This window comes from Dipteris shenzhenensis, chromosome 14 (genome assembly GCF_047967505.1).
Source record: "Dipteris shenzhenensis isolate YYH24624 ecotype China chromosome 14, Dip_SZ_1.0, whole genome shotgun sequence".
Classification (NCBI taxonomy): domain Eukaryota; kingdom Viridiplantae; phylum Streptophyta; class Polypodiopsida; order Gleicheniales; family Dipteridaceae; genus Dipteris; species Dipteris shenzhenensis.
Genome location: NC_141609.1, coordinates 55,870,215 through 56,014,393, shown reverse-complemented (window position 1 = coordinate 56,014,393; position 144,179 = coordinate 55,870,215). Strand labels below are relative to the sequence as shown.

Below are 144,179 nucleotides of genomic sequence, written 5' to 3'. Positions count from 1 at the left end.
CCTCATAAAATGGCGAGTGGGCGGGTAGCTTGCGAGCCATTTTATCCCCATTTTATGAGGGGCAAAGGTGGACCCCCTCCCTTTCCCTTCCATCATAGGCATGGGAGCGCGCTACCTGTCCTCTGAAAACGGGCAGTTGTTCCGGGCAAGGTGCAGATTACCATTCTAAAAAAATCGTAATCGAACGGCTGAAATTGCATGACACGTGACCCCAACCTTTGACGGAGCGGAGTGAGATGTTGGACCCTCAATGGGTTAGTGACAAGGAGGGGGACGGGAGCAAGAAAGGTGTTAGGGTTAAAGTTGGGACAAACCGACAGTGAATGTTGAGGTTCGATTCTCTGAGTCTGCACCGGCAAAGGGAGAGAATGATACGTCAATGGCCTTCACAAGTCAAGAAAGGAAGGAAGGGGGGCTCGGAATGGGAGGTTCACTGTCGTATGCGGAAATGGTTGCCAAACAATTTGCCAGTGGCTTCTCCAAAACCTCTGAAGAGGAAGCAGTACAAATAGTACATGTGGATGTGGCTCGAAGGTCTTGAGCATCAGTGGGGAAAAGTTGGCGAGATGCGGGACAAAAGCATGCACATATATGTGAGAGATCGATTGATAGTGTCCGCCCTGAGCTAGAGAAGCTACATCGAGGAGCAGTCTACCTATTTTTCATAGGAAGGATACATTCTTTCAAGGATTAGAAGCCTTTCTTGATTATGAGTGTGAGCTACCGACTTCGAAATACCAAGCTAAGTACATCAGGAAGGGTTCCTTCACGTTGTGTTGTTGCGCTTCGGAGACAATTCAGGATGAATTGGTTCGTCATTCTTTTACGTGCATCTCCTTGGTCGCCTACATTCAATCCAGAGGTTATTCTTTTCCATGAGTTCCCCATGTGGGTGGACTTTCTCCCAATCTACCGCCTTAGCTCGGAGAAGCATTGGAATCTATTGCATGTACACTTCAAAGGGTTTTGCGCATTCCTCAGGCATCTAGACCTAAAAGGCCTTGATCATGTGGTTTGATGATCGAGGGCAGCCAACCCTGGATTATATGGAAATTAAAGTTTCAAGTGATTTGGTGCATTACCAACAAGTCCGTTTTGGACTGTTTCCTGACTCTAATTGGGTCATTTTGATAAAATTTGCCCACACTGGATCAAGAAGGAAATGTAACCGCGGTTCTCCCATCTCAAGGAGAAAGATGAAACGGACAAGCTGAACAATTCCAAAGGTGAAGCTTCTACTCATAATAGAAGCAACTTGGGCCCCAATTCAAGGTGATCAAATTAGCTCACTCCCACACCTGTAGGGGCTCCCAAATAGCGTTCTATTGTACCATGGGAAATCCAATTGATATTCATAGCCTCTTCTCGGCATAATATCGAACTCGAGCTGATCCTTATGCCAAAGGTTTTTGATCTGCTACATAGTACCCCTAACACCACACAAGAGGCATCGAAAATCCTAAACAAGGCATTCTTTTTATCTTCATCCTCCTTAGAAAATGCAACTGAATCATCAGCAAAAAATAATTGTAGGCATAGCTGTTGTCCCAAAGGCAATCTAAGACCTCTTACTATCCCTCTTTTTACCTAAGCAATGAGGGGAACCGCGGTCAACCCAAAAAAAAGTGGAGCCAATAGTTATCCTCACCAGACCGATCTGCATAGCTCATAGCATCCCACCACTCCTCGAAGGCCTTCCCAAGCAATGTTTCTACCATTTTCACAAAGGGTCCATCGAAGCCTAGTTGTAGCATCACTTCTCACAATAAATCCCAACGTGCTCGATCGATCATACACTGTATCAAAATCCAAACCAAACATAAGACACTTTTGTCCTAATGTCATGGCAAAATCTAGACCTGCAGCAACATTGAAAATATTTTCAAAGATTACTCTACCTCTGATAAACCCTGTTTAATAAGATCTACCAACCCCATGCATAACTCTCGAATCCACAACATGTGAGCCTTTGCTTTTATCTTATACGATGTATTTAGCATCGTAATGGGTCTCCAATGGTTTACCTTCATTCGAATTGTCTTTTAGGGAACAATTTTACTAGCCCATCATTCACATCCTTGGAGAGGAAGCCCCTGTCCATAGTCACATTTGCCATCAAAAGAAAATCCGCCTGCATTAACTCCCAAAACTCTACTCCTAAGGAAGTCCATGTGGGCCTCGAGCCTTCTCCTTTTTCAAGCCATCCAAGGCTTCCTTCTCAAAAAATATTGGAGAAATGCCTTTTTGCTAGACAGAATTAATCTGGGGTGTCACAGGCTCTAAGATCCTTTGTACTCTCCTTAGACACTCTTCATGCCTCTCAATCGGAGCCCCAACAATCTCTAAGAGCTCTTTTAAGAAGACTTTGGCTATTTTCCAATATCCTCTTATCAACTGACCATCCCTCGTCTCCACTTTATCTATTGATTCTCTAAAATGCTTTCTCTTCAATGCTTGAAAGAATGTATGTGTGGGAACAATCCCCCTCCTGCAACCACAATAACCAATTGTGTATCTGGGCTCTCTCCACTCTTCTATCCGATTCCCAACTTCTAAAAGCTTTCTCAATTGTAATGAGTAATGAGGTCAGTACTAGATCCTTTGGGTTTTCAAGAACCACTGGCTACAAGGCCCCCCAGGTGCCTCCAAGGATTCCTTGTTATAGCCTATTGTGCTTCAGCCACCACTGTTTTTGCCACCTACGAGCCTTGATTACAACCGCCATAATATTTGCATCCCATTGACTGCAATGCTCCTCAATACCAATAGTAGCCTCTCTCCAAGTCAATTCTATCATCCTCTAAAACCCTTGCTGCTTCATCAACCTCACATTGAGCTTAAAGGGAACATCCAATGATCTTCCCAGCTTCCTTGGTATGCAAACCACCATAGAATATGAAATCATCAGATAGCCACCACGACTCCAAAACTCTTTTATCCCCCTTCGGTGTACCCATCCACCAACCTCCCGCTGAAGCATAAAATTGTTCAATTCTTGTTGTAGGAAACTCATGCCCCAATCTTCAATCAAATCCCATGCCACACTTATTTCCTCCCACGCATCTCTTTAAGCTACAGATAGAACTTATTTCTTGTGGGATTGATCAGCTTCATAAAGGGACATATTAGCAAGAATTCAATTCGAGCCAAATAGATTCCGATTAATGAACTCCCAGCACCTCCATGCTCCCAAGAACCATTTGGAGCATAAACACGGAGGAAATTAAACCTGAAATCATGGAGGAGCACTTCCATAGCTAAGATACATGCCTCCCTATCCCTAAACATCTCCTTACTCTTGTCTTCACACATCACCAACACAGCAACTCCCGCTGGACGAACAGTTCACAAAGACTCTATACACAGTGACCCCAAATGCCACTAGAAAAAATTAACTTCACTACATTCACACTCTTGTAAAAGAATTACAGGAGGACAAAATTATTGAATCAGGCCTATACAACCTAATTGTTTGTCTTTACTACAATAGCCCCTCAAATTCCAAGAGAGAATGAGAACCTTCTCAACCTCCAACACCTGTGAGAGGCCTGCGAGCCCAAGACAAGAGGACTACTCTCGTTTAGGTGTTCAAACATCTCTTAAAAAGAAAAATGATTCTCCTTACCCCCTCGCAGGTGATGAGCCACCTCCTTGAGACCGTTAGGGCCGATCTAGAGGCAAAGAGGCAACTGAATCATTAAGTTGATGTAGGCAACGGGTTTTGGTCCTCCGATGCATGTTTCCTCTGGTTAGTTTCCTGCAACATCCAAGACCACTAGCTGGTCCCCTGTGAAGCTTCTGGGGATGTCTGTTCACTAAGGATATCTTGAGCCTGGTTCATATTCTCTCTTGGAATTTGAGGGGTTGTTGTAGTAAAGACAAATAATTAGGTTGTATAGGTCTCATTCAAAAACTTTGTCCATCTATAATTCTTTTACAAGAGTGTAAATGAAGTGAAGCTAATTTTTCTGGTGGCATCTGGGGTCACTTGCGTATAGAGTCTTTGTGAGGTGTGAAGCCAAAAGTAAGGAGATGTTTAGGAATAGGCACGTATCTTAGCTGTGGAAGTGCTCCTCCATGATTTCAGGTTTAATGTCCTATGTGTTTATGCTCCAAAGGTCCTCGGGAGCATGGAGGTTGCTAGGAGTTCATTAACATGATTCTATCTAGCTCGAATTGGATTCTTGTTGGTGATTGGAATATGCTCCTCTATGAAGCAAATCGATCCTTTGGGAAGCAAGTTCTATCTATAGCTAAAAGAGATGCATGGGAGGAAATAAGTGTGGCATAGGATTTGATCTATTTCATGGATCTGGATTCGGTGGGGTTAAGAGGTCTTACCTGGAGTAACAAAAGATTGGGGCATGAGTTTCATCCAACAAGAATTGATCGGTTTTGTGCTTCAGCAGGAGATTGGTGGATGGGTATACTAATGGGAGATAAAAGAGTTCTGCAGTCTTGTTTATCTGATTATTTTCATATTCTGTGGTAGTTTACATACCAAGGAAGCTAGAAAGATCGTTGAATGTGCCCTTTAAGCTCAATGTGAGGTTGATGAAGCAGCAAGGGTTTTAGAGGATGATAGAATTGAGTTGGAGAGAGGCTACAGTTGTTATCGAGGAGCCTTGCAATCAATGGGATGTTGGTATTATGGCGATTGTAATCAAGGATCATAGGTGGCATAAATAGTAGCTAGTTACAACTAAGAAAGCTTTTAGAAGTTGGGAGTTGGAAGAGTGTAGAGAGCCTGGATACACAGTCAGTTATTGTGATTGCAGGAGGGGGATGTTTCCTCATATATATTCTTTCAAGCATTGAAGAGAAAGCATCCAAGAGAATTAATAGATAAAGTTGAGACTAGGGATGGTCAGTTGGTAAGAGGATACTGGAAAATAGCCATCTCAAAGATTGTTGGGGCTCTGGCTAAGAGGCATGAAGAGTGGCTAAGCAGAGTACAAAGGATCTTGGAACCCTTGACACCCCGGATTAATAATGTCAAGCAAAAAGGCATTTCTCAAAGATTTTATGAGAAGGAATTAAAACAACCTTGGATGCCTTGAAAAAGGAGAAGTCTCTAGGACCACGTGGACTTCCTCAGGCATGGAGTTTTGGAGTTGATGCAGGTGGATTTTCTTTGGATGGCAAATGCAACAATGGATAGGGGGGCTTCCTCTTTGAGGACATGAATGATGGTGCTAGTAAAATTGTTCCCTAAGAGATAGTCTCGAATGAAGGTGAACAATTGGAGACCCATTACGATGTTAAATATATCATATAAGATAATAGCAAAGGCACTCATGTTGTGGATTCAGGGTTATGCATGGGGTAAGCATGCAGGCTGATGTGTGTGTGGTAGAAGGCAGAACGTGAAGGTGCCTACAGTCCATATCTAGGCAGCACACAAGTTGCTAGATGGTGGTACAGAGAGCACACCATTTTGTATTTAGGGTTGCTTATTTTGCCCAATCTTGTCTACCAATTTTCATTCTTCTATTCCATGTACATTATCTAGGTATGTGTTTGTGATTTCCTTATGTGCACAAGAGATAGAGTGAGATTTGTTTTGCATTGTGTGAATCGTGTAAGAAGTCTTGTCCCTGTGGGGATTGGAGTAGCTTCTATTTTCTAAGACTTCTTGCATTTAAGTGATTGCACATCAAGTCTAGAATGTTGAGTTTTCCTTATGGCAGTAATAGAGATATTAAATTCAAGGGATAAGTTTTAAAGTATTGTCCATTAGGAATTTCAAGTTTGGCCTAGTGTCAACTAGATCGTATCCTTAGTTCTAGTTAAAAATCTTGTGCGATGAAATCCATCCTTTCTTTTAAAGGACATTTTTTAAATTTCATTTCCTTGCTTTGTCTTTGAATAGAATTGTTCTTGCACTCTTTTTTTGGGGGGGGTGTCACTCTTGCATCGATGCTATTTTTACATCATGTGGATGCAGCCTCAACCTCAACCTTTTCTCAAGTGTGCCACGTTGTTGGATTAATGAGTACAAATTGGTTCACAATCTTCACATTCTCCTCCAAGTTTGTGACGTGACATTCACCATGCTTCAAGGTCATTGCATGTATTGGCTCCTTTGTATGAAACCACCACTTTGTATCACTTGCATGTGTCTTTGTACAACCTTAAAGTGGCCCATGCCTGGTAACACATCCAGGTAACAAACAACACCTATAGCCTTTGGGATGTTCTAGTCCTTCCAAATAGTTGTAGTATACTTCATAGGTGCGCCCTATGAAAATTTGATGCCAATTCATAGTATAAGTCTTTTCTATTTGTAACTGGTCTTCATTTGGCCACTCACAAAGTTTGTTTGACTTCTTTAGGACTCTTATGTGGTAGTCTTAGTTCTCTATCATGCATATTGTTTTCTTGCATTGTTTCTCTTCATGTATTGCTCACTTAATTTAGTTTGCTCCTTTATAATTCCCATGTACTTATCCCTATAACTTGATCTAAGGATTAATTTTTCAATGGACAAATTCAACACATTTCTTAGGTCTTGAATCAATAAATTATTCCTTTCATATAACTTGACCTAAAGACAAAAGGCAAAAAATTCAATTGATTTCTAAGTCAAAAATGTGGATTAACGATTTAAGCTAAAGTCAAATGTATAGCTTCAAAATTTCATGCAAAGGGGGACTTGAGTTGAAGACATCCCATACTCACCTACAAGGTCTTTCAATTAGGCTACATGATGATAACTTGAGTGAAAGGGTTCTGAATTCTTACCTTGATAAATGAGAGGGGAGCCCATACATAACTAAATAGAGGGATGTATATGGTTTGGAAGGCCTCCTCTCAATCGGATGCAAAAGATGCAGAGAGGACCAGCACCAAGGAGCACCTATGCTTCTCACCCTCTCACCTCTTCTGTATCCATCCGTCTCTACACTTCAAATGCCACCTCGACTTACCTCCCTTGCCCTTATGCTCATCAAGCCTTTCGGTCTATGCCTCCTAGCAAGCCTCTCCCTCCTATGCCCCTACTCATCGTGCTCCCCAAGTGTGTGTTTTTGCAATGTTAGTCCCTCCTCGTTGACCGCTAAACGAAAGGCCCATCATGTGCTTCCGGTGTGGGGAGCATGAGCAATTCCAATGTGGATGCCCTATCCTTGAAGGAACTTGTCCTTGCATGATCATTGGCGGCCAAGGATCATTATACAAAGAATTGCCCAATCCAACCCCTTTGTTGATTTTGTGGGATTGTTTGAAAGGGTCCATCCTAGATCCCCCCTTGGTTCTTCATCCACATGATACTTATGTCCTTTATTATTAGGTGGCTAATAATGAATGTTATTATCTCCTTAACACAAGAAGATGGTGATTACATTACTTTTTTCACTTATTTTTTTAATGCAACTGGATAGCTATTGTCATGCTTTATGGTAACTATCAACCTATAGCCAATTGGTCCTTATGTCTGGCTTTGTCTCTTACACTCAAGCTAGCTGCTTCTCTTCCAAAGTCCAAGCTAGTTGGTTAAAGTTAATTTAATGATTGCAAATATCCTTCATCCATGTAGCAAGCAAGTAGGTACTAGTCTCCCTCCATCTATCAACTAGCAAATCATTAAGGTTATTCTCTTCTACTTCAATGCGTCAAGATGGCTTGTCTGATACACTTGCCACTAGTATTTTTTAATGCAACAAGCTACAGCCATTGTCACGTTTCATGTTGTTCAAAAGCAAGCTAGCCATTATTTTCAACTCAAATCTATGAAGTTCAAGATACATGCCTATTAACATGGTCAGATATGGGATGCCCCTCAAAAACAAGCTCCCTCGTGCTTCCTTCCCCCTTGCATCCCATGCATCCCGTCCCCTTGCATCTGCGCTTTCCTCCTCCTTATCCTCCTCGCCCTTGTATCCCCTCCCTCTTGCATCCACCTTGTATCCCCTCCCTCTTGCATCCACTTCCTTCCCATCTTTCCTTGTGCTTCTTCCCCTCCCCCACTCATTGGGACCTCAGCCCCCCTTGGCCCTCAGCCACTCCCCCTCTGTGTTTGTGTCCCTCCCTTCCCCACTCGTGCCCTTTGTTGCCTCACTCTAGGATTGGCAAGCGAATAGTGTGCAGCTTGTGGAGTAGGAATTTCACCCCAAATTTCAAGGCCCATTCTAGGTCTACCTTTTCACCATCTATTGTGGCAAGGAGGCAAGTGAAAAGCTACAATGCTTTGCCTTTAAAGGACCCATCCCTCACCATATTATCTTTCTGGAGACAATTGGACAGGAAACCAGGCAGCTGGATGGATAGGTAAGGGTACTGCAGACCAATTCATTTCCTACATTTGTTAATAGCCACCTACCAGCATGCCAAGGATAATCTTTTTTCCTTCTTGTGAGGGCAAATTCTTTTTCCACCTGGAGCATCAAGAACTGATGGCGCAATTTTGACAGTCAATCTTTTGCAGAATTAGACATGGGAAAGGTAAACTAGCGTTGAGCTAGTCCCACCCCATCATTCATCAGATGTAGTCACTAAAAGAACAGCCTCAACAGAATGATTTGTAGAAACAGCGTTTCTAAGTAACGTATGCACAATACAAACCATACATCAATGTCTCCCTCCCCGTTTATATCCAGAATCTTGCGAAACAGAGTTCATAAGAAAGCATGCATGTGTATATTGCGAACTATAGGTCAACATCTCCCTCCCTCTTTAGGGATCTTTCCATTCCCAAACTCCCCTCAATTTCAAGGCAGTGCCCCCCTCTCCAAAATCCCCCAGAGTTAATCTTAAAATTCATGTTTGAATCGTTGTGCAACTTCAATTTAAATGCTCACAAAGATAACACACTCATGAACATTACTTCCAGAGATTTCATTAATTCCAACAAAAAGCATTCAGGAACATTACTTGCCAGAGATTTAGTCAGTTTTAACGAAAAAGCATTCCCATGAACATTACTTGCCCGTGCCTTATTCCGTAGTATGTGCCCAGTTTTGTGCATTGTATTTTTAGGTTAGAACAACGCCCTGAACAGATACTTGAGCTGTTTGTCCCTCCCCAATATCACTAACTTTCATTAAGGGGGCAGTTAACCTTAACATTCAAGTTTTGAGTGTTGGGCAACCTTAAATTTGAATGCTCACAAACATAAAAAATACATTCCCATGAATATTACGTGCTGGAGATACCTTCGTTGTGCCAAAGATCTTACAGGAATCTTATAGACATATGATATATACCTCACTTTGGACCTAGCTTTCTGGATGCTGGGAATTGAGATCACAATTTTTTCCCATAATTTTAGACCAACTTCCAGGGAGATCACAATTTTTTCCCATAATTTTAAACCAACTTTCAGGAAACTTGAGACTCAAATGTTTTATTTAGCATCAATGTACAAAATCAATGTTTTGGAATAAACTAGCATAATTTTTCAAGGCCAAAAGACCAAGCAAACAGATGTTGCCTATGCCACACCAAGGTAAAACTCGAAAACAATTTTACAGCCTTAGTGAGTCATACGATGCTTTCTGCATAGTAAATAATGTCAAAATACTTGGCAACCCTACTGAATTGATTTCAAAGGCCAAACTATGACTTCTGTAGTGCCATCATAGATTTCAACATCTATTGTTGCATACAAATGTTCACTTTCATAACATTAGAAAACTCATATGGTACTGATCATCTCGTTTGTCAAAAGACCTTAGAAGAAAGAATTGCCCATGAGCTTGTTGCCGGTGTGCATGATGGGGAGAATCCAGTTTGCAGTCAACCCTGATGTGAGCAGAGCTGGGTGTGAGTAGTCATACGGTCATGCTTTGGGGTGGGCAAAGAGATATGCAGTGCTGTCAGCCATAGTATGGAGTACATCATCCGATCATGCTTTGGTGTGTGCAATGCAGAAAGTTGGACGTGATATGTATTAAGCATATGCAGTCAATGACGTGAGTTTCAGTTTAGCCTCAACTTCCAAAGTTGTGGCTTGGCAGGAGTTCCTCTTGGAGCTGGAACTCAGGACCTGACCATGCAAGGCAGGTGTTCCTTTTGGAGCCGTAACTCCAGGACCTGACCATGCAACAGTGTCTGGGACAAGCCGCACAAATGTCGGCTTGTCTGCAGATTGTAAAGACCACTTGCGCTCATATCATGTTGGGCAACAAGCAAGGAGCACTCAAGTCAGTGCTGCAAAGCAAGAAGGCTTCCTTGCTCTAGGACAACAAGCAGGGAAGGGTCGACCTTCCTATGACCGCTATTTGCAAGGAGTTTCAGCAGGCTGAAACACCCAAAGTCAAAGATAGCAAACACGAACCCTGTGAAAAACCAGTTTAACCTGAGTTAAACAATGGCCTCCTTGACAGACTGAACTGGTTAGTTGTATGCATGCACACGCACACAAAAGCGCATAACCACATCACGACCAATAAAGACTTCTGAATATGTAGAAACCTCGAGACTCCTGGACTGGCCATTGTGTGTGACACCATGGTATTTCAATTTCTGTTTCCAACTCCCTCATGCAAAGATCACAGCTTCTCATGACCAATACATGGAAGCTTCGATGCCCTTGGCCTTGAGTGAGTGTCATCAGCTAGTAAAGTCAAAAGTACCAGCCGGAACAGGGGGTGGATTATTGCTGAAATTGAAAATTTGGCCAGTTTCAGTGCCTTGTGCCATAGTTTGATCTTCATCCTCTTCCACCCAGTGAGTTTCCAATAGCTTCACAGCCTTCTCATAAATCTCATTGTTATCATGAGCTTGCAAATTCTCGATCTTTTCCACACCTTCAGCCTCCTCAATATATCTAGCATACAAATTCATGCCACCAGTGTTCCCCATGTCCTTTTCAGCCTCTCCAACCTTCAGAATATTTTCGAGACCCTCCAGGCAAACTGTCGCAATTCTTGGGTCTGAACAAGCCAGCAAATCACATAAAGGCTTTATACAGCCCTGACTAACAAAATACCTGTGCCAGGAGAGAAGATGAAATTAAAAGAGTCAATTGTGGACTCCAGACATTCTACTTATGTCTCAAATTCCTCGCTCATTGAATCATGCCCTCACTACCCTTTGCCAAAGCTTCTCTGATACTTTACTACCTGTATTTTGGAGAGTTACAAAAGGCAAGAGAGCTTACTTAATTTGTTCATGTGACCCGCCTGATGTAGCATTAGAGATGGCCCAGGCAACTTCCTTCTTAATATCGAATTCAGCATTTGCTAGTAAAGAGACTAGAGGGGGGATGAGGTTGGCATCAATTACTGCCTGAAAATTAATACTGTTAGTCACATATACAAAATATTGTCACTTCCATTAGCATTCACAATAAAACAATGCGAGAAATACTCTGAAGGAAAACACACTGCAGAAGTAACAAAGATGACCTGAATCTGAGACTTGTTCCCAGCAGTTATGTTTGATATTGTCCAGCAGGCTTCCTTTTTAATACTTTTTTTGTGGTTATGTGAAAGCAGCGTCAACAGACAAGGAAGGGCTTGATTGTCGATAATAAACTGAGAATCCCAAGAAAACAAGCCATGACAATTACAACCAGACACGTGGGCTATCCAACAAATTGAAACACCAACTCAGCACATTCCATCAATACAAATCATATAAGCATCATTCATCATTCATTTATTTGAAGGATAAGAAACTAACTTTCACAACAGTGAGCTGAGGCTATAGTCCCATGGGAAAAAATCAGTAAGAGTACTAAGCCCCGCCCCAAAGAGGTAATTAGAAGGAGCAAGGGGGACCCTTTAATGAAGGTGAGATATGCATCAGGCACGGATGGATACCAAGTTGCCCCTTAACTAAATCCTTCTCTTAACATTAAAGAGGAGGAAAAGACTGGGGTGCCCATGAATCAGATCTTCAGAAACTCTCAAAGAAAGCTCCAGCATTTTTATGAGCATTAGGAAAACAAGACCATACACTGAATTGAGCTACTCCAATCACCAATTCCCACCAGAGCTGCACATTAAGTCCATTATTTGGCATAAAAAGAGTCGATGGCACTATTTTTACACTATCTAAAGCTGAGACCTGAACAAACACTTGCTTCTCACATAAGATAGACAACGATGAGAAGCAAGCACTTGTTGATAAAGAATATCTGCCAACAGGAAGACCAATATAAGTCAAAAAACTACCTGAGTCTGCATGTCATCTCCTGTCACAATATTCCCCACTGTCCGCAAAGCAGGAATAAGGACAGATGGAGACGGATGACTGAAGGCCACAGATCAACATAAAGGAGAAAAATTGCTATGTTAATTGAATGATTGAAAAAAAAACCACTGTCAAATCAGACGAAAAAGCACCAGCTCTTCCACAAAAGGGGCACAAAGTGCTTACAGTAAAAGAGTTACAAGTCGTCGGCACACGCCTGCTTCAATAACTGCTTGAATTTTATCGCTTGATCCATCAGAAAGATAGGATAAAGCCCAACACGCATCAGTCAGGACCTCCGCATCATCGGAATTAATCAGACGTGCCAATGCAGGCAAAGCTGCTTTAGCCTTGAATGCACAGCAACAACCACACACACAAGTCAGACCACATTGTTTCATGCATTGTCTGCATGACAAAGAGGATCCCCAGCACCACAAGAAGAATGAAGACTACCTCAGCAAAAGGAGGCTGGGGCTTTCCTCGACAGAAATTGGATAGCGTCCATGTGGCATTCCTCAACATTGAAAGTTTTGCACTATCGGTCAATTGTGATAGGAGAGGCATCATGGCACCATGACTAAGAACTAGATCTCTGCACTTTGCACTGTCACCCGCAACATTTCCCAATGCCCATACTGCCTGAGAGGAGAGAGCAGAGAACGCTGAGAAAAACTTGTGTGCCACAAACAAAGGTCAACACCTGTCCACCACCACTGAAAATGAAAGCCCCATAAATTAATACCTGCTCCCGCACATCGTCACTAGGAGAGCTAAGAAGTTGCACAAATATCGGGACTGCCCCATGCTCAATGACTACCCGGGTATGATCAGAAGTGCCAGAGGCAATGTTCGTCAAAGCCCATGCTGCCTCGAACTACAAAAGGGTAGGTGCCAAATGTCATCACAATAGTAGCAGTTGAGCCGGTACATCTAGAAATGCTAATTATTTTAAACAGGAATCTCTTGGATTATTGACATAAGCACAGCAATACAAAGCTACATAGCACCCTAAAACTCCCGTCATGTAAAGCGTCATCGTTTACAATATTGCAAAGATTTCCCACACATCGTCACTAGGAGAGCTAAGAAGTTGCACAAATATCGGGACTGCCCCATGCTCAATGACTACCCGGGTATGATCAGAAGTGCCAGAGGCAATGTTCGTCAAAGCCCATGCTGCCTCGAACTACAAAAGGGTAGGTGCCAAATGTCATCACAATAGTAGCAGTTGAGCCGGTACATCTAGAAATGCTAATTATTTTAAACAGGAATCTCTTGGATTATTCACATAAGCACAGCAATACAAAGCTACATAGCACCCTAAAACTCCCGTCATGTAAAGCGTCATCGTTTACAATATTGCAAAGATTTCCACCATTGTCCACAAATCGCACAAACATGAAACACCAGTAAGGCTCAAAAGAACACCTGCAGCTGAGGAAAATCATTCCGCACAAGAAACTCAACAAACCGAGGAACAACTCCAGCCGCAATCACCGCTTCGATGGGAGGACTCCTTTCTGTCATGTAAATATCCCAATGATGAACGCCCATGACAAGTGCAACCAAACAGTTAGCGGTGTTCATTCAATAACCGACAACCACGAGCGATAAGTTGACAGAGCCGTACCTATGGACAAAAGCTTTCGAAATTGTGTTGTTGAATCCAGCTGCGTAGAAGGATTATCTGACCATACCCCGGCTACCATTACAGGTAGGCTTTCCAACTGACACATGACAAAACACTTTCAATAGCATGCAAAATAAATACATATAGAACCCCTGACAGGCAGCAGTCACAATAACCTTGCGAGTGACACTATGGTATCAGCAATTATGCAGATCAAAATAAGTCAAAAGCCGCACACGGAAAACATACCGTCTTAACAAGAGGCAAGCATCCAATGATAGCTTCTAAAAGGGACGAGAAAGTAGAGGGAGCGAGCTAGTTCGTCCTACCGATGGGCAAGAGGGAAGCCCTTTGCCTTACGTAGATACGCCAATGTTAATCTGTTGTAGTTTCAATCCCTAAAACAAAAAGACCTTGGAGGCATACCTTTCTGTCGACCGCGCTAAAACCCGGAGTGGTAGGAGGTAAATTCTGCGGTTGCATCCCTTCTCTTCGTTTTTTCAACAGACTCTCCTCCCGCTTACTCTTCCGAATTTCAACCATGTTGTCTTCCCGCTTCCGACGCGCCTCGTCGGTATCGACAGCAAGTTTATAGCTTTTCTTCCGGTCCTCCACGCGGGAACTGGGACGCAGAGACATGGCTGGAGAAAGCGAAAATGCGAGGGAAGGTCAAAAGGCTGCAGATCTGGAGAGGGTGGGCTAGATTGGCAAATTTCAGAGGCGCAAGGAGCAGAAAACTGCCGCCAGGTGTTGATCCAGCGCTGGCAAAACTCTGAAAGCTGGCGGAGGGAGATAGAGAAAGGATCGGAGACGAACGGAGCAGCACAGAGCCGAGCAGAGCAGGGGAAAGGAAAGGACGAACGGAGCAGCACAGAGCCGAGCAGAGCAGGGGGAAGGAAGGGACGATGAGAGCCTAGGGAATGAATGAAAGATTGCACGAGTCATGATACGACGAGTCAATCTCTGGACGGCTCCCATCTCTCCCGTCCACGTCGCTCGTCTCCCCTCATCTCGTCCGTCCGTCTCCTCTGCCCTAATCCGCTTTGTTTACTGCTCTGGTTGCGTTCACTTAACCACGGTTCCACGCCAACATTTATTTTTATTTACTTATTTATTTATGTATTTGCCACCTACCATACACATGTCCTACCGGGGTGGTGGTTGAATCTATTATAGTCCTTTCTTTTAAAATTGAATTGATGAAAACATGGAACTCTAAAAACCATCTCTAATTAAAGAGAATGTACCTTGAACTTTGCCACCTGTTATTTGGCAATCCCAAACATTATAAATCACCTTGCCATCCTGTAAATTTATTAAACAAACCTCTACTTTAAGTGCTTTGACTCATGGCCACCTAACCCTCTTATTGAAAAAGCAAAGGGCAGCTTACAACTGTCGATGAATACTTTGGGTGGGGGCCTAATTACTTTCTTGTCATCTATTCTAATCTATCATCACATCCCACTCCCAACTTTTGTGATCCTAGATAGCAGTTTGTCCAACCTACAATCAGTTAATAATGGTTCTTCGTAGCACCCACGATCTACATATTACGACCTTCTTTGCCAGTCCTCCTAAGACCCTTTCATGACTCTAAGAAACATAAGTTTTCCCCTCTTAGACCTTCAAACTTTCATCCACATTCAAGTGTTTGCTCAATTGCATTTTTACAAATAAACATACTTGATGAGATTTTAATAGTTATCATGGAATCACAAATTGAGTACTTGTCAATTTTCTTCAAAAATTTCGCGCTCAACAAATTCAATTCCATCTAGCAATTATTTGCAATATTGTGAAATTTTATCATCTGTTCCAGTCTGTTTTTTATCAAATATTGATATGTTCTTATTTAAAGTTCTCTTAGTAGATATATGGATGTTTCAAGGATAGGTTGTTAGGGCCTTTTACTCCAATAAAGCTTTTAGTCAAGTCCACAGGTTGAAATTCATTTTAACATGAAGGTGTAGATCTAGCTTTGTAATTTGGTTACCTTCTAATGCATCACTAATGAAAATGAGGAAATTTTAGGAGACTATCTCTTATTTGAATTTTTTTGCATGGAAAGTAACCTCCAATGCATTTTTCCTAATGTGCTTCCTTTCCTATGGTACTCCGTCTAAATTATTACATGGTTTTATTGTATCTTAGAAATTGTCTAATCCATTCATTCATTCATGTTTGAACAATTGTCTATTACACTGATTAATCCATGTTTGGCCATAGACAAGCATGCCTTCTATTGCTTTCAATAATGAAGCTATCCCAAAATAAATATACCATAGGATTAAAGTGTTAGGGGTGGCATTAATATAACTTATTCCTCACCTTTGGTCTATTGGTGATACCCTTTATGTCACACTTTCTTATTTGTTCCAATACATATGGAGTGTATTGTCTTTTAGAGAGAGTTTATGTAACTTTAGTCCAATTCATACATTATTCTTTGTGTTTGAATGTTTAATCTCATGCTATTTGAGATTATTTATTATTTCAATTGTCTTGTAGCCCACGCACATGACTAAAACTACATCCTCCTCCAATCTCTTCTCGCAAAACAACATACCCACAAAGAAATGATGCATAGTCTCCACCACCCCATCATAACATAACAAGCAACCTAATACAATCTCCAAAAAATCATTGGAGTTATTGCGAGCAGATATATAATGGAGAAGACCTTCCACAAAAAGGATTTAAATCTATAATTGGGTGATTGAGCCCATATGAGCTCTATCCTTCTATACATTTGCTTCATGATAGTGAATATGCCAACCTCGTGGAAATCTAGTGGAGAGCAAAAATCTCCCACCCAATCAAGTACAACAAATGGCAAGTTTTCATCTTATGGAGAGGCAATTCCCTAGCAAAAACCCAATAGTCTGCAAGTGTCGCATTTGTAACTAGTACATGCATCACTATCCAACTCTTGATGTAATTGAATCCCTAGGGAAATGTTAGCAATGCATCTTGAAATTGTTCAACACTGTAAGAATTTTAGCTTTAAGCACTTGAAGTAACAAAGTTTTCACCTTGGCAATAGCCCCTCTTCTCTTAAACTTCAACAATGAGTAGATTCAAAACCTCCACTATCAAGGTTGCAACCTCCTCCTCTACTTCTCCACCTCATGCTAACCCTTGCAACCCCTTGCTCCTCTTTTTCTCAAGCTTACCCACTCCATTTCGTGCAACTTCCATCCACCCAGAATTTCTATCTTTACCCCTCCATTCTCCATCTTCAACTTTAATTCCCTTACATGTTACCTCATAGGCTCCATTCCCATAATAGATCCTAATCAAAATTAGGAACTTTTTGCCTTGCTTATTACCGAGGGCTTAGAAAGAGAAATCCCATTGAATATCACAATCAATCTCATTTCTAAGAAGTATACTCAAATGAGACACACAAATCCATATGGATTCACAGACCACAAAGATCAATTACCATCCCATAAGGTCAAGCATGGCATGGACTAACATGCAAAGTGGTTCTTGTGTTGGAAAGTCAGGTTTTGTCTTATTGTCCTGTAGGTGGAGATTGAAGCATATATTTCGCCTCATGGGTCAAGATATTCCTTTTTTGAAAACAAGAGAGGGGGGGGGGAGTCACAAATTTTTATTGATAAGATAATTGCTTGAAAAAATGTTGCTTGGAGAAGGGTCAATTCCTATGTTTATGACATATCTAGTCACATATCCCTTCATATCCATCTTTACCCTTAGAAATAGTTCAAATTAGTGTGATAAAGAGAAAACAAATTGAATTAAACAACATAAAAGACTATTCCTTTGCCCTCACTTCTTAATGAAATGATCCCTCACCATGGTCATTGAGGTGCTGCTTGCTTCTCTCATGGAAGCAAGGTTATACTTCCTCATGACAACTAGCATTATCAAGCAAGTGCATCGTAAGACATGAAATAAGCAAGAACTCACAACTTGCACAAGTGTTGGGGGGAATTCCCTCTAGATACACACTTTCAACAAACAAAATCAAAGAAAAATTAGAAATCAAACAATTGATATAAATTGGGAAAACAAGGATGTAGCTACTTCAAATTGCCAGGTGGCATGCTTTTCTTCCTCCCCTACTTTCATCCATGAAACACTACGCTATCATATTTTAGATAATACATGGCTCTAACAAATAGAACTTGGAAGGGGAACAAGGGTTTTTAATAGAATCCCATTGTCTACTCTTCAAATATTATTATTTGACTAAAACAAAGTAAGAAGGACATGGTGCTTTAGTTGGGGGTGCAAAATTATTGAAACTGTCTAATAAGGTAATTGAAGAGGACGAAGAAGCGGGTGTGGACATGGACGTATCCTACCTCTCCACCCATACGTCCCCAAAAATTACATAATAAGTGAAATCATCTAAGATGGTAATTGAAGACTATGAAGAAGAGGGTGTGGACACTTGGGGACCCATCTTGCTCCTCCACCCATACATCATCAAAATTTGGTACACAGACATCCAAATCATTTGTTGACTTGGGAAAAATATTTTGGCTAGGCATCTCCCTAAAACATTGTGAAAGAGGTAAACTTGCCCTCCTTATCTCAAGGTTGCCCTTTCACGTCCCTTCAATTTTACGCCTCCATCGTTCCTTGTACATCTTGCAGTGGATGGCTCATATATAGCTCCATATTCTAGGTATCTTGTCCTACCCTTTCACATATATCACACCCATTGTATACCTCAAGATTAGATATTTCTCCCTTAGTCCATCACTCCATATACTCTTGCACATGGATAGCTTATATTGTGCCTCACCAACCCTACCTACTTCAATTTGATCTTGCACTCATAAATGTGGCTCATATGAGGAGATGAAATATGTAAATCCTTGTCAACTTTATGGAATCCATGTATAATAGCTACTTTCTAACCACTTTGGTGATATGGGCATGGCATGATAGTTTATTTGTTATGATATCAAGGGATAAGCTATACGATGAAGTGGACAAAACATACGAGTGTACCTACAACTTATCTTTTTAAATGTATGAGTGTGTCGAGGACTCATTTTTTTAATTGAAATGATGCAAGCATAAATTCATTTCATGATCTACTAATAAAGCATTGAATTCTTTGATGCAAGCATCAAATAATTCCATGAGTTGAAAGGTGTTACACTTAATAGTTTTTGAAAGATTTATTGCATACAATGCAAAGAGAGTGTAACTTTACTTAACATGAAGGTTCTATGCCGATAACAATTTTATTTTGAAAGACAATAGTATAATCCTTTGTCCCCTCTCCCATATTGTAGATTTAGCCCCCCCCCTTCTCTCTCTCTCTCTCTCTCTCTCTCTCTCTCTCTCTCTCTCTCTCATCCTCTCATTATCTCATCCTCTCTCTCTCTCTCTCTCTCTCTCTCTCTCTCTCTCTCTCTCTCTCTCTCTCTCTCTCTCATCCTCTCATCCTAGCCTTGAGGCTCTTTCATTTTACCTTAATCCTTGATTCCAACTTGTTCTACCTTCTCCATCCCCCCACGCCAACAAGGTGACCCTCCATTAGGTTGGTAGCCTCCTTCGTCATGTTTGAGAGAAGATAGGACACAAAAGTAAAAGAAGACATACCTAAAGTCGGCAAGCAAATGTGTGAAAGAACTAGCGAAGGATTAGAGAGCTTGTGTAGGAAAGCTTTGAGTGAAGGGAGACAAAGGATGAGGACATGATGTGTTGTATGGAAGTTTTCTAGACAATTCGTACATAAATCAAACGGTGAAATAATCAAGTAGATCGATCAAGAGGTTCCAAGTTTGTAATAGTGATGAGAAGTAAATTACAAGTTACTTACAGGATTTTCTCTCTACAAGTAACTAATTGATAAATAAAGGCCTTAGTTTTCTATTTTCCACTCTTTATAATGACATTTTTTGTGTGGTAGAGTTTGAGTTTGGGAGTTTATGTGGAGTTAGTAAGAACTTATCTTGGAGTAGTAACTTATATGAACTAATTGAGCAAAAGGACAAAATGAGGGTAAGTCATTCAATAAATACAAATGAAGTGATTGTATTTTAATTAAATCTATGCCTCCTAGCCACACACTCCTTTATCACCATGCAAAAAGTTGGCAAGTTACTAGAGGAGCATCTTTCCCCTCCTTTATATTCAAATCACACTAATTTGCACACGGAATATTTTAACCCTAAATCCATGTGTAAACTAAATGTATGAGTGCTCCATATTTTACATATATTCACCAATTTACATGGCCCCATGGGGGTCCCATAGGAGTCTTCCTTTAAGGCCAAAACCTACATGCAATGGTCACCCACACAAGGCTAGATCACTACACACACACACGCATGCACGCACTCATGCACATGCACACACGCATGCGTGCACGCACACAAACTTTCTTTTCCCACTCCCCTTCCCTTTAGTACCATAATTTTGACCTTTCTATACTTCCCACCCTACCTCTACTGTCACCCTCATTATCCCCCTTATTTCCTTACACTATCCTTTCCTCCTCTCTCTAAGTACCTCTCCCCCTTTCTAAATCTTTGTCTCTGACACTCTCCCCTCTCTCTAACTATCCTTTCCCTTCTCTTCCTAACCTTTCCTCCCCCCTCTCTCCCTAACTACGCCTCTCCGTAACAATCCTATCCCTCTCTCCCAAACTCCTCGATTGCTCTTCTTTCCAAACTACTGACTACTCTCCTAACTACTAACCCCTACTTACCTCTCCCTTATCACTAACTATACTCTCCTCCTTACTTGACCTTTCTCTCTTAATTTTTTACCCCTTCTCTCTCTAACTAATCCTCTCTCTTACATCCCTTCTCTCCCCAATCAATACACCCCCTCTCTCCCTAAGTACACCTCTCCCTAACCTTTCCTCTCTCTAACTACACCTCTCCCTAACCTTTGCTATCTCTAACTATACCTCTTCCTAAACTTTCCTCTCTCTAACGAACCCTGCCTATCTCTCTCTCGACTAGCCTTCTGCCTTCTCTCGCAACTAATTGACTCCCCGATTGATCTACCTCTTTCACCCGACCACCCTCCCTCTTCTTATTTACACACCCCCTTCTCACCACTTCTCTCATGCCTCCAGCTTCTCCTTCACTAACTAGCATCATCCACATTTCTCTCTAAGCATGCTTTGACTCTTCCTCACTCTTACTGGACACAGCCCTTGTGTACCTCTTTGAACATGCTTCAACTCTCATTGCCCATAGCCCTCACTTACCTTTTGCTCCCGCTCTCCCTTGTGGCCCTTAGTCACCTCCTTTAATCTGTCTCCAAGTACTTCCATTGCATGTGATAAAGTTGTTATTTTTTGCAAGAGGGAAACTACTCTCGTCCATTAGAACAACTATGCCTAGTAAAGCATACATGTCACTCCATGGATAAATTTGTCTCCAAGTATGTCTTTTGCATGGCTAGAGTGTTATTACCATGATAGACTCGAGATAGTACGTATTGGTATGACCTATCAAAGCGTCATCTGCTTATTTCAAATGTGACCCTATCAATGATCTTTAATCGACCATCCTCTCCAAGATTTCCACGTTTGACTCTTTTATTGAACCACCTCTCATTTTTAACCCAATTGTTTGTTAGATCTTGACTTCCATTTTTCTCACTATCATAAGAAGCACAAACCCTTCAAATAATCAAGCATCTCACCTTGTATTCATCTTTTGTCAATTGCCTCATGCAAGGCTTCTTGCAACAAACTCTCATTAAAGTGGATTGCATATACTCCATATAGCATGATCATGCAATGGTACACAAAATCATGGAGATAAAAAGCATTGCTAGGCTCCTTCCATGTCTCGAGGCATCTCCAAGGGTCTCATGTCTTCTTGTTGAAAAGAATTGTGAGTACTCAATGCTTGACAATCTAAAGGTTTTCCACTGGGGCTTCAATTAACTTGATTTTCTCAAAGTTTTTCCTAGAGAGTTCCCATGACTTTTGATTTTTTGTTTTGTTATTTAGAGGGACATGTCATTTTAGTGCAAATCACATTTCAAACATGATCAACATATACTTGCAAGCCTTTTATTTCATCCATGTCGAGTGGTTTATTTTTTGCAAGAAAAAAATTATTTTCTTACATTAGTACAACTATGCCTAGTAAAGCATACATGTCACTCCATGGATTAATCTGTCTTCAAGTACTTCCATTGAATTGATTAGAGTGTTATTACCCATGATAAACTTGTTATTTTTTGCAAGAGAAAAATTGCTTTCTTCTATTAGAACAACTAGGTCTAGTAAAGTATACATATCACTCCATAGACTAATTCGTCTCCAAGTACTTCCATTGCATGACTAGACAGTGTAATTACCATGATAAACTTGAAATAGTATGACTATTAAAGCATCATCTCCTTGTTTCAAATGTGACTATGAATGATCTTTAATCTACTATCCGCTCCGAGATTTCCACGTTCGACACGTGTGAACCACCCCTCATTTTTTACCCAATTGTTTGTTAGATCTTGACTTTAATTTATCTCGCTATCAAACCCTTCTAAAGAACTTGATTATGCCTCTTGTACTCCAAATGATCAAGCATCCCGCCTTGCATTCATCTTTTTTCATGTGCCTCATGCAAGGCTTCTTGTAAGAAACTCTCATTAAAGTGGATTGCATATACTCCATATAGCATAATCATTTTCTTAGTTTTTGGAATTGGTATGAGGATTATTTGCATTTTTAGTACTTACTTATGTCCTTTTTGTACTTACGTAAATATTTTGGTACTTATTCAATATATTCATCTTTTGTACTTACGTATTTCCTTACGAAGGCATGGGTGCAAAATCTTCATCCATAAAAATAAATGCCAAGATATCCACATGGTGATTTGACGCTTTGTAATATTTTGGAAATAGTAATATTAAATATGGAGTGATTGATGCCAACAAATAACCTCAAGTCCCCGGATATGGTATTAACAACCAAATGTACATGCATATGTGGTCTCTTTATCGAGTCATTTTCAAGGCAAGATCTGTCTTCTATTTCGATAATCATGCTATCATGTATAACACAAGCATAAAAGTGTCACTTCTAGCATTTGAAATGTCTTCAATACCTATTATGACATATCTATTATGCCTTTCATATCTCTTACACTTTGATCTAGAGCCCTTTTGTATAGTTATTTCTTTCATGATAAGCTCTTCTATTTTCCAATATGTCAAATGCTACCTTTGTGCTTCAACTTCACCTTGTATCAAATCTCCCAATACCTCAAAGTCTTTATGTGGATATCTCAATATATTGGTAAAGCAATAGACCTTGCTTCACCCTATTCAAGCAAACCCAGACTCTTCATCTACTACTTGTGGCCCCTATTTGCTTTATGAATGTTTGGGAGTCTAACTCTCCCATATCAAATATTTAGTGAGTTTGACTATCACCACACATCTTTCCTCACCTCAATGATTTAAAACACCAACATGAGGCTATGTACCAGGCCGAGGCCAAAAGGACCTAGTTGGCCACAAGGGATTTCCCCGCTAGGGAGAGGTTACCAAGCTCCAATATAAAGCTTGTCTTGCACAGTCTCTAGCACGAAGGCAATCTACTATTCTGCTAAGATGAAAATACCCACCAAGAAGCCATAGTATCTCATTGTCTAATGTTGTGAGGTCGAACATAAGCAAGATCTCTTAAATGCCCTCTGTCATTGTGAGGAAGCCGATTGATTTAGCCCAGTTAATATGGGCCCTAGATGCTTGATAGTACACCTCGAGGTAACCTCAAACATCCCCTAGACTCTTTGCCTTCCCCCCACAAAAAGGGCCTTATCATCCACAAATTTGAAGTCTAATAACTCATCCTCCTATCAAATCAAGAGGCACATCCCTTTAAGGGTAGCCGACTGAGAGCGATAGCACAAAGCCTTTTCCGTGAAGAGGAAAAGAAACAAATCTAGAGGTCCGTTGCCCTGGTGTACTAAGTGGGAAAGAGAAAAGGCCTCCCCTACCTAGCCCCCAATAAGCATCTGATTGGCACTACTCATATACAAGGTAGAGACCCTCTGAATCGAGCGCTCCGAGAAACCCATCCTCCTCATGGTGCCCTCCCAAAAAGGCTACTTCACCTTGTCACAAGCCTTTTCAAAATATAAGAGAAGGCCATTCATTGAACCCTATCATCATCCTTCTCAAATTCTAAGAGAAGGACTGCAATAGGCTGAGACTCCTCCTATGCCCAATCTACTCCCAAAAGGTGAAGATGTTGTCTAGGATGCCGTTCTCTAGGAGAAAGCCTATCTATGTGTTACAAAAAGAAGGTACTTTTCAAGAAGGCATTCAAATCGAGGTCTTGCACACTATGTTGATTACATTTTTGCATAAGCATAGTGGTCCTTTCATAAATACTCCAAATAAAATGCTTGATCTTTCATTTTAAGAGGAAGAGAAGCCTAATGATCTAATTTAGAATGTATTACAAACTACCAAAAACAAAAAAAATCACAGTTTGATAAAAGAAACAGTGGAAGCTTATTGAATCGGTGGATGGATAGTGGCACTATACCGACTGGGATAAGTTGTAGAGAGCTTATTACAAAGGGTATCAATATTCATATCATTGATACACAACATGAAATTGCTTTTGATGAAACATACTTCAGTTAACATTAATCATCAATTACTTTTCATGAAACATACTTCAGTTAACATAAATCATTTAGTCCCCAAAAGGTTGAGGGTGTCAAGGAGCGGTGAGGCTAGTAAGTCAAAAGAGGAAATCATTGGAGATGGAAGAGGGTGAAAAGGTGAGCAAGATGATTTAGGATCTCAATGTTGGGGTATTTTGCAGCGTGCAGTGTAAACATGGTTTTAGTTCTAGTTTTAGTGTGAAAAGAGCTATCATTTTGTGTTTGGTGTGAGCTTGAAGTGTCGATTGACCTTTGGGATTAGATTTTGATTTTTGTGTGACATCATTAGTGATATGTGTGTGGGTAGATAAAGCATCCTTTGCCTATAGTGGAAGAAACGAAGCTGATAGTTCTATAGAAGGATTCTAGTTCATTGGTGGCAAGAAAGGCACAATAATGTGGATGGATGAAATCTTAGCAAGGCCACTTATTCACTTGAATTTGCAACTTAGTCCTCCATGAGTGGTCCCACTATAGGAGGAATCGAGCTGGGTGAACAAGCTTCAAAGGGGAGTGGTCCCAATGCAAGAGGGATTGAGCTGGACACATAAGTAGCACAACACATTGCAACAAAGGTAAGAGCTAAGCACACAAGAAGAGACTTCTTCAAGCACGAATCATTGTCATAAGAATTTTTGTAATAATGTATTAAAATTCTTATGAGTAATAGAAAATTTTGTATTAATGTCCGCACTGACTTGTGCACGATGAGCCAAGTAGAGTGGAAAATTTTTCTGGTATTTTCCTTTCACAAATGAGAAGAAATCTATGCTTCCACTTAAATTTATTGTCTGCAATTTTCCATTTGAGGTTGAGGGTTCTAACAATTTCTTCTATGTCATTATAAGTAGTTGGAATTGGGAGAGGATGGGAATAACCCACCCATCTGAATTCTTTTGGAAAATTTAGGACATGTCCTCCTTTCCAAGTGAAGTCTTGATTCCATAGCTAAATTCCGTGACCAACTCTTTATATTGGTTTGTAAGTGTAAACTCTCTTCTGATTTTATGCCAAATTTTGAACCTGAATTCATTCTTATGCCACACCTGATCGCACGTTTGTAGGCCTTTTTTAAAACAACAACCATACTTTAAACATATTTGTATCATAAGAGAATTTCATTTAAAGAAGACAAAAACCCAAATTGAGTACAGTCCCATAAATGACCCCTTTCTAGAGAATACAATTTGGCTCTTTGTTTGCTAAAAGGCATTCCACAAAGATCTCCAAAGATGACTCCCCTTATCTAACAAGGTGTGGATTGCATACAATAGAAAGTATTGGATATTTTGGAGCTCTCAAGGGTCTGACATAAAGTTTCTAAGAAATAGATTTTCCCAATCCATCTCATGTTGAAAAATTGCTTTGATCACCCATGTAGCAGCCAATTTGTAAGCTGCTTGTTGAGTGTCAATTACACCCAGTCCTCCCTCAGACTTTGGTCTTGTACAAAAAGACCATCTTACATTGGCAATCCTTCTTCTAGTGTCATTTCCTCCCCACAAAAATGTTTTGCATGACCTAATGAACTTTTCCATACCAGTCGTTGAAGGGCACCAACATGAGAGATTAAAGATAGAGATGGGGTAGACGTAATGATTTAAGACTACCCTTCTTCTAGCTAGATGAGATTGGAATCCCCTCCATATGTCAAGTTCACTTCTAAATCTGTTAAGAAACCAGTCCCACCTCTCCATTGTGACATCAAAACCCATAGGAATACCCAATAGCCTGAAGATTTTTCCTTTTCAAATATCTTTTCATCCTAGGTGATTTAGTAAGATCTGGTCATTCCTTAACAACACCACAGAACCTATTTTGCAATTATTTATGATTGAGCCAAAGGCTAAGCAAAAAGTTTCAGAGCCAATAGTATTTCTTAGAGTAGATTTGTGTCATCATCAAATTATTGATTGATTAGTTACTAACCTGAGGGGAGCTCAATAACTTTGAGGGACCCCTTATCCACGTGATCTTGTAGTAGCTATCCTAGGGCATTTGCTAGTATTGCAAGAAGCAAAGGGGCAAAAGGACAACCTTGCTTGATTGATCATTTTAGAGGAAAAGGTTGAGTCATCTCACTATTAACACAAATTTTTCGTAGAAGCATTGGTGAGGAGTAATTGGACAGAAGAAATGAACATTTTACCAAGACCAAGGTCCTTCAAGGATTGGATTAAGAAATCCTAGTTCAATCTATCATAGGCGTTATCAAAATCTATCTTCATAAAGAATATGTTATGTCTTGTTTCTTTTGCATATTCACATCCTTCATACACATATGTCTCCCTCTTATGAAACCTTTTTGTTCCTGCAAAATCCATTTGTCCATGTTATTCTGAAGCCTCAAGGCTAAAACTTTAGCAAAGATCTTGTAGCTATAGTTTAAAATTATCATATTTTTACGTTTAGATTTGTCACCATCTTTAGGAATGAGTTTAATTACTCCTCCATTTAGATGAAATGGGAGCCACTCTAGATTTAAACTTTCATGCCAAACCTGCAATAAAATGTGGGTCAAATATGTTTATATAATTCAATGGAAAACCCATCTTCTGCTAGAGTCTTGCCATCTACAGTTCAAAAAACTGCATCCTTGAGTTCCTGAAGGTACAAATCATTGTCCAACTGTAATGTGTCTATATTGGTATTGTACATTGCTTGGCTTGTTGGCATCTAGTCCTTGCTTCTAGAACTTTTGCATCATTATCAGAAGTTATATTGAGCAAGCCCTAAATTGCTGAAGAATAATTTTCAATTTTTTTTCATTTGATTCAACAACTGTTGCATCCCCCTTCTGAAGAAGAGGAATTTCTTCTCATAATATTTTCTTTCTTATAAATTTAAAATTTTCTCTAGTTGGTCTTTCAATATTGCCTGCCCACCATTCTTTAAAGCATATCTTAGCTTCCCTAATTGTGATCTGCTCTTGATGTCTAATCTCTTTCTTCTTTTGCAACAATTGTATCTGGGCTTGAGCATCCTATTGCCGAGCTTTTTGTTCTCTACTCTGAGCTTATCCATCCTCCTGGATCGTATTACTCCCCTATTTTTTTGGCCTCCTTTAGGATTTTCTGATTGTTTGAAACTACCTCAAGCTAGGCATCAGAGGCTGATGTCTTAGAAGAAAAGGCAAGTGTCCAAGCTTTGATGATATCTTGCTATACTACTTGAAGTCGAAACAAATGAGTGTCTGCTTTAAACCAAGAAGGGTTTCTTCCTTAACCAAAATAAAAAATAGAGAACATTGGTTTATGATCAGATAGTGTTAAAGATGATAATATACTACACGTGGGAGATAGTCTAGTCTAATAAACCCTGAGAAATGTATATTCTGTCCAGTTTGGCTTCTCTCGTAAGATCCCCCACCTGTCTATTACACCAAGTGAAAATCCTTGTTGTGCCTGAGTCAACCAATTGAAGGTTCATTTTGAGATCTCCCAATATTGCACTTCTATACCCCTTAGGCAAGATCCCTTTTTTAGTCATCTATACAATATATTTTTCTAGTCTAAATTTGAAATCGTATTCGACATATGTCCAAAACTTTTTAATGGTGTGCTATATGGAGCATTTGAAAATAGTCTTCACTAACCTTTAAAGAGAATTGCTCTATGCTAGATATCTAAATGGGAGTTCTTAAAGATATAAATATTGTGTCTCGACCACATCAAGGTACTCATACTAATGGTGAAAATGAGTTGGTACCAATGAGTGGCCAATCATGTGAACTATCATGGAATTGAGATCCTATTTAGAATTCTATTAGTTTCCCCAAGCTTTAATCCTTGAGTAAGCACACATTGCGCTAGCTAATTTGAACCCTTTCAAGGGAGGAGAGAAAGGGATTCCATACAAGCAATTCAAGTATAGACCCATAGTATGTACGGGTATTTTGGATGTATCGCTTCAAGCATGCAATGACCTCTGCACCAATCCTGTACATTGTAGATTTGAGAAAACCATTTGTGGTCGATACCAATGTGACTTATTATGCTATCGGGGCAAGTATGTTTCAAGCTTTATTACAAAAGATATCACAATTCTACTCCACTTGGCACAACTTGCAAAACGTAAAAGGTCATGTGACTGTTGAGTTTTTGCTAATGTAGCAAGATATGTTGCAACTTGCGAAAAGAGAATCATCACATAGCTTAAGGTAGAGCTTTGTTTAATGCAAATCAAGAGGGTTGAACCAGAGTGTTACAAAGGCCACATTTGTCTATCTAGGAATCCCATAATATTTTTGAGTTTTACAAATTGGTGAAGTATATAAGTTATCAAATCATTTTTTTGTCCATTCCTAGATAATCGACATGATTAATAGCATAGTTTATGTACTAGAGTTACCTTCTAACAATTGATATGATTAATAGCATGGCTTATGTACTGTGATGGTACATCCAATTTTCAATGTTAATCACTTAAATGAGAAGTAAGGTTTAGATAACTTAGTTTTCATTAAGGAACTCATCCATTTGTTTATAATATATTACTTGATTATTTGGTTTTAGTGGTGTATCTTATATCTTATAGTTACAATTAGCCAATCAATTTTAGTTATTTAAAAGCAATTATTTTGAGTCGCTTGAGATTTGTATTAAATAAGGAGATTAGCGGATTAAGCTGGTGTATTTCAACAGCAACAAGGTGCACATATGCACCACCTATTATAGAGAATCTTTATCTGGCACTATATCTTATGGTATTAGATGTGCATGTCTCATATAACATCATCTACTCTCCTATGTTGTTTTTTAAATGACTTTTCTTTTTCCAAGGGAGATAAGAAAACAATATATTTTAAGTACTAATAAAATTTGGACTTTTCTCTAGTCCAAATTTGAAATTGTATTTGACATATGTCCAAACTTTTAATTAGTGTGCTATATGGAGCATTTGCAAATAGTCTTGACCATTCTTTGAAGAGGAGTGCTTTATGCTAAGATGTCTAAATGTGAGTTCTTAAAGAGAGAACTCTTATATCTTGGCCATCATCTCTATTGATGTTATTGTGTTAATGTTGCAAAGGAATTGGTACCCAATGAGTGGCCAATCATGTGATGGAAGTGAGATGTTTTTTAGAATTCAGTTAGTGTCACCAACCCCATCCTCTCCGTGAGCTAAGAGATTTTTCAGATTTCTCTCTTTATTTTTTGTTTCTTGTTATGATTATGGTTCTTTTTTGTATTTGTCACGGGTGTTAATGCTTGTTTAGAGGCTACCCCTTCAACTCATCGTATCAAGTTCTTTCCGTCTTGAAGACCATTCTGTCTTTCAAGGACTTTTAATAAACTTTATTTCTTTCTTTCTAATCCATGATCATACTCGCTAGCTATTTCCAACTCTTTAAAGCGGAGGAGAGATTGGGATTCGATACAATAATTCAAGTATAGACCCATGGTATGTATGGGTATTTTGGATGCATCACTTCAAGCATGCAATGACCACGTCACTAATCTTGCACATTGTGGGTTTGAGAGAAACATTTGTGGTTGATGCTAATGTGAGTAATTATGCATTAGGAAAGGTGTAAGATTATTACAACAAAGATAAATTCTACTGCTAGCACAAACGTTTATGGAGAGTATCAAGTAGTGATTTAGAGCGACCATAATCCTAAGTTCAGGAGTCATTATGTGCGAGAAGTGTTCAAGAAGTTGGACACTAAGCTGAGTACGAGTTCATATGGACATTCTAAGTCAAAAAGATAAACGAATAATACCAAATTCTCAAAGATATGCATTATGCATGTCTCATGGGAGTGATCTGATTGGAAGAATTTATCTTGGCTAAGTTCACATATTGCATTGCAAAGTAGCCGCTCAATGAAGTCTATTTGGTTTAATGTATAGATTTTAGCCATGGACTATCAACCTATACAGACGTAAAGGTTGAGTGGTTGTTGAGTTTTTGCAATTGTAAGAAGAGAGTCTTCACACAACTTCAGATATAGCTTTGTTTTATGCCAATCAAGAGCATTGACCCAATGTATTACAAAGGTCTGGTTTATCTGCCTTAGAATCTTGCGTTTTACAAATCCGTGAAGTTTATAAGCTATCGATTCATTGTTGTTGTCCATTCCCATAGCTTATGTATTGGAGCTACTTTCTAATAATCGAGATGATTAATACTAGAGCTTATGTATGAGAGTTACCTTTCGACCATTTTCATGATCTATCAATGTCTATCCCTCATGAGTTAGAAGCAATCTTTTTACAAGCAAAGGCCCCTCATGAATTGGGCGGTTCCTAAACTTCTTGAAAAATGGAAGAACATATCAAGTGATGACAACTCTGACGAGAGTGTTAGCGCAACAAAACAAAAAAAAAGAACCCTGGGGAGAGTGTTGCAATTGTGCACAATGACACTTTCTAAATTCCCTAGGGAAATGTTAAGACGCCAATGTCATAGCATGAGTTCATAATTGGGATGGGATTGGTCCAATCAGAGACCCTTCAAAAGGGGTCCAATGTGCCTTTAACTTAGGGGAAGCTTGGGTATGTCTATACATATGAGTTATGAGCTCATTTGCAAGAATCCCTTGAGGGCTCCTTCGATATTGAGACCTACACAAGCATATGCCATGTATGGCCCAACATGTGTCCTATTGGACTCTTTGGTATGGGATACAAGGGTGGCCAAGATAATGAAAAAAAATGACATCATGTGAAAGCCATGATTTAAAGGCCTTCTTGAATTGGAATTTTTGGTAATATTTTTTTAGATTTAAACTTATGCAGAACAAAAATAATAAATCAATGGGATCCTTTACATGTTTGATCCAAATATTGCAATTCAAAGCTAACGCTGTTGACTTTATAACACTTTCTTTACTTGGAAGACAAATGTTTTTGTGGCAAACATTCTTATTGTTTATTAGCACTGGGCAATGCTCTAGTTACATTTTTGATAAGAAGTGCCCCACACACTTTATTACCAAGTGGCCCCCTTCTATTTTGGTTCTCTCTCTCACACACACACACTCGAATACTCACACACACTTTCTTTTTTTAAGAACTCTCTCTCTCTCTCTCTCTCTCTCTCTCTCTCACACACACACACACACACACACACACACACAAAGTTTGTAAATCATTCGAACTTTCCTATACACAAGCCATCATAAGTGTTGCAAATTAATCATTCATTCATCTTGACAATTGTTTCCCTTTGACAAAACCAATTTTGAAGGCAGTGCTCACAAGTATTGATACTCACTTGTTTTCTAAGAAACAAAAAAAATCATGTCTTGTCCTCTTAAGATGTCTTTCTATAAGGTCCTTCCAACATACAACTAAACAAACACTTTTCATGGCATCCAAACCTTACATCAAATGGAATAATACCTATGTACTTGATTTAATAATCTAGTCTTTCTGTGCAATCCATGAAATAAAGGCCATCTTGTATTGAAATTAACTTTGCGTATTAAAACTTATTGAGAACAAAAAATAGTAAATGAAAAGGATACTTTGCATAGTGCAAATACTACAATTTGAAGATAGAACTATTGACTTTAAAGTGTAAAACAGTGTCCCTAACAGTTTCAAGTGGCCCCCTTCCATTTTGGTTTAATCTCTCTCTCTCTCTCTCTCTCTCTCTCTCACACACACACACACACACACACACACACACACACACACACACATGCAAATCATTCAGACTTTCCTATGCACGGGCTTCCATCACAAATGTTGCAACGTAATCATCCAATCATCTTGACAATTGTTTTCCTTTGACAGAACCAATTTGAAGGCAGTGCTCACGAGTGCTTGTACTGACTTGTTCTTTAAGAACAAAGAACATCATGTCTTGACTAATATAAGAATTGGAGCACTAGGCCTTCCTACATTGGAGATGCTGCTTTGCATAGATGAACTTGCTTGCTCTATTTGTAAAACTCACATAATCTGTAATAGAAGGACCTTGGGCAGAGCCAGCAATTATGAGACAACTTGCCTGAACTTCAAAAAACTTATCCAAACAGCAGCAGCATGCACAAAAGGGGCGCACCATCAGGTTCACCTAGTGACATTCAAATTTCCAGATGAAAAAACAGAATTGCATAGTATTCAGAGGCCATGTCCACAGGCCAGAGAAAGGTTTCCTCCGATACCAATGAAAAGCCGAACTTCCTACTGAGATTGTTTGGCATCTAAGGCGTATTCTTTGTACATTTGTTTGGCATCCAAGGCAAATGCTTCCTCAAATGTATGAACTGGACATCCATCATAGATTAAGAGTTTGGAAATACATCAGTGTATGCTAAGATTATACAGTTTTGAAACCTGGCCTGGCCATACAAATGCACATCATAAAAAACCTCATTTTGAGCTTCCTTGAGCTTGAACTCCACCAGAACCTGATGGTGGGACCTCAATTCCCATCTCCTTAGTAAGCTCGCCTATGCTTTTCTCCAGATCATCAATTCGAGATCCCATTTCATCAAGTGCACATGTCAAGGTGACAATGTTCCTTAAAAAATGCTAACATGACAATGTAATGCAGATTAACAACAGCCAGCATGTCCAAAAACAAAATCCCAATCTGATTCTAACACCCCAGAAGAAGTCAGGATGCTCGTGGCCTTTGTGTGTGACTGGGTACTACAATAAGTATTTGACATGCTGACTTTTCCATGCAGAGGGCATCACATTATGCTCTTACATAACTGTCATGGAATCTAGAGCACTAACTGGAAATTGTACTAAACACTAGTCAGTGAGTAAGAGCCAGAATGGTGAAAGGAATACCACAGGAGTCTTTAACTGAATGATGGCTTACGACATCCTTGAAATCTTAAGGCAGCAAGCATTCTGCACTCGAGACACTCTCTTCATTTCATTCCAAAATGAGACTTCATTTTACCAGACGTTTGATGGTGCAGGGAAGACTTTGTAAGAATTGAGACCATTAGTAGCAAAACAAAGACCCATATCCTATCTTTAAAATGGGTCACCTTGAAACCAAAGATTGATTTGCTAAGGTTGCATGTACCCAGCTTACAAAGTCGATGCTTGCATGTCATTTTCAATGGAATGCTAAGGAAACACCTTGACATTACGTGTTCTCACTGAGGTGACTAACAGGTTCAAAATGTGGAATGGTGTTGACATGCAGTAGAAGGATGTCAAAGTCCATATATCAAAACTTACATACAAATTATAATGCAAATACCAGATTCAAGCACAGATGCATACCCTCAATGGGAAGTAAGACATGGTTTCCAAGCTCCCTCACCTTCCCTCCAAATCTTGGCATCAGCATGGAGCTTTATGGGCAATGCATGTCAAAAAGCACGAGTAACAAGGATATTTTTTGTGATGATAGATTCGGACATTGTCTGGAACCTTGCTTGCTGCACCATAATGAGTGAGCTTATATCAGAGAGCCAAGTCTATATATATACCTTCATAAGACTTAGCATATATCCAATCTTAAAAATAAACTTTTTTTATTGAACAAAGGAAAGAAGAGAGTTTGTAAGCAACTTCAGAAAAAATTAAAAGTAAATGAGGGGGCAGAAAAAAACTTAGTAAGCAAAGCTATGCTTAGGGGTTCTCATCAGAGAGCTATTAGCAAGCCAAGTCTACCAGTAATTTTTCTGATTCAATTCTTGAACCTGCCCTCATGCCATGAAAGTTTGAAACAAACAAACAAAATTACTCACCATTTGTTGCAGAAGATTTTGAACCTGCAAAAAGAGTAGCAAAACTGATCAAAATGAAGGTCTAAATACATACAATATTCTGTAAGAAATAAATGAGCATATTATAATAAATATCTGCTGCACAGTATAATCGGTGGAAAAAGAAACATGTCTGTAATGAAATAAATGGCACATTATAATAAATAGCTGCAGCAAAGTATAATCTGCAGAAAAGGAAACATGCAGATTAAACTTGACTTGACCAAAATGGGAACATTACAAAATGAGTTGATTTTGGAGAAGCATGAACTGCAAACAAAATCAGGGGGGCTGCAGAAAGATGTCAAAGGATATGAGACTTATGAGCAATGGCACAAGTGGTAGCACACAATGCACCCATCAGCTTGGCCAATGTGGAAGAACCATGTGTCAACCTTGGCAGGTACTGTATCGCAGTCCATTAACCAGGCATACCCACTCATGGTCTTAGAATTACCTCGCTACTTATTTGTATTCATGTTAAACTTTAATCCAGATCTATGGTTCTCTTGACATCATATGAATGTATCCACCCACCCTTTTTCTTTTCTTTTTTCTGGTGGCGGGGATGGCTTGGGGGAAGAGATTTACTGCCTCTTGAGCGCACCTAGAAGTTCCACAAATAAAAGCATTCTGAAGCTCTCACCTCTAATGCACCAAGAATACTATACACCTAAAGACTCGTGCAGCCTTGATGTTGATACAAAAATCCAGTGAAGGGTGATCTTGCTATGGTCTTTGTACGACCAGTGTGAAGTCTCTGTACAGGTCCCAAGTTTTAACCGTTCAGTCTCTGTACAGCTCCAAAGCCTCTATACAGCTCTAATCCCCCGGTGAGGGGTCTACCCATGCAAGTCTATGTACAACGCCCAAGCCTCTATACAGCTTATCTTGCGGCGGCGAGGGGTGTTGGAAAGGTCACCTCCCCATCTGTAAGCCCCCAAACGAGGAGAGCGTGGGGGAGGGAGACCTAGGGCAGAAGATGCCCAGAGAAGAAAGAGAGAGGGGGCTGCCACATGGGCAGCACCTCACAAGAGAAGAAGGCTGCAAAGGACGGAACCTGTGGAAGGAGCAAAAGGCGGGGACAGCAAGCCCTAGATCTGACCTGGCAGGGCGCGATGACATCAGCAGCGTACGGCTCTGCACGGAACTGGGAGAGGGCCTGGCAGAGGTGCAGTTATGGCAGCATGTGCAGAAGGAAATGTGGCTGTCAGTGGGCAGGAGGCAGGCCTTTTATAGGCTGGATACCTGCCTTGAATGGAGGGCCAAAGGACCCTGAAAGTGTGGGCCAAAAGCCCTGGGGGGTGTGCCCTTTTAGGGCTGGACCAGCCACAGACTGGTCGGCCAGTCTGGTCGGCCAGTCTGTAACAGGCTGGTCGGTTTTTTGCCAGCCCCTTGGGGCCTATAAAAGGAGAGGCCCTGGACCTCATTTCACATCACTTGGAGCAGCAGAAAAGCCCCATCAGAAAGGAGCAGCAGGAAGCTTGTCTTGGGCCTCATCACTAGAGGAGAAGAGGGCATACAGTAGCTGCAGACTTAGCTGAGGGTGCTGCCCACCTAGGCTGGTGCAAAGACATCAAGGTGGAAGGGATCTAGACGGAAAGTCTACTTACGCTTGAGGTGGAGCACGCGGACTCGAGTCTAGAGATAGCTAGCAGATAGGAGAAGGACCTTGTGGTAAGATCAGAGGACCACATCATTGGTGGGACTCTGGATCTGTCTCTTTTGTATTGTGTCCATAGTTGTGGACGGAAATATATATATTTTGGTGGTTTCTCTATTTGGTTGGTTCATTGTCTATTGATGAGTCTGCACACCTATTGTATACACATAAGTAAAGAAGTCTGTGATTCCACACCCACACCGCACACTGTGTGAGCTCCTGGGCATTACTATAAGTCTTCCGCTGCGTGTACCCTCTGTTGGGTATTTTCTAACATGGTATCAGAGCCCAAGTAGGAGGCTCACAGGTGTGGGAGCTTGAAGGCAGGGACCTTGCTTAAGGACGACCCTGATTCAGAAGCTCTAGGGAATCGACTTCCACGACTGGAGGATTGTGCCCTTGCGAGAAGGAGGGTGACTCAGGTTTAGTCACGTGCGTTCAGAGTTCTGGTTTACTGAAATTGAGTTTGGTTGACTTTGCTGTGTGGTATAAATAACACAGATGTTGACCTCTACAGCCTCTTCAGCCCCTGCTTTCCCTTCCTCCTCCCCCCGTTTCCTCTCTTTCACTATCCCTAATTTTGGAGAGTCTGGGAACCTGGACGGGACTAATTACCCGATCTGGAAAGTGAAGATCCGGAGTCATTTAGTGGCTCGGAAGTTGTGGAAGCTGACCACGGGAGAGGAGTCGAAGCCAGAGGACATGGTGGACAGTAAAGGGGAGGTACTCATGGCAGTAGACAGAGAGGAGCTTGAAGCTTGGAAAGAAAGAGATGCCCATGCCCTGGCAATAATCATAGGGACTACGGCGGACTCTGTTCTTCCGCATATCCAACTGGCCGAGACGTCAGTAGAGGCGTGGGCCACACTGAAAGATCCATACGAGACAGACAATACCTCCCGGATCGTGCTTCTTCAGCATCAACTCTACAATCTTGATATGGAAGAAGGAGATACTGTACATAGCCATTTGACGAAGGTCAAGGTGGTTAGAGATCAGCTGGCAGCAATTGGTCAGAAGACAGACTCATGCCATCTGGCCTTGATGGTACTGAGGAGACTGCCTCGAGAGCTTTGTTACGGCTGTGACAGCAGGACAGAAGACCAAACCTCTGACGTTTGAGGAGTTGTGTCCATTACTGCTACAGGAGGAAGCTCGGGAGAAGCTCTACAACGAGGATAAAGATGACAAGGCAATGCTGGTGAAGGATTCCACTGGCAAAGGAAAGGGCAAGCCTAACGGTGGCAAGTCCAATAAAGACGACTCTGACGACGAGGGGACTTCGAAGAGAAAGCACAAGAAGAAGTGTTTCTATTGTGATACGCCCAGACATTTTGCAAAGGACTGCAGAAAGAAAAAGGCGGATCTGAAAAACAACAAGGAGTCTAACTCAGATTCAGAGGGAAAGGCCAAAGCAAATGTGGTAATCGAAGAGTTGTTCCTGGTGACATCACCGAGTGTTACCGAGGTCAGATATGTTGATCCAGAAATCACAGTAAGGATGTCTGACATAGAGATGTGGGTCGACGAGGAGTCAGATGCCTTTGTGAAGGTGAAGAACAGCATGGAGCGCTTAGTACCTTCCAGGTGTGTGGCTGTTGACACTGACACGAGGGTGGATTCCATGCAAGGTCCTGGGGTCTCATGGTCAGATGGATGCTGGAGTTCAGAAGGGGACAGTACAAGATTACGCAAGCGCTTGGTGGGTGCCTTAATGAAAGTTTGCTTTCAGAGCGAACATTCAGGCAGTACAACAGTCTGGTATGTACTTGATATTCTGCATTTGAGCCTTTATAACATGCTGTGGAGAGACTCTGCTCTTCATTTGTCTCAGGTGATAAGAGATTGGAAGGAATTGGCCTTCTTCGAAGGCAGAAGGGGAAGTATTGGTGCTTCTTCAAATCTTGGATGCAGATTGCTAGAAGGTGATGGACAAAGAGTACTAAAGCCAGAAGAGTACCTGCTTGAGAACTCAGCGAGAGTTCATGGTCCAGGTTATCTGAAAATATTCATTGGTTGCAGACCTTGCCAAAGGAAGGACGGGTTGAAACAGACCCTCAGAGCATGGTGCCTGAAGGACTCCAGGTTGTTCACTCATTATGAGGGGGACGACTGGAAGATCGTGACGGCAGGATTGCTCGAGTTCAGAGATGGGAACGTGACTGAAGGAGGTGCTACTAGGAGGTGCTACCAGAGATGGACCTGTGTACCAGGATGGTGTGCGGAAGCGGAACCGGACCTGGTGGAGCAGGAGCCACTGGATGAAAAGCCAGGAACGACACCGAAAGGTTCCAAAGGACTACGACCAGGGAGTTACTGGAGCATCTTCATCGACGTGTTGGCATTGGGCTGAGATGTGTCGGTGAGAGGGGGTGTTGGAAAGGTCACCTCCCCATTTGTAAGCCCCCAAATGAGGAGAGCGTGGAGGAGGGAGACCTAGGGCAGAAGATGCCCAGAGAAGAAAGAAAGAGGGGGCTGCCACATGGGCAGCACCTCACAAGAGAAGAAGGCTGCAGAGGATGGAACCTGTGGAAGGAGCAGAAGGCGGGGACAGCAAGCCCTAGATCTGACCTGGCAGGGCGCGATAACATCAGCAGCGTACGGCTCTGCACGGAACTGGGAGAGGGCCTGGCAGAGGCGCAGTTATGGCAGCATGTGCAGAAGGAAATGTGGCTGTCAGTGGGCAGGAGGCAGGCCTTTTATAGGCTGGATACCTGCCTTGAATGGAGGGCCAAAGGACCCTGAAAGTGTGGGCCAAAAGCCCTGGGGGGTGTGCCCTTTTAGGGCTGGACCAGCCACAGACTGGTCGGCCAGTCTGTAACAGGCTGGTCGGTTTTTTGCCAGCCCCCTTGGGGCCTATAAAAGGAGAGGCCCTGGACCTCATTTCACATCACTTGGAGCAGCAGAAAAGCCCCATCAGAAAGGAGCAGCAGGAAGCTTGTCTTGGGCCTCATCACTGGAGGAGAAGAGAGCGTACAGTAGCTGCAGACTTAGCTGAGGGTGCTGCCCACCTAGGCTGGTGCAAAGACAGCAAGGTGGAAGGGATCTAGACGGAAAGTCTACTTACGCTTGAGGTGGAGCACGCGGACTCGAGTCTAGAGATAGCCAGCAGATAGGAGAAGGACCTTGTGGTAAGATCAGAGGACCACATCATTGGTGGGACTCTGGATCTGCCTCTTTTGTATTGTGTCCATAGTTGTGGACGGAAATATATATTTTTTGGTGGTTTCTCTATCTGGTTGGTTCATTGTCTATTGATGAGTCTGCACACCTATTGTATGCACATAAGTAAAGAAGTCTGTGATTCCACACCCACACCACACACTGTGTGAGCTCCTGGGCATCACTATAAGTCTTCCGCTGCGTGTACCCTCTGTTGGGTATTTTCTAACAAGGAGTTGACCCATGCACTAGCCATTTCACCAACCAAAATCAAGCATTGATTGATGCCAGCGCTGGCGGAAAGCTGAAACCGCTCTCTGAACTGAAAATGGTTACCCTTGCATGCCTCCCCCCAGGTCACTGCTTTGAAACACAGCATCTTTATTAAAGACACTTACTCTCACTAGTGGCAAGTATGTCAGCACAAAATTTTGTTAGAATTATAGATATAATTTAGCAGTGACCAATGTAATTTAATAAGCTAGTTAGGGGCACTTTTCCCTCTTTAAGAGGTTTTTCCCCCTAACCGCAGTTAGTTCACTAACTATGGTTAGTTCACTAACTATGGTTAGTGACTACTAAGGTTTTGTCACTAGGACAAAACCTTATCTCTCACACTTTCAGTTGTACTCTTTACACTCTTCTATTCTCAAGCTTTCAGCTCTCAAGCTCTCACTCTCTTGCTCTCTCTCTCTCCGCATTCTCTCACATTTGGTATCAGAGCAATTGATCCAGCTCCCTGCTTCTTCCCCGTTCAGCTCCAGCCTACAGCCCACGCTCCTGCTGCTACACCTCGCCCGTACAATCCGTACGACTGTACGGAATCCGTACTTGGTATCTGCATGTCCGTACCCTACCGTACCGTACCGTACCTGTTGTACTGCTCCTGCTGCATCCGTACCTTTCGTACCTGCAATTTCGAAGTGCATCCGTACCTTCCATACCTGCAGACTCGAAGTACCGTGCGACTGTACGGCTGTACAGCTCATCGCCGTACAACCCCGTACGTACCAACGCCGTCCGTACCGCCGCGTACAGATCTGCGCTGTACAGTTCTTGCACCGTACAGATCTACAACACGTGTGGCGGCATCGTCGTCCGTACTCCGTACAGTCATCCGTACTCCGTACTCCGTACCTTCGTACAGTCATCCGTACAACGTACGAATTTCGTACAAGACCGTACACTAATAGTTCTGTAATGTCAGCTCATTGAAGATTGAAAGTGTCTGTACACTTTTGTAAAAGGCCTTCTGTGTAGATTTTTATTTCTGCAGGTACTCGAGCAGTTAGTTTTTTGGGCAGGCATTGTTTGCAGATAGCCATTGTTTGGCTTAGTTTTTTGGAAGAAATTTGGGGCTGCACTTGGAGCAAACATTGCGGATTTGGTCTGAAATTTGGGGCTTTCTGCTGAAATTGCAAAATTTGGGGCTTTCTGAGTTTCTGCCCCTTTCTGGTTGCAATTTCAAGCTCGAAATTTGGGGCTTTTGATTCTGCAGTACAATTTCTTGTAAAAATTTGGGAATTTTGTAATTACACTACACTTTGGCAGTGAAATTTGGGGCTTTTGCAGACAGAGCCCAATTCTTGCAACATTTGGGGCTTTTGATCAATTTGCCCCTTTCTGAATGCAATTTCGGGCCTATTTTGGGGCTTTTGTGTTGGGAGAGCAATTTCTGGAGTTTTCAGTTCATACTGCCTTTCTTGAAGTGTTTTGCAGCACTTTTGGCAGATTCTGGAGAGTTTTTGATGCTTGGACAGATTTTTGACAGTGCAAGTACAAAAATTTGAGTTGCATTTACAGCCAGTGCTTGGCTGTGTTTTTTGGGAGTCATTCCCAGTAAGGGAATTCAGTTTTGTATCTGCTTCTCAGATATGGCCCAGCAAAATCAGAATGACTTCCAGTTCGGTGGTCTTTCACAGGAAGACAAGTTGGATGGTACCAACTACTCCCTCTGGAGTTTTATGGTACGCAATATTCTGATTTCTCGCAATTTATGGGATTATGTGAATGGAGGTGAGATCCGACCAGCAGGTATGGCACCTAATACCCCTCCTCAGCAAGGAGGTGGAAGAGGTCGTGCACAGGGGACAGCTGCAGAACAAGTTGTTGGTGCAGCTATAGCCACTACTCCAGAGCAGAAGAGATGGGATTCATGGGATGCCTTAGCTTTGTCATGCATCTCTCTTTCAGTGAAAAGATTTATCATTCCGCATATCCGGTCGTGTAAGACCTCGAAGGCAGCGTGGGATATTTTAGAAAGCATGTATGCAGCCCGGAATGATGCAAGGGTATCTTTCTTGAAAAGAGAGTTAAATAATACACATATGGAAGAGGGTGACTCCATGTCAGTCCACCTCACAAAGCTACAGGATCTCAAAGAGCAATTGTTAAACATAGATGAAATTATTCCTGATTCAGAGATGATTACAACCACTCTGAATTCTCTTCCTGAGTCTTATCTCAGCTTTCATACCTCGCTGAACTTATCATTGAGGGGGGGTGCAAATCCTCTCACTTTTCATGAGTTGATAGGACTTCTACTTCAGGAAGAGCAGACCAGGAAAAACTTGGCTTCACGTGCAGGTGAACAAGCTATGCTCTCAAAGTTTAAATCAAAAACAAAGGGACAGGCAAAGACATCAGTAAATCAGCCTTCCAGTGGGTCAGGACAGCCTTCACAAAAGGCTAAAAATGATGCAAGTAAGCCCAAGAAGAAGGGTTTTTGTCACTACTGCAAAAAGCCAGGTCATCACATTGCAGAATGCAAGAAAAGGCTTGCAAAAGAGAAGAAAAACAGCTCCGGTATGGCTGTTTCAGATTCAGCTCCTCATGCATCTGACAGTGGGGATGCTGCAGCCATTAAGTGCATATTTGTTGGGTATAGTGCAGAAAGCAAGGGGTACCGTCTCTACAATCCTGCTACACGCAAGATCATAGTCAGTAGAGATGTGATATTTGCTGAAAATTCAGCTCACACTCAGGCTGAATTTCAAATGCCTTCTTCTTCAGAGGATGTCTTTGAGGGGTTGCTACCCATTGCCTTGGGTTCCCCTGCTGATATTTCTGATGCAAATCAGAATTTACAGCCACCTCCAGATGCTTTAGTTCCGCCACAGGATGTCTTGCCACCTCCACAGGCAGTGGAACAGGTGGTGCAGCAAGAAATTGCAGACATACATGCAGCAAAAACAGTCCCAAACTGGCTGTTACAGACTCTCACGGAGAGTAAAATTGATGCTCCGTTACCTGGTAGGACTCGCAGTGCAGCAAGGCACATGGAAGGTGCTAATTCAGTGGAATCAGCATATGCAAGTACTCTTCTTGATCATGGTTGTTAAGACACTCGTGTCTTATGATAAGACACTTAAGACACGTGTCTTACCTAAGACACCTTTAGACACTCTTGCGTTTTTTTTTTTTTTTTGGTGGGTGGGGAGTAACTACACACATTGAGTTTGACTTAGCCATGCTATCATTGATGGTGACTTTGGATCTAGCAGTGGCAGTGACCTCATAGATTCAGATTAGGATGAATCTTCATAGATTTGAGTCTTGAGAGTCGAAAGCTTCCTTTCAATTATATGTATCGAGATGCAGTTTTCATTCATGTCACATGTGAAAAGATTCAATTGTCAGTTTAAACCTTTAAGTACTCAAAACTTGTGAGCTCTTCAGTCGTGAGTCTTAACTTTAACTTTTAAGTCTTGAGTGATGAGTCTTGACTCTTAACTACATTGTACAAGTGCATTGTTTCTTCTTGCATTATTTAAGTGTAGCTTATTGTACTTCTAGAATCTAGCAGCTAGCTATGCTAGCAAGTTGTACATTTGCATACTTATACATATATTAATTAAATATTTATTATTATAACCACAATGGCGTGTCTTACGTGTCTTATCTTTAAGACACGTTAGACACTCGTGTCTGAAGCGTGTCTAACGTCGTGTCGTGTCTTAACGTGTCTTACAACCATGTTCTTGATGAGGAAGAGCCTGCCACATTCGAAGAGGCAAAGGACAATGTGCATTGGATGAATGCCATGCACGATGAGTTGCAGTCCATTGCAAAAAATCAGACTTGGGATGTTGTAGACTTGCCACCAGGTAAACATGCCATTGGCACCCGATGGGTTTTCAAGGTCAAACGGAAGCCAGATGGCTCAATTGACAGATACAAGGCAAGGCTGGTTGCTGAAGGCTATGCTCAAAAAAAGGGCATAGATTATGAGAAGGCATTCGCTCCTACATCCCGATCGACCACATCCGATCAGTTATTGCAATGGCTGCACATTTTGAGTGGAATGTTCATCAGTTGCACATAAAAACAGCCTTCTTAAATGGGGACTTGCTGGAAGAGGTGTATGTCAAACAACCTCCAAGTTTTGAAATTACAGCAAATGCACTTCAAGTATGCAAGCTAAACAAAGCTTTATATGGGCTGAAACAGGCCCCTCGTGCATGGTATGCCAAGATTCATGCCTTTTTGACCAGCAAGGGGCTGCACAATAGTCCTACTGAGAGCACCCTCTACATCAAGATGGATGGGGGGGAAATTTTAGTCATCCTTCTTTATGTCGATGACTTCCTGCTCACAGGGTCCAATGAAGACAAAATTGCAGATTTCAAAGCTGATTTGCAGACCATGTCAGATTTGGGGCTGCTTCACTTTTATTTAGGGATCCAGTTCTCTCATGAGAGACGTGGCACTGTTATGTCTCAGTCCAAGTATGTACAGAAACTCTTGGACAGATTTAACATGCATGATTGTAAGCCCATAGCCACTCCCATGGAGCCGGGGCTGAAACTCACAATGCATGATGCAGGAGAATTAGTGTATGCCACACTTTACAGTCAGGCTGTTGGATGCCTCATATATCTCTGCAACACTAGACCTGATATTCAGTTTGCAGTATCTCAGGTGAGCAGGTACATGCACAGCCCAAAAACTATGCATTGGCAGGCAGTTAAGCGCATCTTCCGTTATTTGCAGGGCACGAAGTCTTTTGGCTTGCTATTTCCCAGGGGGGGTGACTTGCGGATGCATGCCTACAGTGATTCAGATTGGGCTGGTGATTATGACACTAGGCAGTCCACTAGTGGCAACTGTCTCTTTTTGGGTAAATCTTGCATTTCCTTGCTGAGCAAGAAACAATCTACAGTGGCTACCTCATCCTGTGAAGCTAAGTACAGGGCAGCTTTCACAGCAACAGTTGAATATGTCTGGCTGCGACGTCTATTTGCTGATCTTCATCTGTCTTTGGAGGGTCCTTCTCCAATTCTCACTGATAGTCAGAGTGCCATTGCAGTGGCAAAGAATCCAGTGTTTCATGCTCGCACGAAGCACATTGAGGTTCACTATGACTACGTCAGAGAGAAGTTGCATGCAGGAGAGATCAGTATGATCTTTGTATCCACACATGACAACGTTGCAGATATTTTCACCAAAGCACTACCACGTGAAAAGTTTGAGGCATTTCGCAGTGCCCTGAACTTATATCCGTTTGGTGATTGATCAGCCTTGTACATGACATTGGCACTGCAGGGGGGTGTTAGAATTATAGATATAATTCAACGGTGACCAATGTAATTTAATAAGCTAGTTAGGGGTACTTTTCCCTCTTTAAGAGGTTTTTTTCCCTAACCGCAGTTAGTTCACTAACTATGGTTAGTGACTACTAAGGTTTTGTCACTAGGACAAAACCTTATCTCTCACACTTTCAGTTGTACTCTTTACACTCTTCTATTGCAACTCAGCTCTCAAGCTTTCAGCTCTCAAGCTCTCACTCTCTTGCTCTCTCTCTCTCCGCATTCTCTCACAAATTTGAGATTAAGACAATCTCCAGTTGCAATTTAATTTGTGTAACAGTTAGTAGGCACCTTATGTCAATGCACAAATAGTAGCAACCATGGCACCATGGATGTCCATCTTGACATTGGCCAGGGTTAAAGTCTCAACTGGCGTGCATTAGACTACTCACCTCAGTTCCTTCATGTTGATGTATGGCAAGAGAAGACTCAATCTCTCTCTCTCTCGCTCTCATATCAAATACACAAGTAAAGATTGAAGGAAATCACTAGGATATATAAAGACATTGTGACACCTACGTAAACCAACATTGAAATTGAGTTTGTATGTGACTTCACGCAAAGTCTAAGTCATCATCACTTCTACTTGACTAAATATTATATTTGCAATTAACAATACAAAATTGACAAGTATTCCCAATTTTTCAATATTTTTACCATATTCCTTTACAGACTGCTTTCAATTCGCATGTGGCAACATGGCATTCATGTTTGAGATGCGTTAGTCAAGGGTTTTCAAATGGTTTATTCTATCTTGATGATTTCAGTTACGCGGATTGCACAATTGCCACAATTTTGAATATCCTCTCTAGAAACACTACGACAAAATTCTACTCATTCCAACTCGCCAGCATGCAAAATCTTAGACTTGAGTTCCAAGGGCTCACCACACCTACACTTTCTCGAGTTTATGGAGTTCTCTAAAAGCCTCAATTCTCCACCGTCTTTTACCCTTCATCATAGCTTAGCTGCTCACCTATAAGGCTCCCAAATGAAGAGAAGCCCATGAGCATGCTAGTTAAGGTAAAGATGAGATGCTCGTACACCAAGGTGCAGCCATCGATCATCCTGATGAGATGGACTGCCTGTTTAGGACAGCATATGGCTGTCATTCTTATGCATTCAAAAGGATGCAGATGTGCCACAGCCACCAGGGATGATGATGTACCATCTTGGCCACTAGGAGAGCACCCCGAGGTGTGGATGTGGCCCCCTGGGACACACGCAGCTGTACGTACTACGGGCCATAGGGCACTGATGTAGCACCATCTGCAGGTTGCTGATGTGGCAAACAGCCATGTGGACTGTACAACATTGATGTGGCAGCAGGCACTACTGCTGACATGGCAGCTGAATCAGATGTTGATATGGCATGTCAGCTGCTGGTGTGACAGTCCACCTGCCACATGTCAGTCATCTAACTGGTCGGCCTGCTGGTCAGTTTGGCGCTTCTGTGCCCTGTGCATTCAATGGGCTATATAAGTGGAGATTGCACCTCCACTTTCCATCACACACTTCTGTCCCTCCCAAAGTTAGGAACAACCTAGGGAGCTTACATGGTATAAAGCTAGCCTACTAAAGGCGTAGCATGGTTGAGCTAAACTTGGCAAAGCGTGGCCACAAAGTAAAGTTACTTTAGGCATGCATGCTAAAGTAAAGGCTTACAGCTAAAATTAGCCAGGGGCTCACTGACAAGGGTCCGAGTGTGCTCCTCTGGACGTGGACCTGCCGGCTTGGGAGCGACAGCTAGAGGAAAGGGCAGGTGGTATGGGACACATGTCTGGACTTCGACGCTGCTGGCTCTCCGCAGTGGTCTAGACCTCAGGCTTGGGGGTGGCTCAACATACTGAGCCAACAGCTGGGAGATGAGCTGCTAGCTCCAACCCTTTTGGGTTGTTTACCGGTGCCTCCCGTGGTTTGTTTGGACTCTAGCTTGAAGTTGTACCCTACCAGGGTCTGATGCTTACTAGACCTGGTTTGGGGATGTTTCAAAGAGTGTTCAAGCACACTGCAAACTAGCACTTGTTTCTTCACCTCCCGTGTCAGGATTAGTGCAAGCAAGGCTACTGACATCCAGAGAGGCAAAGCTGGTTTCCAGAAATTGTACTTGTGGTGGAGCTGTATTTTCAGCCTGATTGAGATGTGTTTATACAGATCTACATTCTCTCTTCTATCTCTGTCTCATGTGTGAATTATTCTCGGTGAAGATTCCTTCCAATGATGTGCACTGCATGCATGGTTAAATCTCTTACAGTACGCTCATCCCTCACCTAAATAAGAGGCGGTGAGCTCCATTGCTCAGAATCGATCATTCAAGCTTGCTGCCCTGCACTCTTGTAAGTGCTCTCTCTAATTGAAGCACTCTAGCATTCTTTCATCTACGCTTTCATTGCTTGTAATCGAGTCCCAAATCCCATTAATAAGCACCTCAAATCCTTGAAAAATAAGCATAGAACTTGCTTGTGTATCAATGCCGTATACTTCATATATGCAGCTTAGAAGGCATAGACCATGCAGTTGCTAGTGGCAAGTCAAAATCCTCCTGATCTGTAAGAGAAAAGACAAGATCCATGACCAATAAACTTGGTTGCTTGTTTTCCAGAAATTTCCTTAATGTATGTGTGAAACATGTCACTTGATGCATAAAGCATTATTCACATGAGTAAGCCGGGTGGGACAGAGAGAAGCTGGGAGAAGGGGGGGGGAGGAGAGAGAGCTTTTTCAATGCTTTCAGAAGACCAAATTGGCCCAAGAGTACAAAATAGTCCATAAGATACCAGAAGGGACAGCATAACTGTGCTTCCCAATCACTATGAGAGAAAAAACAGGGTGCAAGATACAACTCTAATGAAGTATGTTGCATGTGACTAAGGGTGGATGAAACTGTGCCGTCATCATCTGATATAATAGGAACCAGTGAAAATGAACATCATGCATTGTAACTCAGACTAGTCACATAAGTAGAGAGTGTGTGAGAGTTTGTGCATGTATCAAAACTCTAGCATTAAACTCAGTACTGTAAACGCAAAGAGAATGCAAAATGCCTTCAGTCTACGAAGTCCCATAAAGACAAGCACACTATAGTGCTTATCTACTGATGTACAGGTAAAAATGCTGAATTTCCATGACATTACATGCCCCAGCATCTCGATATGGAGCTACCAGACATAGTCCGCAAAATCTCACCACAACAACAATTAAAGATATGTACTTTTTCATCATGATGTGTAACGACGACTCCAGGACCATACTTGGAAATTTTCTGATTCCCAAAGCAATTCTGTGGCAGGTAAGCTAGGCAAATAGCTTAAAGCTCCAAACCCCTTATGCTCACAAAATTTTTTTGGCTGAATTCACACATAGCAAGCATCTATATAACACAAGCCTTAACCTGCTAAGGCATCCTCAAAAGTAGATCAAACCTGAGCACACTAATAAGCATACAAGCTTAGTGGGTCAAGCCTACCAACAAACTAGTATTTACAGAAAAAAACTTACAAAGGCTGTGAGGTCTGCAGTATTTTGAGCTGTCTCCCCTGTCTCGTGCGGCTGCCCATGCCCTCTTCCATCCTGGCAAGAGCCCATGAGTCTATGATAAGCAGTAGGTATACGCATAAGGTCTAAACCCCAAAAAAAAAAAACTCAAGGAGCCTTCCTAAGTTATGCAAGAAACAGAAAAAACAGATGTAACTTTCATATGTGTTTGGATCAAAACTCAGGTTTGCTACAATTCTTCCATTATCAAATAACACTCGCTTTCATCCTAGACACAAACTTTCCGTTCAGTAAAAAATGTTTTAGCTTCTCTTTTTTAAACTCGAACATATGATTATCACATTTAAAAGCAGTAAGTCGGTAATACGCTGAGAATTTCTCTTTGATTCTCTTCACAGTTTACCTTGAGCAAAGGTGTTGAGCCTCACACAATCATTTTACACTATAATTTTAAGCATTGGGATACCCATGGAAATCACCAAAAGGAGAAACAAGTGAAACCAAGAGTCCCACCATGAACTTCACCATCAAGGGATATGTTATGGCTTAATAGGTCCGTAGTGACACATGGTGCCAACGCTTAGAGAGGTGTCACACATTTCCAAAACAAGGCAGTCTAAGACTGGCATTATTGAGAATGTAATGCCTTAAACAAACACTAAAAAATGTGTTCCATTTCACATATCATGCTTCCAAATCTAGCTAGCATAAAGCAAAGCATTCCATCAACTCGCCCTTTTTGCTTTATTTCATTCCCTCTAAACAATTTTCATGACAAGGGTAGCACTAAAAGAAAAGGCTGATAAAGATGTAGTCTTATCCAAGCTACAATTGCATACGAGTCTCTCCTAAACAAATTGGTCTAAGCAAAAGAAAATATCACATTATCAACAAACTACAACTGGGCATGTACATCATGCTTGTTTCTTTGAATACACAATAAAGACCAACATGATAACACATTCATATTAGGATTACTTTTTTCTCTGAAGGAGCTGTTACTCTTTGTTCCCTTTTAAGAAATCACCCAAACATCATGTCAAAGGACACAGTGCAAGTTAAGCTCATGATGGTCCACCACAAGGGTCAAAAAGTATCAAACAAATCATTCATAGTTAGGACTACATATTATAATGCCCCATCCACACTACTAGCCCATGCTAGATTAGAGAAGGTCCAAGGAACGTTAGGTACTAAACAAGTCATAAGACTTGAGGTTAAGGATACTATAAAAACATGGAGACTAACAATGGTCATTGGTTGGGGGGTTTCAGTGATCCTAAAGAGCTAGTAGTCCCTAGTTAGGACAACTCGTGCACTTACTAGCCCAGTGCCCTAAGGGTACTAGATGTCTACATGGACTAATACATGCATAGTAGGTGACCAATGAGCATGGGGGGAAGATAGTGCTTCCAAAGGTCTCTAGTTGTGTGCCCTTGTAAACAATTGCTAATGGTTGGGTGGTGAGGTTTTCAAGCTTATTAGAAAAGAAAATTTCTAATCTAGAGGTAATTAAAACTACATTGATGACTAAGTTTATTTCTAGGTTTTGAAACTCAAGCTAGGTTTGACATTCAAAACATAGCTCTAACATCATAAACACGTCATCTAGTAACCGTATACTCTCATGATGAGAACACCTCTATCAATTGCTATATGGAATAACTCAATCCATTGGCAGTGATCGAGATCCGCGTATGACCACCCTTTTCTGGATAGGTCTCTTTGAGAACATGGGCACTACCGGTTGTCATCCTCTTTCCACCCACAGACGGATGGACAGTTAGAAGAGGCAAATTCACTGTCTTAGATCTTTTAAAATGCTATGTCTCAAAGCATAAGGCAAAGTGGGAACAGTTTTTGCCACTGATTGAGTTTGCATATAACAACACAGTACATAGGGAAAGCAGCCTTTAAAATAGTAGAAGGTGGAAGAAAAGTTCCTCCCATTTTGCACACAAAGGACAAGATCTTTGAAGCTGATAGATATGTGGAAAGTTTGGATGCAGCTTATTAGAAGGTAAAAGCAGCCCTCTAGAAAAGCCAGGAAAAGCAAAAGAGAGTAGCCAATCATCACCATCGTGAGCTAGTTTTCAAAGAAGGTGACTGGGTTCTGTCATTTTCAGAAAGCAAGACAAAGGCAAAGAAAGGTTGTACAACAAGCTGAATATGAGGTATTATAGGCCCTTTCAAGTCTTGCAGAAGATAAATGATGTAGCTTACAAGCTGAAGCTACCACAGCACTGGACGATTTGCTGAAACCTTTTCATGGGGATGTGCCTGAAGAGATGCCTAATGAGAAAAAGCCTAGATCGGAAGAGCAGGATGAGATCTTGATCCTAGAGCAAATCTTGGCACATAAGGAAAGAAAGATCAAAGGTACAATTTCCCATCGCTATCTAGTGAAGTTCCTAAGTTATTCTGCACTAGATGCGAAGTGGATGGAGGAAGGTGAATTGGCAGATGCACATGGGTTATTGTAGCCCTATCTAGAAGCATTTCAACTTGAGCCCACTCCGGTTGAGGCTCGTTTAGGCTCAACAGAGTAACGGTCTGGAGCATTGCCTCATGCTCAAGAAGGGGGTAGCACCTCCACTCCCTTAAGACAGACAGGCTCATGTATCTTTTGCCACGGTACCTCTATGATGAGTGTACTAGTCACTCCACAGATGATGCATTGATACTAAAATAGATTATGCATATTTGACCAGCTAGGGTCTTTGCAATAGGCCAACTGAAGGCACCCTCAAGAAGGATGGAGGGGATTTGTTGATCATATTTTGTTCGTGGATGATAAATGATATGCTGCTCATAGGCAACAATGCAAAGAAAATTGCAGATTTCAATATATGTCTCTAGATGAACATGCCCAAACTCATCCTCTAAAAACACAACACCATCACACATAGCAGGGACTAGCTACTATGACATCCCCATCAACGTCATTAGCGCCCAATGGTGGGTGTACACCATAGTATAAATATATGCTCTCGCACATACAAATCCACATCACCACCTAGAACGTATGGGTGGCCAGATGTAGTAGGGTGACGGGGTTTGTCGATCCCTCTGACAGGGGGTGCGTCAATTTTACGAGCAAAAACCTATGAGCAAGTTTATCCGAGCGTGTTTTTCAAGAGATTTAAAAAATTGTATTTCCTTAGGAAACATGGTTTTTACACTTTTATTTTCACTAGAACTAGATCCCTTTATCGTAAAAATATACAGAATTGTTACTCATTCAATTTTACATAACATAAATTTTCTTTTCATAGACATCCTTTGTACCCCTGTTATTACCTTTAAAAAGTGTTGAAAAATAATTCCTTTAAGAAACATCCCTCATAATCACTCTCAATATAACAATATTATACATATATAATCACTTATTAAACACATTTATATCAATATGATAAGAGCTTTCTAGTGTTTTAATAGCATAAATAACAAGATATTTATGGATATGTTTCTAAAGAAGTTCAAATTACTATAAATAAGTATTAACTTGGGCTTATATATCACTCTTATAAAATATATTTAATATTTAATACTATATATGCAATATTTTCCAAAATATAACCCCATAGATGTTCTCAAATGGGGTTTTTCGATCAATTTGAGTGGCTGAATGACTATATTTGGGCATTCGATGTGAAAGTTATGCCACTTTTAAAAGTGCTGTCCATGGTAGTTTCGCCAGCGAAACTACCTTGGAAGACCTACTTCAAAGGGGTTTCACTGGCGAAACTACCTTGATGGCTTGCTTCAATGAGGTTTCTTTGGATAAACCCTTTCATGAGAGGGTTTTCCATGTCACCCCCTATTAAGTAAAAGTTGTAAGAAGGATCATAAGGGAATTTTCATAAAGAAGTCTACTCTACATGTGGGTTTCTTCAAAAGTCATCCCATTATGTTACTCACCATTCCCAAAGATTCATGTAAAGATTTTTGTATAAAATGGACATTGCTATAATACTTTGCATATTTCTAAGGGAAACTATGTTTTGTTTGGATCTATTTTTGCCATACTTTTATATAGTTGGAAGCTTTTTTTTCCCTTCGCTCGGACGCTCGAAAGATTTTGCTTGAAAAATGATCGTCCCCCTCCGACAGCTACTCTAGTCGCCATCTAGCAAGATATCATCTTCACATTGCACGCCATTTGGGAGCGCAGTACACCAGGCTCAAGAGCGACCGTCGAGAGGCAGCAGCGTTTCTCCCAGACATGGCCGACAATAGTTTTCTACACCCTTTCCGCGAGGGGTATTCGTTGGGCATATAGACCACCAGCATGACTGCTAGCTCCTGTTTCGGACTCTCTATAGGCGATGAGTCATAAGATCCGAAAACATATGGTTATTGTAGTTGGCAACCAGCTCTTTTTTTTATTTTCATCAACAGCTCCTATTGGAAGCTGGTTGTATGGTTTTTTCAAGCATTAATAGAATTTACTTCCTCTTGCCAAAATAAAAATTAAAAAAATCCACACCCCCACACATACTTGAAATCTGACATTTGAAACGTTAGATTTGGGGCTTTTGCATTACTACTTGGAGATCCTTTTTATGCAAAATGATTCTAGCATTTTTGTGACACAATACAAGTATATACGAGGACTGTTAGAGTGGTCTAGATTTCAGGACTGCAAGCCCATTACTACTCCCACGGAGCCAGGGCTGAAGTTATCCATGCATGATAGCATTGGATACCTCATCTACTTATGCAATACTAGGCCAAATATTCAGTTTGCAATGTCACAATTGAGTAGGTCTATGCACAGCCCATTTGGTAGGCCATCAAGCATGTTTTTCGCAACGTGCAAGGCACGCGGTCATTTGGATTGATCTTTCCAAGGGAAGTGACTTGCAAGTGCATGCTTATAGTGACTCAGATTGGGCAAGTGATCATGCCACTCAGCAATCAACCAATAGAAATTGTTTTTCTTTGGGACATTGATGCATTTCATGGTTGAATAAGAAATAATCAACAGTTGCTACCTCCTCTTGTACAGCTGACTATAGAGCAGCTTTCATAATAACAGTTGAATGTATTTAGTTGCTATGATTGCTTGCTGATCTACATGCATCATTGGAGTCACCCACTCCAATTCTTATTGACAGTCAAAATGCTATTGCAATAGCATGGAAGGTTGTGTTTCATGCCCGCACAAAACACGTTGAAATTCACTACCATTATGTCAAAAGAGAGGTCACATGCAGTGGAGATCAGCCTGATCTTTTGCCTGTGGCCGATTTGTTCACCAAGGCACTAACTCAAAAAAAGTTTGAAGCTTGCCGCAAAGCTTTAAACTTGTGTTCCATTTGGTGATTGAGATCACACCTTCTACTTCAAAACATTGTCACGACAAGGGAGTGTTGGAAATATTAGGGTAGTCGTCAATGTTAGGTTAGTAATAACGTTAGAAGCATTTTTTCCCTCATTGACGTTATTTTCCTTTAACCGTAGTTAGTGGTTGAGTTAGTTGTTTGTGAGGGTCTTAACCCCCAAAAGTTTAGTGAGTCATTGCCCCACCATCTTCATTCCATTTCTCGCATTACAAGTCTCTTGAAAGGTGACCATGATCAAGCTCTTGAGAAAAAACGTTAACTTGCTCATATAGCAAAAGTTAGATTTTTTCAAGTGAATCCAAATGTCTTTATAGATATAAATAAAATGACCAAAAACTACCTGTCCATTGTCGTGTTCGACCAAGGGGTTTCATTGCATGCAATTGATGAGAGGAGTGTCAAATATGTAGGCTACTCTACCAAGGCCATATTTCTAAATGAGCTACATCAGCACAGTTCGACAACAAGAAGTAGGTTCAGTTCATATCTTTTTGGGCTTGGAGTCGTTTGAGAAGCTGCCAGTTCGAAATGAAGAGGGTAAAGTATATGCGTTGTTTGCAAAAAGGAAACAAGATTCCACGAATCACGAACAGATCTCCAATGTTTTTATTTAAAAAAACCTAAGCTGCTTGTAATGGCTCTTTAAATCTAGCAAAGGCTTTAATCCTGGTCCTGCCGCAGATTTCTATGCCTCTCCAAGAAAGAGTTGGAAGTAATACAGATGCATCGAACGCAACTTCGCTTTCAAATGTCCCTTCGAAGGGATCAGCATTGGCGTCATAGAAAAATAGTAACAATAAAATTCAACGGCGGAAAGACCGTGTGCTGTTTGCGTTGTTTGCGTGGAGAACTCCACTTGCAGGTCAAAAAATGGGCATGGGCATAGCGAAATTCGGCTCATGGACTCATCGGCCAAGCTGCTAGTAGTGATAACATTTTGGGTGCCCCCTACTCCCAAACCCAGAGAAATCTTGATGCGGGGGATCAGCGAGGCATGGAAATGGTTCTTGAATGACTCTTCACATTTGACATCCTCTACCATGCTCAACTTGAAACTTTCAGGGGATCTAAATGCGATTCGAAATATAATTGCAACAGACTCTAATTTGTGGAAGGACTAACTGATCAGCACCTATCTATTGCTCCAAATGCATTAAAGAAGAGGCGGTATGGCAAGTATCACGCCCAGTGATTTTTTGTTACGTTAAGCGTTAGCTGCTTAACGAGACTTAGTATTGCAATGAAAAGAGAGTCTGCTACTCATCGACATTCACAATGCAACAGAGCACGCTGTGTGCTAGAGAAGCCTAGAGCGAATCACAGAACGTAAAAAATTACTGACATGGCAAACCCCTAGAAACGCTCGCTCAGCATAACAAATTAGACGTCTGGGCCTGGTAAAAGCATCAACAGAGAATAGAGGAAACATTGGCAAGGTTCGTTAGAATAAAAGCCCTTATTTGCAGGGAAGATGTACAAAAGAAAACGGGAAGAAAAGAGAGAAAGGGATGGGCAGGCGAAACCATGATTGCGAAAATGAAGGCAAGGCGGGGCTGCGATCGCTCCTCGATCCTCCGCTGCTCTCAGCCAACAACCAAAAGTGCTCTCTCAATCTTCGCCTTTCCCCTTAAAAGAGTTTCTTCCATGTAACAAGTCCAACCCATCCGCTTGCTACTTCCTTTTTCCCCCCCCAAAAAAAAAAAAAAACTTTTTGTCTCTCTCATGTGTTATCGTTGAACAAAAATATTGTAACTTTCATGGTTATAAGCAACAAAAATATTGTAACTTTCATGGTTATAAGGAACAAAAGCATGGTTTCAAGGGGATGCTTTTTAATGTTTTAAATGGATGATTGTAGGTTGTCATCACCCTTTGATGAGGTGTTTAGCTTTCGCTTTAAATCTATGACCTTGCTTGAAAAGGAGGCTTATGGAAATATAGCAGACCATCGTACAGTCTAAAGAATGGCTCGTGACTAGAAGACTCTATTTTTTTCATTGTTTTTGCTATATTGGGATCCTGTGCTTGTAAAGTGCGTAATTCCTCAATTGATGGCAACATTTGATCCATGAGTAGTAAAGACAAAGGTGCGTGTGAATCTATTGGCAAAGTGTTGTGCGACTGTGTATTGACTTGGACTAATTGATAGTAAACTCGGGATAAGGCATCCACCATATGATTGAATCTTTCACGCAGATGGGTTATTTTGAAGTCATAATCTTGAAGCAAAAGAACCCATCTTGCCAAACAGCCATTCAACATGATCTGTTTGCAGATAAAAGTTCGAACCATGAACATATGGGTGGAACTTTTGTACCGCCCAGACCACCACCAAACATTCTAATTCTATTATAGAATAATGCATTTGTGCATTAGATAAAGACTTGCTTACATAGATAATTGGGCACCGATGATAATTTTCATCTTGTTGCATCAGTACTGCACCTAGACCACAATCTAATGCATATGTCTCAATCGAAGCAGTGCATCCATCTTCAAAGCATTCTTTATTAAATCAAAAGCATTCTCATGTATTCCGGTCCATTTAAGCACTACATTATTTTGAGTTAATCTTGTTAGAGGAACTGACAAAGCGGCAAGTTCTTGAATAAACCTTGAAGTATACCTTGACATGCCCAACAATCTATGAACTTGTTTGGCTTTTGCTGGCACTGGATAATCTGTCATTGCTGGTACCTTTTCCAGATTTGAATGAACCGCATCTTCTAAAACTATGAAACCCAAATACTTCAACTAAGTTTGAGTGAAATGACACTTATCTTTATTCAGGCTCAAATTGTGCTTTTTGAACAATTGTAGGACTTCTTCAAACACTTCCAAATGCTCTTCCAATGTTTGAGTGTGGATTAAAACATCATCAATGTAAACTAGCACTTTTCCTTGGACAATCAAATCATGTAGAATACAATTCATTAGCCTTTGAAATGAACTTGGTGCATTTGACATATCGAACGCCATGACATTGAGTTTTACAAACCAAAAGGTGTACAAAATGCTATTTTGCACTTATTCTCTTCTTTCATAAGGATTTGCCCATATCTTGACTTCAAATCTAAAGATGTGGAACACTTTGAATTTGAGAGAAAATGCCAGATGTCATTAACTATGGGCAATGAATACTCGTCACTTACCGTTACCTTATTCAAAGGTCTGAAATCGACACAAAAGCGGAAACTATTGTCCAGTTTCTTGACCAAATGAGGCTCGCACATCCACAAACATTTGGAGTGTCGAATTATATTCTCTTTCAGCATAACATCCACATAATCATGGTCTCCCTTATTTGTTATGTTGATCTGAGACTCTGACCAATTTTGAATAGACGAGTGTTTCTTGTATGAACCTCATGTACTACTTTTGTAGTTGTGACTGTGGGGCTACCTTGAGCAAATGCTGTGGGTATTTTGCCAACATCGCATTAAGCTGGGCCTGAACATAAACATCTTGACAATAGTTATAGATGAAAGTTGCTCGGGAAATCTTCTTGATGAAATCCATGGAATAGGTAACAATCTCGGCAAATTTAAACATCGATCTTTGAAATCAATTATAGCCTTATTAGGCAAAAGCCAATCACATCCAAGACTAATAGGAAATATCTGATGTGTCAACACTTTTGACTGAACAATGAATTGTTTAGTTCCAAACAAAATTGGAATATCACATCCCAAATTTGATCGGACTATTGTATGAGCATCACTGAGCATTACTATACTTGATGGAATAGAATGAAGTTGCAGCTTATTTCTTTCTATAATATTTTATGAGCAGTAATCAAAGAACTACCTGAATCTACCAATATGAACACTTCGTACTATTGGAACTCAGCCATGATGACAAAAGCAACTGCTAACAGCTTGATGAGATACTAAGGTGGTTTCCCTCCCTACAACCCTAGCTGGTCTTTTCCCAAAACAAGGGGATCATCCAAATTACCGCCCACTTATGCACTTTGAACATCAGTTTGGCTTTGAGAGGCAAGAAATTGCCTACAATATTTCTTCACATGCCCATATTTGTTGCAATAGAAAAATCTCGACCATCCTTGAGGGTCTCGATTTGGTGGCCTTGGTTTGTCTGTGAAAGACTTGCAAAACGGCAGCCTCGAATTCATCTAGGCATTACACATGTGATCAACCTCCATTGGACTTGGTCCAGTAGCTAGTGTTGGGAGAATTCGTGGAAGTATTGAAACTTTGGACTAATGCTTTGTCAAATTAAAATCAATCCTTTGCACGACCAACAAGGCTTCGTTTAAATTCTTTGGTCCCTTATCTTGAGTTCTTTGCAAATACGTGGATTGAGGCATGGCCACAAGAAGAACAATTTAAGACCCTCCATATTTATATCCACTCTCATAAACAAGTGCGCAAGCTTCACAAGAAACTGTGATACTGACTCTCTTGGAAGCTATTTCAACTCTTGCAACTAAGTTAAAGCATCTTTGATTGTATGAGTGTTTCCAAATGCAGCAAAAAGAGCCAATCCATGAAGAGTTTGTCTGACCATCTAGCTAGCGATACCAAGCAGCAGCGAGCCTCTTGAAAGTGGGTTAATCTCTTCTACTTTTTGTAAATCAAACCATCTATGATAATCTACCAGATTGTCTAAGTGATATAGTTGCATGAAGATATCTTTGTCTAGAGAACTTGAAAAGGATTTAGGTTGCCCTTTTATGCCATGGTTTGGGAGAAATGAGGAAGATGTCACTGATTTGCGAGACGCCATTGTAGCTACATTGATATTGGATTGGACTAGCTCCGAAAGCAAATTAGCCCACATCTTAGGTGTGATCTGAAAACCAAATGGCTATTCTTGATGAGCTACATTGCCATCATGCTCCATCATCTCCATCTGCTACATCTTATGCTCATTGTCTCCACCAAAACGTAACGGACCTATAATGCACAGCTACAGAGAACTACAAAGCAAACAAGAAATGCATCGACAAAACACACTTCACACAAACATAGACAACTCAAAGAAATGAGCTCAACTAGTCGCGCCTTGAATCTTGGGCTTCCTCTATCTTTTATTAAATTTATGAAGCTATTATAATCAATGGTCATCACCGTAGTTTTAGCTTTATATCAAACCCTACAGCTCACATTTTGTAGTTTTAGAGTCGGGACTTTACCTTGATGGTCAGGCTAATGTTGATTTTTCTTCTTAAATTATCATATAATTCTCCAAAACCTTGCAATTCTATTTTAGAATATGTTTCTTTCACATGCCTTCTTTTCCTCAAATGTTGCATGTGATAAATCAAGGAAAATTGCATGGGGAAAAAAAACAAAAGGTTATCAAATGACGAGCAAAACACAAATTTGAGTGACAAATTGATTATAAGCCAACACATAAAACAATAGGGAAGTTGACTAAAACCCAACATCACTTGACATCCATGCGATGTAGTACCACTACTTGAGAGGACCGAAAAATGAAAGCAATGAAACATCATTTTAATAGCTCAAAAGATATGCATAAAAAAGTCAGAGTTCCTTACATTTATAAATTTTCATGCAAACCAATTACCAATAATTCTAAGGTATCTAATATTGTGAGCGTCTTTAACCCATTATCATTGAGTTTTAAAAACTATAAAATTTGAATTAAAAATTACATGCAAACCAATTACCAATAATTCTAAGATATCTAATATTGTGAGTGTCTTTACCCATTATCATTGAGTTTTAAAAATTATCAATTTGAATTAGAAATTACATAATTGTCTACCTAAATCTACATGCATTAGAATTCTCGTTGCATATGTAGGAGAGGCATATATCTATAAACACTAGATTCTTTACTTTTGTATTCAAGCATTTCTTTGAATGTCTTTTTTATGCCTGCAATAGTGCAGACGCCTTTAATTTTATGTTCAAGATTTTCTTTCAAGGTCCCATCTTTGGAAATGGATTCTGATATTTTCATGCTATATGATAGACCTCTATTTATTGTGATCAATTTCTATGCAAAATCATATGCAGTTATAAGACCTTTGAGCTATAGATTTGTTATTATTTCACGTCAAATAAATATGGAGCTCTTGCCTAATCCAAGCCTCACTCATTTTGGTAGGAATACCAATCAATCAAAGGGGTTTATGGATGTGATCACACTCAACATATGGAATAGGAATGTGTGGTCTAGTAAATTATATGTGCAATGGCATTGGTAGAGGAGTAAGTTAAAAGTTTCCATAATGGGTGGAGTATGGATGCATAAGGTGACACTACTTTTTGTGAAATGGATCCTTTCTTCCTAGCTTGGTCATTTTCTTGGCTATAGTGGTTTGTCAATGGTATGCATCCTTGAGGCTCTATTGCATAGATTACTTAGGCATCCCATAGAGCAAATTCAAGAACTCATTTTCAAACTTTATGAGGTCATTAGCCATTCAATTAGCTCTAGTAAGCCTTGAATCTCATACCTTCCTTGTAGGAAATGTGTTTCTCACATGTCATTCCTCTCTCCTTAGTATCTTATTATTGCTCTTTCATTCAGCAACTATGCTTTTGCTAAAACACACCTCTTACAAAGGTCCCTAATTGCATAATCGAGCAAAACAATAGGAGCAAAGAAAGGACAAAAGTTGCATGCTTCTCCAAGGTGGGAACCTTAATTCAATGTGACATGTGACTTGGCCTCAATCCTCCATCAAAGGAAGGAACCCACAACGTTCATTACAAGTGATACATAAACAACAAATGTGATCATAACTTCAAAAAGAATTTAAGTCCTCATGGAATCACTCCTTAATACATTTGTCACCAACAAAGAAGGATTGATTTCTCTCTTTTGTAGGCTTTTCTTTGTGCTTTTGGTCCCTTGTTTCTTTGTTTCAACAACCATTCCTGGTATAGGCATAAACACAATGAAGGTGGGCATGGATTGCAAGGAGTGGAGCACATTGTAATCATTCACTAGAGTAGCATCCCTCTCATTGCATGTGTCGAGCTTAACATAAGCAGACGGCGGTGCTACACTTAATTATTTCGATTCATTTTTTGGTTTTGTTTGCATATGTTAGAGTTTGAAGAGGCTTGTAGAGACGAGAGAAGTCAAAGACCACTTGGCCAATGAGCATGGCAAGGGAAAGCTAGTGGATTATGGCTTTTGTCATCGTAGCTTATAAAATAGGAAGGAGCATGTAAGCTTTTCCCATTGTTTGGACACGAGAAACTAAATTAATTCATCAGGCTTTGATTCTATTTTGGTTTTTATTGGTTGAGTGGAGTTTTTGTTGGTTAAAGTGTTCTTGCGAAGTGCAGATGAGGGAGTGGCCTGACCAATAAATGAAGTCTGTACCTTACATTTGTTCATTGTATTTTTCATTAGTATGGATGTGGTCACAAGTGGAGCCATGAATTGTTGCATTTGGTATTTGTGCATGAATTCTTGTAGCTCCCTTTTTTTTGGGTTTGTATTTTGTAGTCTATGTTGACATCTCCTACAATATATGCTGATGAGTTTGTTAGTATGTCTTGCATTGCTTGCAATGTGTGTATCAAATTCCTTGTTGCAATGTTTGGTGCCTTTTAGATGTGGATGAGTATGAGTGTTTTGGTGGAATGTGTTGCGAATGTTGTTATCAGGCATGTACACCCTATGGTTGTTTTGGACGTTGATTTTTTTTGAATGTCATACGTTGGTCATAGTAAGTTGCAATTCCTAGCCCATGTGTTTCTTGGATACATGAGAATCCAGGCATTGCAATTATTCTTTTGCCTAGCAAGTGTGTTTCTTGGAGGCATAGAATTATAGCTCTCGTGATGCTATTGGAGGACATCAAATCGTCAGCATGACCTTGCAAGGACCCTGTGTTCAGGCTTTGCAATGAGTGAATGCTTTCCCTGCCATCGCTGTTGGCGGAGTCGCATTGATCCAATGTCCATTTGCAATGTGTTTGTAGTTGTTCAATCTCTTGTAGCACTATTGCATGTAGCATTAATTTTTGTCAGATTAAATGCCAAGGAGTCCATTGTTATGCCTTGCAAATGGTGTATTGTCCTTGTCACACCGTTGACTCTATAAGAAATTGTGTTGGTGCGATTGTGTTAAGATGGTTTTTACCAACTTGGAAATCACGTGTGATTTGCATGATTGGAATCATATTGGGTGGATTGTCATTTATGTACAATACTTTATTTTCTACTCTTCTTGTAGTCCGTGTTTGTGTTTTGAAATTGGATCCATATAATTGTTTGATCTATTGTTTTGAGTGTTCCTTTGAACATGCCATCTGCCCCATTAACTAGACCATCTACAATGTCCAAATTGCCCGTGCATATCTCCACTATCATTCCCTCTTTCAGTTTCAGCTCTTTGTGAGGGCAAATTGTTGACTTAGGATCAGTTGGTATCATTATTATTCTACTACAAGTTTTGTGTCTTATGTCCTTAGCATGGAAAACGTGAGGTCTAGTCTACCAGCAGGTGGAATACTTTGTCATTGTGCATGTCCTTTGCAACGTTTGTATAGAATAGGCGTGTCACAATTGTCTTGTCTGGAGGTTGTCTAACGCACGTTGTTTAAGATGTGTAGGTCTTCATCGGTCTGTTTTCTTATACGTATCATGTTCAGGATGTTGATGAAAATGATGTTGTTCTGGCATTTAGGTTGCATGAGCTCGTAGTACCACATATGTTTTCCAAAATGAAGCCAAGAAGGCTATGCATGTTGATCGTTCTTGGAAGATCCAACTCTATTTTGTGGGTCTAGCTTGGCACAAGTCTCCACAAAGCGGGACATCAACTCCTCCAAATGGTTTTTTGTGGTTGTGTTTTATCTCATGCTACAATGAACATATTTTGCCCTATCAGGGAGACCTCATTGAGCACAATGACGCCCATGTCCTTGTACAAGGCAGACAGAGTTTAAAGCTTCTCGATTGAAAGGCTTGTGTATGTAGATGTCATCAAGGGCAAGTGTAGTGTTGCGTGTAATGTTGTTCCTCCAATGTTGTGAGTTGCTTTTCCCATGCAGGCTAGGAGGAGGACCCTTTGTACATTTATGTCTATAGTTTGCTTATGGCTGTAGAAATGCAACCTACCTTGGACCAGAAGCATAAGCGTGAACGTCTTGCTTGTTCTTTGTTCCTTGATATGAACAAGTGGAAACGATGATATGGATCCTTCCTTTTCTTCAACATGACATCTTTTATGATGATTCATTATTATGGAGTTAGTTTTCTTAGCATCTAGTAGTATACTTTGTTTGGCATTAATTTATCTAGAGTGTACCGGCCTACATTTTTCTTGTTCTTTGTCATGGCTAGATTCATTTCTATGCCAAGGTCAAATGCGTCTCTTGATTACAATGTGTGGATGTTTTCGATGGATGTGGATTGTTGCGATGGATTGCTTGTGGAAAGATCTGGATACGCTACTATTTTTTCGTACATATCTTGGTTGTACTCGATCATGTCTACATGTGCTTCGTAGAAGTTATTCCATGTGGGGTGTTGGTCAGTGGTGCTGTGCTATGTGCCATGGAACAACAAGTATAGCAAATAAAGCTCCCTATAGTGGTTCTCATGGTCTTTCATCTTGCTGTAGTTGTTGAACCAGATGACCTTTGGGTTTTTCCTTGTTTGAGGTTTTGTTTATTTTGCTAGCAAAGTCCACCAAACATAGTTCCTTGCAGCTGGTGCTACATTTCATGTACTTCTAGATAATGTATTCAAAGAATATGTCCGTGCTATCTGGCTACATTTCCTCTAGTTGAGCATGTCGTTTAAGCAAAAGTGTGTGTTGAATGTTCTTATCATGTACTTGTGTTAATGTATACAAATTCCCTTGTTGCGATTGTGAGAGGGAGTGACAAGCATAGGTACACTCTTGCTCTACACTGATGTGCGTAGTGTTGAGTATTGCATTGCCCACTTTATGCTTGTTCACTAGAGAACCTGTGTAGGCTATCATTTAGTGCTCTCTTTACTGCCTAGTTTGTCTCCTTGTCCACCCTTATAATGTAGGAGGTACAATAGACCTCTACTAAAGTTTGCCAAAAAAACAAAGTCACTCTGCTACCAAATTTAGCGATCACAAAGGGGCCTAAGCATTCCTTCAAGTATGCATTTACAGTGATTGCACGTCAAACATGTTGAGAGGGTAGGCATAGTTGCATCTTCGCTTGATTTATTTTTTGCAACATGTGTGGAAGGGTTGTTAACCGCCTGTTTTCCCCTCCACAATGCGCAATGTCCTTCGATAGAAAGGGCCATATGTGAATGTCAAGCTAATGCTTCGTATAAGGTACAATGATCCAATTGTGGAATGTGGGAATTGCAAACAGAGAAGGCTTGTTTAGTTGTTACAAAGGGTGTGTGTTAATCTTTATTCATGAACTGTTATGGTGGACAGTTTGGACAACATTTGGAGAATTATTGACTTTTAAGGGTTGTGGGTTTCATTCGTGTTGCTTTCTTGGTTTGTTGCTTCTTGACGCTCTAATATTTTAATTGAATCAGTCTTCTCTGCTATGCGAGGCTTGATGAAATTTGTGTTTTGTGCTCAGAACGCATATTTTCATGCTCTGGTATTATACTAGTACATTAGATTTACTTTTAGACTCTTTGTAGCCTTACTAATCCAATTCTGATATTTAGTCATTGGATTGACAGCTTTTGTAATCGGACTTGCAAGTGACTATCTTGTGATCGAATTTTAATGTTGCTACTTTAATGATTATATTTGAATTATTTTACTCTTTGAAACAAATTGATTTTGGTTCCATGTTGGTGGTTGCATGATGTTGTATGTTATTCAATTTAAGCTAAGGAATTCATTTATGTCTTCCTTCCAAGGCATTCATGTATGTGATTGCAAGAATTTCATTGATGTTACTTTACTCTTGCATGCAAATACATTGAAGCAATTCATACCTCAATATAAGAAATGTTCAGCAATTCAACAAGACATAATTAATTGGTGCAACTCATAATCCTCTCACTCACGCTGCTACTTTGTTCCCGCAACACCAGCCCTCCGTTGAAACTGAAGGAAGTTGCTCAGAGTGACAGCCATCCAGAACCTAACCAAATCCATCCTATCACTCTATGTACAAGAGCTATACTGCCCTTCGTCGTCATCATGAATCCTTCCAACACCTTTGCATTGCCGATTCTTTGTATTAATGCATTGTCTGATTACATCCCACACCGTTTTGCCTTTGAGGGCAAGGTAATCCCGCACTGTTTTGCCTTTAAGGACCAAGATCCCTCATACCTTGTGTTTATGCGAGTGGACCTAACAAATCACTATTGCTTTAAGACCATCACATTGCATGTGCCCCATGCATATGTTGCTCGATGGAAGGAAATCCTTAAAGTTGATAACTTCTATTGCATAGAAGGCCCAACTATCTCCAAGAAGATGTCTGGTGAGGGTGGCTCCTTCTCCTTGTCTTTGTGAGTTGATGCTACCACAACCCTCATCAAGGGAGAGCCTTTCGATGGTGTTATCTCTTTCATCCCTAAGATGGCAATTAGTGAGTACACTCCATCGGGATGCACACCATATGCAACACTCAAGAGCCTCGTTTACATCTATCGTGGACACCATACCATCCGTGATTTTTAAGGTTGACCTGGCAACTCCCATGCTTAGTAGAGTTGGTTGATTTTGCACCTATCATTTGTGGATGATAGGAGGCAGACATTTTCTTGCCTAGTGCAGAAGTTTGGCATGGTTATGTATGTAGCCAAAAATATCTCATACATGCATGCATGGATATATTTGACTTCATGATTTTGCACACATACCAAAGGGAAGCCTTTGCACAAGGCTCGATGATGCTTTCAGACACTAAGTGAACGAGCTTGGCTACAACTAAAAGGTGAGCACTTTACCAAGTTCTTGTTTTAATTTTTCTTTATCCATTTTGTAAGTGGAATTTTTTGTGTTGGAACATGCGGGTGATTGGTGTGTTATGGTTTGTGAGCTTGAACACATCTTTGATAGAGTATCAATGCTCTTCCAGTGGCAGTAGTCATGTGAGTCGTGACCCGAAGCTTCCATCCTACTATAGCTGTGATGCACCTCATCCACCTGTGCATGTACCATTGCTAAAGGTTCATATTCTCTAGTGTGATGGGGCTCAATTTGCAGTGCAGACTCGTGGCAACAACATCGATGACCTCCTTGGCCTTCATAGGCCATTCATTGAGTACCATGCATATAGTGTAGTAGCCACACACACTATGTTGTTGGATAGCAGGCCTACGTGTGACCTCACAATCAATAGAGCAGGTTTTGTAATTGCCTTCGAGGATAACATTTGAAGATGTATGGGCATTTCTTTTGTTTGCAATGATGAAGCTTCGTGGCATTTCTTGGTCATCACATAGACCAGTACCTTGATATGTATTTCATGTTCTTTGCTCTATAATAAAGAAGCTTTATTGCACTACTTTCACAATTTTTTATCTTTTACAATTGTACGTTAAGTGATGAACTATTTTGAATGTCAACAAACTCTTATATCACTTTTCCCCTTTCCATAACTTTTTGTTTTAAGAGAAGGATGCAAATTTCAAAATAAGTAGCCCTTTCTTCATGCAAGAGTTCTTTACATCAATAGTACAACAACAAATGCTTGACATTTTTGGTTGCTTTTGGCTGTCCAGTGTAAATGTAGAAAAGGAGAATACAATTCATAATCAACATGGATTTAAAATCTCTTCTCCACTTGCACAACTTTGAAATGAAGGAAACATTCCGACATAGGTACCCATTTAATACAGATTTGATCACTTGTTTGGTAAAACTTGTCCTAAATAGTAATTATGAATGCATGCTACAAATACTATGTGATAGTATTACAAAGCATTCCCACATGAATGAAATACATGAGCATGATGTCCTTGCTTCATTGGACACATGTGTAGCCAAGAAGGAATTAAGTAAGGATGATGTTGCTCGTCTAATTCAAACCTCATTGAATTCTCGTGCTTTGACATCGGATTGCCTTTCACATCTTTCAAGTGCATTGGCAGAGTCATTCACCTTAATGTCCTATGATGCAACCAATGTGAATGTAGTGCTGCAAATTCATCACACTTCTTTGAGCTACATCCACTTTCTCCTCATTGACGAGAAAAAGTCCCTATGGACACTATTGCCACTAGCAACCAAGAAAAGGAAAGGCAATTACAACATCTGGAGCATGGAGCATGAGGCACAGCTCATACACCCAATAACATGTGCACCACACTCAATCGTGAAGGAACAGCAACAGTTTTTGCTAGCTTGTACCCAAACATATATTACTCTATCAAAGCCATCAGCAACAATATAGAATTAATAAGGCCTCCTCTAGAACTGATAATGATATGTTTGTTGCGCAACAAAATTTTAGCATATCGCAATCTGAGATGCCAAGGACAAATTAGTTATTCAGTTCCTAGCTATCAAAGACCTTCACACTTTGTCTTCAAGAACACATAATGAAAGGTAACCATGCTTGAATTCTTTATACTAGCCGAGTTCATGATTCTCCACGGCTCGTTTGCTACTATTGCGGGTGCCTAACTTTTCGTTCAAAGATGAAGAAGACCAACAACGAGGCTACTAATTTCCTTCAAGAGCATAGTCTCCATGTAGGCAACGAAGAACTAAGGAGCCTTACCTTTGCATGCATTGTTGGAGCTAGATACAGAAGCACAAACTACCAAAATTTTGCTCAACCAACATGCCCATGTCAAGGAAGATGCCTTAAAGCGGGTTTGATTTCCATCAGGATACGTTTTGCACAAATTAAGGAGCTCATGTATGAGGGGTAATACAGAATATGGGGTAATATAGTGAGTGTGTTTGCTGATGTGGATAGGGCACAGTGTGTTTTGCCACGATTCTTAGATAACAATTTCACAATTTTGGTTGCCATCAAAAGGAAGATTTAGTACACACATAATTACATGAGTGGATTGGTGCGCCCAACTATGATAATGTCTGCACTCAACAAGCTTGCTGGGAGCCTCTTTACATGGAGAACAATGTTCAAGTAAATAGTCAATGGTTGCATAACATGATGAGCTTCAAATCAACTCATGCAATAGGATAGTTGTGCAAAAGAAGAGGGGAGCGATGACCATTAGGCGAACCACCAACAGACACACTAGTGCATGGTATATACAATGGCTAGCAAGTGGTGGACCACGAGGACAAAACAATCATTGTTGCACCATTGGAGGGATTCTAACCACCCACTGAGCCTTTTCAAGGACAAGCATTGTGAGGAATTGGCATTTCCAACATTGTTCTATGGCCATCCGCATGTGTACAATGTGCCTAATAGAACTAGCTACCATGATATTGCTAGGTGGGAACTTATGAGCAAGATTGGGGACACTACTTGCTGCAGGTGCTTTCGGAATTCGACATGTGGGAGCCCTTTATTAATCACTAATCAATTAAATTCCATTGAGTTTTCATTGTGGGGGTTGCAAGGTCTCCACTTAGACCTCCTGCTAAGGGTAGGCCAAAAAGTGGTCTCATCTACCAAGTTCCCAAGTATGCTAACAAGGGTGCATGTATGAACGAAAGCACTTGGGTCCAACTTGTGATTGTTTAGTGAGAAATAATAAAAAGAAATGCTTTGGGGACTCGCAAGATCCATTAGGATTTGCCAAGGTTCTATAGTTATTTGCATGCTCTCACATTGACTGCAAAGCCGTTGCCTTGAAAAAGAAAAAAACTATAAATTAAGACTGGAAGGTAAATCGGCATTATTTTTCCTTGAAGGTTTTACGAATGATACCTACAAAGTTTTGATGTCAACTTTCTGGGGTTTTTCTTTGCTTTATTTTTATAAACAGATCCAGTAGACAACAATCTCTTCACTGGTAGGCATAAAGCCCCTTAGGCAACCATAAAGCTCGTTAGGCAGGCATAAAGCCCATTTGGCTAGCATGAAGCCCTTTCAATAGGAAAACGAAAATTTTTTTTTCACGTGAACTTGCTTTTCTGGCAAATGGCTTTCTGGATAGCAATTTTTTTTCAGGCAACAGCTTCAGCAGTTAACATGCGAACCGGCTTTAGCGCCTTGCTCACAAACGAATATGTGAGACTTGGATGAGCGATTAGAAAGCTTGAAGTGACTTGAAGACTTGTAGTTGGAGGAAGCCAAGGCAATCGTTCTAGGGAGAGCTCAAGCATGGAGGGAGAGTGGAGCCCCGAATTGATTTATAGCCATGTTGGAGGGGGGTAAAAAGCACACAAGCTAATGAAAAGCCAACGGCCACACAAGCTAAAAGTTGAAACGCCAACATCCTTCTAAAAGTAGAGGTTAAGAATTTTAGAAATTCCTAGTAAAAATTCCTTGAAAACTACTCAACTCAATCCTAAAACAGCGTCTCTAGGAGAGGCAGTGCTAACAATCAAGGACGGGTTAGGTTGGAAAGGACATATGGCAAGCTGGATTCTATTTTTATTTTACTAATATAATATAATATAATAATTATGTGGCACTAGGTCTAAGATGGCGCTCATGTAGACGTCTCAGATGTTATTCCAGACTCGCTTGTGAGCTTCGTTAAAGCTTCCATCCAAAGGTGCCAATTCTCGTCTTCTCTAGCTTGTTCCAGCTCCGAGCTCTCTCGTTCATAGTCGACGATCGCGAACGGAACAATCGTATTTTCAGATTTCGACGGATGATTTGTTCTTTAAAACATTTGCACATTTTATCGTCGTTTGCGGTGTCCTTTACGGGAATCGTTTCTTGATTATACGATTTACTTGTGCTCTTAGTTAAAAAGGCTCTATACAGAGTTCAGTTTGACGAAGCGTACTACGCAATTGATGTACGCTTTCGTTATCCCCTGCACGGACAATTATTGTGTTCTGGGAGCGATCTCTATGATTTGGCTTTCGTTATAAGTTATATTAATCTACATCCACACATGACACAGCTGCTGTATTAAGAAGCTCACATGAATGAACGCATGCTGCGTTTTGGCAATGCTCTTGACTTTTTTAATGACAATTTCTGGATCTTAGCATTCTGAATGTCAAACTTGTTCCTGGGCTTCTTCGATATCTAGGATCTGCTTGAGGCACTGGTATTTGAAGCACGCATTCACGTCTTTCTTCATTAACATCTTCGTGTGGACGAATCATCGTCCTCTTGTTTTTTGATGTGTTCAATATGGGGGCTAAGCTATCGGAATATGCTGACTTGATGGTATTTTCTGGTGTAGGAGCGAAGCAAAAATCACAGAGATGGTAACTATTGAGGTTGCCTCGGAGGATCAGTGTGAAAACAGACGGGGAAGCCTGGCGGCGACAGGCAACGATTCTGCTAGTGTACTGGAATCTTTCGGATGCGAACATATCTCTAGTAACCGGGAAGAAGAGGAAGATAAATCGAATTCTATACCTCGTGATGCAAGAGCTACAGGGACAAACGATGAGGGGGACGATTGGGAGACAGCAAGTGAAGGAGGAGACGATGATGATGACACTGTCTCAAAATCTGGGCCAGTGAGCGAGCGTTATGAAGACGCTCTCACAGAAGACGAACAAAGGCAGGTGAATCCTTGGGTTTTACTCTCGCTGTGATTTTCACATATAGAGGATACAATTGAAAAGCAACAGCATGCGTGTGGCATGTTTTTTGTAAAGGTGCAATGCCTGTTTGGCATGGGTTGCGAAGCTTTTTCCAATCTTAGTTGATCTTCTGCTCCCTTCCATCGCAGCCTCTTCATCAATACACCCTCTTTGTTAGTTTCCATACCACGTGCCACTTGGGGAGGGGCTTATGGCAGCTTGCTGATGATATTTATTTGTTTTTCTGTTGTCGCAACTTATTATCGTCAGTAAATTGCATCGTTTTCTTTATTATTTCAGGCTTCTCTTTTCAAGCTCTACAAGAGCAAGGGCTTCTTCTGTGTACTGAGAAGTGGATGCCTTTGTTTTGATGCTGTGTTAAATTAGAGGGCATTATCGCAAGCCAATACTGCTAAGTCTGAAGGGAATGAGCTATATGCAGCCGGCAAGTACGATGAAGCTTTGAGCTGTTATGCGGGTGCTTTGGAATGTGCTCCAGACCATGCAAGTAGTAATGAGATTCGTGCTATGTGTTATTCCAATTCTGCTTTGTGTCAATTACATCTGGTAAGCTCTCTTACTCTCAAAACACGAGCATGCATATAACAAATACCTGGGACACATGCACACGCTCCTTCACATCCACACGATAATGGCACTTGCTCATCCTCACACTCATCACACGCAGAGAGAGAGAGAGAGAGAGAGAGATGCCATGCTTGCTCCCTTGTACTCCGCTTCAGTGGACAACAATGCAACTGTGTATTGCTCTTTACTGCTCTACGCGACTGCACAACCCAAGATAACATATTCCTGTTATGGATCTCCTGTCATCCACTGAACCAGCCCAGTCTCATGAAGAATCATATCTTTAGCTTTTTTCCATACAAGCCCAAAGTACATTATATCTTTTGGATATCTTAGTTTTCTGGCTGCTATCCTGTGTAAGAAAGACAGAAAGAAACAAAATTTATTAAAAGTCTTTGGAAGACCAAAAGGGTCTATGAGACTAACAGAGAAACTGATACAATGAGCCGAGGGTGGAGCCACTAAGCAGGCATCAATAACCATGGTAAGGAAACCCAAAGTCCTGAATCATAACAGCATCAGTAGACAGTGAGAGCTCTATGGGCTCTCAGAGTGGGGTGGCATCTAGGCTGTGATAGTTATCAACATGTGTGGCCCGCTGTGGTCTCTTGGCTATAGCCCTGCGATGAACGAGTGCTAGTCACTCCTGTGGGTGTCGGTCTCCTGCTCTGGTGAACAAGGAAGGGAGGTCCCTAGTGTGATATGCCTTTGTGTGCCTACGGGTCTGGCGTGTCTCAAGGTCTAGCTCGGGTCCTCGAGGTCACCGTCTCCGTGGGTCCTGCTCGTCGGTGCTGTCCGGCTGGAAAAACTTAGTGATTGTACTCTGAGTGGGGTGTGGTTGTTTGTCATGGGCCCCTCGATGTGCTATGAGCAACCCGCTCCCTATCTCGGACAGCATCGTTGATGAAGGCCTCATGCATCTTTGGTCTGGGTAGGATAGGAAGCTGGATAGAGAACCAAGACCATCTCTGGAAAGGCAATAGTAGCGACCCATGATCTCATAGTACATAGGGCCTTTGAATGCAAAATGCTCCTCTGACTCGATCTCCCCAGAATCACTTAAGGTGCATATGTAACCCTCTCCAGGTATGCCCTCTACCCGACCGACCACTCTCAATACGGAGGTGATGTGACGAAACTCAAAACTGCCCTATGGATATCCTCAAGGTGTGTGTCACGGGGACGTGAAAAGTGATGTAAAGTATCTTTGTAACTCAACCCATGCTTAACCCGAGGTTAACCATGGTTAAGTGTAGTATTGGTTTGGTGGCGAGGGACTAGCTAGAGGAAGTGCACACTTCCAAGAAGTTCCTAGGGCAAAGTCTAGGTGCACCAGGAGCAAGGCAAAGGCTGTAAAAAGGGGTCTAAAAGTTGGGCCCAAGGACAACCAACGGTGTCCTTGGTCTAGGGGTTAGGACTTTAATGAAGGGGCAAATGGCAAAGTGCCATTTGTCATGCATGTGTATGCATGCCCTTCCCCCACCTACCATCTCTCTCCCCTCACTCTTCTAGAGGCTTGCAGGTCTAGCAAAAGCTCCCTGCTACTTTTCTCTGCTACAGACAACGGGAATTGCTTCCAGGAGGGGTAGGAGGAAGACAGAGCATCAAAGAGCTTTGAAGAGAGTGCAGCATCAGCGGGGGTGATGACCAGCAGAACAGTGGGGCACAGCCAATTTCTCCTGAATATGCCACTGAGGACTCACAGGATGAGGTAGAGGAGGCACTGGAGCTTGATCCCAATGCCATTTTTCAGCTGTGAATGCAAAGTGTAGCGGGAGCCCTGTTGCAGTTGCAACTTGCTGTCACAGAGATTATGCAAGCTCCTCCCCCTATGGTTGCTCCCCCTGGAAGCAAAAAGACAGCTCAGAAGAAACATAAGAAGCATAAGAAGACTCACAGGCATGTTTCTTTCAATGGACAGCCTTCAAAGATGCCCTCGATCACCCTTGTGGCGCGTAATGCGAATAACTTTCATTCAATCAATCAGGGACAGCAAGCCCTTCCTCAGCCCATGATGCATCCAAGATATTTCGGAGGGGGATCGGTTTTTCAGGCAATGGTGGCACCATCCGCAGAGGCTCCCGGAATGCCAGGCAGCTTTATGGGCAGCACACAGCCCGGAATGCAGAATTTCCAGCAACCTATGATGGGTGGAATGCCCCCTGCAAATGCCAATATGATTTACTCAAACATTGGGATGCAACCTGGAATGAAGACAGGAATGCCTGGAACAATGGGCAATACTTGGAATATGCCACAGATGTAGGGAGTGGGACCTAGAATGCCAAACCCTACCATGGGTACGGATGGAATGGCTCAAAATGCGGGAGCAATGATGCCTCCACCATTTTTACAGCCCCCTGTCTATGACAATCTCACCCCTAAACGCAAATTGAAAGATTACAAGGAGTGAGGGGCAATTGTGAAGTTTGAGACCTTCAATGGGATGCATGACAGATTTAAGGCTTTGACATTCGTACAACAGTTTGATGCTGCCTACTCAGTTGACACTTTACAGAGTCTTCCAAAGTCCAAAAGGCAGCCACCTTTTTGAAGGGCAATGCGCTCCAATGGTGGACCAACCTCCTCTTGCAAGGCAGAGCACCTACCACTTGGGTCGAATTGAAACAGTTTTTCGCAGCAGCATAGCTCACTACCACTTTCGAGGTAGATATCATGACCGCCTGGTACAAGTTAGATGTTGCAAATTGCAAAAATTTGGAGGACTACAATAAGAAGTTTTGGGAAGCCCTGTTGCCAATGAATTTTTACAGACATGTACCGCTGTCCAAGCAAATTGAAAGGTGTTGCTGCAGGTTGCCAAAGGAGATTCGGAACTATTGAACGAAGACAAGGGTCTCCAATATGTCCCAGTTGGTGAGAACGCCACCACCGCTTATGCACTAATGCAAGGGAAAGTTTATGGCTTCAAAGGAAGCTCACAGGAGACATCGAGGTCAATGGGCAGCGAGACAGAATCTCCTAAGAAATTCAGAAAGTTTTCGCAGCCCATGAAGGCAAAGTTTGTTGCAGGATAGAGGCGAGTGCCGACCCATATATCAGACGAAGAAAAGCAAATCCTTTATGATGCCAACAAGTGTTATATTTGTAAGGAGGAGGGTCACAGGGCTTTTGAATGCCCACATAAGAAGCGGAAGTTCCCTCCTATTGAGTAGGGTGAGCACAAGGAGGAAAAGAGGACTGATTAGAAGAGTAAAAAGCCCAAGTCCGCTGCTGGTCTTTTGCCAGACTTGATTGGGGCTGTTCAGAATACATATGCTACAGAGTTATGCTGAGCATGGGGCAAGATAAGAGAACAAACAGCTCTGATGTTTTTCAATCTAGGAGCCAAGGCCAACTTCATCTCTCCAGAGCTACCTGGAAAGTTGGGAATACGGGCAGAAGAGATGGGTCCCTTGTGTGATGCAGATATGGCTTGTCCGAGACTCAGCCAGTCAGCTACTTTGGTGATAGGCAAGCTGCGGATGCCATAAAAAGCCAGGACATGCTCTCTAGACCTCATCAGCCAAGTCATCTATGTAGTCTAGATGCCCATGATGCCTCTCCACCAACTCATAATCGAATGTGCTATCTCCTGCCATTTGGGTAGCCACATCTTCTGCATAGCAAGGTAGAACACTAAGCTCAATTAGTCAGTATCTAACCATGCTTAAATTATACACATAGATCAAATAAATTACTCACTAATCAAGAGGTGCATCAAAGTCATAGTCTGTCTTCTCATCATCTATCATGAGGACTGCTTGATTCACACTTGAAGGCCCTGCCTCTGTGAAGTTGTCTCTAAGCATGCCTTCTAAGTATCCTGTGCAAATCTCTTTGTCATTGTCCACTGCCATGCATGGACGTCCTGAGTGAATTGCTGCTTTCATCCCAGGTGATGTACCTGCACCAAGCTCAAGCACAGAGCCTCCAATCGGACACAACAACTCCATGAACATCAACATCATGGAGCTACTCTTCTCCAACCCACCACGCCACTGTCCACCCTTTCCCTCTTTTATGCACCGTACACTTGAAGGCAAGTAATGAGTGATGAAATAATTGTCCATGCACACCTTAAGGGATTGGGAAACTTTATTTGCCCTATCAAGATAGTGATGTGCCTTCTTGCCAATCCTAGAGAACAATAGGATTTGAAAGGCAGTAATCTACATAAAACATAGATTGAAAAAGTTAATGGAGAATACTAAAATACGAACAAACAAGAACATGACAATCATGTAAATAGCCAAATGACATACCTTGACACCAAAGCCAACATTATCCACAACATCAATCCAATCTCCCGTCTCCACGATCCATCTACATGTACTAACTATAAGATACCAATAGCTGAATGCAATTCACATAAACAGACATTATCAACTGTGATATATTGCTCACCTACAAGAAACCTCTAGTCTCATTTGTCTTGCCAAATGCTCAACGAATGAAGTGGATACAGGTGAACACATCACCAATGTCCATCCATAATCATCCATCACAGATGAAGCAATAGCAAGTGAGCATGAGATATGCTCATTTAAAGCTACGTGGACACATAAGAGTTCTATATTATGCCGTCGAATGGTTGTGATGTGTTATTGGGGATACCCTCGCGCTTTCGTGTTGGGGCTTTTTTGGATACAAAGAATAAAACAATCACAATCACTTCTTGATGCTAAATTGAAGGGATATTCCATCCCTGTTGTATTTACTTTTGCCATTGGCAACGTAATGAAAAAGCACCTTTCAGCGTACTTAGTGTTTGCATCTAAAAAGAAGTCAGTAGAAGAAGAGTCTCATTTTTCTATGCTGGAAAAACAGCAAACAGATTTTCTTTTTCAGTTTAAGGAATGTTTTTCTGAGTCACTTCCTCAGGAGACTCTATCAAAAGGAGGAGTTGTATTCTTTGGATGACTTGTATGTTGCCGTCTCTCTGAGTGTTGTATGAGCTAGATCGAGAGTGAGGTGTGAGTGATTCTATCCTCTATTTCCAAGAAGGCCTTTCCTCTCTCTCGCTCGGTCCATCAGGGCTGCCCCCTCGCTCCCTTTCTCTTCTTGTTTGTGGCGGAGGCTTTGGGCTACTACTTGACATCACAGGTGGCATGCCTCACACGGTTGAGGCTTCCAATTAAACAGGAGGAGTAATGCTGGACTCTGAGTTTGTCAATGACACGGCCTTGTATGTAGAGGGCACCACAACGAGTTTGGAGAGTGCCCTGGCTATCTACTGTGAGGCCTCAAGTGCGCGGATCAACTAGACTAAATCCATAGGTTTCCTCACATGCTTTGAGGAGACACATGAGATTCGAAAGTGGGGGAGCGACTTTGGCTTCCGATGGATACCGCAGGGCCAGACAGCGGGATACCTCGGATGCTAGGTTGGTATTGATATTACAGCAGAGCAGCAGATCGCTTCGGTCCTTGAGAGTGTTCGGTGCAAGCTTTTCTACTGGAGCTCGGCCAAACTCTCCCTAGCAGGTCGTGCCTTAGTGGCAAACCAAGTCCTTGCCATGGCTTGGTATATCGCCTCCTACTGGTGTTTTCACAGAGGGTACCTCCGACAGTTGGTTCGGAACCTTCTTTGGGCAGGTTTGGACGGCACGAGGAATACTAGAGCCTAGGTCGCTTGGTAGACGGTGATAATGCCACAGGTTGGGAGGCTTGGGTATCATTGATCTGGAGATGCAGAGCAGAGCCCTCTTGGGCAAGTTGGTTGTTCGTGGCCTCACCCCATGTGCAAAGCTTCTCTTACAGCGAGGGCTTCTCAAGAACACTCCACGCACTGGGGGGCAATGGCAGCTTCCACATAAATGGATCTTCTCAGAGGCCCCCCTTACAGGAACGGGTTCCCCCTTGATGAGGAGCCTCCATAAGCAGGGGGCCTCATTCATGCTCAGCCCAAATGCAAAGAAGAGTTCGAGCGTTAGCCCCTTGTTTGGCACCCAGAGATCCGAGATCAGGAGGGGCTATGCTCGAACAGCAGACTCACATTGGTTGGGCACAGTGGGACAGTGGACCGGCCGGGTCCTTTGGCAGATGGAACACATTACCCATGGAGGCAGAGGCGAGGCTTGGCGCCGTAGTGCATCTGCGAGGGGCAGGGCAACGCATGAGAGAGATTGACCTAGCCATCCTTGAGTCCTGGTGGGAGGGACTTCGCATGTGGATGGACAGCAGATGGTTGGGCCAATTTTCTTGGACTTGTGTCCCCTTGAGGATGATGATGCAACGAGGTAGCACGCGGCCTAATTTTTTCGTGTAGGACTTGGAAGCCTACTCCAGGCACTCACTGAGAGAGACCCTGAGATGGATGGGAGTCTTGATGGGATTCCAGCCTTGCTGAGTAGGTGGACGAGGTGCCCTTCTTTTCCTACACCACACGGATTGGCAGGAGGCTTCAGATGGGCTTTTTGATGTGGACCCCTTAGAGGGAGAGGCATTAGGTGAGCCAGAGAGTGCCCTAGGATGTCCACTCCGGGTTTTGGACGCGGTTATGGTCCAGTTTGCGGCCAAGGAAGACATCATACTTCTTTTGGCTGGTCGCCCACGAAGGCTTGCCCATCGGTCCGTTCTTGGTGCAGATGCGGGTGGTTGGAGCATTGGCCCGTGGTTGGAGCACATTGACCCTACCAGTATCTCAGAGCAAGATGCCTCTAGATGGCGCCTCTGACTTTGGGAAGGTAGGCCCTTGAGGGAGGTCCAGCGGGATCCGAGAGAGTGGTTATGGTCCTCCAGGGGCGGCCTTGCCGAGTAGGTGGACGAGGTGCCCTTCTTTTCCTACACCACACGGATTGGCAGGAGGCTTTAGATGGACTTTTTGATGTGGACCCCTTCAAGGGAGAGGCATTAGGTGAGCCAGAGAGTGCCCCAGGATGTCCACTCTATGTTTTGTACGCGGTTGTGGTCCAGTTTTGTGGCCGAGGAAGACATCATACTTATTTTGGCTGGCTGCCCACTGAGGCTTGCTGTGGTTGGAGCAGATGCGGGTGGAGGGGCAGTGTCATTGTTGCTTTGCTGGTTTTCTGGAGATGACCCACACTGCCTCTGGAGTTGTTGTAGCGCAGCGAGGAGTTCCAGCCGGGTGGGTCTCTACCCTTTTCTTCCCCCTACCCCCCTATAGTCTCCTGCCCCCTTGTCCCCTCAAAATGGGGGCTCAGAGGTGGGGCAGTGACTTTTCTAACACCCCATCTCAATGATACAACTGTGGGCCGCTCCCCATGCGTCGAATGAGGTGTTCCATATGCTCTCGAGAAAGTGCCTTCGTGAAGACATCTGAGATGGTGGTGGTGGTCGGGCAGTATATCAACTCTATGACTTCTTCGTCGATGAGTTCTCGAACAAAGTGGTAGTGGACCTCGATGTGCTTTGTCCGTGCATGAAACACGGGATTGTTGGCGATCGCTATGCAACTCTAGTTGTCGCACATAACCACAGTTGCATCTTCTTGGGCCACATTCATGTCCTCCAAGATCCACCTCAGCCACAATGCTTCACATGCCACTGTACAAGCAGCCCTGTACTCCGTCTCTGTAAATGAAAGGGGACAGTAGGTTGTTTCTTACTTAGCCATGACATAGCTCCTGATGAGAGTAAGAAATAATATCCAAAGCTCGATCTCTGGGTATCAATGTCACCTGCCCATTCACTATCACAGAAACCTCCCAACTCAATGCCTCTCGTATAAGTGATGCCATAGGTGCAGGTACCCTGCAAGTACCTTAGCACCCTCATACCTATGTCCCAATGAGCCTTCTTGGGTGTGGCGGAGAACTGACAGAGCAATCCAACTGCGTAGGAAATATCTGGTCGGGTATTGGTGAGGTAAAGCAAACTCCCCACCAAGCGTCCATACTGTGATGAATCAATCAGCTGAGATGGATCACGTACACTTGGCTTCATACCAATCTCCATGGGAGTCACTGTTGCTTTCCAATTTCCATCTGAAAGCGTTTGAGCAGCTCCCTGCAATATTTCTCTTGTGAAATAAAGATACTCCTCTTTACCTGCTTCATCTCAATTCCAAGAAAGTAGTGAAGTATGCCTAAGTCAGTCATCTCAAACTTTTCCATGAGAAGTCTCTTGACCTGAGCAATCTTCTTCGTATGATCCCCAGTAATGATGAGGTCATCCACATATAGAATCAATACCAGTGGCAAATCCCCCTCTGTGTCGAGATAAAGATTTGCCTCTGATGGACTCCGCTGAAGCTCGATCTTATGAAAGAAGACATCTGTCCGCTGGTACCAAGCTCTGGGGGCTTGTTTCAGCCCGTATAAGGCCTTCTTCAGTTTGTAGACTTTTGATGGGGATTTTGGAATCTGAAATCCTGGTGGCTGTGCCATATATACCTCCTCCTCCTCCAGGGTACCATTAAAAAAATGCAGACTTGACGTCCATCTGAAAAATAGGCCAATTCTGATGAGCAGCCAAGGCAATGACTGTCCGAATAGTCACCATCCTAGCTGTGGGGGCGAAGGTCTCGTCGAAGTCAAGTCCTTTCGACTGTGCATAGCCTTTCACCACCAATCTTGCTTTGTACTTGTCCAAGCTCCCATGTGACTTTAACTTAAGCTTGTACACCCATTTAGCCCCAATGACCTTTCGCTTGGTTGGTTTGGGCACTAAATCCCAGGTGTCATTTTTCAAAATGGCATCCATCTCTGCCTGCATGGCTTCTTGCCATTTTGGAATATCCTTCGCCTCCTGGAAGGAATGGGGCTCTGCAAGCCGAGCCACTAAAGCGTAGTTCACGGAGGGAGTCTTCAGTTTCGTTGAGACCGCTGTGCTTTGGAACTGCTCTCGGGAATGTCCGTGACGTGTGAGTTTGCTAAAGTCTTCAAATACCATTGAGGTAGCTTCTTCTTTGATGGAGGTGCTTTTGATGGAGTTGACTTGGGAGCTAGCTCTGGAATGGCATGCTCCTCCTCCTCCTCCTCGGGGTCTTCAATCGGCTCCACCTCTCGGATGGTGACCTTGGGTGGAGGTAATGTTTTGGAACCTCTTCTGTAGGCTGTGGCTTGGACTCCTCAAATATCACATCTGTGTTGATAAGGATCTTCTTCTTTTTCGGATCAAAAAGGCGATGGGGGCCTTGGACTCTTCATTGTATCCCATAAAGATACAGCTCCGGCTATGGGGATCAAGCTTTGTCCGTTCATCTTTATGCACATGCAGAAATGCTTTAGAACCAAAAATCAGTAAATGAGATATGGCAGGCTTCTTACCATAATAAGCTTCATATGGAGTCTTGTCATCAATAGCCTTGGTCTTGGTCCTGTTGAGGATGTGAACAGCAGTGTTCATGGCTTTAACCCAGTAGGCTTTCGAGAGATTCCTCCCTCGCAACATGGTCAACCCTGTCTCTGTGACGGTCCTATGCTTCCTCTCAGCAACTCCATTCTGCTGAGATGTGCGAGCTGGCTTCTTGCAGAATCCATTGAACTTGGTAACCTCCCCGTTCTCCTTCTCTACCTGGGCCTTCCAGTCTTTGAATTTCTCAAAAGCCTGAGATTTCTTGGCCAGGGAGAATACCCACATCATGCGATTGAAATTGTTCACTAATAAAATAGAATATTGTGAACCTGCGAATGAATTTGTCGACATTGGGCCGCAGATGTTAGCGTGAACCAACTTGAGCGGCTTCTTGGCCCGTGATGAGGCCTCCTGTGGGAACTTGTCCCTGTGTTGCTTGCCTTCCACGCAAGCCCTGCAAACACGATCATTGCTTGCAATCGGTGGAAGTCCATCCACCATCCTTGTCTTCTGCATCTCTGCGAGAGTGCCATAGTTGACGTGACCGAGAAATGCTTGTGCCACAATTTGGATCTGCCATGGTCCCTGTGCACCAACTGGGTGTTAAGCCGATATAGCCCATGCTCCTCGACACCTTGAGCCACCACCTGTCCGTTTGCCTTGGATGTGACAGTGACTTTGCCGTTGTCTAATAAGACCGACATATTGTGCTTGTCCATCTGACAGATAGATAAAAGGTTCTTGCATAAATTTGGTACATACAGTACACCCGTGATGAATGGAATACTACCGACACCCTTCATAGGGCATGACCGGTTATCTCCACAGTGACCTTGGATGTGTACCTTCTATGGTTTTGAACCACTCCTCCTTGAGGTGATGAGAAAGGAGGGGGGGGAGGGGGCTTTTTATAGGCCCTTGCTTGGGCTGAAGAAAACAGACAAGCAGGGGGTCGGTCCCCTACCTACAGCACCGACCTCAAGGGCCCCTTCACCAAATTGGTTGGCTAGCTTGGGTCATGCCTATAAATAGGCCCATGTGCCCAGTACATGGGCTGCGGATGCAGATCGCAGGCCCCACCATTTTTAGCTCCATGAGTCGCGTAGAAGGCTGCGCCAATCTCCCTTGCTGCGCGGGTTTCAGCCGGGTGGGTCTCTGCCCTTTTCTTCCCCCTACCCCCCTATAGTCTCTTGCCCCCTTATTCCCTCAAAACGAGGGCTCATAGGTGGGGCAGTGACTTTTCTAACAGGCCTCGCTATGTGTCGTCCGATAAGCATCTGGCTAGAGCCCCACACAACGCAGAAACTCCTCTGATCCATCTGTCTGAGAAACCCAATCTCGGTATGATACCCTCTAGGAAGGACCGCTCCACCCCGTCATAGGCCTTCTCAAAATCCAAGAGGAGGACGACCAAGGGTTGTGACTCCTCCTTGGACCAATCCAATGCCTTCCAGAACGTGAAGATGTTGTTCAAGATGCTGCGCTCTTGGACGAACCCGGTCTGTGTGTCGTGAATGATGTCAGTAAGATGGGGTCGTAACTGCAAACTCAAGACTTGGCGAGGATCTTGTATGCAGTATTAAGTAAAGTGATCGGTCTCCACTGTCGGATATCTGACCTATCTCCCCCTTTCGGGATCAAACAAATCTACCCCCTGCTCAGGGACTGAGGGAGGGAGCCTATGTAAAAAATCTCATGGCAAGCTAGTCGGAAAGGGGTGGAGATGCTCTCCCAGAGGTTTTGGAAGAAGGCCGGAGTCAAGCCATCCTCGCCAGGACACTTTTGGGTTGGGAGAGCCTTGAGGGCTTTCCAAAGCTCCTCATTCGTGAAAGGCTCTTACAGATTGCTGCACAATCCTGCGAGACTACTGTCGGAATGTGATCCCAAACTACTTCCCAGGCCACAAGACCAGCTGGAGTCACCGTGCTGTACCCACCGGACCCGGGAAGAGTGATAGGAGAACTCAGCCCGCCGAATCTCTGTGTCGTGAAGCTCAAAGCGAGCGCTCTCAAACCTATCACTAAGCCACTGAGATCATGGGTCTTGCTCCTTGAGCCGCTCTATGGATGCGAGGTCTCTCCTCAGTGCCCGCTCACACTCCTGAAGAGTCCTCCGCCTACTAAAGGCATGAGCCTACAACTTCTCACTGCACCTCTGGATCGCATCGGCCACCCACGAAACCCAGCTCTCATGTCTCCTCTGTCGCGCGGTGCCTAGCTCTCACGTCTCCTCTCTGACTGCTGCCAAATCCCTGCCATGACTTGTTGAAGCTCCTCGTCCTGCAGGAGGTCCTCTAGAATGCGAACCCCCTTTTGGGGAAGACCTTGGCGGGGCTGCTCTAAGTGAAGTACTACTGGAGAGTGGTCTGACATCGGGGTACCTACCAGAATCCCGACAGAGCCACCTTTGTGCAGTGCCCAATCCCCAACGTGGAAGCAGTCTAGCCTCTCAAGCAGTCCATCATGTCTCCTCTGTCCGAAAGAGGAGGAGGCTGCCAGGTATCCTGCTGAAATTTGGCTCTCGCCCACTGATCATGAAAATGAATTGCTCCTAGGTGCCCCGCTTTGTTGCTGGCATCTCAGAGAAGGCAGCACCACCCTGTTTGTCCTCCCCAAACTATAGGTTGTTGAAGTCCCCTCCAACAATCCAGGGGTCTACATTCGGAAGACAAAAAAGGCCGGTCGGTGCTGTCTGCAGGTTGGGGCATACAGGTTCAGGATCCCAATCCTAGACTCTCCCATCCTAACTCCCATCCAAATTGCCCGTCCTGGGATAAGCTCGCCCTGATCATAGACCTCTGGAGCCACTGTTTGTGAGGTCGAGATGCAGACCCCTCCGCTCCGTCCTACTGCAGGGGACCACTCCTTCGGACCTCTCCTTGGGAGAAGCGGGTGTCCTCGTCTGATGTCTGATGCTGAGAACATATGCTCTTGAATCAAAAGGATGTCCATTGTCCGCCCTACCACTGCTCTCCGCAACTCCCGCCGAAGGATCAGGTACTGCGGTTGACTATGAGCACGGTTGTGAGAGTGCTCTCAACGGAAGCAAGAACGGAAGAGGGAGAGAGAGAGACAGAGAGCCACACAAGTTTGGTGGGTGCAAAACCAGCCTAATCTTCTTTTTCATTCATTTATATATGTGTTTGAGTATTGTACATAACCGGGGTAAAGGCACAGTGACCTTTAACCCCCACAACCTCCCACTTAAAGGACAATGTGCCTTTAAGGGAGAACAACTAGTGAGCATACTATCCAATGCCCATCAATACACGACAATACTCAAACCGCTGACTAGGTAGACTCTTCGTCAGCATATCTGTAGGGTTATCATCTGTATGAACCTTGACAAGCTCTATGCGCTTGTCCTCAAGTACCTCCCTGATGAAATGGTACCTGACCTCAATGTGTTTTGTTTTGCATGAAAGATCGGATTCCGTGCTAGCTGAATAGCACTCATGCAATCACTATGCAATGTCGGTACACCTGTATGAATCCCCAAATCTTCCACTAGCCGATCAAGCCATATAGCCTCCTTGCAACCCTCTGTGGCTGCAACATACTCAGCCTCTGTGGTAGACAAAGCAACACACTTCTGTGCGCGAGACATCCACGACACTGCACTACCTGCAAAGGTGAACACATAACCAGAAGTGGATCTCTTACTATCCACATGCCCTGCATAGTCTAAATCTGTGTACCCAAGTACACGCATGTCTCCTCTACCAAAGCAGATGCACATCTCCTTGGTACCCTTCATGTACCTCATGATGCACTTAACTGCCTCCCAATGCCTCTTTCCTGGATTAGCCATATACCGGCTAACAACTCCCACTGCAAATGCAATGTGTGGTCTAGTAGCTATCATAGCATACATAAGACTACCAACTGCTGATGCATAAGGAACCTTGGCCATCATGGCCCTTTCCTCATCTGATTTGGGACTATCTGTATGACTCAGTTTCACATATGGAGGCAATGGAGTACTCACTGCCTTCCCCCCCTCCATATTGAAACGCTGCAATACTTTTGTAACATACTCTTTTTGTGAAAGCCAAAGGAGTTTCCTACTCGGATCACGTGTGATGCGCATACCAAGAATATGACCTGCAAATCCCAAATCCTTCATATCAAAGGCTTTATGCAACTTGGCCTTTAATGCATCTAGCTCATAAGTATTCTTGCTAGCCAATAGCATATCATTCACATATAGTGCCAAGATTATCAGGCTATTATCCTTAGCCCTTTTAGTGTAGAGGCAGTGATCAATTTCACTCCTTCTAAAAGCCTGGGACCGAATGAAAGCATCAAACTTCTGATACCATTCTCTAGGCGCTTGCTTAAGACCATAGAGACTCTTCTTTAGCTTGCAAACTAAATGCTCTTTGCCCTTTTCTTCAAAGCCTTCCGGCTGCACCATGTAAATTTCCTCATGCAAATCCCCATGCAAGAAAGCTGTCTTAATATCCATCTACATAAGCTCCATATCCTCTATTGCCACTAGTCCAAGCATGCATCTAAGTATGGTCATCTTCACAACCGGAGAGAATATCTCATCAAAGTCCACACCCTTCTCTTGCTTGAACCCTTTAGCAACCAAACGGGCCTTGTACCTAGGCACATCATCACCTGTGACCTTCATTTTGTAGACCCATTTACATGGCAATGCTTTCTTTCCATGTGGCAAAGAAACCAAGTCCCAAGTCTTATTCTTCATAAGTGAACTCATCTCTGATTGCATAGCATTCTCCCACTTGCGTTGATCCTCGCGCATCATAGCCTCTTTGTAGCAAGAAGGCTCCCCGCAATCAGTAAGCATCACATAGTCTACCCCTGGAACAAACTTATCAGGCGGTCTAGACTCTCTAGAAGATCTTCTCAAGGGCATTTCAGCTTGCTGTCCCACCTGCATATCAGCCACATTTGGGTCATCATTTCCACCAATAGATGATCCATCATGTACCCTTGATTGTATACCTGTGGGAGTACTTGGTGGTACCATTTCTTGCACATTTGCTGCATGGACAGCTTGCTGTCTATCAACATATGCAGGTGGATTCACATCCTGGAAAGTGATTCTCCTCATTTCCACATCCCTCATGGGTGCCTTATGCATCTTCTTCTCATTGAAGACCACATCATGGCTGCGTATGATCTTCTTTGCTTCTGGATCCCAGAGACGATAGCCCATCTCTCCACTTTCACCATAACCCAGAAAGATGCATTTCCTAGACTTAGGATCTAGCTTCTTTCGAAGCTCTTTTGGCACATGTGCATATGCCTCACACCCAAATATACGCAAATGAGAGTAAGAGGGCTTCTTGCCACTCCATGCCTCTTCAGGAATACCACCATCCAAACTCTTACTAGGTGATCTATTGATCACATGCACTGCAGTCTTCATTGCCTCAGCCCCAAAACCACCAGAAAGACTTGCATTGGAAAGCATGCATTGCAACCTTTCTTGAATGGTACGGTTCATCTTTTCTGCAATTGGATTTTGCTCTAGAGTATGAGGGGATGTGAGCTCCCTCTTAATCCCATGTGTATCACAGAAATGCTGAAAGTCATGAGAGAGATACTCTCCACCATTGTCAGTCTGTAGGCATTTAAGCCTTCTACATTTCAGAAATACCTGGAACACATCACTCTTCCGAGCTATAGCATAAGCCTACACTTTCCTAGTTGCATCATCAATGAATGTCACATAGTATTCAGTCCCGCCTAATGACTGTGCAGGCATGGGACCACATACGTCTGAATGCAGCAAATCAAGCTTTTCAAACTCTTTCTTTTCCCTTCTTTTATGGGCTGATTTAGTCTGCTTCCCATAGAGACAATGCTCACAAAATTCAAAATCAGAGAAACTCAAATGCGGTACATAACCCAAACGGCATAAGAGTTTCATTCCATTTTGGCTCATGTGCCCCAACCTGCAATGCCACAAAGAAGTGCTTGGCTGCTCGGTTATTGCAACAACATGATCAAATACCCGTGATACATGTAAGCGATACAAAGTCCCACACTTGGCAGCCCTGGCCAAAAGCATAGAGCCTTTCTGAATTTTCCATCTCTGAAAGCCAAAAGTGGTGTGAAAACCAGCATCATCTAGCTGACCCACTGAAATAAGACTCTTGGTCAGCTTAGGCACATGTCTCACATGTTTCAAAACAAATGCAGACCCATTTGCAAAAGAAACTTTATGTCACCTGCTCCCACTATGTCACATGCATAGTCATTTCCAAGATGCACACAACCTGTCTTTCCACTGTCATAAGTGGAGAACCATTCCCTATGAGGAGTAACATGGAATGAAGCACCAGAATCCAAAATCCAATCCTGGGAATATGCATCATCTGAAGTGGTAAGCAACTCTGTAGATAAACTAGACATGAAGAGAACGTCATTGTCACTATCATGTGTGACTACATTGATCTCCTCGATCTTCACTTTTCCTTTGTCCTCCCTTGGACTCTCTTCCTTTTGATTTGCACCCCAATTTGCATTCTTTTTCTTATCCTTTTGCTCTCTTTTCAGCTTGTAGCAATCCTTTTTCATATGGCCCTTCTTGCCACAGTGGTAACACTCAATGTTCCGTGCACTGGATTTGCTATGAGACTTCTCTCTTTCTTGGGACTTCCTCCTAACTGTGATCTGCCCCTTTGCACATTTAAGGCTGCATCCTGCTTGTTGCCATCCATAGACTTCCGTCTAATCTCCTCGGTTAACAAGCTACCCACAACATCATCCCTTTTCAGTACTCCACCAGGTGCAGAGTTACTGACAGTTGTACGGAAGGTATTCCATGAGGATGGCAATGAACATAAGAGAAATATTGCCTTAGTCTCCGCATCAAAATTCATTTTCTGAGCCTGAAGCTGGCTGAAAATAATATTAAATTCATTCAAGTGAGAAGCAATGGAGATCCCTTTCTTCATCTGCAGCTCAAACAACCTCTTCATGAGGTAAACTTTATTAGAGGCAGTTTTCTTCTCATTAGTGGCACACAGTTTCTTCCACAAATCTTCTGTAGTCTGCTCATTTACTACTGTGATATAAACTGACTCTGCAAGATGAAGTCTAATAGTAGACTTTGCTAATGCATCCAACTCATTCCAATCATCCTCAAACATATTTGCAGGCTTAGCTTCAATCCCTGCCAAGGGTTTAATGTGCTTCTTTTGAATAAGCACATCCCTTATTTGTTCTTTCCACAAAGAAAAGTTTGTCCCATCAAACTTTTTAATGCTGAAAAACTCATTTTCAGACATGGAAGAGGATGCCATGATGCAAATGAAACAAAATCCCAAATGCTAGTACCTGCAAGAGAGAATCACACCAAATACCAGGGGCACCCAAATGTGTATGCCACAATAGACTGAAATATCACAAAAACTCAAAGCTCAAAGCATCAAAAGATGCATCTGACTAATGTGCATATCCTATGCATCCATATGAGCAAATCTGGCCCAAAAGAAAATGCCAATAAGTGCTAAATGACTCAAGCATAAACACCGTCCACTGGCATATACATCAATAATATCTCATCCAAGAGAGCATAGCACTATCAGTGCATCACCTGCAATGTGTCAAAGCTGTCCCTCAGCATAAAATAGCATCCATGTGCAAAGCGTCCATAAAAATAGCATCCCACAAGGCAATTCGTGCCTATCAGTGCATCCAATAAGGATCGTAATGCATCCAAATGGCCTATAAATCATCCACTGCAACCCAATGCACACCACGAATGAGCGCACACTGCTCAAACTGCAACTAGAGTGATGTGCATAAGGTATGCTCAAGAAATCATAGTCCCACGGTAATGACCGCTACTGAAAATAGAACCTGAGATGCCTCAAAACATGGGTGCCATTGCATAATCGGAATCAGTAAGAAAATCTACAAATATCTCTCTTCTGCCAGAACTCCAAAATCTCAACCGATGAGTGAGAAATGGGAGTCAACACTTATCCACTGCCATGTGGCATAAATCTAAGGTTTCAAAACCTTAGAATGAAAAATGCATAACAGAGAGACGAAATCGAATACACAGAGATCTATAACTCTGAAAATCCTCCACCGAATTGTGCAAGAACTGACAGGTAGGGGTTTTTAGGCGTTCGGAACGCAATGGGACAGACGGTTTTGGAAACCGTGGTCTCAATCACTAGGTCCAACACACGGACTGAAAAACGTTTTTGGAAACAGAGTTGTTTGTAAAGTGCGAATGATGAGCAACATAGAAGTTTTAGGACCTCCTGAGTCCACCGGAACTGACATATCTGCAAATGGTTGCTCCAAACTTGAGTTCCAACACCTGGGCAAAAAACGCAGAAACTGACACAGTGAGTCAGAAATCCAATGAAATGATCCCAGATTCAAGAATGAAGGTGTTTCCAAGCTCCTGAAGTAAAGTGGACACCAAAAGCAAGCAATAGTTGCCTCTACAAGTTAATACGGAGTCTCTGTCATCAAACGGAAGAGGGAAAAGCTCAAAAAACGACTTTTTCTTTGAAAACTCTTAACAGGCTCTCAAAACCACTTTGCAAAACCAAAGTGACTTTTCCAAAGGTTCCTCCAAGCTCTTTACACACTCGGATGCAAGTAAAGTCGCCCACAAAGCTTCCCACAGAGCTGCTGAGCTTCAAGCATTCACGCATGCTCATCTAGATCACCCCGGCTCTGATACCAGTTGAGAGTGCTCTCAACGGAAGCAAGAACGGAAGAGGGAGAGAGAGAGACAGAGAGCCACACAAGTTTGGTGGGTGCAGAACCACCCTAATCTGCTTTTTTATTCATTTATTTATTTGTTTGAGTATTGTACATAACTGGGGTAAAGGCACAATGACCTTTAACCCCCACAGGTTGTGGACCCCGTGCACATTCCAACTCACTATGGTCCAACTCATGAGGACGGGGATGCAGAAAACAAGGCTCTCCTGTGATTGGGTGCCTGTTCCAGAAAGACTGCCTTATGTGACTTTGCCGGGGGTTTGGAGGGCGAGTAGTCTGTGTGTGTACGTTGACGTACTAAGGTCTGGCTGTCTCATGCTGCGGTGGAGGGTGTGCTCTCCCAGCTCTCTGTATCTTGTGGGGGTGTCACATGGGAGCGAGGGATGATGGGGATCTCAAACAAAGAGTGAGAGGCGGGTGGGTTTCTGCAAGGCTTGGCTTGCAAGCAATGTCACTAAAAACGTTTCACAGATTTTGTTTATTCGTCTAAACACGCGGTCTAGTTATATATTTAAAATACATAATATATAAAGTATATAAAATACTATATACATAATCATTAATATATAAAGTCTATCATATATGAACTCTCTCTCTCTCTCTCTCTCTCTCTCCAAGCTCCTACGCCAATCATACAAACTGAAAGGTACTAAGATTGAGATAGCCGAATAACTCATAGGAACTCAACTACCTAAGGTCAGGGCTGCTAGAAAGGACGGACAATGGGCATTGAAAAACTCTCTCCCTTGCCCTCGCCCTCCCCTCTCTCTCTCTCTCTCTCTCTCTCTCTCTCTCTCTCTTCGTCAGATCATAGAGGGAGAGAGGACGACTCAATAGCAGGGGGCTGTGATGGATCGAGCTCAACGACATGTCACAGATTTCTACACATTCGAGTCTAGCCTTGGACATGTTGGGATAGAGGATAAGGAGATCAATGACATGAGGGTAGTATGAACCAGTGAGACAAGACGATGACGAGGGGAGACACTGGAGCCACCCATGATGCGGCGACGGACTAGAGCGCGCGTGATGGAGGTTCAACCTCTTGCTGTTCTACTCAGAGGAGATTGGCCGACCAGAGGTGTTATTATTGATTCTCTCTTGTGGCTGCAAACTTGAAGCCCCTAAAAGGACAGGAGGGGGTTCAATAGAACTCCCTTTCCGGGGTTGCCGATTCTGACTAACACAATGGGGTAATCGTCTGGAGCATCAAGATAGTTCCAAGGGCCTAGCCTTGAAAACTCCTATGGGAGGGGATGTACTAGGCAAGGCTTTGGTCTCAAAGACCGGGAGAAAAACGGAGAAGCCTCTTGTGCCAGCTGCATAGAAGCTGTGCCTTGAATTGTTGAAGGGGGGGGGGGGGGTCTGTGACGATGAAGCAATGCTGTGGCTAGAGGGCCTAAGCAATGATGGAGGTTGAGAAATTGGAGAGGTGGTGCGGGAGGATGGAGAAGACGAGACTGCGAAGGGGGCAAGGGGAAGAATGAGAGGGAGAGTCTATTGGAGGGAGGGTGGTGGAGGGAGAAGGGAATGATTGCCGGGGGGGGGGGGGGGGGATGTGGTGAGGGTGGTCATTGGTTGTGCTAGTGTTGCGGCAACGGGAGGTAGGGGAGAGGTAGGTGGGTGTGGAGGGTGGGGAGGAGGGAGAAGGTGGGGAGCGATTGAGGGTGGCGTTACTAAGGGTGGCGGAGGTGGGGTGGGAAATTGATGGTAGTTGGTGGACTAGGAAGGGACACTTGTCTTGTACCTGGGCCCTAGGTAGTCTCTTGAACAGTTTGGGAACTCTGAGGCGCTGTTAGGAGAGGGTTTGCCTGAAGATCGAAGAAGACGTCTCCCTCCGTTCTTTGGGGATGTCATGAGGGGCCCTCTCTGGCTCATGCGTTTGGGTAGGTGGGGCTGGTGGGAACCCTGTGCTCTCTTGCTCTATCGATGACGTTTGCGGTGTTTATGGTTCTTCGCAGTCCTCTTGCCTGGCTTCCTTTGCTCCATGCTGGTCCAAACTCCCTTCCGCCCAAGGGGTCTGAGACTGTTGGTCCTGACTGATTGGATGGTCTGTCTTCTTGACCCTCCTGCTAGCCTAGGCAAGCTTGCGGGTGGGTGGAGGCCTGACTTGGGAGGCTCTGGCTAGGTGTTTCATTTGCGTGCATTGGAGACACTATCCTAAGAGGCTTGGAACCTCAACCTTGTGACAAACTTGCTCCCATCCAAGGTCTTGAGAAGGGTCTCGTCAGATAGGGACTTTGGGTATTCCACGATCTTGAGCCATTATCTGCAAGAACCGAGGTTGTTGCAGGTAGGGACTCCAACACTGTACTAAAGAAACCTTTGAAAATGGGACAATCGTCCTCTAGAAGCCATGGAAAACAAAGCATCACTGAGAACCATGGCACACGGTGTGTCGTATCCATGTTATCAAAATATGAAGCCATGGTATGACGGTATGAACAACATCAGGTGTGGGCCATGGAAAATTGGACCTTTGCTCCACTAGGGCCTTGGTAGTGTCGGGGAAACTCAGCTGGAGAAGAAAGACATCTTTCCCATAGAGGCTGACCTCTTAAATGTGGTCACTTCGAACGCCAAACTGGCCTAGTCTTCACCTATTGTTGTCCTTTAGGGAAAGCGAAATCCGAACGGCTGTGGGGTCATGAGAGCCCCACTAGCCAACCCAAACAAGGTCACTGGAAGGAGGAAGACGTGGAGAGAATGAAGGAAGAGGGAAGGAGGGATGGAGAAGAGTGCCAAGGAAGTATATAGGGGGGGATTCTGCAGAAAGCAGCAGCCCCAAAAGGGCCAAAAGGCTGAGCTGAAGCAAGGGGAACCTGTGGTGGCAATGACTGTCAGCAGGAACGAGGAAAAAGCCTTGCAGGCTGCTCCTTGAGCAGCATCAGAGGAGCAGAAGCAAACCTAGGCCGGGAGATGGAGAAAGAGCTGCCTGCAGCTGTCTACAAACAGCCATGAACAGGAGGGCAGGCGAAGGCACAGGTGTATGCAGAGGCAGGGGGGGGGGGGGGGTGATCGAGGTTGTGGGATAGTAGAAGGCATGGAGGAGGGACTCACGGGGGTGCTGAGCAGGGACTCCAGCCTTTGCTCTTTAGACATGGGAGCCTTTTTGTGTGAAGTACTTCGAAAATAACTTGCGAAAGAGAGAGACATGGTGCAGCTCTTTGCCCATTGTAATGGTTTCTGAGGTGCAATGGTCCTACTTGTGAGTCTGAGTTGGAAAAGCTTGTGCATGATAGATCAGCCTTTATGACCTTATGTCTCTGAGAAATCTGGATGCCTTCATCTGTAGTTATGTTCCACAGTACAGGCAGTGTAACAGAGGGTTACTTTTTTTACTCAGGCTAAAAGTTAGTAGAAAGGCCTTTATTGGCTTGTAAGTGTTTTCTTTTTTTTTAGGGGATACCATAAGTTGCCACGTGGCATCCTAGGAGGTAATCCCATAAGCAATACTGCTTTGTACTGCCCTGGGCCATACCTATATAAGTGCTCTAGTTGTACTTGGCAATTAATTCATGACTTGTACTCCATTACTGAAATAGAATATACAGCAAGAGTTCAATACTCAGCTGAATTCTAAAAAGGAATGACTTCCTCCTGTCCTTGTGCAGCCCCTCACAAGTCTCTGTTGAAGATCCAGCCCATGATCTTCCTGTCCTACCCTTTTCCTAACATAAGGTACTACACTACTTAACTCTCCTGCAAATTCTACTAAACTTAGTAGTGTTTACTGTTAGTCAGGAGCAGTCTTGTTGCATTGGTATCAGAGCACTTTTCGTGGGAATTTGTGGGAAATTCTTTGTCCAATCACTTTGAAATTTGGAGCATCTACTCTTGAGCCTAGGGCCTACCTCTCTGCAAAAATTCAGCGGCAGAAGTGCTCTCTGTTGTGAGCTGCCACATGGCAGGCTCTGAGAAACCCTGATTTTCGGAGTGCTCAGAATTTGGGGCTTCTTACATCAGTGGAAAGCCCTTGCTTCCCTGATCATTTCTATGTGTGAGATTCCTAAAAGGATGGAGGATTGAGTCAACATTGAGGTTTTTTTTCCCTCTGGTGCAAGAAAGTGAAGAAAGTGACGATCTGCTGTTAACCTGCACCAAATCAGGACATTCTTGGCTTGATCTGTTCGCCCTAATCTCATAAGGCTGCTTCTTAAGTCTGGTGGTGATCCGAGACTTTTTGGAGGAGTTATGAGCTATTTCGAGTGGCTGGCATGGAGGAACTGCTGTGATCTTCAGATGTACAGCTCCATTTCTGGTCAGCTCTAGTGCAGATCGTCGCCTAGCTCCATGAATGCAACTGACAAAGTGTGATAGTGATCTGGTTTTTTGTTACTGAGAATTTTGAAAATTTAGTGCAACAGCTAGCGCAAAATTGCTATTTGCCAAAGGTTCTAGCAATTTCTAGCCATCCAGGTGCAATGTTATGAAATTCTACTCCTAATTGGCTCTTTGGTTCAGTCTTAGCATAAGGATCGCCTAAACAAGTGGGAAATTTCAAGTTTTCTCTCAGAAATTTGACCTGCGAAATTAGGGCAAAAACTAGCATTTGGGGCTTTTGGTACTGGTTTTTGATCAGGGCTTAAGACAGTGCATTTTTTAGCCATCCAGGTGCAATGTTATGAAATTCTACTCCTAATTGGCTCTTTGGTTCAGTCTTAGCATAAGGATCGCCTAAACAAGTGGGAAATTTCAAGTTTTCTCTCAGAAATTTGACCTGCGAAATTAGGGCAAAAACTAGCATTTGGGGCTTTTGGTACTGGTTTTTGATCAGGGCTTAAGACAGTGCATTTTTTCTAGATTCAAGTCATTGAAGATGCCTGTAAAGAGAGCTACTAGTCAAGCTAGTAAGCAACCAATGGGTATCCTTGATTCCATCTTAGAAAAGGAACCATCTAATGAGCAGGCTATAGTTTCTGAGCCCAATGATCCTCATGTTGGCAATGTTCAAGGGGATTTAGCAGCAACTCCTCAAGTACAAGCATCCCTTAACCAAGAGCAGATCATAAAGAGTTGTATGGACCCAATGCTACAGATATTCAAGGAGTTAACTAATGAGATTAAGACCAATAATCAGAGGATTGACCAAAGGATGCAGAACATGTCTGCCACTTTTAATAAAAGGTTTGACCAGTTCAAGAGAAGCCAAATTTATGATGGGAAGAGACCTGTGGATCCCCAAATTGATGGAGACTCAGGTTCAGATGATGATGATGATCATCCTATACATGTAACTGAACCGGTTGGTTTTATGGCTTCTGCCCGAAGGACCTGTCACTCTAGTGGAGTTACAGCTCATATGGATAAGGATTCAGCACTAGGTGAGACTCCTAATAATAATAACAGCTCAGCAGCTGAAGAGTTGTGTCAAAAATTACATGAATATAAGTTGCTACCAGCAGACCTTAGGGCAGCAATGACATTCCAGCAATATATACAAGGAGTTAAATCTATTGAACCAAAAGGACTTGTTCATCAAGACAAAGATATGAAAGACAAGATTATACTTCCTAAGTTCGATTCTACCTCTCCTGAAGAATTGGAGGAATGGCTCAGCGAGATGGAGGATTACTTCCTTCTATATGCAAAGGGTGATCAAGGTAAAATCAGATTTTCTGTTCTTCATCTGGAAGATTATGCCCACTCTTGGTGGAGGCATCTACAGCAAGAAGGGTTAACTTTTAATGCTTGGGATGAATTCAAGGATGAAATGCTTAAAACTTTTATATCTCCTTTTACTAGGGATCAATATATTTGTAAGTGGTATGATCTTACTCAGAAAGGATCAGTGAAAATTTATATCAAATAGTTTTGGAAATTGGCTCTGTTTGTTCATGGTATTGATGAAAGAGTTAGAATGCTCAAATTCATCCATGGTTTGCACCCTAGTATTGCTTCAGATGTTGCAGCTCAAAAGCCTAATTCTCTTAAAGAGGCCATGTAGTTGGCAGAGCTTTATGAACCCAAATACAATGGGAAGGAGAAGACTTTGGGTATTGGTCACTTTGGAACTAAGCCTATGGTCAAAGGGGTTTCCAATGATGAAAGTAAACTTCCTGCAACTGCTACAACTTCTTCTATTTCTAGGTTCCCCACAGTGTATGGCAGTGGCATGGGACAACCTAAGGCTTACAAGGCTACAGATGTAAAGTCATCCTTTAAACCCACCCCAAAGGATGATTTGGGTGATAAAAGAAACAAGTTGGTTAAGCAGTTATCTCAAGCAATTATTGATGACAGGAAGAAGAAGAATTTGTGCTACCTTTGTGGTTAGAAGTGGACCCCTGAACATAGGAATGTGTGCAAAGCAAAAACAGGAGCAAAGTTGAGCTTGATTCTAGAGATTGATGAGGATTTATCTCCTAATACTTCTGCAACAGAATCTGAATTTCATGAATATCAGGACTGTGTGAATAAAGGCCTTGATGATGATGAGGATCATAGTTCCAAAAAGGGAAGAGAAAATCGAACTGGATGGGAAAGAAGGCAGAGAAGGGGAGTGACGGAAGAAAGGAGAGGAGAGGGCTCCAGAAGATGATGAAGAGGCTTGGAGCCTTCACACCTTCGCCATCCCGACCCTCAAGAACTCCTCCTTCCGAATCTGAAAACATCCTTAAAAGAATCCATGCCTTCGATGGCACCCGTTAGGTCCACACCTCTGCATACTCCTCCTCACGAACACCTCCGAACAGGAGCCTTAAACCTCCCCTTAGTTTGCTTGGCTCAACACTCCCTCCACTCCTTAGGTCTCAAGCCAATTAGACTCTCCTTGAGACATGATCTCTTGGTGACTTCAGATATCTTGTTGTGCTATCCTTAGTATGAAATAAAAAATTCTGATGGAAATGATGCTATTGATGATGATGAAGTGTATTGGGATTCACAATCAGTTGTGTACAGCATATCTCCTGATGTTTTTATGGGGTGCAAGGGCTCTCAAACCCGTAGGTTAAAAGGAACAATCAATAACAGACGAGTCCACATTTTGGTTGACAGTGGGAGCACTCATAACTTCATTAATGCAAAGATACTTCAAATAGTGAGGTTATGGCCATCCACTTTGGATCATGGGATCAAAGTTGAGGTGGCTAATGGTCAGCATTCCCACAGTAAGCAATATTGTCAAGTTGCTCAAGTGCAACTTTCTTAAGACTATACTTTTCATGGAGTTCTATTTGTCTTGGAAATGGGACTTATCAACATTGTCCTTGGTTGTGAATGGTTAAGAACCTTGGGAGAATTCTCTATGGACCTTAACAGGCTGTATATGAAGTTTATGCATGAAGGTAAGCACATCACTTTGATGGGTCACCAATCTCCTAAATTGTTCTTAATTTCTGCAAGAAGAATGGCCAAAGACCTCAAAAGTGTTTGTGGAGTCTATGCTTTTCAGTTGACTAAGTCTCAAGAGGGTATTGGGTTGTTGGTGGAGGATAAAGACATGCAGTCCCTATTACAGCAATATTCTGATGTATTTGCTGATCTTCCAAACCATCTCCCTCCCATGAGAGATGTGGATCATGCAATTGTGTTGGAGCCAGGATCTAAACCAATCAACAAAGCTCCATATAGACTTTCTAGAGCTGAAAGGGAAGAGGTGGCGAGGCGAATAAAGGAGCTCTTCAAAAGCTGCATTTTTCTTTGGTCCCCACCGAAACGGTACAGCTTTCTTTTGTAAAGCATGCAAGGGAGAAGCAATTTCTACAAAGTACTTTATAAACCTCCGATAGTATGAACACAACCCAAGAAAGCTTCTGACTTCATGCAGATTTTTCAAAATTGGCCAACTCCTTATGGCCTCAACTTTTGCAGGATCCATCTTGACTCCATCCTTTGACACTATATGACCGAGAAAATGAATCTCATGCATAAAGAACTCACTTTTCTTGGTGTTTATTAATAGCTTTGTCTTTTCAACTCTTGAAACACAATAGTGAGGTGTTTCCTGTGCTCCTACTCATTTTTAGAGAACACAATGATGTCATCGAAGAAAGTGCCCACAAACTTTCTGTGTGCTCTAAAAATTCTGTCCATCATTCTATTGAAAGTGGCAGGTGCATTAGTCAAACCAAAAGGCATCACAAGGAACTCATATAAGCCAAATGAAGTGCGGAAGGCAGTCTTGTAGACATCTTCAGGCCGTATCCTTATGTGATAGTATCCACTTTTAAGGTCAATACGACTGAACATTGAGGAACCTTCCAATCGATCCAATATATCATCAATGCGTGGAATTGGAAAATGGTTCTTAATTGTGACTTTATTCAAAGCCCTATAATCAATACACATTCTCCAACTGCCATCCTTCTTTTGCACAAGCAACACAGGGGAACAGTAAGGAGAATTACTTGGCTGTATTAATTCCTTTTCCAAGAGTTCCTTCACTTGTGACATTATCTCTTCCTGTTGTGCCTTACTGACACGATAGGGAGGTATATTAGGCGGTGAGCTTCCTGGAATTATATCAATTTGATGATCCTCGGGCCTCTTGGGAGGTAATTCTTGAGGAAGTGCATCTGAGAAACAATCCTGAAAATCTGAAATAAAAGCAGCCCTTTCTCTTTCTAAAGCAGAAAGAGTAGAGCCTTCCTGAACTGGTTGGCTGTCCTCTTTGACAAAAATCAAGTACGCTGAAATATGACGCTTTATTACATTGGAAATACAAGAAGCTGAAACTACAGGGATGGACTCCCCTTTCAACTTTACATCAAGTACATGATTTTTGCCTCTATGAGTTAAAGAAATCTTCTTGTTTCTCATCTGCACATCAGCCCCCACCCTGTACATCCAAGAAGCAAAGCATCACACTCTGGCAAAGGCATAATGTAGAAGTCCTCTGCATCCTGATATCCCTGGATATGCATCCTCAACTTGCCAATGATAGGAGTGACAGGTGTGTTGAGTTCAGGGTTGGCCATATCACACATGCCGGATGGCCCCATTTCCTCAGGCTTGATGCCAAGCCTTCCTGCCATATCAGGAGTTATGAAATTTGCCTTTGCCCCAGAATCAAAGAAAAACAAACAATTCTGATTTCTGATTTTTCCCCATGCTCTGCACATCTCAGTCTTTTTCATTTCCTCTTCATCATGTGCATGTGGCAAACTCCCAATCACATCTGGAAGAAGTCCTGCAGAAGGTTTAGGCTTTTTGCCCTTCCGATCAGCCTGTTTATCACCATTCTTATCATCATCTGACCTGTCTCTTTTCTTGAATGGGCAATGATAAGAGCGGTGTCCCTCTCCTTTGCATATAAAACATTTGTTTTGCTCCATGAGTGACTTTTTCTCTTCATCAGATAACTTGGTACGGGGCTGTTTATTAGGCTGTCCACGCCTTTGACCAGCTTTTCCTCCCTTTTGAAACGGTCGTTTGCCATAATTTTTATTTTCAGATTTGATGTCCTTATCCTGGTGTTTGGCAGCCCGTTTGTTGTCTTCTTTCTTGCTGTCCATAAAGCCCAAATTCTTCTCGTGCATCCATGCATATGCTGTCCTTGCATTCTCAATTAATTGAGTCATAGAACCCACCTTGGTTTTGATGCAATAATCACGTAGCTCACTAGGCAATCCACAATAGTACCTCTCTATTTGCTCTTTCAAAGAAACATGCCTGTAAGAGCTCAATGGCAGCAAAACATCCCAAAACCTCTGGGTGTAATCATCAAGATTCTTGCAAAGTTTGTATGACAAGTCATGCTAGTGTGAAAGTACTTCAACTTCAAAAGTTGGAGTAAGCCAAGTAGAAGAGAACACTTGCTTAAATTCCAGCCAAGTAGTAGGTGCATCTCCATGAAGCATAAGGTTGGTGTACCACTTAAGTGCATTGCCTTTCAAAAATGTGGCAACCTTCCTCATCTTGGATGCTTCTGTAAACAAACCCCCAAGAAATGCAGCATCAAACTGTTGAAGGAATGTGAGGGCTTTGTACCTGTCCTGTACTCCATTATATGTATCAAACTTGACATGAGAACCACCATCCTTAAATTCTTTATATACATTTGATATTGGCTGTCCCAAAGATGGCTGTATATTTGCAGCATTCCCTTCACTAGGGAGAGCCATGCTTGGCTGAACATTAGGCATGGGAGCATATGCTGTGGCTTGCATGCCTGGCTGCATTCCCACATTGTCATACATGGCTTGTTTTCTATGCCCAATTGGCGGTGAAATCAACATAGCATCAAAGATAGAATCTGTACCAAAATATTCAGGTTGCTGCCTCAAATATGGCTGAGGTGGTTGAGCCACATTTATGGACTGCACATTATTATTTTGAGGAGTAGAAATACCCAAACCAAGGCCTTGTGCTGGCTGCTCATACTGTTGCAATGGATGTACTTTTTGTACCTCTTTCTCAAGTACTCTTTTGGACGATTCCTTTCTCTTGGAAGTCACTTTCTGAGTCATTTTAGATGGCTGTCCCTCATGGGAAACTGATGCATGAGTGTGCGGTCCGCCATGAGAAGCTGATGCATGTGTGTACTCACTCTTTCCGTGCTTGTGATTTCTTGATTTCTTCTTCTTCTTGGCATTTGTTTGCACAATCTGAGCCAAATTTTGAGCCAGCTGAGTCAAAGCAGTCACTGCACTTGCAAGCTGTGCATTCAACATAGTAGCATCATCTGACTCACTGCTAGAACTAGTATCATCGTTGAGCTCAGTTGTAGCTTCATGTGTGGCCTGCTCAAAAGGCATTTGTTGTGCTTCCTGCAGCTGTACACTAGCTGGATCATTAAGGCTTTCCTACCTTCTCCTTTGAGGAGTTGTGGAGCTCTCTTGCTCATGGGTACTCACCATGTTTATGGTTGTAATATTCAGCTGTCAAAAAGTGCAGCAAAGATATCCTTCCACCAAACTACCGAGGCCCACCTCTTGAGAAAGAGTGTGTGGTATCCCGGCAATGGAACCAATGAAACCGGCCTCTAATCACTCAGAGGGAAGTGGAACTAAACCTTTAATCACTTCAGCACTTATTTACAGCTCACAAAGCATATATCACAACCATTAACCATTGCATGATCACCATTTGGCATTTACCCATTTGTTCACAAACAAAACCACTGAAAAAGGGATGGAGGCTAGAATGCCCCTGCTCAACAGACATAGACAAGTGCACCCGATTGGCCCCAAACACCGTGGCGCCCCTTTCGGTATTTCTTTATATTTCACAGTGAAATGATTACAAGTTGCATCTGGGAGACCTTCCCTGCAATCGAGCACGCAGCCCCAGTTCACTAAGCCTTCGCAAGGCTTTCAAGCATATAACACCATCACATAAGTGCACTTAACCCGTAGGCTCAACCCAAAGGCATTCTCTTTTCCGAGTGCAATTCCATTGGCTGTCCAGATGCAATCACACTGCACCCCAGCTGCACTCTCTTTGAGTGGTTTCCAGATGGCATTCACAAAGCTTTTCAAAGCTCCAAAATAAAATCAGCAAAGTACCCAACCAAAGAATGACTCATATAGCACTGCTTGGGCACCTGTGAGCCAAGAAAGAGGCGGCACACGAGGCCAACCAATAGCTTATGGCAAAAAGAAATTGCAGTAGCAAAATCACAACTCACCAAGCCCTGCAGACTCGAACCAAGTCCTCAATCGCCAAGAGGACATAGTAGCCAATGCCCAATTGCATTCTCAGCCAAAGAGGAGTGCAAAGGCACGAAGAAAGAGCATTTACAAGAGCCGACCAGCAAGAATTCCACTGAAAAATGCGAAAAGAAGCACTTATGTCGCGAAGAAGTGGGAGTTCTTGGGCTCAAAAGAAGCGTGCTTCAGAGAGGAATGCATTGAGAAGGTTTTGGAGAAGTTTCATCGCCGGAAAGTCCTCCAAAACTGAGAAAAACCAGTCAACGAGCGCGTCGAACCACTCGAAATTCAATAGAAAGCTGTAGCTTTGCAAGAGGAGAGGCCCAGGAGGCGGTAGAAGAAAAAAGGTCCAGAAAAAGCCACTTTTGCAAATTCGACCAGCAAAAGAAGTGCTCAGCTCTGCCCGTTCTACCAAACGCACGGAGGGAAAAGCATATCACTACAAAGGGGAGGCAGAGGGGAAGCCATCGGGCCAAACGGAAGTCAAGGAATCCAAACGGGTGAGGAGTTATGAAGAAAAACGGAATTCAGCTGAAAGAGGCTGAAAAACCAGTCCAAAATCTCAACAGAGGGAGAAGATGAGAGAGAAAACCACACATGTGAAGTTTAGAAGGCCCAGGAAGGTCCAGGAATGGCAAAGGAGCATGTAGAAGGCTTTAGAGCCACCTGGAACTCTAGGGGGGCCACTGAAGGTACATGGCCCTCTAGGGGGCCCATTAAAAATGCCACATCATCATTTCCCAACAACCACTCTTTTAATTCCTTAGAATGCCTTTGGGCCTAGGGATTAATTACGCTTATGTGCTAGGCACCATGCCGCGTTTAATTACACATTATTAAGCCCACGCTTGGACTTTTAAAACCAAAGTTGTCACGGTCTTGTAGTACATTAAAGTACCTAGAATTTCACGCCCCCGTGACAGGATCCATGGCATTCAAGAAGAGTATCTCAATGATCCTCAAGCAGCTGCTATGTTCCAAGACTTGCAAGATCTTGACTGTGAGCAATATCCCAATTTCAAGTTGCACAATGGGCTCTTGTGGTATAATGATAGAATATTTCTTACTGAAAATTCCTCCTATAAGCTGCTAATCTTGCAGGAATTTCACTCATCTCCTATGGCGGGGCATATAGGCCTCAACAAGATGTATGATAAGGTAAAACTGAGTTTTTACTGGGAGGGGCTTTGGAAGGATGTTCTTGCTTATGTTCAAAGCTGTAAGCCCTGTCAACAAAACAGGGAGTTGAATTTGAGGCCAGCTGGTCTACTACAACCTCTACCTATATCTCAAGGTAAATGGACACATATCAGCATGGACTTTATTACAGGTCTACCAGTGACCTCTAAGGGTTGGAACAATATCTCTGTGGTTGTTGATAGAATTACTAAAGCTGCCCACTTCATTCCTACTAAGACCCAATTTACAGCTTCCAAGGTGGCTAAGCAATTCATGGAGAATGTGTTTAAATTACATGGACTTCCTCAGGAGATTGTGAGTGATCGTGATACTAAGTTCATGGGGCATTTTTGGCAAGAGCTTTTCAGTTCTATGGGAACACTTCTTACCCCGAGTACAGTAGATCACCCTCAAACTGATGGGCAAACAGAGAGGGTTAACCGTTGGTTGGAAGAGTATCTAAGGCATTTTTGCTTTGAGACCCAAGCATCGTGGGATCAATGGTTGCATCTAGCTGAATTTTGTTATAATACCACCAAGCATACTTCAATTGGTATGAGCCCTTTTGAAGCCATGTTTGGCTGTAAAGCTGATGTCCCATCAATTATTATTGATCAAGCATTGACAAGCCAGCAAGCCAAGGATGATTTGGCTCACATGACTGCTCTATTACAGCAATGTAAAGATAATATGGTAAGGGCCTAAGCAAGGATGAAGGATTATGCTGATGAGCATAGGAGAGATCTTCATTTTGAAGAAGGGAATTATGTATTTCTCAGATTACATAAGTCTAGGCATGCTTCTTTGAAAGGTAATACCAATGTTAAGCTTGCTCATAGGTATTATGGACCTTACAAGGTCTTGAGGAAAGTTGGAGAAGTGGCTTATGAGTTGGAGCTCCCACCATCCTCTAGAATACACAAAGTATTCCATGTATCACTGCTCAAGAAGTATTTGGGGCCTAAGGAGCAAGTTATGGAAGAGCTACCTCCTATGGATGAAGAGGGCCAAATTGAGTATATACCTGAGAAGATCCTTGGATTTAGAGATCATGTATTGAGGAACAAGTCCTACATGGAATATCTTATCAAATGGAGAGGTCTACCTGATGAAGAGTCTTCTTGGCAGCCATCTACAATTGTGGAGCAGTACCCTCAATTGCTTAGCTGAATCCTATGGCCAAAATTGAGTGCTTATGAACAGATTTGATTTTCTCTTGCTATATAGCATATAGGGACATGCTGCAGCCAGCATTCACTATCCTTTCTCAGATCAGCATGTCTCTCACTGGATTATATGATCAGATCTGTTATATTGGACAGCATAGCTCTTACCCGATTGCTTGATTTCTTGGGAATATTATATGATCCATTTACAGATCAGCATGCCTACAGGGAGGTATTTGACTGAGAAACTTCATTGTTCAGTTGATATGACCAGAATTGAGCTGTTCAAGTTTACAAGGAGCATTATATGTTCAGGTTACAGCCTTTTAAAATTTGAGGACAAATTTCTAATTGAGGAGGGAGGATTGTAACAGAGGGTTACTTTTTTTACTTAGGCTAAAAGTTAGTAGAAAGGCCTTTATTGGCTTGTAAGTGTTTTCTTTTTTTTAGGGGATACCATAAGTTGCCATGTGGCATCCTAGGAGGTAATCCCATAAGCAATACTGCTTTGTACTGCCTTAGGCCATACCTATATAAGGGCTCTAGTTGTACTTGGCAATTAATTCATGACTTGTACTTCATTACTGAAATAGAATATACAGCAAGAGTTCAATACTCAGCTGAATTCTAAAAAGGAATGACTTCCTCCTGTCATTGTGCAGCCCCTCACAAGTCTCTGTTGAAGATCGAGCCCATGATCTTCCTCTCCTACCCTTTTCCTAAACATAAGGTACTACACTACTTAACTCTCTTGCAAATTCTACTAAACTTAGTAGTGTTTACTGTTAGTCAGGAGCAGTCTTGTTGCAGGCAGGGTGAGACTATGCTCTGTTTTCGGGCAAATTAACGTGTTAAGAAGATGGGGGAATTGTGAATTTTGTGTGAGCTCATTTTTCCTCTCTTTCATTTTCTCTTTTATTTTCATGGTAGAATTTTTTTTTAGTTTAGAACAACAGAAATCTGAATTTGTATGATTGGATATATTCTAGTCCTTTTTTTTTTTCCAGAGAAAAAAAAATTCTATTAATGCTCGAAGAACCCCGTGCTTCTAGCCTCCGTAAAGGGGCTGAAGATGGTAAATACAATGTGAAGGCTGTTAGAAAGAACACAGCTTGTTCCCAGGGCACCGGCTCACTGCCTAGGTTGCCTCAAGAACAGGAGCGAACAGCCACGGAGGTGGTCTGTACATTTAGCGGATGTCACCTGCGGAGAAAGTGAAACAAATCCCTGTAGGCCAAGCCTTGCAGAAACGGTCCTGCCTTTTGGCAGTTCCTCTCAATCTTGGCATGCCACACTCCTAGGTAGCGCGTAGCATGAAGATAATATCCTGCCAAATGACCACTAGGGTGGCCGCTGGAGTCGTCGTCTGTCCCCCCATTACCTGATTGCAACGAGCAACCCAAATGTTCTAGGTGGTAATTCTGGCCACCATCTCCTAGACACTATCCTCTGATGAAAAAGAGGGGTGTGAGTGAGACGGTGGTATTGCATCATAGGCCTGTATCTGGGAGACCTGATGGTTATGGATCTTGTAAGTTGGCGACATGGGTCGATGGAGAAAGCGTGCCTGTCCCTTGTGAGCCATGCTACCATCCCCCAAGTGAAGTCCCTCTGCATTTGTTGTGTACTTGCCATATCCTCTGCGCAGCCACGCAACCCCACAGGCAATGGAATTGTTTCCAGCATGCACTCTGCACAACAGAAGCATCTGCCGTCAACTCGCATTTGCTCAAGCCACGGGACGATAGGCAGTCCTCCATGAGCCATCAACCCGAAAAAGTAGGAGATCTTCAGTGGTCTCAGGCTGGTCCAGTGACGTGGTTAGAAACGTGAGATGACCTCCCTGGGAACATCCTGCTTTACCGAGTGTCGCTCCTGCGAAGGGGTCCAAGCTGCGGCCTCTAACTGAATCCGTCGATCGATGCGCATCGTGTAAGAGAAGAAAGGCACCTCCTCCACTCTGTCCGTCTCTCTTGCCCGCGTTGGCCAGAACCACTCGCTTGGGTTCCACTGCAAATCACTGAGAGGTCGGCCCTCCCAGAGCCCAAGGCGCCTCACTGCTCCCTTCGGTTCTCGAGAATTGCCCGTCCCAGCAATGTTGAGTCCAGGGTGAGCACAGGCCCTCCCACCAAGAGGCTCTGAATGACCTTTGGGATTTGCTGTCCCACTATGCCTAGAACAATGCTCAAACTCTTCCCTACATGTTGGGCTGGCCTAAATAAGTTCGCTAGAGAGCCGCTGCCAGACTCTAAAGAGGCTCCTCATCAAGGGGGAGCCCTTCCTTGTGAGAGTGGCCTTTGAAAAGATCCATTTGTGTGACTCTTGCCATTGCCCACCGGTGCAGGGAGTGTTCCCTGGAAGCCCCCACTGAAGGAGGAGCTTCAGGGTTCCTCGCCTGGGGTGAGACCGCGCACCACCAACTTGCCCAAGAGGCTCTACTCTGCATCTCTGGATCAATGATGCCCAATCCTCCCTTAGATTGAGGCTGAATCACCGTCTACCAAGCGACTTTGGCTCGTGCTCTTTGTGCCATTTGATTCTGCTCAAAGGAAATTTCGTACGAGGCGTCTCAGCTGCCCCATGCATCTCGGTGGAAGCACTAACAAGAGGCTATGTATCAGGCCGTAGCAAGGACCGGGTTGACCATCAGCGCTCTTCTTGCAAGAGAGTTTGGTTGAGCTCCAGTACAAGAGCTTTTGCCGTACACTCTCTAGCACCGGGGCGAATTGTTGCGCCGCTGAAATATCAATCCCAACTTGGGCAACCAAGGTATCTCACAGTCTGTCCCACGGAATCCACCGAAAGCCAAAAGACAAACCCTAGTCTCGAACCTCTTGGACCTCCTTTGCACCCGTGAAGAAACCAATCGATATGGTCCAGTTGATTCGAGCCCCGGAGGTCTCACAGTAGATGGCAAAAGCCCCTCTAACCGTTTCTAGGCTCGTTGTGGTGCCCTCGACAAACAAGGCTATGTCGTCTACGAACTCGAAGTCTAGGAGCTCCTCCTCTTGTCTGATGGAAAGCCGCATCCCCGTGAGCCCAGCTGTCTGAGAGCGAAGGAAATAGCTCAAGGCCTCTGCTTTAAAGAGGAAGAGAAAAGGGGTGAGGGGACAACCCTGGCGAACCAAGCATGAGAGAGCAAAGGTCTCCCTTGTGTATCCGCCAATGATAATCTGATTGGAGCTTTCCACGGAGAGAGCCGACACCCCTCTAATCCATCGGTCTATGAAGCCTAGCCTCCTCATTGTGCCCTCCAGAAAGGACCTGTCATAGGCCTTCTCGAAATCCAAGAGAAGAATTGCGAGAGGCTGTGACTCCTTGGCCCAATCCATCGCCTCGTAGAAAGTGAAAAAGTTGTCTAGGATACTCCTCTCCTGCACCAAACCTGTCTGCGTGTCATGAATGATGTCCGGAAGGTGGGTTTGCAACCGCAAGCTCAAAACCTTGGCCAGGATCTTGTATGCGGTATCCAGAAGCGTGTTCGGTCTCCATTACTGAGGAAGAGAAAAGGGGTGAGGGGACAAGCCTGGCGAACCAAGCATGAGAGAGCAAAGGTCTCCCTTGTGTATCCGCCAATGATAATCTGATTGGAGCTCCCCACGGAGAGAGCCGACATCCCTCTAATCCATCGGTCTATGAAGCCTAGCCTCCTCATTGTGCCCTCCAGAAAGGACTTGTCATAGGCCTTCTCGAAATCCAAGAGAACAATTGCGAGAGGCTGTGACTCCTTGGCCCAATCCATCGCCTCGTAGAAAGTGAAAAAGTTGTCTAGGATACTCCTCTCCTGCACCAAACCTGTCTGCGTGTCATGAATGATGTCCGGAAGGTGGGTTTGCAACCGCAAGCTCAAGACCTTGGCCAGGATCTTGTATGCGGTATCCAGAAGCGTGATCGGTCTCCATTGCTGAATGTCTGACCTATCTCCCCCTTTCGGGATCAAGCATATCCAGACTCATGGACTGTGGGAGTGACCTAGAGTCAAAGGTCTCCTGACAGGCAAGATGAAAAGGTGTACTAATGTGCTTTTAGAAGCTTAGGAAGAAAATCGAGGTCAGGCCGTCTTTCTCTGAGCACTTATGGGGGGGAGGGCCTTGAGTGCCTCCCTGAGCTCTTGGTCCATGAACGGAGCCTCTAGGGACCTGCTCAAAGTTTGCATGACCATTGTAGGAACCTGGTCCCACATTGCCTCGCATGCTATAAGTGCCTTAGGGGACGCCACGTTTGCCTAGAACAAATGTCGATAGTGTTCATCTCAAGGATCTCATGGAGTCTGAGTGCATCTATCCCTGGGCATCCTGCAGCCTCTGCAACTGAGTCCCTATTGAGCGTGGCCTGGTAGTCTGAAAGAACTGCCTGGTCATTGAGACTCGCAGCCTTATGACGGTCTCAAAGCCACTGTGTCACGAGGATGTGATATAATGGGACTTTTGATTTGCGACTCCCGTAATTTGCACGTGACTGCCTTGAGCCTCTGGGGCACAAGGGTCCGGCCATGGGGAATTTAAATTCCCTAGGGGGCCCTTGGAAATGTGAATGTGCGCCTAGTTACTAGGCAATTAATTCCTAGGGCCAAAGTGTGCAACAAGGGGGCCAAAAGAGTGGTGCAATTAAAAATTGCTAATTTTAGCACAGGACTCCAAAAAGAGCCCAAAGCTCTTCTTTTGGGCTCAAAAGGCCAAATCAGTTCCAGAAGGAGCCAGATCATCAGTTGTGAGCTGCCAGATCCTGCTAGGTGCTGCCAGAGCCAAATCGCCATCTGCCAGGAGCATCCAGAGCCTGCCAGGGAAAATTGCCATCAGCCTGGGCCAGTTCCAGTGCATCCAGGGCCTGGCAGAGGAAATCGCACCTGATCCAGGAGCCTGTTACAGATTATGATTTCAGCCAGGGTGTCTTCTTTAGATTGCGATTTCATCTCCAGGTCTTCCGGGCTGTGCCAGGTGGCTGCAACTTGTTCCAAGGCTGTTCCAGGTGTTTCCAAGCTGTCAAGGCTGCTGTAGAAGATTGTGATTTGCTTTTTCAGCCTTTCGAGTCTCTGCAGGAGATTTCGACCTGATTTCTGGAGCTTTCTGGGTGTTGCTGCTGATTTTGGTAACTTTCCAGACGTGGGTGTTCTCTTCTAAGCTGCTTTCGGGGCTGTGCCAGAGCAGAATCAACTTTTTTCTGCAGGATCTAGGGTTTTCCAGCCCTGGTGACCTTTCTTCTGTGGATACTGGGTAGAAGAAGGCTTGTCTTTGCCTGCTTTGGTCGTACCTTGACTGGTTGCTGGCTAGTTGTTGCGTTTGGGCTTCTTTCCTCGCGAAGAAAGGTTGATTTATGCTGTTGGGCAGTGGCCAGGGAGGCGATAGATTGAGGAACCCGTTTGGAAGTGCTTTGTCGATTGATTGGACTAGAGTTTGGCTGTTGAGGGCTTTGTCTTGCAGTTGTTCAGCCGTGTCTGGCTGGTTGGGCACTTGGTTGTACAATTGCGGGCGTGACTCAGACAATGGATGCTATTGGGGTTTGTGTTGCATGCATTGGTTGGCTGAGGATACAGGATTGTCTAGTGATTGGATGCCACTCACCGTTTGAAGTTGAGCAGGGAATTACAAGGTGGGCTGGACGGGGAGTCTACGGGCGTTGGTTTGCCTGTGGTGCAGCTTCCCAGAGACCTTTGTAATCAGCCGCTTGGCTTCAAATGAATGTTAAATAAATACCACAAGGGGCGCCAACGTTTGGGGCCAATCGGTGTCCTTGTTTTTGAGTAGGAGCGCTCTAGCTCCCTTGTGATTTGTTCTGTGGTGCATATTTACTTGTCAGTTTATTGTGTATGCTGTAATTAAGTGGTTCCTACCACCCTTTACGTTGTTGAGGCTGGTTTCACACTGAGAGTCAGGGTCGTGCTCCATGAGTCTGTTAATGGAGGCTAGATCCCGCCTCAGTGCTCTCTCCTGCTCGTGAAGCGCATGTGTTTGACGCAAGGCCTTTGAGACTGAAGCTCCTCACTGCTCCTCTAAATTGCTCTCGCAGCCCAAGCCGCCCATCCCTCAGCTGGGCTGTCAACCAGTGGCTGCCATACCGAAGCCATTGCCCATTGTACCTACTCTTCTTGTAAAAGGCTATTTGGGATGCAGATTCCCTTCTAGGGAAGTCCAGTGCGGGGTTGCTCTAGGAGTACCGTTGGGGAGTACTTGCTAGGATGCCGATAGAACCGCCCTTGTGCAATGCCCAGTCCCCTACCTAGAATCTATCTAGGCGCTCCAGCAGCCCATCTTGTCTCCGCTAGGCAAAGGAAAACTGCAGGCTTCTTGAGACCCTCGTAAACTCTGCCTTTGTCGGGGATCCCTCCCTCTGACCGCGAAGTTGAACTGTTCCCAGGTGCTCGTCCCTGCTGTTGGCATATCGGAGAAGGAAGCACCTCCTTGCTTGTCCTCCGTGTGCTCTAGATTGTTGAAGTTGCTTCCAACAATCCAAGAGTCCACCTTCGGAAGGCACTAGGAAAGTCGCCTCCAAAAAGCAAGGCGGTGCTGACGAGAAGCGGGTGCATAAACGTTTAGGATCCCAATCTTGGCCCCACCAGTCAGGACTCCCATCCAGACTGCATGCCTTGTAATGATCTCTCCGTGGTTATAAACCTTCGAGGCAACTGTCTCTGCAAGACCGAGATGCTAACTCTTCCGCTCGTGCCTATTGCGGAGACCAAACCTCTGGGCCTTTGCCTAGCAGGAGGTGATGACGGCTTTCGATGTCCGCCGTTGAGAACATATGCTTTTGAATCATAAGAAAATCCATTGTCCGGCCAACCACTGCCCTCTACAACTCTTGTTGAAGCATCAAGTACTGTGGCTGACTACGAGCGCGGTTTCAACTCACCATGGTCCAACTCATGGGGAGGGGGAAGTAGGAAACAAGGCTCGCCTGTGAGTGGGAGCCTGCTCAAGGAAAACTGCCTTTTGCGACTTCGATGGGGGTTTTGAAGGCAAATAGTTTGTATCTGTCCCCCGGCGTACTAGAGTGGCGATCGGCTCCACGCCTATCTTCCGTGCCCACTGCAACATAAAGGAGGCGTCCACCCTAAACATCTCAACACACTTTTGGAGTGGCCAATAGTGCGCCTGATCAAGCTTTGCCTTGGATGGCAGATCACTCCTATTGCTAGGCCACAGACCGGCTTCTCTTGTGCAAAGCCCAGCTGAAAGTTAGCCCAGCTTTGCCTCAGGTGGCAGTCTGATCACTCCTACTACCAAGCCATAGACTAGCTTCTCTTGCGCAAAGCCTAGCTGAAAGTTAACTTATGCACCATGGGCTAGCCATCGGTCCAGACCATGCACACCATCCACTCGTCCATCATGCCTGATAACTGATTGCCCAACATGGCATCAAACATCTCTAGAGTCCATTTCTCCACCTCTGTGGAAGCGAACTAGAACCTCCACGCTGGGTATGTGTGGGAGCCCACTGCACTTATTGAACCCCCTTTTCGGGGGCTGCAAGTCTAGAAGCGTCACCACCAGAGGCAAGGGGTAGGAGTCCAAAATCGCTAAGTAATTCCAAGGCCCCAACCTCCAGAACTCCCTTGGAAGGGGGTGCCAGGGCTAGAGCTGGGGAGCTAAGGATTGAGAGAACGAGCCACTAATAGTCTGAGAATAAAATCGGGATGTTGAAGGGGCGGGAAGGGGTACTGTTGGGTCAGAGGGGGGGTGGGTGGTGAGGGTGATGATAGTGGGATGAGTGGGCCAGGGGGGGCGAGAAGTGGGGTTGTTGGTGGCGGCAGAGAGGGGTTAGGAGGGGGATGGGCCCGTGGGGGCAGTCTCCCCTGTTGCGGAAGAAGCAGCTTGGAGTGAGGACGGAGCCGGTCTCTGGGATCTAGCCTGTGACCTCGGGGTCTCTATCACCGAAGCGAGTCTGTCAGTCTGTTGAGCATGGCCTTGCAGCTGTTGAGTGGCTGCCTACGTGTCCTTGGTTCCTTCCTCTTGGCGGGACCTACCGGGGGCAGACGACTCCTCCATGGCTTGGTCTCCCTGAGACTGAGAGGCTGCCTCGTGCTCCGCTTTCACCTTTGCTTTAAGCCGGCTCTCCTTCGTCTGTTCTTGAGAGTCTTTTGTTTAGTTTCTTCTTAAGCTTCACTTCCGTCCATTTCCCACTGGAGGGCTCCACCCAGGGGGTCTAAGATTGCTGCTGTTGCCTGTGCAAGTGACTCTGCTTGTCCACCTGGGGCTCAAACTGGCGATCTTGCTGCTAGGGGGTCGTCTCGGGCCAGTCCCTAGCTAGGTGTCCATGCTCTTTGCATCGAAGGCACTGACCCGCTAATCCTAAGATCTCAATCCTCTAACATAGCTCACCCCCCCCCTCGAGAGTCTCGAGAAGGATCCACTCCGGGATGGACTCTGGGTCCTCTAATACCAATTTGAGTCTGGGGACCCCTCACCACCGATGCAGTTGACTTTGGGGGGGACTCAGTACTATACCAAAAGCTCGGCCAATGGAAGGGAAGTGGGTCTATACTCCCTGGGAAGTCTTGGAAACTGAAGCGTCACTGGAAAACGAGGAACATGGTGGGACAAGTCCATGTCCTGTACAGTAAAGGTGTGGTACTAGGGGAAAAGGAAAACCAGGTGCAGGCCAAGATAGATGGGGCTCTGCTCAACTAGTGCTTGGGTGGTGTTGGGTGAGCGTAGCTGGAGGAGGAAGACTCCTCGTCCATAGATGGTAACCTCTTGGATGTGGTCCCCCTCTAATGTTAAACTCGCCTGTAACTAGTCGCAGATGTGGCTCTTGGAAGGGGTGAGCCCTCTATCCGGCCCATTACTGCTCTGTCCGTGAGGGATTGAACTGCTTGCTTGACTTGTTGTTTGTCCAAGGGAGAAAGAATAACGTTGTTGGCTGGGGGGATCGAAGGTGCTGCCATTTGAGCCCTTTTGGCCAGACAGAAGTCGCCACCAGGTTCTCTTTCTTCCAAGTGTCAACAATTAACCCAAAGCTCCAGAAAGAAGAAAGAAGGCCATGCGCTGTAGATGGGCTGACACTCAGGCTGAGAAATGAGCAAAAATCGAGCAACGTGCCAGCAGCCTGGGGTGCCACGACACCTTCATGCTACTCCAGAAGTGCACCCTGCTCAAGTCCCACTCTAAGGGGACCTAGAAGGAGACCCTCGATACTCAGCCCAGCCCCCAACCCAGGCAGGCGGTCCGCCTTACTACAGCAGCTCCAAACACGGCTAAAAAGGGCGGGAAAAGGAAGAAAAAACCATCGCAAGGGGGGTGGAAAAGTAGCTTTGCGGGAAGAGGTGGGGTTGAAGGGAAAAAAGAGGGGAGCAGGAGAGAATGAAGAAAGGGGGGAACAGAGAAGTGCGTAGGGGAGGAGGTAGAAGATGCCGGGGGGGGGGGGCAGCAGCCTGCATGTGGGGGGAGAAGACCGGGCGAGGAGGTGAACAGGACACGGGGTGGGGCAGAGGTGGCGCGGGGTGGAGGAGAAGGCACGAGGTGGGGGCGGAAGAGGGAAGGAGGGGCGGCATGGACAGGCGCAGAGGGAGGCGTAGCAGAGGGAGGGGAAGCGTAGCAGACGGGAGGGGAGGCGGAGCAGACGGGAGGGGAGGCGAAGAGGGAGCAGCAGCCGGAGGGTGCGTGGGGGGGGAGGTGGAGCAGGATGAGCACGGGGGAGGCGGAGGCGGGTTGGAAGGGAGGGAGAGAGGGAGGCTTGGCGAGGAGGAGCTTCGGAAGCAGGGAGCAGCTCGGCCTGACACAACTACGTTATCTCGATATATTCTAGTCTTACAAAGGTACATGTATATATAGAATGAATTTCAATATTTTGGGAATTTCAAAAAGAAAAGGGAGAGGGCATACAACATGACGGCTTAGCAAGGGGCTCACTGGCACTACTTTCTACTGATAAATAGCTGGCCATACAGTTTGGTGTAAATGTCTTCCACACCATAGGTTATCTACTAGAAACATGTGCAGATACGTTCGGATTCAGTTTCATGAATGGTTTTACGTTAAATGTTTTGTCTAGGGTTTATCTTTTGCATTATGTGATAATACGTTCTGTTCTCCCAGTCCAATTTCACCAATCTTTTTAGATGAAATTATCTTTTGCAATCTGTGACGTGGTGTGCCTTTCCTTGAGCATCTCTCTTCCCTTTCTTTGGGATTTTATCTCGTAAATGAAAAAGAAAAATCTTGACATTGGAGGCTGCAGATTGAACTGTTCTAGAAGACTGAGTTGTTTTTTGCTGTAACAGAATCAATATGAAGCAGCAGTGGAACAGAGCACAAAAGCGTTGGAGCTTAATCCGACTTACGTCAAAGCTCTTTTAAGAAGAGCTCAAGCTCAGGAAAAGTTAGATCATCTTGATGAAGCCTTAGCAGGTGAGATGTGACTTTTACTTTGCATCGGCACGTTAAGTGTTTTCATTCCTGTCCCCTTGTTTTAAGCAAGGCAAAACTCTCAAACTGAAAAAACAGAAAGGAATAGGAAAGAGAGCTGTTTTTTAACCGTTCAGTTGATGCCTTGAGGAAATGAAAAACCTTGGCACCTGAGAAGGAACCATATGGAGGAAGACTGTTCAGTTGATGGCTTAACGGAATGAAAAAACCTTGGCACCTGAGAAGGGACCATAGAGAGGGAGTTAAGGATTTTTTTTTTGATGACTGCTGTGTTCTCATGCAGATATGAAAAAGGTATTGGAGTTGAATCCAGGAAACCAGCAAGCTACAGAAACCATAAAGCGTCTTGAACCTATAGTTGAAGAGAGGCGAGAAAAGATGAAAGAGGAGATGATAGGTATTTATAGTGTGGATTATTGGATGCTTGATTCATGGCAGTTGATGCAATCATGCAGGGTTTGAATTGTGTGCTGCACACATGCATTGGAAATGTGGATTGTTGCATTTTCTTTTCGTGTTCATCCCTCTTCTTGTATAAGCGTGGAGAGAATGATGGAGTGCATAATCTCAATTGCATCTTCATTCATGAATTTGCTAAATGGCATATGTGTTAAGTTGCATGGGGTGAAGGCTTCAATTGTAAGCTGCTGCTTATCAGAAAATTGTTTTTGTGGGAGACACTATCACATGCATTGTGATAGGTAAGCACGGATTTTGGTGTCACTTGAAATGGTTATCGGCACAGATTGTTATTTATTCCTCTGAACAGGAGGTGAAGCATTGATTGTCAACATGCAGGAAAGATGAAGGACCTTGGAAATTCCATCTTAGGGCGATTTGGAATGAGTGTGGACAACTTTAAAGCTGTGAAAGATCCAAATACCGGGTCCTATTCCATTTCTTTCCAGCGCTAAATCTTGGATTTTTCAAAAAGGGCAACAAAGGTACACAGATAGGGCATGCCTATTTACTCACCCAATGAGGGCTTGTTAAAATCTTTTGTGTATTGAGTTGAATGAGGATTCAACAACTTTGTGAATACATATGGGTTGATTTGTTGGCACTGTATGATGTGTTTTTCAAATTAGGAAGTTAGATCATGAAGTGAATGAATGTTGACTTAGAAACTGCGCATGCTTTTTCTTATTTCATTCATTGTAAAATTCTCTTGCCTTGCATGATGGTGACTAGAAGGAATTTGTTACTTTTCATGGGACCAACAAATATTACATAACAATAGTATGATCCAAGTGTGTGAAATTTTTTCATTCCCTCAAAAGAAGGAAACTCAAATTTCCATGGAAGTTAACACTAGTTTGAAGGATATAAAAATCTCCCAGGACACTTTTATGTCCCGTTAATTTAGCCACTTAGAAGAATTATTTAAGGCATTGATAAGGCGTTTTAGGGTTTTGAGTTATTGACCACAATAGCTTATGTGCTAAAAAAAACTTAGAATTATTATGGATTGGCACTTGCACCAATGATTTTGAGTTTCACCTAAACTTTTAAGGTCGAGTTGTCACCAAAATTTCAAGCATTTTTTTGAACTTCTAGATAAAATGGCCTTACTTCATGATTAGAATCAGTTTTTCCATAGTTTTGAAGTCCCAACAACTATAATACATATGTTCATATTTCTTTTGGAGCTAGTTAATCATACTTTGAGTTATGGGCTCAAAATTAAATCTTGTGAATGCTGAAAGTAAGGAAAAATTGATCTTTTGCACATTATTTGACATGTATAACAAGTCCCAAACTCAACCATACTTTGTATATGTCTTCTATATGATGTTATGGAGTAGCATGAGTTTTTAAAGGTCCTAATATGATGTAGAAGATCAATTTCAAACCTAACTTTGATTGTTGGTTAAGTGGCAATTGGATTAAGTGAGATCATAGGAACCTTCAAGGGTATAAATTATACGTAGAGAGGCTTTAGTCATGAATTAGTGACACCAACAAAAAATGCTTATATTTCGAACACTTATGAATACTTTAAAACTATAAAAATAAGATTTGTTGTGAAACCTGTTTCGGATGCTTTTTCATGCTCCTTATATTTTTTGAAAATAGTCTTATGAGTCTACTTTAAGCTAAAAAAAGAGGGAATCCTGAAAAAGTATATCTAGATTAAGTTGTAAGTTTTTTGTCAAAATGTCAAGGGACACTTTTATGTCTTGTTTTGCTACAAAACTAGTGTCTAGTGGCTATATTTAATTTTTTCTTGTCCTTTTGTGCTTGTGTGCTTGCTAACATGCTGAGTAACAATGTGTTTACACATTGTTTTTGTTTTTGTTATTATAAGAAACAAAGTGTTCACACACACACACACACACACACACACACACACACACACACACACACTCATTTTAGTGAAGTTTGTATTGCCTTTGTATTACAAAGAATATGCCTAGTAAGTTGGAAAACACAACAGATGGTATGCATAGCAAAAGCTTCTCACTAAGAATAGAGACATAGATAGATATAGCCCAGTTAATTTAAATTCAACTTCTCTCCTTCATGTGTACCCAACACACATGTGTAAGTAAATAGACAATGCTCATGAGAGAGATGTAGAAACCAGAAATATATATTTCAGTCCTAGAGATGGACACAATACAAAAGACAAGTCATGTGTACTACGGAAATGTCGGTCATTCATACTATCGAAATGTTTGCCATTGTACTACCAAAATATGATGTTCTCACACCTTTGTGGCACTTATAAAAAATTGAGCTTGCGAGCTCTAGTAGAGCTTGAGTTGGCCTTGATATCTTGCCCATCGGGCTCCTCTCGAACAACCAAAACCAACACAATGTATGTTTTGAAGATGTGACCCCCTAATGGCGAGGCCCAAGCTTCCTCCTTTGATCTGTCATTTTGTTGCCTTGATAGACAACCGAGTGATAAAGACTTTGTTGAGCTCTTTGTATGCTTCAAATAGCCATCTTCCTTGTTCATGAACTGGTCCTTGAGGCATGCTCTTTGCAGTGTCAGTCTGCTCTTCTAATGGATCTCCTAATGAATGATGGAATGAGTCCAAGGAATTTTCTTTTATAGGTTCAAAGAGCCCCCAAATGAACCGATCTAGACCCTTAGTTTATGGGGGCGACCTCTAGGTCTGTGGGCATAGTCGGACATGCAGCCAAGTGGTTGCCCAATGCTATGGCGACGTGACTTTACTAGTCTTTCAAGTAGAAAAAGATCGTGGCAGAGATTTCTCACACGGGATGATAGCTTATAGCTTACATACATGTAATGAATTTAGAAAGGTTGGACATGCATTTTAGAAATCCATTTTTTTGGCTATCACATGGTATCCTTAATAAATTAACCAATCTAGAGGACATTTGATTTTATCCCACAAATGGTAGAATGGTTATGACATAAATTTGACAAGTTTGTCATTTGTATCCGCATTCGATTTAAGAGTTAATTTCTTCTCTCTTATTGTTGGCCCCATGCTAAGGCCTGGCGTGTAGAGTAGTTCTTAGTCCCTATGACACTCCTATGGATAGGTCCCTAGACTCTATCACAAGGGGATGCGGTTTTTGTGGGTTTTTTTTCATGCATTTTGTATCGAGCATTATATCTTGTACAACACATATTGCATACATGTGGATTTTGTATATCAAGATATTGTTTTTTGCAACATGAAAGGGTTCGATGTAACTTGACCAAGGAGGAGGGACGATTTGAGTTTTTGACTTTGTGAAATAATTCTCTTTATTTCACAAATGGCCACATGGTATTGTGGGCTGTGCCATTGATCACTTTACACGCAAATGCTTCCTGAGACACATCATGAAGAGCACGATGGGCACACTGCTGTTTCATTTAGATGATTGATAACATTTGTAAATGTCTGGCAAAGGAGCAGTCTCTTAGTGGCCCAAGCCTTGACCAGCCTCAGTCAAGGTTTTTTCTAGGCCCAACTCTTGTGCAACTTAGGTGCCTTTCAACCTTGAATATTTTGCCTATGTTCTGGACCTGTCCAAGCCTTGGATCCTTTTGCAGGGTCCTTGGGTGCTAATGTCATACTCCATGTTGAAACTCTTGCGCAGATATACTCACCTGTTCATGACGGCCGTGTGGCAATTTTGTACTACTTTCATCCTTCAAGGTAGCTCTTTCTTGCCAAGTAATTTTCTAGATGTGCTTCCCATGTGGCAATCCCTTTCCTTGCATTATCTTTATATGTATGCTGGCCACATGACAACCAATGTGCTGCCCATGTGGTAGCTCTTTGTTCCATGTTAGGTGTGATTGTGTGGCATCCAAATCAATGCCCACATGCCTTCCAACACACGTTGGTACACCTCCCCTTTGCTCACAGATGGGGAGGTGATTCCAACGATCCCTCTCACCAATACATTGTGGGTCAACAATCCCAACTCTCCGGTACAAATGCTCCATCAGCTTGCTTGGAGAAGCCCTGTGGAGAGATACGGGGTCATTGTTGTCTATCGATCTTTCAATAACAATTTCCTGCTCTGCCATGTCTAGTCCTGCACAATAGAGCCATCCTGGTAGATAGGGAAATCCTTGATAGCACCATAAGGAACCAATATCTTTAGTCACAATCTTGCTAGTGATTGTCAGTACACTGATGCAAACAGTCTCCTTTGGTGCTAGCCTTCGTCATGGCTGAGTCTGCCCTTCATCTCTGGAGTGCCGACAGAAACTCAGTACAAAGACTTTGTATAAATGGATGCTCAAGTATGTGTGGGTGTGTGGATTTGTATGTGTGAGAGCATATTTTTATACTATGGTCTACCCCCACTGTTGGGCGCTAATGACATCAGTGGGGATGTCATAGTAGCTAGTCCCTATATGCGTGATGGAGTTTATGGTTTTCAACTTTATGAGTGATGAGATTGAAACTGCAATATGTTGTGTTTTAAGAGGATGAGTTTGGGAATGTTCCTGGATTCATCTAAGTATATACACGGATGCAGAGAGTCTCCAAACTGTCTCCCTTGTAATGAGTGACCAGCTTGGTCTCTTCCAAGCATCGTGACCCTCGGGCCTTTTTCAACCCATCCTTCCTAATAAGATCCGTCGCAGATACTTTGTAGAAAAGCTAGACCAATAAACACATACTCTTCTTAGATCCCACACACTCTCTTTAGCTATTAGTGTCCCTATCTCCAACATTGAGGCTTCAACAAGTCCACCATCTCTACCTTCTAGCAGTTTGCTTCCAAGCTTCAGAGAGGTACCAACGCCTCTCCCTTTGTCACCGTCCCGTCTCTCATCACTTGAGAAATTCAAAGCAGAGAGCCTGCCCACACCATATTACTAAGATTCAAATGCTTAATCAAAGGACATACTCAAAGATTCACCTGCTTGTTTGTCTGATCTCAAAACAAACCATGCACCTTATGGAGGCACACCGATTCTCACACAATAGTACTTTGCTACTCCCATCTGTATCCCTGCATCCCTCTGACCATGAAAATTGGGGTCCTTCCAGAGAATCCTTCGTCGTGTCAGCAAATCTAGCTCCGTACTCACCTTCACAAAGGTTCTTGATCCCTCTCCGAACCACCTTCATACGCCATACATCTTTACAAGAATACATGAGTTTGCAAACTTTACCTCATCAACACTTTGGGACGTCACCAAGAAAAGGTCTTTTACTACGTGTGTCGCCACCTCCCCTGTTCCTGAACTGGTCCTTGAGGAAAACTTTCTACAGCTCCAATTTGCTCTTCCAATGATCTCCTAATGGATGATGGATGAGCCCAGGGGGTTGATCTTTTGGTTTATGGGCAAAGCCTCACATGTACACAAATGGCCACCCAATCTGTCCCGCTTGGCCATGTGGCAGTCTACTAGTGATCTAGGCCTTGACCAACCCTAATCAAGGTTCTTTCCAAGCCACAACAAGTCCAAAACCTCTGTAAGTTAAGCGCCTTTTAGCTTGAACATTCTGCCTCTGTTCTAGACTTGTCCAAGCCTGCCTTAGCTCCAAACAGTCTGTTTGTAGCCTTTTGTAGAGAGGCACCTCGTCTCTATATTGTTTCTGCAGGGTCCTTGTGTGTGTACTCCATGTTGAAAATCCTGTACAGATCTACTCCCACTCGTTCCCGACGGCCACATGGTAGTTTCGTACCACTTTGGTCCTCTGGGGTAGCTCTTCCTTGCCAAGTACTTTCCTAGATGTGCTACCCACATGGTAGCCTATGTGTTGCCCATGTGGTAGCCCATTTTCTTGCATTATCTTTATTTGTATGTTGCCCACATGACAACCAACGCGCTATCTGTGTGGCAACCCTTTGTTCCATGCTAGATCTAACCTTGTGGCATCCTAAATCAATGCCCACATGTCTTCCAACACACATTGGTACACCTCCCCTTTGCTCTCCTTATTTGGGGGCTCACAGATGGGGAGGTAAGGTACCACATAAATTCCAACATATAGGCTTGTCATATCAAACTGGATTTTGCACACCAAACAACTAAAAAGGTTTTCCAAAGCATTGAGTCAAAAAATGCACATGGAGTTGAGTGAAGAGTGTATTAAAAAAAGGTCGAGTTTCAAGGAGAAGCTCGAGAAGGTGCTTGGAACTCTCCATTCAAGATCCACAATGCTTGCAACCTGTGGGAAAGACACCAGGCATGCATCACCTCATGAAGAACCACTGCTAGAGAGGCAATTTGTTATGCCACAATTCTTGCAGTTGTTTCTTACACCACCACGAGCTTTTTTGCATGTACCATGAGGTGTTGGCATAATCAGAGAGTCAAGATGCAAGCAATAATACCTTGTAAATGTTGGACGATGATAGCTTATTCAATGGTAGTCCTTTGCTTTGGGCCTGGTTACTACAAATCACCCAATCCTGCGATCTATGTTGTGCTTCAAGTTGACTATTGTGGACAACAAACCTTAATAGAATCATGCTTGGCTCAAGATTTATAATGGGAAAAATGATAATAAGACTAATTAATGTGAAGGTTTTGTGATTTGACATGCCATTACCTGGTTGATGTCATATTTCAAGAGGGAAGTAATTGCTATATATAATTGGCCATCCATTTTCTAGGGACAAATGCTCACGTTGCATACTTTTGGACTTTCTTTTGTGGTAATGAAGTAAAAAATCAATGGAAGACTACAAAGCACCCCATTCTATGACATGCAGATGAGGTCTAAGATTTCTCTACAACGTGCAAAACTTGCAATTATGCTCAAAACCTCTAGAGGATAAGGAAGTGTACCTGAGTGCAAAAGTCTCCTTGTCACTTCACCTACAACCTACCTTGTTTTTCCTTTAAGAGCACTAGTGTTTTAAATGGTCTCATTGTTAGGTGAATAGGATAGACAAGCAAGAGCATAAGGGAGAGCGTTCATGATTTTGCTTTATGAGGCCTCTTTAGTCAATGTGGCATTGTTATGCTTGTATACTTTTCTTATTGGTCTATAGAATTGTATACTTTTGTTATTGGTCTATAGAATCGCATACTTTCAATAAAATAGTATGTTTATTGGTCTATGTATGCAAAGCTTGCAGCCCCCTTTCCTCATTAGAGAATGAGGTATGTGCTCTTAAGGATAGAAGTTCCCTTGCAACTCCCTTGTCACCCCATCTATGAGTGATGTTCTACCTCCTTTGAGGAATGTAACATGAGCATCTACCTAACCTTTTGAAGAGCATGGTGTTATATAACATGAGCATCTACCCAACCTTTTAAAGAACACGACGTTATATTAAAAGTGCATTCATGTATACTTTTTCTTGTTTTCCTAGCTTTTTCTAGACAAATGATTGTTCTTGCTACTAATTTTAGGAATCTCATTTCCATGATACTATTGAGTGCGCCTCTCTCTCTCTCTCTCTCTCTCTCTCTCTCTCTCTCTCGTGTGCATGCGTGTGTGCATGTGTGTGTGCTTGGGTACTTATAATTTCTCATATAGTGCCTCAGAGTCCCAAAGTTTCTTCAATATTTAGTTTTATTCACATATGAAGCCTTTAGAGAAAAGGTCTCTTTTCAAGGAAACAATGACCACAAACCCAAAACAAGGAGATTGCTAAGACCGTATTTGTTGTAGACATTTTACTAGCTTAATATCATGTCTTGTAAGTTGTATTTTCTCGGACCTTGATATCTTACAATAAAACAAGCTCTTTCCAAGGACATTGTTCCCTTGTCTCTATTACTACCTTCCACATCAAAATCGAGGATCACTCCTTTTATGCTCTCATTTGGAGTGCACCCATCAGACATCCAATGCCTTTAAAAAAACAAAAAATTAAGCTTAATTTTGTTGACCTTATCACAATTTGAACTAGTGCGCACTAATAGCATGAAAACGTCCTCCCAATCGATGCCTTGCCCTCATTTTTGATAGCTTGATTGTATTTCTCTTTTATATTTGGAGTCTTTTTTGTGCCTCCACATGTGTATTTCTTTAAGTATTTAGTTCAAATGGATGTCCTTGAAAAAACGATAGCTAGGGAAAAAAGTTTCCCATATGTGTTCCCGTATTTTTGATTGTGGGTTGGACAATGTGATCAAAATACACTCAAAGCTTTGCAAAACTTTGCCAATTGAAACATGATTCCACACTTTAATGGCACATGCTCAAATTATTTCAATGCACCTTTTCTATTTAACAACATGCTAACCATTAGGAATGAAAAGCTCCAACACTAACTAGACTTCTTGGTGTTTGTTATGAAGTTACCATTAGGGAAAAAGGGAACTCATTTTGGGGCCCTATAAGAAATTCACTATTTTTAAATATATTTCTCTCCTAAAAGACCTCAAAAATAGTAAAATACGGAAACGTGGCTCAGAACTGTCAGTAAGGACTACAGAACTGTCAATTCAAAAAGGAATAAGATAATCTTTTGTCTGACTAACACGATTTTGTATTAAATATCCTCTTAGATTTTTTTTTGTTTACCAAAGATTCCGCATCTCTTTGGCCGACGTGTGCAGGCCTTTCATAAAGAGTCCATCACTGAACTTAGTGATTGCAAGCTTTCAAAATATTCACATGGATACCGCCACACTTCCACGATTCATGTTACAAAACGACAATGCGATTGAAAAACAAACTTCGCAACCTGAGAAGCACAAAAAATGGCCGATACTAGTGAGTCACTATCTGAGAAGAAGCGATTACACCATCTTCACATCGACTTAGAAGAACAATATGCTCCAGCACAAAAAAGACGAAAGGATACGGTGCTGAATGCTCAACAGCGGGAAAATATGAGAAGAGAAGGGCTTCAACATATTGACTTATGGTGCGATGGAAGCATATATCCAAAATGTCAAGTAAAAAACTCTACACCTCCATTTGTCAATCCCATGGTTGGACTTCTTGGTTATATTTCAGCGCAGTCTGCATTTGCGAAAACGTATAAAATGATGTACCTACAAGAAAAGGGGGCCAAGATGGAGGAGATAGCCATTCGTGCAAAATTGGAGCAGCAGTTGCAGAATGATATTGAGGAGCATTCAAAGAGTAAAAAAGAGTTGACAAGAGCAAGAAAGAAGAGAACCGTGCTTGGAGACAGACTACGTAGCAGGAAGATTAAAAACATTGCAAATTTGAAGGCTGGGACTGGTGGATGCAAGCGACGAATTCAGGAAGCAAGGTTAGATTGAAATTTATCATTTTGTATACTCAAAAAGGCTCTCTTCCAGACTATATCTATTTCGTTGATTGTTGCAAAATAAGAATGGAGGTGCTGAATAATATAGTCATATTGTGTTGTTACTACAGGAAATTATTGGAGCCTGCAAAAGAAAATATGGACCCGAACCTTCTTCCTGTTAAACAAATGAAAGGATTGCTTTCTTGCGGTGTAGCAAAAGGTTTGATTGAGGAAAAAAAATACAAAACAGTCAAACGCAATGTTGTAGAGGACTTTGTATCCAATAATCAAGTTGATGGCACTACAATCCAAGAGGCTCTTGATGTTAGTGGAGTTAGCAGGAAGGGATATAGTTCGATTTTCCATGCGATATCCTCAACTTTGAAAGATCAAAGGATTAAACGAGTTTTACTGCCAAATCCAGCAACCGTGTGGAGGATAAGAGGTCATTTGAATGAAAGTATAGATGAATTTATTGGGCAATATATCCATATTGAAGAAATATTTCATGGTGTTAAAGGAACCACTGTGTATGATCCTTGGAACAATATATTTTTAGATCTGCAACAACTTCAAAAAAGAATGGTCGAGTTTTATGGAATAACATTTGAGGAGTGCAAAGGCATTTTGAAATTTGTTATCAAACTGGATGAGTGTGAGGTTGTAAAGGAAAAGAAAATGGAAAGAGTTACTATTACATTGATGAATGGAGCAATTGCTACATCATTGACTGAAGCGAGTTCGAAGTATTTTAGTGTGCAGTCAGAGAAACACATATGGTGGTTAGGCTCGTTCCAGGTATGATCTTGGGTTGTTTTATACTTGATTTTGGTCATTGTTTTCAAATCTGATATAGTAATACTTTTGTTTTCTATAATCTCGCAGATGAAGACCGAAGACCATGAAACACTAGATTGGGTGTTTCACCACATGGAAATACCAAGAATAATCAAAAGACAAGTGCAAGGCGAGAATCTCCATGTTGCAGGAAAAGGTGATTTTCAAGTAGAGTGGCACATGGCCGGGGATCTTAAAACACTTAAGTGCATGTATAACATTAGTAAAGGGGGCAACTCAAAGTCTCCTTGTCTTTACTGCAAAAAATCAGCTCAAGTAATGGATTCAAAATGGTGGAAGAGAGCACCTAATAGAGATAAAGTTGACCCTGACTTCAAGGCCATTCTGGACATTCCACTATGTAATGTTCACATCTGCACATTGCATGGTCTATGTCGAATTATTGAGAAATTGGTATTTTTATATATTGGATTTGCTTGGAAACTCCGTCCCGAAAAAAATAGAAAGGATGCTCTTCAAGCATTGGAAAAAGTGTTATCCGATATAGATCTGCATGGAGGAGATGTTCAAATCACAAAGGATTTTAAAAAGTCTACCAATGGCAAGGAGGTACCAATCAAGCCCTCTATTGGTGGTGTTAAGGCAAGAAGATTCTTGTCTCGACCCAAACACAATAAGCAAGTAAGGCAAGGTAGAGCAGTTTCAAAGATTAATTATGGATTGTGGAAGCAAGTCCATAATGCTGTGAAAGATCATGAGGCAGATGGGGAAGCACGAAATAGGAAGGCAGAGGTGTGGAGGTCTCTTGATCAACTCTTCATGTTTTGTGACAAAGTAACATGGACAAAGAGTGATTACAAGAACTTTGAGGAGGCAATTAAACATTTTGGAAAGTCAATGAAAGACGCGTGGACAGCCTGAAATATAACTCACTACATGGTAAGGTTATGTCTTTTTCTTTTACTTAAGTGTGATCCTCTTTTTTTAAATTACTTACTATGCATTCTTATGTCTTACAGCATATCATATACAACCACCTTCCCTATTTTGTCAAAAAGTATGGATGCCCAGCTATTTGGTCTACCCAAGGCATGGAGAAGTCTCACTACATGGCACGTAATGCATTTTTTAGACACACACAACACTATGGAGGGAGTCAGAAGGCGAATAGTCTGAAGGAAGTCTTCCAATGGTTTTACCGAGGCATACTACAGAGGTTGCATGCTAAAAGAAAAGTTGCTAGCTCCAAAATCAAGCTTGCTTTTCTTCTAGCCCAAAAGCAAAGACGAAGACAAGCTCTAGACAATTCAATTGCAGCAGAGAGACATAGACAATGGAGGGAATCAAAGATATTTAGAAACCATAAATGGACAAGTAAACATGAATAGGACTCATTTGTAACTTATTGGTGTTATGTCCACATGTTTTCAAACTCATTCAATAGAAATTTTTTTAGTGGAACAAGTGACTCTTGGTGTTATGCATGAAAAGTATTTCAATGTGAAACATATGATCTGAACTTAATACAATTTGTTTACAATTTCAATATATTGTTCATTTAATATTTAACGACACCACTCTATGTAAATGTACAAATCATTTCATCATCAACTTATTAATCATTTATACAAGATCATACCAGATATCAAAGACTTTATACAAATCAGTTCAAATTTAATATAATGTTTGTGCTATATTCGATGACTAAATCCTATTTCTCCCAGGGCCTGCCGATCGGAACTCTCTTTTTGATCTTGATTGGAGTCTTTTTCTTCTTTATTGGCTTGATGTCGACTGTCTCTTTATCCTTTTCTTCAGCTCTCTCCACCTGTTCCTCTTCTTGGACTGTGTGGCCTGATGCAATCATGGGTGGCTCTCGAAACCTTACGAGCTGGTGTTTTCCATAGCCCTCCAGATATTTGGGCTCCTTAACACCACATGCTAATGCGTAAGAAGTGTAAGACAAAAAGTAAGCGGCCCTAGAGGCTTGCTTATTCACATAATCTCCAAATATATCTATGGCAGACAACCTCTCTATCAAAATGATCTTTTCCTTTTGCCATGAAAGAACATGTCCACCTAAAGCCCTGGACAAACATTTTAGGAAGTAAACAATGGCTTCTCCATTGTTGCTCAACTGCCTATGGTAAATCAAGATCTTGGCACTGCCTAGATCATGAATATAATGAGCTAGGCCTGACATTTTGCGAAACCCAACCTGCCTGCTTCCACTTGATCTCTGGAGGAATGTGTCATTCTCAATTTGTAGCTGCAACATATTAAAGGATTGGAGTGAGACAATACGCAACCTACAAAAACAAAGTTAAGCAGAAGTCAAAGTATATGATTTGAAGTACCTTCTCATTTTCATCAGCAACAAGCAGTTCATCTTTCCAAAGATTTATCCCTCTCCCTTCTTGTCCAGCCTCTTCTTTAGGCTTTTCTGTGTATAGTGCTGAGAGATTCATAGCTTCCTGTGTGAGCTGGAAGGCAGCTTCATCTGGCTCTTGGAACTTTTCAGCCTCTTTGAAACAAAATGGAAGGGCCTCTACAGGATCAAACATTGTTACCAAAGCCAGTAGTGAATGGTCATCCTCTATGCCAACCTCCTTGTCAAGCCTTGAAGCGTGGGCAATAAGGGAAATGGCATAGTCCTCCCTCAAATCAAACATACACTCTATATCATGGAGGAAAACATAATCCTTTCCACCAATCAACACACCTGGAAGCATGGGCACTGCATAGTTGCTGCTCTGAACATCAAAATCTTCAACTGGCTCTGCTCCCCTTAGAGTTTTTGTCCTCAGTTGAACAAGGTCAAGAGCAGCCACTTGCAGCCCCTCATCCTGAAGGTTGATATCTTCTTCTTGCTCTGCCATTTCTGTGACCAAAGAAACATCCTCCTTTTCCTCTGCTTCAGATGTGTCTTCTTCTTCTATTTCCTGCCCTTGTTCATCCAAAGACTCCTGACTGAAGACAATGTACATAAGAAATGCCATGCTCTCCTCCAGCACTCTGCACTTTCTGGTGTGTAAAGTACAGTTGAATTTATAGTGATCAGGCAGGCTGTCAAATCTTCTGTTCACATGGTACCTCAGCCTGTCATTGGAGACAATATGATTTATGTTCACAAAAACCTTTTCTCCTCCCACAATTCTTCCTGCCTCTGTCAGTTCTTTGAAGGCATCCCAATAGTTTGAAAGAAAATCTTTGTGCTGCTCCAGTACAGAGCTCATTGTGAACTCCATGTTGAAAATACTGTGGTATATATGGAAGTTACTCTGAGCCTTGCATTTGTGAAGAAACTCAAATAGGAGCAAATCTGGAGAATTGTCCTCTTCTGGTTCCATTCGTTTTTTGATGGAAGCATCAGCACTCTGCTCCAGCCTCTTCTTTTTGCCTGTTCAAAAACTTATATACTATGAATTCTATATGCTGACATATGCAATCAGTGAATGCATTGTATATCACCAGATAATTCCTTCATGACATCTCATGACTCACCTGGTGATTGCTGTGGTCTAATAATAGCAGCAGAAAAGTCCAGCTTCCTCTTGAAAGGTGGGGCTTGGGAGCCAGTTGTTCCAAAACAAAAACATTTCTCATCATCAAGGAAGATTTCCACAGGGCTAAAGATAGCAAATTAATGAGGTAGAAGTGAGAACCAAATAATACACAGGAATTTGCAGCAAAATGCGATATGGGCTGTTTAGAGAATTATAAACCACTCTCCTTGCATTTTGTTGCAAATTCTCAAATTCTGTTCATGTGCATGTCAAATCAAGCACTTGGTTCATCTCAGTGATTCCTGGACCCTATGATCTCATATGCAAGAGAAATAATGGAATGAGTGAAACTATTCATGAGGAATGTGTCAACAACAGGAATTTACAGCAAAATGCGATATGGGCTGTTTAGAGAATTATAAACCACTCTTCTCGCATTTTGTTGCAAATTCTCAAGTTCTGTTCATGTGCATGTCAAATCAAGCACTTGGTTCATCTCAATGATTCCTGGACACTATGATCTCATATGCAAGAGAAATAATGGAATGAGTGAAACTTTTCATGAGGAAGGTGTCAACAATAGGAATTTGCAGCAAAATGCGATATGGGCTGTTTAGAGAATTATAAACCACTCTCCTCGCATTTTGTTGCAAATTTCTTGTTTCTATTCATATCAACCTACAATCTAATTTCTGGGTGATTTACCACATTCTTGAACAGTATTAATTGAAAATGTAAGAAGAAGGATGGAGCTGAGTGAAGACATTGGGACATCAAAAATCCAATCAATGGAAGAAATAAATGTTGAAAAACATTGAAACCAATCTAGAATTCTGACCTTTTTTTTCCTTTTCCATGCTGATTGAGTTGCACTGGTAAATCTCCTGCTCTTTCTCTAGCTTGAACTTTGCACTCTAGGTAACCTGGAGATTTGGCAGTACTGTCTTCAGGCAGGTTGCAGTTTGGATGGAGTGTGCTGGGTAGGAAAGGATCAGAGAGAAGGAAATGGAAGATGCGAGGGTCGTGGCAGGGATGAAAGATTGGGATCCAGGGGAGGAAAAAGTGGTTGTGGTATTGATGATGAAATCATGAATGGCACAAGTTTCAAGGAATAAAGTGTACTTTCACACGTGCCAAATTTCAAACTCCAAGAGATCTGGGTCCCATCCACACATGTGAAAAACGACTACATTCGACACGTGTGGGATTTAGTGATTCTTTAATTCTATTTGCACTTATTTGTGGTATCCTGTTTTAGACCTCTTGCCCTCCAGTCTCTGCTCTCTTGCCTTCCTACCTCCATACTCTGCAGCATCAGCATCTTGTCCAGCAGCACAGGTTCATCCTCAGCACAGATTACTCCTCAACAGCACAGCACATCCACAGATAGATTCCAGGTCAGTAACAATGGGTTCTCCCCTTAGTCTCTGCAATCTTCTTGCCTAAAATAGAAAAAATACATCCTGCATGGAAATGCATAGACTCAAACCAAGACAGAGAAATCACTATAGGAATGCAGATCTTCAAGTGTGATATTTGCATGTGAGGGTAAAACTGTACTTATGGGTTCTCCCTTCAGTTTGTGCACACTTCTTGACTTCCATAGACTCAATCCATCCTGTATGGTTATGAAAACACCTTCAAATGACTGAAGGCATATTCCAGCATGTTGCCTCATGAATTTGCAGCAAAATGCGAGGAGAAGGCATTAGGAATTTCAAACTGCTGAAATCGCGTTTTGTTGCAAAAAATTGAAATATTGCTTCATCAACCCCTTTCATTCTGGTTTTGTGACTTCCATAGCTGTAATCTTCTTGCATAAACTCCATTCATACTGTATTTGGTTGGAGAGACATAGAAATCACTGTAGGAGTGCACCAGCATGTCATTTCAAAAATTTGCAGCAAAATGCGATGTGGACCTGTTTGAAATTCCAAACTGCTCATATCGCATTTTATTGCAAATTTCTCTATTTGGCTTCTTCCACCCCTGTGATTGCCTTTTCTTTGTTAGAACATGTTCTCCATGTCTGTGATCTCTTTCCAATCCTTTGTATGCAGTTTTTCAGAGTGATGGCAAGAAACAAGTCAACTGCAAGGAAAGTTGGCAAAGGACCAGGTCTTGCAGCAACAACAGCTGGGGCAGGTACCAAGAAATTTAGTGTGCCTCCAAAGGGAAGAGCTGCACATGGCAGGAAGGGTAAGCCAATGAGCTTGCTCAAGCAAAAGGCCAAAAGATTGAATAAGGGTGCAGGTGTGCTAAGGGAGATAAGGAGGCAACAGAAAGCTATAGGCTTTGCAATACCCAAAGCACCCTTTCAAAGACTGGTGAGAGAAATTTGTGACAGTTGGAACCTTGGGTTCAGGTGGAATAGAACTGCCATTCTTTCCTTACAGGAAATGGCAGAGGATTACTTGGAGAAATATTTTGAGGATGCAATGCTTGTAGCAGCCCATGCTCACAGGGTGACTTTGATGGCCAAAGACTTCAACACTTTGTCCAGAGTGAGATGGAGGTATGACAAGCTGGTTCATCCTGTGGAATGGCAGGACATCAAAATGAGAGATATATTGCTAATTCCACCTACAAGGAAGTTGAAGGTTGATGAGGTAAAGGTTGTTGAGGTAACACACTCAAAGAACACCAGAGGGAAGGCTGCTTATGAGGACTCACTGAAGCAGCAAATAAAAGAAACAAAATCTGTTATAGATGTGGAGACTGGAAAGAAGGAGCTACAGATACATAGAAGGTTGAAGGAGCTGGGCCCTGATGTAGTTGTACATATTGAGGATGAAGTTTCAGTCTCAATGATTTTGATTTGACAAAACAATGCTTAGCAGCATTGGCTAATAAGAATGAGTATTGCTCAGATACTATCATTCTTGCAATGCTCTAGTAAGTGTCTATAAATTTTACATTTTTTGCAAATCAATCCTCCTTGTAACTCCTTCATAACCTACCCTAATTATTTTCTGATCCTATGCAGCATGATGAGAAGCTGGCTTCACCCCTTTGTACAGCATACAGTCCACCGATGTCGCGCATTCTTCTCCTTCCGCATCACAAAGATAAGCGGTCTCAGATGTGATTTAAAAAGAAGTACTACCCCTCTAGAACCTCGTACCCCACTATCCCTTCTTGTCTTTTGTATGTAGGCTTACTCCCAAGTGTATCCGGTGACTATGGGTAGTCCTCTCTCTGGACTCTCATGTGTTTCAGTGTAGAATATCATCTCCTTGTCGGTGTAAGTCTCCAAGAAGCCCCGTGGATCAGACCATAGGGTGCCATTGCAGTTCCATACCACTATCTTCAATTGGTGCATCCCCCTACCCCATGTCCTTGACACCTTCATGTGCTGTCTCCATCTCTCTTTCCTCCTCTTCTTGTCCTCTCTCAGATAATGACCTTGCTGCTCCATTTTTAAGGCATCGGAGATGAATGCCTTCTTCAGGGCCGATGCACCTTTCTTTACCACTTCTTTCCACTCTAAAATCTTCTCCTTTCCCTCTGTTATTTGCTATGTGAACTCTGCATATTGGTTTAAATAGCAGCTGTCTCCTTCCTACTTGTCTCAAATACTGGCCAATGTATGTGTTGGATGGACTTGGGAACCATTGAAGACTCTGTGCATCTAGATCTCCAAATATGCCACTCTATTATGCTCGCAAAGAAGTGTTTATAGAAGAATTTGGTGGTGTATATAGATGATATGGAATGCCATCCAGGGAGAATGACTCAATGAGATGTTGTCGAACCAGCCATTTCTTCTAAATTAAGAGATGCAAAGGAGACTCCCATGAGTATTTCCAGCTGGTTCAAACACTGCAATTTTGAAGTAATTGATGTTTTGCTACTTCCATACCATAGCAGGTATGTGGGTGACTACTTCTTTTAAGATTCTTCTTTAATATTGGGAACTCTTGTAGCCTTTCATTTTCTTATGCTTTTTTCCTTATGCAGTGACCACTGGAGTTTTGTGTCTATTGACATCTAGCAGAAGCAATGCTTTCTATTCAACTCTCTAAAAAACACACACAGAGAGCTGAAATTGTAAGTGCTGTGTGTGCTCTTTGAACTTAAAACTTCATTATTTTGATATCATACTAACTAAATTATACATATTGCAGTTGTATTAGAAGGCTATTAGATGCATTGGACCACAATCCTCCAAATGTCTCTCTTTTGGATTCAATAGAGCCAATAAGTCTAGAGGTAAAAAGTCTATTAAATGCTATGTCTTTAAACTTATTGAATAATTTTGTTCTGTGCTAATGCTCACAGTTTCTAACATTTTTTTCTAACTGTACAGACACCACAACAAAATGATTCAAGTAGCTATGGATGGAGGGTGCTGATCAATGCAAAATATATACTTTCAAGCTACTTTGAGAAGGAACAGCCAGACCTGGTAAGGAAAAATACTTTTCATTTAGCTTGAAGATAATTCATAATGATACAAAGTGTTCTAAATTATCCTCTGCCATTGCAGATGAAAGAGGATAGCTTCAACTCCAACTATGTACATAATTTTAGAGCTCATACAATTTGGAGGTTTTTGAGCTATGCCTCCCCCAAACCTATTGTACCAGCTACTGTGGAGCTGGGTGAAAGCTCTAAAGTACAAGAAGGTGTCATACACCTTGATCCCACAGATGAAGCACCTAATGCTGAGGACCAGAAGCCACAGGAGCAATCACAGAGTGCTGAGGAGGAGCAGACACAGGAGCAAAGACCTGCTACTGATGTTGAGGAGAAGGTGGAGAAGCAGCAAAGAGAGGCTTCTGGGGCAGTGGAGGAGACAGGATGGAGCACGGACAGGATGGAGCAGCAGAGAGAAGATCCTCCAGAAAATGTAGAGCAGCCTCTGGATGAAACTGTACATAAATAGAAAATGGATGTCAGAAATATGTTCTACAGATTCAGCTAAATAGTTCTATACAAAATCTTACTTGATTGAATACAAAACCTTTCTTTATGGAGTCTGTGTTATCTCAATTTTTAAATTTTCTATGTCTTTGCATTTTATTGAGCTCTCTCTTCTTCTGAGTAACTGCAAAAAAGCAATATGAATTAGAGTGGTAAATTAAACTAATAGCAATGCTTAATGAGACTAGGATAAATCAGATGGTGTACCTTTCTGTTGTTGTAGATAAATAAAAAGTCGTTTAGATAGAACCTTCAGTCTCAAACAGAATGTCACTGCGTAATTGAGCTAGGGAGCAACATTCTCTTAATGAGATATTGACTAGCACATCACCATTCTCAACAACATCAATATCAATAAGTTTATTTTCTGCACCAAAAGACTCTTCATCTTGATCCATTGGGACAAGCTTTGTGCCTAGCATTCGACTGTGCTTGTAATAAAAAGAGAAAATAAAATTTTGTGATGCAACCATGTACTTCAGTTGCATAGAAGGTTGGACCACCTCACAAAACACTGAACTACATGTCTTCTTATCCCAACCTTTATCCAAAAATTGTGGCATGCATGCCGAATTTGTTGCTTTAACTGTGAACATTGTTTTTGAAACCTTCACTGGAAAGGTATTAAACAAGTCCACAAAAACTGTGAGAGGCATGCACAAAGAAATTTTTACTATCCTAGTGGCAATATTGGGCCTCAGAGCTTTCTGTACTTCTGTAAAAAGCTTCGCCCTATATGCCTCTGTAACACTAGAATGTGGGTGAGGCCAATCCACTGAATTCCACGCCGAAAGGTCTTGTGTTATTAATACACCATGTGTGTTAGCTTTGTCTAGCAACTGATAAAAATGATCAGTAAAAAATATACCCGATTGAGCTAGCTCTGTTGCACATCGACCTTGGTATTGTTGTTCTCCTATCGATCCATGCAGAACATCTATAAATCCCAGAATACAATCGATGTTTTGCCATGTCTCATACGATGAAGGATATAAATCTGAAATAAAACAACACAAGAATGTCAATAAGCTAAGAGAGAAAGCTTCATCTTAAAAATCCATACACCTCATGAAGAAAAAAACCACAATAGAAAAATATACAATTAGGCCTGTGTTGCGGAAGATTTTTTGGATAGTCTCGCAAGACAAGTTCTTTATGCATGTACACGTGCTGAATCAAAACTTCTTTCACGGATATCTTCCCTTTGGTGATTTTAAAATCTCGTACTCTTCCCTTCCACGATGCCAAGAAAATGTTTTTTGTCTGGGGTCTTTTTCTTTTGCTAGGTTGCATGAGCACCCATGCTCCTTTCAAAACACTAAACCTTTCCCAAGTTCCTTCCGTTTTGACTGTACTTGAATTCTCTACCGACGAAATAGAAGAAGCAGGTCGACGGGGTAAGGATGTTTGGTATAATTCTGCCTTCATAGCATTATCATCCACAGAGCGTCTTCCACAAGAACGGCCGTGGTTTTGGTTCACCATGGAGATTTTCTGAATCTGTAACAATAGCAAAGTAATGTAACTAAGATAACAATTTGAAGTTTCAAGAAAGAGAAAGTGGGCAAACAGACAGTTGACGAGAAACATCTTACTCTACGCCAAACAGGATTAAGGGAGCAGTTTTGGAAAAGAAAGGCTGTTGCACAATGAGGCAATGGTGTAGAATGGTAGACCTTTCGCACGAAAGGCGGCACAACATTTGAAAATTCAAAGGAAGGTGGAAGCGGAAAGGATCTTGTCAGATAAAATGTCAGTTTAGATTCTATCTTCTTGTCCAAAGATCTTCTGAGAATAAAAAACCAATCTCCACATTAATGTAGCACGCTTGTACTTACATAAAGTATTGTTTCTTTTTTCTATTTTCTCTTATTTTCGTGAATTTTCAACGTTACGTTGGCCTTCTATTGATTGGTTGAGAGCTTATTTTTCCAAACCGTAAAAGGCCCCAAAATGAGCTTCCTTTTTTCCTAATGCACATCATGGAAACTCAAACATGACAAACACACTAGATGCACGATTTCAAGGGAGGAATTGCATAGCAATCAATACTTCCAACAAGCATCACAAAACTCATCATCCTTTTATATTCTTCAATAAATAGATTTTGATAAATATAACGCCCTAAATTGACCCTAATTTGATAGGTAAATGATAAGAATGGTGGGACAATCTTGTGCTCCCCTGGGATGCATTACTTAGAACTCTCATTGTGGCCTATCAATAATTAAGGTGCATTTCATAAGATCTAAGGAGAAGGTTGAAAATAGTTATCAATAAGAAGTGTATGGTCAACAAGGGTAAGAACCAAAATGATATGTATGTATGAACCTTACCTAGTAGGGTTGCTTTGTGAGATTCCCATACCATAAAAAGTACATGTCATTCAAATGGTTTTATATTGATCTTCTACAAGGATACCATAATGGTGCATCCATGGGAAGATCGTTATTGAGATGATCAAGCCATTCTAATCTTATTAGCTTGGGTCGCTCAATTTTGTACCCTAGAAGATCTCCAAACCCAAAAAGTGTAACATTCAGATGTATGGATTGGAAAACCATATAACAAAATTCTAGTTTGAGCAAGATACATATGTTTATCACATCAAGGATTTAAAAAAAAATCAAATTTAGGAATGTTGCCATGGGGTCCACAATCCTCTAATAAAGCAATAATGATAATTCGTTCTTTAAACCCAAAATCATCATCTTGAGGGAAGGCCTACTCCATGATGATTATCTTAAGGGAAGGTGTTGAAAATTCATCACATTGCAGCACATGACACACACTACCACTTCATCACTTTGCTTCATAAGCACACCCACTTCCACTAGTTCACTCTTGCATGTGCACATAAATCCACATCATCATTTTTGTGCACTTTAAAATTTTGCACCAGGGTTTTTATTTATTCCACACAAGTTTTATACTCTAGGTTAGTTTGGAGAAGAAAATCCACAAAAGAAAAATCTCATAGGTTGATTGGTACACCTAATTCATGTGACATCACACAATTAGTACTATATTTTGAATCATTTTTTAGATATTCTAACCACTTTTGGGATCATTACTGTGACATACTTTGACATCAATTTTAGACACCATATTTTTAGCATTTTTGGCCATATCTTGATAAAATTTGATCACAATTAAGTTCTATCTTTGCCAACAACATCAACAAGTCAAGGATGAAATTGTCAAGGAAATTTTGAGAATTTGGTATCTTTTTGAATATCATTATTCAAAAACATCACTTTTTAACTTATTAGGTTTTTAGCTCCATTGGGGTTAAGAGCTAAAAAATGTTATAGGTTTAGGAAAGGTAGTAGAGTTCAAGAAAGGCTATAGGGTTCAAAAAATGTATAGGGTTGCGAGGGTGGAGAGCTAGTATCCTTTGGCGATTGAGGTCATTAAGGGTTGAGAAGCCTATTCTAGGGGTATGAGGGCTACAAGAGTAGATTAGGAGTAGGAGAGAAGGGTTATGCAAGAGTAGATCAAGAGTGGCAAAGAAGGAATTAGGTTCAAAGATATAGAGAATGGATTTTAAAAATTGAGATAAGGAGAGAGGTAGAAAGAGTAGGGGATTACAAGGTTAGAGGATGAGATCACACATTGATAGTGTTGAGGGAGCATGGATACTAAAAGTGAGAGTGCCCAAAGAACACATGAGTGGAGTGAATACACTACCAAAGAGCCTACCTAGAGTTAGGAAGTATTTATACATGAGCTTGACTACATTGCTCCTGCTATTGCACATGTCAAGGAATTCTCTCTCTCCATGCTCAACATGTACCAAGAATTTCCTCTCTCTATGTTGAGAATGTATCAAGGATTTTCTCTCTCTATGCTTTGCATTTATAAGGATTTTCTCTCTCTAGGATCTTTCGACCAAGATCTAGGAATGTGCCTCGAAAATGTCATGAGAATGTTTTGCACTATTTTACAAAATGAGATTACAATTAAGCTAGACATCCCTCAATATTGCAAACAAGACTATGCGGCTACTCAATACATACTTGCAGCTATGATCTATAGATTGTCCAAGGTGCAATGCACAAACTCCCTGAAACCAACTTGGCTACCTATCCTTGGATATGCATTTGAAGTTGGAGTTTTTGCATCCATTCTACTTAGGCCTTAGATCATCTGACATTCTATAGGTTGGTGGAATCGGTTTAGTGTAGATCCTCTAGAGGTGGGTGACTTTGTTAAGAGTAAATTTCTAGATAATATACCAGAGCCTCCCTTACTTGAATTTCTTCGAGATCCATTAGTCTTTTGAGTATGAATCTTGATGTGTATTTATATTGTTAGATATCTAAAATTATTCTTATGCCTTTGATGTCCTTTGGTCATCCATTCAACTTTATTATTAAGTTTGACTTTCCCCATCCTTTTTGTAGCATTTGCCTTGATTATTCTTGTAGCATTTGTCTTGATTATTCTTATCTCATTCATAGAGAAATGGAGTGTGAAAAGGGCCTTGTATGGAATGGATTAGAGGAGGATTATTGGGCTAATGCAAGCCCCATGGTGGGATCCCAAGGAGGCCTAATACCCCTACCTATTGGGTTAAGCCCACAATTGAATCCACCATTACACATCATCATGGGAGTGGGGCCACCTCTTTCAAATTTGAAATTCAAAAATTTTAAATTTGAATTGTTTCGTCTTCCTTCCTCACTCCCTCCCTCCCTACTCCACCATCCTCCTCCTCATCCCTCCTCCATCTTCCCACATGCCTCTTCCTTCTCCCTCCTACAACTAGGCTACCCGCCTCCTCCTCCTTCACCCTCCTCCTCCTCCTCCTCCTCCATCTACAAGTTACTGCACCTCTTCCTCCTCTTTCTCCTTCCTCTTGCTCATGCCTACTCTCCTCCCTCTTTCTCATGCCTATGTCTCCTCTCTCCTCCTTTGACCACCTGCTCCTCCTCCTTCCCCTTGCTCATGCTTACTATCCCTCTTCACTCCTACTCATGCCTGTTGCTCATCCTCCTCCTTCCCCTTGCTCATCCCTCTTCACTCCTGCTCATGCCTGTTGCTCATCCTCCCTTCTCCTCATTCTTGCATTATTTTTTATCAGGGCCACCCAAGCTCTCTCTACACTTTGTGACTAATCATGGCACCATTTGAGGACATCTCAAACAAGTACCATGTGAAATTATAGTTGGAGGCTCATTATTCAAGCACATAGTTTGGGATATAGGGAACTTCCAAAAATATGCTCACAAGAAAGGAGAATCTTGACCTTTTGGTGGAAGGAACCTTCTCTTTCACCTTCCACCCAAAAGAACCATCCCTTTCATACAATGCTTGATCTTGTATGGTTTGTTGGAAATGGATAGGATGGATTGCTTGGTTATTACAATTGATTGAACCAAGACAATGGGTGTGCAAGGAAGCGAGGTGTACAGGCCCCAAGAAAAACATTTAACACATTCAATAAATATTTCATGGCTATAATGCACAACTTGATACAAGATCTTCAAATGTAGAATAGGTATCTTCATGATAAATTCAGTGCATTGGACTTGGAGCCACAACAGCTTCAAGAATCACTCCATAAGCTAGTTGAAAGGAAAAAATATTTGAAAAGATCTATCTATTTCCAAGGTCAGTGAGCCTTGGAGAAGGAATGGGGCAAGACAATATAACAAGGGGAAAAGTTGAAGAAAACACCTTTGGGATTGAAGGATAGGAAAAGACAATTGCAATCTATGGATGCATTAGCACCCATTGGTGGTGCCTAAAAGAGGAGAATTTGGGCTACAATGTTGGTTCCTCAGTGTTGTAATGAACTTTCTTACTTTGGAGTATCCACGGTGTTCCATTGTTTTTGTTAAGATCCACTTGTGCTCTTCCTAAGGAAATGCATTGAGGATGTGATGGGAATAATAGAAATGGATGACATTGATTCTTCATACCCTTTGAAAAGTCTATTGAAGCCAAGTGATGTCATTGGAATGATGAAGGATGCAAGACATAAGGGCCTACATGTGCAAGTTGCTTGAGAAGTGATGTGGGACCAATGGCATTGTGGATTGAAAACTCTGCTTACACATGTTATTTAAAAATTTCAACTCTACTATTGTGGGAAAGTATAAGAAATTTGCAAGGCCATGAGGACATATAAGTGGGTTCGAGAGAGCACGCATCCCATCAACTATACAAAGACAATAGGGAGGGCAAACATTATCAGTGGATGCACATGGAACATTTCAAGTTGAGTGGCATGCTTCTATTGATTTTAAAGGACTGAAGTGCTTGTATGGTTATGATACAAGTGCAAATGAAAAATTCACATGCTTGTATTGCAAGTGTTGTCAATGGATGTAAAAGGTAGAATTACAATTAACGAATGGCATTCTCTCTTGTAACCAAAGGCTAGCTCCCAATACCAATAAGAAGGATTGCCCATCCCAATAAATTACGCATCTTGTTTATGCTCAAAATTTAATTTTGAAAGAAATATTTGCATGTTGCATTGTACAAGCTGATGAGTTGCATTTAGAGATCAGATTCCATGGAAGACAAGGCATCACAAAACCTTCCTACCAAAGTGTCTATGCATGGAGAAAAGGCAAGGAGATTCTTATCCAACCATAATCTCAGCAGAGAAAAAAATACAGTAATTGGGGTTTGGATGACTTGAATTTTTTGTGTGAATGCACTACAAATAACACTTCACGTCCTTAAACAACAACTTTGAGAGAAAAAGTGTGGCCACAACTCGATGCATTGATAAAATTGCTTTGCTAGAGGCAAATAAATGGGATATAATATGAAGGTTCAGGATGGAATTGAAAGAATTTATGTAGTTAATGGTGAAAATGTGGGGGGAATCTCATATTACGCATGCATGGTGATCCTATCACCATCAAATCTTTTGCACTTATTGTATTTAAATTTTAGTGATTAAAATTATGTTCACTCATGTTTGTAGCATGTTATTTGCACATGTGACCATGGTTCGTATAATGGGGAGCTCTATCCATTTGGAACACATAAGCATGGGGAGCTCTATCCATGGAGAAGTCAAGGGCAGGCTACTTCAAGAACACAAGGCATGGTGGTGGTTTCACTAGTAGCTATACATTACCTGAGATGTTTGATTGGTTTTCAAAATCTTGAATAGGTAGGATGGTAAAATGTCAAGAGGAAAAGGCATAAGAACTTGCAAACACAATTCATGTTGTATAAAAGAACAAAAGGCATTGTGCTTGGAAGGCATCTATAGGGAGTTGAGGATTTGCACATTGGTTCCAAAGTAGAGTTAGAAAGGATGTAGATGGTCTATCAAGGATTTGAAGATATGCTTTGATTATACATGGCTCCATGATAAATAAAGTGCATATTTGAACCTCACAATTTGATAAAGATGCACTTTAATACATGAGCATGGAGCAGGGTGTTTGTCTTTTCTAAACTTCATTAAAATGCACTTGAATACATGAGCATGGAGGTGGATGTCTATGTTGGAAGGTGGGGATGGGGCGGTAAGGGGGAGAGCATAATTGAGAAACCCTCCTTTAAAAGGGGCCTAGTAGGAATTTTAAAAAAGAAGGCCTAAAAGTACTTTCGCAAAGTTTATATAAGGCATTTTCAAACCCTAAACTCAAATTTTTTATGGCAAGAGTCAAAAACACTACCAGACCCACTAAACCTCATATTAGGACTCCACCTCAATCTTCTTCCCCAATCCTATGACTTGTTATGAATGCACTGCCAGTGACTGAGAGATTTCCCCTTGGTCCACCATCCCTTGAGCCACACTAGCCCTTAAGGCCTTGTCCTTCAAAAAACCCCCATCATATACCCACTAGCAACCCCTCTCCATAACCATCAGCCCAATCATCTCTAGTTGACCATGCACTAAGGAAACCCTATTTGGAAGTCTTTAAGATATTGAAAAATTTGATAGAGAACCTGTGATCAAGCAAACAACAGTCCACCCTACTTCTAGTTGTTTCTATGCCTTTCCTACAATACTAGCACAAAGTGATGATCTAATAACCATGGTAATGATGAGATATCAGCAGCCTCTTGTAGCTCAAAAGAAGAAAAATGAAAGGTGTAAGTCAATACCAACCAAGACCCATGGATGAGAAGAGACAAAACAAGTGGGTGGATTTAAGAAGAGAACGCAAAGGGTATTGGAGGAAGATAAGAATGATGTGGAATCACAAGTAAGAGGTGATAGAAGTGGAAATTCAAGGTAGATAAGAGGTCGTGGAGCCATGTGCAAGTATCAGTATAGGCTCCAAAGGTAAAGATATGCAGAAAACCGAGCATAAAGGCACTTTAAGAAATCAAAGAATTCTAAAAAACTATAAAAAATCGGATCCCTCATGCTCCATTCTGATATGTTGTACATTGTAATTTAGTACAAGTTTTATGGGAGCATGCTAGGAGGCTATAGAGCAGATGACAGTTAGTCTTTTTGAAGATATGAACTTGTGTTCCATCCACACAAAGAGCATTACCACTATGGACAAAGATTTGTCCCTTGTAAAGCACCTCCACTCTAACCCCACCTTTGAGCCATAGATGTTTTATATATCTTGCCCTTAGGCACCACCTTTTAAGTATTTTATTTTTTGAATCTCTTGCCCTTGGAGGAACCTTCATGTAATACAAAATACTATAATTTTTTCCTACTTCTTTTTCTTGTTTATCTATATTGAATTTGATGTATTTCATGATTAATCATGAAGAATTATATATATTTATAGGGGTAGACGAAGGAATTTGGCCATGATGTAGAAGGTAAAGTTAATTGGGATGGCAAGTTTTGTTAGTAAACACCAAAACCAGCCATGATGTGAATATGGCCATTTGGACACCTTCCAAATGGCCAAATTTATACCGTGACAAGTTTTGGAGTCTCAAACAAAATGTACTATCTTGATAAACTTCATCTTTCATGCTATATTCATATTCCCTCCCTCTAGATTTGTTAGAAATTATCATTAGAGTGAAAAAAGTTGGTAGAGAGCATTTTATTGACTTGGAATTTACATCATAATGCCTTAAGTTGGATTTAAAATAGTAGATTCAATATTGACAACATAATTAACTACATGAATCATGATGTGAATACTAAAATACCTATAACTTTTGCATTGTAACTCCATCATTATATACAAAAGAAGAAAAAGCATAGGTTTACAAGGGTTTCCATAAAAGAGATTCACCATTTAGCAATAGACAAATGAGAAAGTTTAGCCATAAATGGACAAGAAGATTACATAGAGACTTCATAACCTATCTCTCTTCTTTGCTAACTCTAATACATTGAAAATGGGGGGCTTTAAATCCCCCAAGTAAGTTCCTAGATCTAAACCTAGTAGAAACAACACTAAGGCTATCCTCTCTTGTGGCCAAGGACATAGTTGTTGCCATCAACACCATGCCATGAATATTTGATGAAAATGCATTGAGGAAAGACATGTGATTGATCAAAATTTCCTTCTCAACATTTTGAGGGATGTCAAAATGCGCAATGACCCTAGAAATGCCTTGCATTTCAATAATTATGTAGGACTTTGTGGTGAAAATTTGTTGCGGAAGACCATAATGTGTCCTCTTGCTTGACCAATATAGTGCGACAATGAGTGTTTTCAACCAAGTATGTTGCAAACATTGGCCCTTTGAGAAGAGAACTCACCAACCTCAAATGGCTCCCACAACAATATCAACAACCACCACTAGGTTAGAAGACCCACAAAACTCATTATACAAGAAGACTAGCAAAAGAGTTCGATTCAAAGCTTGTGGTTGCTTACTACTATCATCATGTTGTCCTGTTCTACACCTTCCTCTCTTCCAATGTTGATGGATCTTTTAATTTTGTTCTATTCAGTGTGAGAGGTGAATGCTTTTTTAGTCATGGGCTGCACATTAGGTAGCAAGTCATTAACAAACTTGTCTTTCAATGTAGCTACTGTCATCAAGAGATAATGTTCCATTGTTTGCTCCTCAAATCCCAAAACTCTAGGTTCTTTAACACTAGTGTCAACATCAAACCCACTAAACACAGCTAATGCCTCATCCTCCCTCAAAGTAAAAAGCACCTTGATGTCATGGAAAATAGGTTATTATTCTCCATCAATAGTGAGTAAGGGTAGGGACCATATCTCTCTTGCTGGGTCAAAGGAAATGGTTTTTGACGTAGATGGATGCTCCATACTACACGGGGGTTCCATGGAAGCAAGTTGGACTAGGTCTAATGCTTTACCTACTTTCCTCTCTTTTCTTTCTTGGCTCTTCCCTATATGGTTCAAAGTTATCTTGAAGGAGAAGGATATTGACATAGCTAGAAGAGGGTTCTGTCTAAGAATGAGGCCTTTGTGGGGGTTAAAGGTCACTGTGCCTTAACCCCAGTTATGTACAATACTCAAACACATATATAAATGAATGAAAAAGAAGATTAGGGTGGTTCTGCACCCACCAAAACTTGTGTGGCTCTCTATCTCTCTCTCTCTCCTTCTTCCGTTCTTGCTTCCGTTGAGAGCACTCTCAACTGGTATCAGAGCCCAGGTGATCTAGCTGAGCATGCGTGAATGCTTGAAGCTCAGCAGCTCTGTGGGAGGAAGGAGAAGCTCTGTGGGAAGCTTTATGGGTGACTTTACTTGCATCCGAGTGTGCAGAGACCTTGGAGGAACCTTTGGAAAAGTCACTTTGGTTTTGCGAAGTGGTTTTGAGAGCCTGTTAAGTGGTTTGAAAGAAAAAGTCGTTTTTTGAGATTTTCCCTGTTCCGTTCGACGACAGAGACTCCATATTGACTTGTAGAGGCAACTATTGCTTGCTTTTGGTGTCCACTTCACCTCAGGAGCTTGGAAACACCTTCATTCTTGAATCTGGGGTCATTTCATTGGATTTCTGACTCACTGTGTCAGTTCCTGCGTTTTTTGCCCGGGTGTTGGAACTCAAGTTTGGAGCAACCATTTGCAGATCTGTCAGTTCCGATGGACTCAAGAGTCCTAAAACTTCTATGTTGCTCATCATTCGCACTCCGGTGAAGTTTACAAATAGCTCTGTTTCCAAAAACGTTTTTTAGTCCGTGTGTTGGACCTAGTGATTGAGACCACGGTTTCCCAAACTGTCTGTCCCATTGCGTTCCGGATGCCCAAAAACCCCTACCTGTCAGTTCTTTCGCGATTCGGTGGAGGATTTTCAGAGTTATAGATTCTGTGTATTCGATTTCATCTCTCTGTTATGCATTTTTCATTCTAAGGTTTTGAAACCTTAGATTTATGCCACATGGCAGTGGATGTGTGTTGACTCCCATTTCTCACTCATCGATTGGAATTTTGGAGTTCTGGCAGAAGAGAGATATTTGCAGATTTTCTTACTGAGTCTGATTATGCAATGGCGCCCATGTTTTAAGGCATCTCAGGTTCTATTTTCAGTAGCGCTCATTACCGTGGGACTATGATTTCTTGAGCATACCTTATGCAGATCACTCTGGTTGTAGTTTGAGCAGTTGTGTGCTCATTCGTGGTGTGCATTGGGTTGCAATGGATGATTTATAGGCCATTTGGATGCATTGCGGTCCTTGTTGGATGCACTGATAGGCCCAAATTGCTTTGTGGGATGCTATTTTTATGGACGCTTTGCACATGGATGCTATTTATGCTGAGGGACAGCTTTGACACATTGTAGGTGATGCACTAATAGTGCTATGCTCTCTTGGATGAGATATTATTAATGCATATACCAGTGGATGGTGTTTATGCTTGAGTCATTTGGCACTTATTGGCATTTCCTTTTGGGCCAGATTTGCTCATATGGATGCATAGTATATGCACATGAGTCAGATGCATCTTTTGATGGTTTGAGCTTTGAGTTTTGGTGATATTTCACTCTATTGTGGCATACACGTTTGGGTGCACCTGGTATTTGGTGTGATTCTCTCTTGCAAGCACTAGCATTTGGGATTTTGTTTCATTTGCATCATGGCGTCCTCTTCCATGTCTGAAAAGGAGTTTTTCAACATTAAAAAGTTTGATGGGACAAACTTTTCTTTGTGGAAAGAACAAATAAGGGATGTGCTTATTCAAAAGAAGCAGCTTAAACCCTTGGCAGGGATTGAAGCTAAGCCTGCAAATATGTCTGAGGATGATTGGAATGAGTTGGATGCATTAGCAAAGTCTACTATTAGACTTCATCTTGCAGAGTCAGTTTATTTCACAATAGTAAATGAGCAAACTACGGAAGATTTGTGGAAGAAATTGTGTGCCACTTATGAGAAGGAAACTGCCTCTAATAAAGTTTTCCTCATGAAGAGGTTGTTTGAGCTATAGATGAAGGAAGGGGTCTCCATTGCTTCTCACTTGAATGAATTCAATATTATTTTCAGCCAGCTTCAGGCTCAGAAAATGAATTTTGATGCGGAGACTAAGGCAATATTTCTCTTATGTTCATTGCCATCCTCATGGGATACCTTCCGTACAACTGTCAGTAACTCTGCACCTGGTGGAGTACTGAAATTTGATGATGTTGTGGG

The 144,179-nt window shown here is 42.4% G+C and overlaps 3 protein-coding genes across 4 annotated transcripts; 1 reads left to right on the top strand and 2 right to left on the bottom strand.

The window, feature by feature from the left end:
• Positions 1–9,940: 9,940 nt before the first annotated feature.
• LOC147894857 (importin subunit alpha-1b-like) lies at positions 9,941–14,668 on the bottom strand. Of its 2 annotated transcripts, XM_087384483.1 has the most exons (9): positions 14,198–14,668; positions 13,772–13,868; positions 13,570–13,661; positions 12,884–13,015; positions 12,595–12,780; positions 12,325–12,488; positions 12,120–12,198; positions 11,349–11,477; positions 11,098–11,229 (listed from the first exon to the last, which is right to left on the bottom strand). In XM_087384483.1, exons 1-9 carry the CDS (start codon positions 14,408–14,410, stop codon positions 11,098–11,100), a joined length of 1,224 nt encoding a protein of 407 aa, XP_087240609.1. In that variant the 5' UTR covers positions 14,411–14,668. The 2 variants fall into 2 exon arrangements, with proteins under 2 accessions (XP_087240608.1, XP_087240609.1); XM_087384482.1 differs by lacking the exons at positions 13,570–13,661; positions 13,772–13,868; positions 14,198–14,668 and adding an exon at positions 9,941–10,930 and having other exon boundaries at positions 11,102–11,229; positions 12,884–13,039.
• A 17,747-nt stretch (positions 14,669–32,415) lies between these two features.
• HSBP (heat shock factor binding protein) lies at positions 32,416–54,988 on the bottom strand. Its single transcript, XM_087384899.1, has 5 exons — positions 54,888–54,988; positions 48,020–48,091; positions 34,091–34,114; positions 33,736–33,778; positions 32,416–32,869 (listed from the first exon to the last, which is right to left on the bottom strand). The coding sequence occupies exons 1-5, from the start codon at positions 54,888–54,890 to the stop codon at positions 32,745–32,747; spliced, it is 267 nt and encodes an 88-aa protein (XP_087241025.1). The 5' UTR covers positions 54,891–54,988; the 3' UTR covers positions 32,416–32,744.
• A 13,893-nt stretch (positions 54,989–68,881) lies between these two features.
• On the top strand, positions 68,882–113,980 carry TPR1 (Tetratricopeptide repeat (TPR)-like superfamily protein). The gene is made up of 6 exons (XM_087385258.1): positions 68,882–68,954; positions 69,588–69,918; positions 70,324–70,503; positions 112,673–112,799; positions 113,101–113,214; positions 113,616–113,980. The coding sequence occupies exons 2-6, from the start codon at positions 69,610–69,612 to the stop codon at positions 113,729–113,731; spliced, it is 846 nt and encodes a 281-aa protein (XP_087241384.1). The 5' UTR covers positions 68,882–68,954; positions 69,588–69,609; the 3' UTR covers positions 113,732–113,980.
• Positions 113,981–144,179: the final 30,199 nt, after the last annotated feature.

Coding starts and splice junctions, on each gene's coding strand:
- LOC147894857 (XM_087384483.1), bottom strand. CDS start 14,410: ATGTCTCTGCGTCCCAGTTCCCGCGTGGAGGACCGGAAGAAAAGCTAT. Junction 13,869..14,197: donor TTAGCGCGGTCGACAGAAAG/GTATGCCTCCAA, acceptor GTCATGTGTCAG/TTGGAAAGCCTACCTGTAAT. Junction 12,781..12,883: donor GTGACGATGTGCGGGAGCAG/GTATTAATTTAT, acceptor CTCTCCTCTCAG/GCAGTATGGGCATTGGGAAA.
- HSBP (XM_087384899.1), bottom strand. Junction 34,115..48,019: donor CTGCAGACCTCACAGCCTTT/GTAAGTTTTTTT, acceptor CTCTTTTTGCAG/GTTCAAAATCTTCTGCAACA. Junction 33,779..34,090: donor AAAATCTTCTGCAACAAATG/GTGAGTAATTTT, acceptor ATTATGGTGCAG/CAAGCAAGGTTCCAGACAAT.
- TPR1 (XM_087385258.1), top strand. CDS start 69,610: ATGGTAACTATTGAGGTTGCCTCGGAGGATCAGTGTGAAAACAGACGG. Junction 112,800..113,100: donor TCTTGATGAAGCCTTAGCAG/GTGAGATGTGAC, acceptor GTTCTCATGCAG/ATATGAAAAAGGTATTGGAG. Junction 113,215..113,615: donor GATGAAAGAGGAGATGATAG/GTATTTATAGTG, acceptor GTCAACATGCAG/GAAAGATGAAGGACCTTGGA.